At 26.5% G+C, this 144,179-nt stretch overlaps 8 protein-coding genes across 8 annotated transcripts in view; 4 read left to right on the top strand and 4 right to left on the bottom strand.

Moving 5' to 3' along the window:
• The window catches only part of LOC129612189 (homeobox protein 2-like), a 65,986-nt gene extending 51,527 nt beyond the window's left edge, over positions 1–14,459 (top strand). The window contains exon 4 of the mRNA XM_055525711.1: positions 14,150–14,459. Within this exon, the coding sequence (XP_055381686.1) occupies positions 14,150–14,339 (190 nt within the window). The 3' untranslated portion in view covers positions 14,340–14,459. The remainder of the gene's footprint in view (positions 1–14,149) is intronic.
• An 18,974-nt stretch (positions 14,460–33,433) lies between these two features.
• Positions 33,434–33,796, top strand: LOC129613954 (uncharacterized). Its single transcript, XM_055528305.1, has one exon. The coding sequence runs from the start codon at positions 33,434–33,436 to the stop codon at positions 33,794–33,796; it is 363 nt and encodes a 120-aa protein (XP_055384280.1).
• Positions 33,797–47,707: 13,911 nt separating this feature from the next.
• LOC129610323 (fragile X messenger ribonucleoprotein 1 homolog) lies at positions 47,708–58,363 on the bottom strand. Its single transcript, XM_055522865.1, has 11 exons — positions 58,103–58,363; positions 57,608–57,660; positions 56,717–57,037; positions 56,477–56,642; positions 56,352–56,419; positions 55,996–56,293; positions 55,808–55,939; positions 54,204–54,441; positions 48,515–48,769; positions 48,373–48,444; positions 47,708–48,294 (listed from the first exon to the last, which is right to left on the bottom strand). The coding sequence occupies exons 1-11, from the start codon at positions 58,154–58,156 to the stop codon at positions 47,942–47,944; spliced, it is 2,010 nt and encodes a 669-aa protein (XP_055378840.1). The 5' UTR covers positions 58,157–58,363; the 3' UTR covers positions 47,708–47,941.
• A 4,088-nt stretch (positions 58,364–62,451) lies between these two features.
• LOC129609893 (carbonic anhydrase 1-like) lies at positions 62,452–105,544 on the top strand. Its single transcript, XM_055522122.1, has 7 exons — positions 62,452–62,591; positions 63,116–63,337; positions 83,035–83,103; positions 93,095–93,253; positions 93,346–93,466; positions 104,333–104,678; positions 104,752–105,544. Exons 2-7 carry the CDS (start codon positions 63,304–63,306, stop codon positions 105,073–105,075), a joined length of 1,053 nt encoding a protein of 350 aa, XP_055378097.1. The 5' UTR covers positions 62,452–62,591; positions 63,116–63,303; the 3' UTR covers positions 105,076–105,544.
• A 15,617-nt stretch (positions 105,545–121,161) lies between these two features.
• Positions 121,162–123,308, top strand: LOC129613928 (uncharacterized). The gene is made up of 4 exons (XM_055528275.1): positions 121,162–121,239; positions 122,189–122,838; positions 122,944–123,010; positions 123,282–123,308. The coding sequence occupies exons 1-4, from the start codon at positions 121,162–121,164 to the stop codon at positions 123,306–123,308; spliced, it is 822 nt and encodes a 273-aa protein (XP_055384250.1).
• A 1,253-nt stretch (positions 123,309–124,561) lies between these two features.
• Positions 124,562–126,073, bottom strand: LOC129613897 (keratin, type II cytoskeletal 1-like). Its single transcript, XM_055528219.1, has 2 exons — positions 126,059–126,073; positions 124,562–125,569 (listed from the first exon to the last, which is right to left on the bottom strand). The coding sequence occupies exons 1-2, from the start codon at positions 126,071–126,073 to the stop codon at positions 124,562–124,564; spliced, it is 1,023 nt and encodes a 340-aa protein (XP_055384194.1).
• A 5,141-nt stretch (positions 126,074–131,214) lies between these two features.
• On the bottom strand, positions 131,215–133,127 carry LOC129613891 (uncharacterized). Its single transcript, XM_055528207.1, has 2 exons — positions 133,086–133,127; positions 131,215–132,294 (listed from the first exon to the last, which is right to left on the bottom strand). The coding sequence occupies exons 1-2, from the start codon at positions 133,125–133,127 to the stop codon at positions 131,215–131,217; spliced, it is 1,122 nt and encodes a 373-aa protein (XP_055384182.1).
• A 5,235-nt stretch (positions 133,128–138,362) lies between these two features.
• LOC129613884 (uncharacterized) lies at positions 138,363–139,269 on the bottom strand. Its single transcript, XM_055528195.1, has 2 exons — positions 139,249–139,269; positions 138,363–139,181 (listed from the first exon to the last, which is right to left on the bottom strand). Exons 1-2 carry the CDS (start codon positions 139,267–139,269, stop codon positions 138,363–138,365), a joined length of 840 nt encoding a protein of 279 aa, XP_055384170.1.
• Between the last annotated feature and the right edge of the window lie 4,910 nt (positions 139,270–144,179).

Below are 144,179 nucleotides of genomic sequence, written 5' to 3'. Positions count from 1 at the left end.
AAAAATCAGTCGAAATTGGCTTTAAGCAACTATTGCTTCGAACCTGTTGAGCTGTGAACATCGTCTCCATATATATAATATGGATTATATATATGGAGACTCGCCTATACAATTTCATATTATAGCAGTGCACTTTGTTACGAGTTACCCTGTATACTTACTTGCATACAAACATATGTATATGCTTCCACACTAATTCATTCAATTATAGTTATTGAATATTGACGTAATCTATCCTATAGTTGAACAGAAATTCAGATAACTATTAAGACGGACATAATAAAAACTTGAATTATTGGCAATTAAATTTGTAATTTTTTCTATATAAGTCTATTTAAAACCGGATTAAACTCTTCACATTTAGATAAGAACTTTTATTTAGAAGCGTGATTTTGAGTTTCAACGAAATTCATAATATTTTCTACGCAAAACTGATTTAGGCACTTAAATCTCCTAATAAATATTTCAAAGTAATTTTTTTTTGTAGCAAATTTCCAACAAAAAATATTTTGATTAGTTTGCTTGTTTAATTGTGTATAAAATTTCTTAAAATTTAAACATTTACAAGTAGAGTTTGAATCTTCACAGAATATTCCGAGAACTTCTAACAATTTAATTTTTGACATTATATATGGCAAAAACGTTGATAATTTTCAAATTTAAGAAGCAGGTCAAATCTATTCTCTAATTTGAAAAATCACTTTAATTTTGTTCTCTGAAAAAAAATAAGGACATGTAAGAAGCACACATATATGTCAACCTATTCTTTCATTATTATTCTTCCCCTATATGCACCGAGACTCGCGGTATTCTAATACTTTCATCACTCGCAAACACAAGTTTTAATATTTTCATTTCTTTTATCAGTTTTATCAAAATTTTGCATGAAAACTAAAGCTGAACACTTTCAGACGAAAAATATACAATTGCAATTTTTTTTACGGTTCGATTATCATAAAATAAGTTTTTCTGTGCCCCATCGTTTTTTAGCACTTTTCCAAAATTTTTTTGAAGAAAGTGCTTATTAGTTTCACTCTGTCCGTCCGTGGACACTTTTTTTGTTTACAAAACTTCTACACCCTTGAAGATAGAAAGCTGAAATTTTATATGTACATAGATCTTTACTAGAAACTTACTTCCGTAGAACAAAATTTTTCCTATCCTCCCCCCCCCCCCCCCTCTAGAAGTTATACCCCCTTAAAACCATAAAAATGGCCTTTTTTAACTATTTGTGCAATGAAACCATGAGCATTTTTGAAATTTTGCAAACGCAGAAAGGTGCTTCCCCTAGCGCGGTATATTATAGTTAAACTTTAGAAAAACAGAATGGCGGTTCAAATTTACCGTTATCTAAAATCCGTTTTTTCCAAATTTTTGATGTCGTTTTTCTTCTAGACCAAAGCCTGTAGAACCTTGAAATTTTAGGGACTTTTAGACATTAACAAATTGTTTATTTCATTAGAAGAAAATTTTTTTCCATCTCCACCCCCTCTCAAGTTATCGCCTCTTGAAATTTGTAAAATTTGAATTTTTGACACCTTATATTTCCGAAACCGCAAGCTTTTTCAAAATTCTATAAACGCAAAAAGCTAACGGTAAATTCCATGACATTATAAAATATAATTATTTTTCTTAACTCACACAATTAGACCTTAAAATCGAGTATTATGTTAACCCCTCTTTATATTAATTTTCGCTTTATTTCAAAGACTGCATATATACATCATCCTAAATATATGCAATCCTAGAAATAGTTTTGTATATGAATGAAAATAATTTTAATAGTGTGATAGGTATACATAGAATGTATTTTAAAGCAGAATTTTCACTTGTTGAAGGGAAAAGTGCTACAATACAAACCATCGGTTTGACCCAACTTTATTAAATTTTAATAATTGTGCTTGCAGCTGTACAGTACTATTCTACTTAGAACATAAATCGACGGTACTAATTGTTAAAATTTAATTTTATGAAACTAATTTAAATTCTCTGACTGAGCACATTTGCTTTTTTTTATGATACCGCTAAAAAAATATTTATGCTTTGCCATTTGAATTTTATTACATTTTTCCCAAAACATTTGAAAATTACCTTTACATTTGAAATATTTATAAAATATGAGCCCACACAAACTCGATAATGAGGCGAAATTTTAAAGTTTTACCTTTTTTTAAAAAAAATATATGTGGTCCACACATCAAAAGTTAACGAATAGGCATTTGCAGGTTAATTGTATTACGTATTATCACAACGTAGACAGTCATGTAGAAACCTAGTACATGTATGTGTTTACTTTAACAAAAATAAATGTTATGTACAGAAACATAATATGTTTCATAAAAATTTAAAAACTGATGATACAGGAACGAAATTGAAACAGTCGGTATAAACCGATTGAATTATACCCTGCACCTTTCGTTGTTGTGTAGCAATTACTCGAACATGTGAAACCATTCTATAGAAATTTCACGGATCTGTCAGACTATAACTGGACAAGAAGCTGCCAAGTTTTGAAAAAAATTTGCTTTTGGAAATGTATGCCAGCCACCCGAACCAGTGCAGCTATCCCATTAAAATTTTTAGAGCATGTGCAGAATATAATCATATTAGGATTAAGTAGAATATAATCATATTCATACCATTAATAGTTTTTGAAATATTTAAACCCGAACCCGTTATCCGAATTAGTCGAGTTACAATAGGGTTCGTCCTTTGCAAAAAAGAAACTACTTATGAAAGTTTGGTGTCAATTGCATTGTTCATTTTTGAGTTATCGTGCTATCGGACGGAACGGTTGGGCGGACATGTCTAAATCAACGCAAAATTTTATGCTGATCAAGAATATATGTCCATACCGCAGATTACTCCTTCGAGTAGCTACAAACTCCATACGAAAGTTAATATACCCTTTGCGAAGTGCAGGGTATAAAAAATGACTTCTATATCAAGTAAAATTTAATTAGCATTAATTGCGTATATAAAGCGTGCTCAACTGAGTAGAGAAATAATTTGGGTTTTCCCTTACATAATACAGGAACAATTTTATTATTTCTAAAATATAATCATAATAAAGAGAAACTTTAGTAAACTTATACATCAAAAAATTCAAAATGAAAATTTAATTCAGAATTGCTAATTAACATTATTTTGAATATTCAATTTTGAAAGTGTGTGAGTATTTTAAATTAAATTTGATTCATAAAATTTATAATCAAGTAATTGAATTACTAAATAATTCAAAAAGGAGGAATGAATTGAAAAATATGTTTAAAAGACGAAAAAATTATTATTACGACTTTACAATAATTTGATTTTTATTATGAGGTAATTCGGCTACCGCCATTCAAAATTATCAAAGTCTTTTTAATTGATGTAGCAAATTTAAAAGAGAATATTTTTACAATATTAAAGATTTTCATAATGTAATAAAATATTAATTTCATTTTCTTTTACAGTCCAAACTTACATGCTTGCAAAACGAAATTCAAATAATTAAGCGGATTTTGTTACATACTACACAGACAATTGTATGGAAACTGCCGTGCAAGTCCTTGATTTTTATTTCAAAATTATTTCAATACCATGTTTTCCTATTTTCAACCTGATGCAAACTAAAGAATTTCAAAAATACTCAAATTTAGGAGAAAGACAAGTTTTGCGCTCTGGTTCGTGATTAGTTAAAACAACAACTGTTGTGCATAGACATTAAGTCATTTTATTTATTTGTATACAAATCTAATGGATTTAATACCTGCGTGAAAGTTGCAAATACAAAGGTCAATTTCGTATATTTATAGTTAATATTAAAGACGCAATATTTCTACAGGTATAATACATTTCCTATAGGCATACAGTTCACCAACCGTAAATATGAAATTAAAGAGCAAAATACCTGAGTAGTTTAAAGTAATTATAATATGAATTTTGAATTAATTTAAGGATCATAATACAAAATTTTATAGTTACATATTTCAATATTGTTAACAAAAATCGAAAAGTAGACTTTAATTTACGTAATTTATAGAACTAACTTTGAAATACTCCAAATGACATACTTTAACAACTTTATTTAAGAAATTTGATGTAAGTTGTTTTATATTAACTTATTTTAAATTTATTGACGTTCTACCATTTATGAAATACTCTGAAGTAAGACAAAGGATTTGAAGCAAGTAGGCTCATAATTGTATTAGATATAGGATAAAATCAAAAATGGTGTCGCAGTTTCAATTATTACTTCTGAAGATAACTAATTCGTCTTGCAGACTAAAGCTGGATTTAGAAAGAAAATGGATATAGATGTCTTAATTGATAACAGGCATGTAAATATAATTTAAAAGATTTATAATCTCGTTTCTTCAGCAAGAAGAAGAACATATTTGCCAAAAACGTGAAATTGTGTTTGTTTTGATTTTTCATAAATAAATTTCAGCTACAACGATTCTTATATAAAAATTAAATATGAAATGAAAGAATTTCACAAGTTTATAATTTACATTTCGTAGTTTAAATATAAATTTTAAATCAAAGAGCTCTTAAATTAAGCTTGTGCAGATTTCACGCCATGGAAAAGTTCATTTCCACGACATACGAAATTTGGGGATGTTACGAATCCTTCCTTATTAATTGCAATGCACTTGGCAAAAATTATATGTGTTTTTCCTTTAATAACTTTAAAAAAACAGAAAAATTACTCTACAGTACATATTATTACTCTACGTCAGAGGTTCCCAAACTTTTTTTTCTGGTAGACCCTTTATCGTGTTTTTCAATTTTTGGTAGACCCTCTGCTATTTTCTTCGATATATTTAAATTTCTAAAAGTAGCAAGATACACCTATTATGTGGGAAAGTTAAATAAAAACCTAATTAATTAAATTCACATGTTTTCATTAAATTTATTAAATTTAAATAAAAGTAAAGTAATTCTTACATGAGCAAAAGTAAACAAAAAATAAATTCAATCTTGTAAGAAAAATTATTTAATGGCAGGGACGAATTTGATGGTTTGATAATAAATTGTTAACGTTTGGCATTAATTTAGTGAGGTTTAACCTCAAATCTGCTCAGTTAATGTCTAGTTTGCTTCTCTTTTTTGTTATAAGATTCAAAAACTATTTTCTACAAGGAATGAAGATGGGAAAGCCTCTCATTTCGTAGACCCTGATTTTCTTTTGATAGAGCCTCAATTTCCTTTTTAACCTTTGTAGACTCCTAGCAGGTCTTCATGGACCCCTGGAGGTCTATATAGACCACTTTGAGAATCACTGCTCAACATATATTGCTTTACTATACAATTATACGAACTCAAATTAATATTTGCTCTAAAAAGCCATAGTTATGTTTTTTATTTAATAAAATTCTATCAAGCATTTGTAATTTTGTACAAAGTATATTGTATTTACATACAAATATGGCACCTGTAGAATGTTACTACGAGAACATAAAATGTGATGGTGAATAGAATGAAATAACGGTAATACGAAATGTGTGCCTACACATAATTGGCCAGGTAATTTTACATTTTTTTTTTAATTCTATTTATCTAGTCATCATACTTACACATATACGAAATTTAATGCATTTGCAAAAAAATGTGAACTTTATCAAATAAGTAGACTCTTATTTTGCATAGACCTTAATATTGAAAATTTGAAAAGGTATAGTTTTTTCATAAATTTAGAAAATCATTATATTTCATAAAGTATAAAAACATAAAATATAAATAACCAATGTTAAGCTATAGCTGCATTATAGAGGCAATTATAATGGAAAACTACTATACTAGTATTTAAATGTGCGATTACTGAATTTTAATCGATTTGTATAAATATGTGGCGTTGCGACAATATTTTATGGTCGTGGCTGGAAACGATAAAAAACTATTTGGTTAATTTACCATTTTAATTTTTGGTTATTCAAATATTCGTAACTTTAAATACCGGAAATGCAGCAGAGTGAAATGTGCACATATTATAATTTAATCTACTTACCTGCAAAAAATATTATGTATATATTTATATTTCACGTATTACAACTCTGAAAATAAAATACGTAAACGCACATACTTATATAAATTATTATAAATTTTACAATTTATTCAAAATTATGTTCAAGTGGATGTTTTTATCGTTTAATATTGGTTATGCAAAACCACTAGAATCACTATAATTACGTAATGTATGTATAATATGTTTTTATAATGTATGTTTGTACACTGAGAAAAATTTTATCTAAATTAGATATTGTTTATAATCAGAACAGAAACAAACTACATCCGAAATCACGACAACCACACTTTAAAGCTAATCTCCACATAAATGTATTTTCTACCCCTTCATTATAATCGTACAAATAAATATATTGGTAGAACTAATGTGATTGTTAAAAGTGTTATTGCTTGGCTCCTTCTGTTAGTTCCATTGAAATTTTACATAAGTGAATATATTAGTGGGGCCGATGTGTTTGGTAAAAGTCATTGAAATTCATTGGCTCCTTCTGGTAGCTGCCATACAACTTCAAAAGTTATTTCGCTATTATCTCAAAAACTATAAAAACTGTAATATTGAAATTTCACACAAGCAAATATATTAGTAGGGCCAATGTGTTTGATGTGATGGTAGCAGACATACAATATTCATTCGCACATAGGATAACAAATTCGTACAGGTATCACAGAGTTGACACGGTCAACTCAATTTTTTCTGGTTTTTATTTTGAATATAATTTTTTTATAGAACAATATTAGAAATAAACTGTTTTCCAATTAGTTACACTTTTGAGCCGTTTATAAAAATAAATTATTTAGTTAAAATAAAAAACTTTCTCAATGAACTCCAATAATTTTGTAAATATTTTGCAGCTAAATTCAAAATATTTTTCGAGGAATTGAGAAATATTTAAAGCACATTACAAATAAATTCTTTCTCATTTGGTTATGTTTTTATTTGAATACCGATAAACTTGTTTCCACCAAAACATTTTCATTTTCATTTAAACAGCTACATTTTAATTTGAAAAACAAAACAGGGCTATTACAGGGCTATTACGATAATCACATATCAAAATAGTTAGTTAATTCTTTTAGTTTTATTTTATCCATATAATTGAAATAATTTTGGCACGTTTGACTATAAGAAGTATTGAAATATGTTTATGTTATTAAAAGATAAAAATTATTTCTACTTCGAGTAAAAATATTACGAGTTATTAAATATTTTATTTACAACGCAAAATACGACATTTGAAATGGTTTATGACCATCTAAGTGGTTAAACCATGCGTTTTTTTCAATGTTGTTTTAAAATTACAGTATTGTACCTCCAATAACAGGAGACAATATTGTTCTCAAGAGTGCCACTAATGATCATATAGACATACGTTTTCCACGATGACAACGGCCCCATAATTTTATTCCGTTGTGCCAAATTCCTGAAACGGGGACTAATTTTTTGCAGCTACTCCAATCACCATACTTATTAAATTTAATAATGTTTTGGTAGTTTAGAATGTTTGCAAAGGTTTTTTGAACTTCGCTTAGTTACATAGTATTTATGTAGTATCTGTGACAATTTTGCTAAACGTAGAAAAATTAAAATAGTCATAAAATTCTATGCTGAGCAGCTTCTGGGTGTACTTTTTAAATATTATAAATGGAGTGAAAATTAATACATACTTATATCGTAAATAATTCGTACGAGTTAAAAACAGTTTTAAAGAGCAAAAACACAATCATATTTTAAAATTCTTTTATTATTTTCGTATTAAATGAAATGCAATCGTAAAATATAAAATCAGAGCAGGAAGTAAATTTAAAGCAAATATTTATGTAAGGAAAATAAATTATCAAATTAATAAAATTATATTTTCCATTATATTTTTTCTCCTTTTTTCCAACAAAAATTATAAAAATCGAATTCACTCTGTCCTTCTGCCCGTTAATCGATTAATCCATTTATCCTTATTACAAGTATATTGTGTTCGCTCTTGTTTAGAAAACCTTTGCATTGGTTAAGGTAGAAAACTAAAATTTAATATCCAAATAATTCTACTAAAAATTTATGTTCCTAAAGGAAAATTTTTACCTATGTATTTCAGCCCCTCTTTCACCCCTTAAAAGTTGTAGTCTAAACCCTAAATATTCCTTTTCTCGGCTATTTATTAATTCGAAATAATAAACGTTTTTTAAATTCCGCAATCATCGTGAAGAAGATAATCAAGAATTACTAACGAGAAGTTGTGAAATATCGTTCTAAGCTATATATATTTTATTTCGGCAATTTATATTTCCAAAAATCTTTCCAAATTTTTATAAAAGTAGAAAGCTTATGGTGAATGTCAGGCTATTTAACAAATATAATTATTTATTTTAAACTGCTTAGTTGTAACCATCGAATTCCATTATGTTTAAACTTTTTTTAGTATTTATCCAGAAAGTATGCAATAAGTTTTTATTGTATAATATTTTGCTATATGGATGCGGATAATTTTAGCAGCATTATTAAGTTGTTCTTTCAAAAAAAAAGTACTTTCACTTTATTCATGAGAAAAGTGCTATTTTACAAACCATTGCTTTGATCCGAATTTATTGAACATTAACTGCACAAAGGACATCAACAACAATAATTGAATTTTACTGCATGATTGAATTTAAGTTTATTTTTTACTTACATATTTCAATTTATTTTCCTCATTTATATCACATTTTATTTTAATTTTTTTTTTCTCTTTTGAATTATATTTGAATTCGTTCATGCCTGAAAAATTTATTTTAGCAACATTTTATTGAATCTCATTGATTATAAAAATATTAAGCACACGCATTCAATCGCTATTGTATTTTACTAATTTAATCAATCATTGAAAGTCATTCAACATAAGTTTACTCTTAATCGCCTTTCACCAGAAATATGTGGAAAAAGTCGATTAAATGTACAAAATTTTTTATTTATTTTGTAAATCAATGAAAATGGAATATAATAAAATATAAACACTACAATTTTGAAACTTTTCTGCAACTCTTTTGGCAAAAATTATTTCTTTGTATAAAAAAAAACAAGACGAAATCTACTCTTGCTGAAATTTCAAATGTCTTTATACGATCATGGCAGCGTAATTTAGTAAGTCTAAAGAATAAGGTTCACGATATGCAAACCTATATATTAACATTTACTATTCTAGCATAATGTGTGTAAATTTTGAGAGTTTTGGTTGTTGAGACAAAATATATAGGTATCTGAATTAATTTAGGATTCGCATTGCTCAAAACAATTATGTTTCATATGATCACTTTAAATAGTTCTGAAACCAAAATTCAGTATACGTAAATCAAATTTGTGACATAAAATCTATATCCTTTTTTTAGCATTACGAGTTTTTTTTAATGAATCTGTTTTTAATTATCCTGTGTAAATTAAATGTACATCAAAATGACAATTGTTTAATTGCTTATCGAAGCGGAAATTATTGTATTTGCACTTTTTATTCATTTTAAAATAAAATGTAAAAATAACGAGGATTATAAATAATTAAAATATTATAGTAGTAATTATAAAGTTTTTATTATTTATTCATATTGAATTTCAAAAAGTTCTCATATAAAGAGATCTGAACTCTGTAATTTATATTTTGGGTTCTGACAATTTGTGATAAGCGTGTTGTTCCGAAAGAATTTATAATAATCTGAATCATATAAGTATTAAAGAGCTGCAACCCTTATTGAATTTCTAAAACGAAATTTACACAATTACAACACTGAACATTGAATTGATACTTTCACTTAAGTTAAAATTTTATTTAAAAATTTTCATTGCACTTAAGCCATAAAAAGTTATGAAAGTCAAAACTTGTGTTAATACACTTTAAATCTTTGAAAATATGAATAGACCTTCGCTAAATTTTATAAATGCATTCACAAAATATTTTTGCAATAATAAAAATATTCGATTCTATTGAACTTAATCGAAACTTAAATTAAATAGGCTTCATGTTGTAAAAATTTTAAGAAACTTTAGAAAAGTTTTACGGCTCAATGCGTCTTTGGAATATCAGTCGGCAATGGAAGTCGAATCTTGGCAAGGTATATAATATTTCTATGTTCTATTGTCTCTTTTCCTTTACGTTATACAAAAGGAATGGTAAATTTAAAATTTACTTTAGAGTTTCAAAAAATCGTTCATTCGGGTACAAAAATGATTTTCAATGTTTATTTCGATACATTTAGTGTTCAAACTTTCTTTTTCAGTTTAAAAATTTAAATGGCAAAAAAAATTTTTTAATTAGACGTTAATTTTGTTCCGTTCCTTTGGGAGGGTTGTTAAAAGAAGAAATGAACTAAAAACGGCTCTTGAAGCGTAACAGCTAAATTGATTATAAATAGAAGTTAAAAGAAGCGAGAATAATTCAAAAGAAATAAGTGGACTAACTTTGATATATATTAAATTTGAGAGGGATGGTGTTTCTGAAAAGAAAAATATAGAAAAGTTTAGTTCTGATAAAATAATTAGTTAACTAATTAAGTTAAAATTGGGAACCTGCCGCTTAAGAAAAAAGTCATATAAAACATTTCGAAAAGAAATACAATCCAATATGATAATTTGGCACACTGGAACCTTTTTACAATTCTTTTACATAGTGATTTAAAATTTTTTGATAGTTTCAGTGCATTATGCTTTCAGACACTATCAGTTTTTAAGACATTGAGCGACCATAAATTTGAGGGGTAAGGGTTGTAGTAAAAATTTCATTCTAAAGAAAATAAAAAAAATCGAAATGAAATTATTTTTATCCTTTTTTAATATTGTTGCCTTTTAAAAAAACTTTAGAATTACTTACTTTTGCAAAAATGAAAATTTCACATGGGAATCCTGCATATCGGCTTAAAAGAACAAAACGCAATATTCAACAAAACAATAATTTTAAAATTTTTAAGCGCCCTTATGCTTTGTAACGAATAAATTTATAAATATTTTTTTTGCAATTGTTCTAAAAGTTTTAAAAAAGAAAAGGTTTCAGGTGCTATAAAGAAAGACACAAATTTTTTTACGTTCTCTTTATCGAGGTTTGTGTTACAACAAAAACATTCTTTTATTTCATTTTGTTGTTCTTTGCCGCACAAAGGTATTTGTTTTTTTTAGTACTTTTCCAAAAAATTTTTGAAAAAAAGCGCTTATTAGTTTTACTCTGTCCGTCCGCCCGTCTATCCGCGAACATGTTTTGAAAAAACAATACATTACAAAATATAATTATTTTTCTTAACTCACGCAATTAATCCTTAAAATCGAGCATTATGTTAACCCCTCTTTATATAAATTTTTGCTTTATTTCAAAAACTGCAGAAATCGTTCATCCTAAATATATGCAATCCTAGAAATAGTTTCGTTTATGAATGAAAATAATTTTCATAGTGTGGTAGGTATATGTACATAGACTACATTTAAAACCAGTATTTCCACTTGTTGAAGGGAAAAGTGCTACAATACAAACCATTGGGTAAACCCAACTTTATTTCTTTTTGAAATGATTTTAACTTTTATTTTTTCTTACGTGGCAGATTTGATGGATTGCTTACATTTAGTTAAATGGGATATTAATAATTTTTTTTGAAAAGTAAAATGATTTGCAATTTTTAACGGTGTGGCTTAGTGCTGTTGTATATTTGCATTAGTATGTGAAGATTATGAATAATCATTTGGGAATATTTTGAACATAGGAACAGAAATCCTGAAAATAAGTTTGGTTAAAAGATATTTTTAAAAAATTCTAAATCAAATATTCAAATCAAAATGTAGAAGTGATAATAAGAATTATTTCAAAATTCTGATATAAAAAATAAGACGAAATTTAAATTTTTCAAATTTCTTTCACATTAACGGTTCCATATTTCGCCCAATTTTATAAAAATGGAAAGAGTAAAATTAATATGGAAGTGTTGTACAATATTTTTCTAGTAATAGGTAGCAACCGAAGGGTAATTTTAGAATTTTTTAATATTATTATGTAATAAAATTTCTTTATTACTTCAAGTTCATATTCAAGCACATTTTCTGAATATTTTGAGCCTTTACATTCACACATAACACCAGTTTCAGTTTCTTCTCCAAAAATGCTATGAAATTGTATGTTAGCGAGCTGAACAAAACAAAAATCGAATTTTTAGCTTAATCTGCAAGTAAAACTTCAATTCGTTTAAAATTAAGTAATTTAATTTTAACTTTTATTGATGATTAAACCTCTTTACTGGAAAATAAACATATTAGTAAATATATAAATAAATTCACATATAGACTGTAAAGCAATGCACTATAAAATACAAGAAAACAATATTCATGAACCACAAAAATTTCTTTTTATGAGTTTTCTTTAGCAAAACCCAAAAGTTGTGCTCATAAGCATTTTATTGATTTTAAAATAACTTGAAATAAAGTTTACATTCAAATAAAAACTCTGTGGTGTGGAATAAAAATAAAGTAAGTTGTTAACTAGTTCACAATTTCACAAACAAAAGTTTATTGTGGTGCCTTTGTATATGCATTATTGAAAACAATAATTGTTAGAGTTAATGAAAGAAATAATTACAGAAATAAATTTTATAGACTAAAAATAGAAAAAGGAAAAATAAAAATAGTTTCAAGCAGGAAAATATTAATCGTTTGTTAAAATTGCATACTTATAGGTGTAAAATATTCATTGGATATTTTTGTAAATTAAAACATTTTAAAATTAAATTTGGAATTGCAATTGAATGCAAACGAGACATAAATAGCTTAAATAATATTTTTTTTGTTTAGATTGTTGAAAAGTAAAATGGCAGCAATTAATTTTTTGCATGAATTTTGAACAGTAATCAAGTAACTTTTACGATTTTTCTTGTAATTTTTGTAGTAAATTATTAAATTTTGACGTAAGTTGCATCAAACAATTTCTGTTTGATATACCAGACTAGAATTTTCTAAACGGTTTTATTATGGCACTTAATTTTACATGTTAAGTTTTTGGCGGAAACGCGAACTTTCATGCTAGGAAAGCGTAAATAAACTATTTTCAAAGAGATGTCTGTTTGTCTGTCTGTGCAGATCGGTATCTCAAGTTGGGCTTAACCGATTTTGATGAAATTTTTTATGAGCTAACTTTGAGGTTTAATCAGCTTTTGTAATATGTTAAACCTGGGCATTTTTGATCATTTTCGATAAGATAATCAACCGCTTAACTCGAAATGTCATAATGAGCTTCGTTGGCCTGTACAAGAAACCACATAACTTTCGGAATCGCAGGCCTTTCGGTTCAGTCAGCAATGACACTTGTGCTACGGAGTAAATTTACATTTTTGTTCATATAAAGAAAAATAATCAACGAATTTGCTTGAAATTTAATATCAAATTTAGAGTGTGAAAACAATGAAACTTTAAATGTTTTGGGAATTTCAGAGCTCGGAACCTGAAACTTCACCAGGGGCAATTTTACATTTGTTACCATAGATAAGTGACTAAATAACAGAATTTCTTGTTTGGTCTTATAAAAATTGTAAAAGAAAAATCTATCTCTATTTTCACTATTATCTCTACACCAGAGATAATAGAAGGGAAAATCTAAACACTTTTCCCCGTTCAAATTTAAAATACCTTTTTAGTAAAAAAATATTATCCATATGCGTTCGATATTTACAAAAAGTTGTAGAATTGAACTTTATAACTATTAATTTTATAAAATTTTCAAAACATTGATCTTAAAAAAAATTTCATAGCTATTTTCAAAAATTCAATAAAGTAACAGAGAAGCTTTTACTTTGTGTCACAATATAATTTTTGAACAAAAAACAACAATATTGCTGCATGTACCTAAATGTATAGAACTTCAAATGGACCGTCATATATGACCTGCAGATTTTATTTGATTATAAAAATCAAATAAATTCTTTTTTTAACATGTAAAATATCAGACAATCAAATAAATTTTTTAATAAAAATGAAAAAAAAAAATACTTTGAAAAGGAATTCATCAAAGCGAATAATAAAAGGAAGAGAGAGAGTATTATATTTTATTAAAAAACTTTTTGTTTTCCTTTTCTTTTTAATAACAAGAGAAAAAAAATGCTTTTCTTTTTTCCTCTTTTAACTTAACTTTATTAATTTTTTTTTGTTTTTATTTTGCAGATGCAGCGGCTGTGATAGTCTTTTTTCATCTCTAATGCTGTTAGAGCATCATAAAGAAGAATTTGAGCATTGGAGTGACGATGAAGAAAATCGACGGCCTTGCTGTCGTCGTAATCGTGGTGATGATTTTACAGATACCGATTCGTTTACCAGTGAAGCTGAAAGTGAAGATCTTGAAAGACTTTTATAAGATGTGCAATGTTTTATTATTAAAACTAATATACCCATGTATTTGTATACATCGGTATGTAATTTCTAAGAAGAATACATATATAGGATTTTGTATGCATATTTACAAAACATATGTTTATGTTTGTCCATAGCATATTAAAAGCTTTTTCCATAGAATATTTGTATTGTATAGGAAAAATTTTTGTTTTTTAATCTTTTGTTTTCATTAAAATTGAAATAAAATATGATATATTAATGTATATGTATATGTATGTAGTATATTCGTGCTTACAATCAAAAGAATCCATAACTGAACTTAGAATTTAATTCTTTATTGGATAAAGAAAAATTTTTATTTTATATAAACATAAAACCCTTAGGAATATTAAATATAATTTCTTGGTAGCTTATAAGAAAAGTTATTGGATAATTGAAAATTTTTAGAGATATTTCTTTAGCAAAAACAAAAGAACAAATCAAGTAGAAATTTGAAATTATTGTAAATTTACAAATATCTATACTTAATTAAAAAAAAATTAAAAATGAAACTGAAAACTGAAGAAAATATTTTTGTACTATTTGAAGAAAAATAGATTTAAATTGCAAATTGCAATCTCTATCATGAAATTTCTAGTATTAAAACAAAATTAATTTTCAGTTTTTTCGGATATTTTACTTATGAGTTGTAATATTTTTCTTCTGTTCATTTTATTTTTTTCATATAAAATAAATTCTCGAAATAACCAATTATTTTTGTAATAATTAAAAAGTATCTATGACCTGAATAATTTCATTATCTCTAAGTTTAACGTATTGTACCAAGATCAATAAAAATTGTGAAGAATAATTTTTTGTTTTGAAAATCATTATGCCAATTGCAATATGTCTGCTTTTAAATATTTTTAAATTTTTTGCTGTATATTAAGAAAAATAGAATTTAAAGTAATAGAAAAAAAAATGTAGTTATATGTACATTTTCTGCCATAATTACATGTTTTAGCAACTGCATTTGGTGTATTGCTTTATGAAAATATAAAAGTATTCTTTTTGGGTATCAAAATATCTTTTAATTATAATAGCTGAGGAAAGCCTATAGGAATTACGATACTTTCGGTACTATCCATATTTCTTAATATCGTGAAGGTCGCGCATCTTAATGTGCAAAAAATCATTAAAATTCAATTAAAATAATTATTCACCTCGAAATCATAGTTCATATAATTCATATATTTGACAAGGTGTCTCATATCTAAGTGCACTGTTATATAAGAAAGCCCTTGTTTTGAAATTTTCAAATCATAATTATTAATTAGCACGTCTAATACAGGAAAGGAGTTATACCAAGAATTTCAAAAAGTAAAAAAAGAAACAATTTATTATAAGTCCCTCTGATTGATTATAAGTCCTTCTATAAATGGGAAACTGTTGATTATAGAACATTATGTCTTCATACAAAATTATTTCTATTCTTATTTCATTTCGTTCTGGGAAATTTTACTACTTAACTAAAACGTTCACCATTTATTCACACTGCAGGAAACAACAGAAACAATTTTAATTGAAAGTAATCAGCATTATATCTTTCAAAAGTTTTCTACAAAAAGTTGTTAGACCTAGGAGATACTAGAATACATCAACTACTAATATTTTCTATAATAACATAAAGCGTAAACGCTATAATTGAACACTTAAGTGTAAGTTAATGCTTTAGCAAATTTAATGTGGCAAGAAAACAATCCCATTCAAATATTCTTATATTAATAATGATATTAAAATTTAAAATGAAAATTTAACATTTATTTCAATAAAATTAAATAGGAGAAGAAATTGAAGAAAATAATTATAGATAATAATTAAAAAGCAATTTTAGACACTAATGTATTGTTCAAAAATTTTTAAGTTTCCTAATAGTTTTAATGCTATTTCGATATTTTTCAATCAATTTTAAAAAATTGTGTTAAAAATAAAGGACATTGTGCCTTCCGTGTCGAAATTGTTGTTCTCACATTTTTCCATAGGAACTTTAGTCTAAACAGAAATAAATTTTCCCAAACAAGCTTTAGGAAATAAAGTTTTGCACATTTTTTACTTTTTTACACAGTAAAACTATTGGAGAAACTATTTTCATCTTCAATTTATATGATATACTGTTATCTCTTTACGATTTATCTCTTTACGACATACGGTAGACTAGTCACCTACCTAGTTAACTCTCTATGACTATAGAAACTAGGGCATGATAGATATCATGCACTAGCCCTATACTCCTCCTAGGAGTGAAGAAGGAAAAAAAAAAAATCTGTTATCCCTAATACAATAGAAGTTTCTTTGACAATATTTGATATTTTCATTTTCTCAAAATTATATTTTAAACAGTTTTCCTTTAGTCAAAATGTTATTTTTACAAATTACATGGCTTTAGAATGGTTACATCTTACATTTCTTTTGATTAACAAAAATAAACTTTGAGAAAAATTAATAAAATCTGGTAAAAATTAAATTCAATAGAATTTCCTTATTCTATAATTGTTCACGATGTCACAAATTTAGAATCGATTTGTGAGGGCATATTCTTAGCAACAAAAGTCAGAATTAATTATTTATAACGAAAACTTATAATTTTACTATTATAATTTAAGCAAAACATTTATCCAATGTATGGGAGTTTAAAATTTGTTTCCTGTGAACAACAGTTTAAATTTTTTTTTTGTTATTCAATAGAACGTATTTTATTTTAAATTTAAAATAGTCATTATAATTTATAACAATGAATACACATAATTTTGTAATAATAATTTTGTACATATATGTAAGTATATGTATAATGAAAACGAGTACATATATATGAATATGAATATTGTATATTGTATAAACTATGTAAAATTAAATGTATAATCACATATCACATTAATATTTAATTTACAGTAAAATGAAAATCAAACAATAAAAATGAATTTAAATTTCAAATATAGTCTATATAATTATATTATGGGGGAAAATAAAATTCTATATCATGCACACAACTTATGCAATATGGAAAATATTGTTTAAAAGAAAAAACAAGAGAAAAACCAATAATATTTTTGAATTGGTGTAAAAATGATTTTGGTTTCTTTTTTTTTCTTGTTAAATCAAATTTAATATATACATATGTAAGTACATTTATAACATTTAGTATTATGACCCTCATCTGAATTATAAAATATAAAAATCAATTATAATTTAATATTAAATTCAATTAAATTAAATATGTTTGTAAAAAATATCCTTTTTAAATTTTTTTTTAATAATTTTACAAATGGAGAATGAAAACCGAATCAGTTTTATTATAAAAAAAAAAATCCAATCATAATTGGGTAAAAGAAATTTTTAATTAATTTTAATTAGGAAAATATCAAAATGAGTGTATGTATATACAAACCATAATGTATAAATGTATGTCGTGTAGACAGTAAAGTGGTTTTTTTTTTTTTTTGAACAAACAGACTTTGTTATACCACACAACTTTGTTTTAACTACAATATGGTCTTAATATCTGTTTTGCCACTTTATATAAGCATAATTGTTTCACGACATTACAATAATTACAGACTTGATGTTTACATTTCATGCCTTCTCTTAAAACAGCCTACTTTTCTTTATCTGTTTAGAAAGTATAATTATTTAAAAAAACAGTTTGGTTTTTGATAAAGTAGGTTTTATTTTTGGATTTTTATGATTTTGCACAAAAAACCATAAAAGTCTTTGAATTTTTACTACTTGTTCGTAAATCTTTCCTTTCATTGTCAAAATATCCAGTCCTGCTAAACATTGTAATGTTCTAGTTTAAATATTTGTAACACAATCGTAGACTAAGAATAGCTTATGCCTAAAATATTCACGTACATACACCTACATACTGAAGTATATTATTAGAATAATAATGTCATCATACAGTAAATTTATATAATAAAAACCAAAACCAAAAAGAAAATAAAATTACAAAACAGAATAAATGGATAACAAAAAAGGAAAAAAAAAATTTAAATGTCATGTTTTTCTTTTTTAACTTTACAGTTTTTCATTTTCATTTTTAGCACTTTTCCAAAAAATTTTTTGAAAAAAGTGCTTATTAGTTTCACTCTGTCCGTCCGTCCGTCCGTCCGTCCGTCCGTCCGTCCGTCCGTCCGTGGACACTTTTTTTGTTTACAAAACTTCTACACCCTTTAAGATAGAAAACTGAAATTTCATACGTACATAGATCTTCACTAGAAACTTATTTCCGTAGAACAAAATTTTTACCTATCTCCCCCCCTGTAGAAGTTATACCCCCCCAAAACCCTAAAAATGGCCTTTTTTAAATATTTGTTGCAATGAAACCATAAGCATTTTTGAAATTTTGCAAACGCAGAAATCCAGCGGCTTGCTTCCCCTAGCGCAGCATACTATACTTGATCTTTAGAAAAACAAAATGGCCGTTCAAATTTACCGTTATCTAAAGTCCTTTTTTTCCAAATTTTTGATGTCGTTTTTTTTCCAAACCCCAGCCTGTAGAAGCTTGAAATTTTAAGAGCTTTTAGACATTATCAAATAGTTCATTTTGCTAGAAGAAAATTTTTTTCCATCTCCACCCCCTCTCAAGTTATCACCTCTTGAAATTTGCAAATTTTGAATTTTTGACACCTTATATTTCCGAAACCGCAAGCTTTTCCAAATTTTTATAAACGCAAAAAGCTACCGGTAAATTCCATGAAATTAAAAAATATAATTATTTCTCTTAACTCACACAATTAACCCTTAAAATCGAGCATTATGTTAACCCCTTTTTATATTAATTTTTGCTTTATTTCAAACACTGCATATATGCGTCATCCTAAATATATGCAATTCTAGAAATAGTTTTGTATATGAATGAAAATAATTTTAATAGTTTGATAGGTATACATAGACTGTATTTAAAAGCAGGATTTTCACTTGTTGAAGGGAAAAGTGCTACAATACAAACCATTGGTTTGACCCAACTTTATTTTTATTTCGTCATACATACGAGTATTCCGAAAAAAAGAAAAAATACCACTAACCTGAATTTCAAATCTTTATAAAAGAGACACGTGACTACAAAGGAAAATGTAATGAAAAGCTTTATTTTTAATGTTATTTTAAAATGAGAACAGTGCAGTAAAAGAGATAAAAATAATAATTTTGTAAATGATAAAGTATAACATTAACATTTAATTTGACCATAACTTGGAAGCATTCAACAAGATTTTCTCGATTATTTTTAAATTTAATATGGTATACTGTTATAGTTACCTATACAAACTTAATTCATTAAAATTAAAGACCTTAGTTGAATACTAAAGATATAACGAATTTAAAGGTCATTAATATTGTAGGCTCATAAGAGCTTTAATAGTAAATACAATTTAAAACACAAGTTATTTACATAATCTTTATTAATTTAGGTTTGTGTAAAAATATATGTGTAAAAAATTAAATTTTCTTAAGGCAAAATCACATATTAGAAATCTAACTACATTATCCTTTGTCAGATACTATGTAAATTTTTTTCGGCATACATTCGGCATTTATTGTTTCAAAATGAGGTTTGTAAATTTTCTACAAAGTTAAAGTTTTTCTGTTTGTTATAAGATAATTTGTTAACTAATAAAGAAAGTTAAAATTTTGAAAATATTTTATAAGGTCGAAAATTAAGATTAAAATTTTGGACACGTTTTGTGTTTATGTAGATATTTTATATTGAGACACACATTTTTTTATGTTAAAAAATTCAAGAAACTAGAACATGCAACATGGTGAGTACAAATATGTTTTTATAATAGCACCGTATTCTATGAAATTTCAATGTCAGAAATTTCAATCTGAGAAAAACGGTAACTCCAATAGTGCAACAATTTTCTTGGTTCTTTGATTTTGTTTTTTTAAATGTTATCGGTTTTGAGAATATTAGTTCCCCATTTTTTAAGAGGATTTTTTTAATTTATCATTTTTATAAGCAATTTGAGACTTCTAATAACGTTGATCTCGCTTAAAAGCAAATATATAAGTTATGTCACACCAACAATGAAATTTCCTTATATGGAAGATAAAAATTAGTGTTCCGACAAAATTCATCTTACCACGATTTTACTGTGTTGTTGAGCTAAATCTGCAGTAAAGCTTTCGAACATTTTTAGAGAATCGATTTATATTAAAACTCTTTCATATACTAACAACGAATCTCGTTCTTGATATTAATTGGAATAACAGTAATTCGCAAAATATTCATATGAAAAATTATTTGTAAAATGACATTGTGCCTTTCGTGTATGCTACACATTTTGTATTCAGATGGAGATTATGTTGGTAAATGAAAATGCTGCAAGGTATTTAAATGAAATTAAAATAGAAAAAAAATCTATATATTGCGGCATATCGATTGGCATTTAAAATAAAATTCTTTGTATGAAACGCTATCCATCAATTGATTTTGTTTGCCTATAGCAAAGATTTAAAAAAAAAAATCGATTTTTTTTTTTTTTATTTCAGGAATTTAGGCAATATATTAATAATTTAGAAATATATATGTACATATAATTTACAAATTTAATTTTTTTTTTCTGTTTGAGAAAATAACAAATTGCTTGGCCTCCAATGGAACACTAATAAGATGGGTGAACTCGGCGAGATTATTCCGAATTTTTCTATTAATTTGATTGTATTGAAACGGAAAAGAAATATCATTGTTTCGCTTAACAACTGGTAATACTTTTAACCCTTTTTGGATAAATTAAATTAAATTGAACATTAATTTTTCCACTCTACCAACAGATATGAATATTACAAAACAAAAAATCCTTTTTATATTAACTTTACTTCAAGAATTTTCTAAGGAAGTTCTTATTTATTTAATAATAAAGAAAATAACAGTAATTTATAGATAAACTGTTAGTTTATCAAAGTCCCTGTTCCTACAATTTCAAATTTTCTTTAATTGTAAAATGAAAATGTTTTCGTAAGCGAGACTATGAAAATATTTATAAATTTGATTGATTCTTGTGGTAAAGAAAAGCAAAAAACTTTGCTAATAGGCTAAAATTGGGTAAGTTAAACTAACAAATAATATTATACCTCTAACCAATCAGTGACCAGCAGTAGACTTTGTTTTTTGTCATAATTTATGAAAACCCTAAACATAATATAAGACTTCTTTTAAAATACCAGTCGCTTAAATTCACATTATTCCCAAAATAAAAAGTTTAAAAAAATGACATTCACCAATTGCAAAAACGAGGCTTGCCGGAAAAAGTTTTTTAACTTTTTGGGGATTTAAATTAAAGCTTAAAAAGTAAACCTAACTAAAACCTAAAGGCCTAAATTTTGTAACAATAATTTAAAATTTCTGAAACTTTCACACAGATTTGTGGGGATGAAAGAAATAAAAACAAGTAAAAACAAGTAAACCGATTGAATTATAAAAACTTGCACCTTTCGTTGTTGTATAGCAATTACTCAAACCTGTGAAACCGTTCTATAGAAACTTCACGGATATGTCTGACCTATAACTGGACACACGACTGCCTAGTTTCGTGAATCTGATTTTATTATTTTGCCGAATATAAATAAACTCTTTGAGTTGTATGGCAGCTACCCGAACCCGTTGTCCGAATTAATCAAATTACCATAGGGTCGATAGGGTAATAGTGTCGATTGCATTATTAGTTTTTGAGTTATCGTGCGATCGGACGGACGAACATGTCTAAATCAACGCAGAATTTTAAGCTGAGCAAGAATATATACATATATGTCTATACCGCAGATGACTCCTTCAAGTAGTTAAAAACTCCATACTAAAGTTAATATACCCTTCACGAAGTGCTGACAGCAATAGACGTTACAATGCATTTGTTAACTGCAATATCGACTAAGATGAAAAAAAAATTCAATGCGTATTTTACATTATCGATTACACCTTATTTTTGCTAGGTTAGCAGTTAAGTGCTAAATTTAATTTGTTGTTTGAATAAAAAAGGTATTAGTCAAATAATACAATTATACTAAACACTAAAGAAGCTGTAAAATGTACATGTTTGCGTATGATATTATTATTTGTACATACGTATGTATGTATATAGATTGGTAAGTATTTCAAGTGTAAGTAAAATATTTTACTTTAACATTAAAATTTCTAATAATAAAAAACAATATTACAAGAATTCGGGCGAAATCCTGAAAAATGATTACTTTGACCAAATTTTGTGTTGGCTGGTTTAAAAATACAATCATATATGACAATATGGGGAACATCAAAGGAATTCTTTTATTTATGTTTTATAATAAAAAAGGAAATTTTTACACGTATACAATAAAAGTTGACGTCACAACAACGAATGAACGATATCAACAGCAAAAAAAATAAACTGCTATGAAAAAAGTTCTATTTACCCTAAAAATACAATACGAAAAATAAGAGTGGGACAAACAAAGTAAGGGCTCTGAAATTGCTTTTTTTATACTTGTAAATTATGTTCAAATCATGATTATAATTTATTTAGGGAACCTTATTTACACGAATATACATACATATACACGTGTTATGTGTACATTATATACATAAGTACACAAAAACACATATATATGTGTAATACTTACGTATGCACAGACAGGTGGAATTCTTCATGTACGCATTATGATGAATGGATGTGAAAAGTGAAAATGAGAAGAACTTTGTGTTTTCCATCTTTTAAATGTAAACTAATTGTGAAATAAGTAAAAAAACATACAAGAAAAACCAGAAATATTAAATTAACATTTTACAAAAACTCATTTGTCAAATAAAAGTAGTAAATAATGGAAAATATTAAAAATTAAAAATTTTTTGCTGAAATTTGTCGCATCGTATCGAAGCAAGCCATACATGTAGTAAGTCCTCAAACGAACAAGGGCTTAAGACCACAAATTCAATTTCTCCAAGATTATCCATATCAATTTTGCAGCAAAAAGTTCCACATGTCAACTTGATCGATCTCTTTTTCAAATAACCATTTATTTTTTATAAGTGTGCCGCGTTCTTTAAATCTAAAATGAACCAATAACTTACTAATCCACATTTAAATGTCGACATCATTCACGCCTCTCTATCACAGACATCTTTATATTATTATCATCTTTATATATAGACATTATAGGAGTCTATTTGACTCAATAAAATATACATATGCACACATGTATGTATATACATACATATGTACATACATATGTATAGTATGTGCATAAAACTTTCATAAATTGAAGATAAACCAAAACAAATTTTCAATTCCACATATGATAATTCCATGTTTCTATACTAATTTAAAATTCATTAAATTATATAATTACATAAACTGTCGTGTGAAAACTAAAAAATTTAAAATTTCAACTAAATATTCGGAAAACAAGTTCATTTTGTTAAATAAAACTATTGTAATTTTATAAAATTATTTCCCATTTTATTTATTCATATATGAAATTGAGGTAGTCATGGTTACTTATTTTACACTTCGAAAATTTAAATTTAATTTAAAAAACATTAGAATTAAGTTGAAATGCTTAAATAAGCTGAACATGTTACATTAAACAATGACAAACTCAATATTTAGACAGGAGCGGATACACTATTAATGCAGGCCGAAGGCAAAATTTTTTGGGGGTAACATAATCTTTTTAATTCTTTGGCTTATTCTAACACAGTGATTTTAAAATTTAATATTCTGTTGATAAAAGATTAAAATGAAAATTTAATTTATGACATTACGACATAAATCTAGAAGTAGTTTGATAATTCGTAGAAATTTTCATAATATGTACCAGTTGTTAAAATAAAAAATGAAACCGAAATCATTCAAGACTCTTTTTATGTCGGGGCCTGAAATTAAGTAGTAAATATTATGCATTTTAAAAACTAATATCTATCGTCATTGATGTTTAGAAGGAAGGAAGGAAATTAAAATTAAAAAAGCCTAAGGAAATTTAAATTAAATAGTAAGTTGTGTTGATAAGTTCGAGTGCTATACCGATGTTTATGAAAAATATTAAAAAAAACGATAAAAAATTGAGTAAACCTAATCAACTCTGTGATATCACCCTACTGGTAAACTTAGAATTTGTTATCCTACGTGTGAGTAAACATTGCAAGGCTAAGCGATTATGACTTTAAACTGCCGCATAACTATATTAATTTCAGGACTATGATCTTAATACCTTCTAAGATATAGCTAAACTACTATTGAAGTTGTATAGCAGCTACTACGAGGAGTCAGAAATTTCAACGATTTTTATCAAACACATTGATTCTAATAATATATTCGCTTGTGCGATATTTCAATTTTTGCTTGTGAAAATTTAATACTACATCTTCTATAATTTCTGAGATATAGTCAAATAAATGTTGAAGTTGTATGACAGTTACCCGAAGCAGTACCTTGATTGTGTCCAATTTAAATAGGGTTCTAGCATTTACTAGAATAAATCGACTCAGAATTCAACGCTGATCAAAAACGTTATGCTTGAGTCTATATCTCAGCGTTGCGAACGATAAAGCAAACTTAGTATACCCTTCGAAGATACGATTCAATGAGTAATGATTCAATAAGTAAAAAGCATAATGTGCATCAAGAAAGAAATATATTAAGTAGATTGTGCAAGTACATTGTGATTTATATTATGCCGTTGGTATACGGAGAATTCGATCAGTTGAAACTAAATTGAAATTTAATTTCTTCTAATCGTCAATATATTATTGTCATCATGTAATTTTAATTGCTGTAATTTAAGAGCATCCTATTCGTTTTTAAGCTGGTGTTGGATGTATGTAGTTGATTAATCATGTGTGCCTGAATATCGTATACACAATGTGACATATAACTTTGTAAGTGTATACATATGCGTATTTCTGTTTGGCAAACAACACAGAGAGCTCTTAGTATCTCCTATGTGTTCTTTTTTTCATATATAATGTTTATGGCACTACATACCTTTCCAGAGTTGTTATGAAGTATTATTCATTCCTTTATGATAAAATTATTTTCGAATTTATTTACGATTTGTTTTTTGTACCTAAGTATACGTTTAATTGCAAAATAAAAGCGCAAAGCCTGATTATTTTCAAAACTATGCAAACATTCCAATGACAGACCGACAGGTTGCTAAAAATAGTGTATTTACACTTCCCTACTATGGAGAAGTACGTTCCCACCGAAAACTCGATATGCAAAATTTGTTGCTATCACATAACCTACCTATTGTTTACACAATACGGTCGGTAACAACCATTTAAAGCTTTGCTAAAAAAGTTTCAAATTGTGTTACAAAATTGAAAAAAATTTTTCAGTTAGTGAATTAAAAAAAAAAATTTTTTATTCAAAATAATTAAATTAAAAATTTTTAAATTAAAATTCAAAATAATAATAATAACTTAATAAGTTAAAACAAGTTAAAAATTAAAAATATAAAAAAGTAATTCAGTGAATTTTGTGCTTTAAAAAAAAAAACAGGAACATTTGAAAAAACATCTATAAAATAAGTATGTAATAATTTAAATAATATTACTTTAATTAAAATAAAGTAAAATTTCATTTTGAAAATATTAAATTTTACAAATAAAAAAAAAAAAGAATTTCTAATTACTCTCCATCTTTAAATTTAATACTCTACAGGTGTATACTCTCGGAAATGTATGAGTATAAAATTTATACCTATATGAGTATAAAATTTATATTCACGCAATATTCCTTATTTTATACAGATCATTGAGTAGATCATTATAGAAATAGAGTGATTATAATACATATTATACATACTGATAACATCAATCATATAAATATACACATATTAATTATTGGCTTCGACATACATACATACATGCCAATACATAATTCTTTCTTTCCTTTACCAAACTCTAATCGCACATTTGCAAAAACAATAACATAATATACACTCGAGTATACATACTCATTAATATATAAAGCTTCTCTGTAACAAAATAATACAGAAAATTATGCCGTTATTTTTCCCAATGTGCGATCTTTTTATTTTTCTTTTCAACTTTACATTAAAAAGAAACAACAATTTTCAAATTGTACAAATTATTCAAAAATTTGTTAGCATATTAATACCGATTTCCAAAAAAGCAAATTTCACCTATTTTTATATAATCTTATCTAATTATGTACATTTATTTCTTTCAGAATGAGTAAACTCGAAGAAAGTGATATGTAAGTATTTCTTAAATTATAAATTTTAATTTATTTAACATTTACTTTCAGTTTTATGATTTATACCTAAAAAAAAAACAAAAAATCCTTAATGTGGAAGTATGTGGGGCAAAAGAAAGGTGATCCCATTGATGATATATACTTTTGCTTGCCTTGTGTGAGAGAAAACAGGGAGAAAAAGTGGAAAAAAAATGGTGGGAGGAACTATTGCCTCAAGAAACATTTACTTACAACACATAATATAAATGTAAATATTCTTGATGGCACCACATTAAAGGACACAATGGAAGAAGATTTGGGCGAATTTGCCAATGTCTTTCTTAATTCTTCGACTCTTTCGTAAGTTCTCAATTTTTTTGAATATTTTAAAAACAAATTAAATAATTTTATATGTATACCGCTTAAGACCCCGTTACCCACATACTCCTGAAATGCCACGAAATATAAATTTTAGTAAAACTCCCTCACCAAAAGTGGCACAGATTGTTGCAGTGCCACAAACGCCACAACAACTCCCTCAACATAATGAAAAGAGAAAAGTCCACTCCTCAGCAACAATAGCGGCCGAAAACTCAAGAAGTAAAGAGGAGAAAATTTTAAGAATAAAAAAATTCGGAGAGTACATGATCGAGACAATGATTACGAAAGATGTAAGTACACTATAATGTAAATATTATTTTAGAAAATGGGGCAAAAGAAAGGTTATCCCATTGATGATATATACTTTTGCTTGCCTTGTGTGAGAGAAAACAAGAAGAAAGGGTGGAAAAAAAGTGGTGGCAGGAACTATTGCCTCAAGAAACATTTACTTACAACACATAATATAAATGTAAATATTCTTGATGACACCACATTAAAGGACACAATGGAAGAAGATTTGGGCGAATTTGCCAATGTCTTTCTTAATTCTTCGACTCTTTCGTAAGTTCTCAATTTTTTTGAATATTTTAAAAACAAATTAAATAATTTTATATGTATACCGCTTAAGACCCCGTTACCCACATACTCCTGAAATGCCACGAAATATAAATTTTAGTAAAACTCCCTCACCAAAAGTGGCACAGATTGTTGCAGTGCCACAAACGCCACAACAACTCCCTCAACATAATGAAAAAAGAAAAGTCCACTCCTCAGCAACAATAGCGGCCGAAAACTCAAGAAGTAAAGAGGAGAAAATTTTAAGAATAAAAAAATTCGGGGAGTACATGATCAAGACAATGATTGCGAAAGATGTAAGTACACTATAATGTAAATATTATTTTAGAAAATGGGGCAAAAGAAAGGTGATCCCATTGATGATATATACTTTTGCTTGCCTTGTGTGAGAGAAAACAGGAAGAAAGGGTGGAAAAAAAGTGGTGGCAGGAACTTGCCTCAAGAAACATTTACTTACAACACATAATATAAATGTAAATATTCTTGATGGCACCACATTAAAGGACACAATAGAAGAAGATTTGGGCGAATTTGCCAATGTCTTTCTTAATTCTTCGACTCTTTCGTAAGTTCTCAATTTTTTTGAATATTTTAAAAACAAATTAAATAATTTTATATGTATACCGCTTAAGACCCCGTTACCCACATACTCCTGAAATGCCACGAAATATAAATTTTAGTAAAACTCCCTCACCAAAAGTGGCACAGATTGTTGCAGTGCCACAAACGCCACAACAACTCCCTCAACATAATGAAAAAAGAAAAGTCCACTCCTCAGCAACAATAGCGGCCGAAAACTCAAGAAGTAAAGAGGAGAAAATTTTAAGAATAAAAAAATTCGGAGAGTACATGATCGAGACAGTGATTGCGAAAGATGTAAGTACACTATAATGTAAATATTATTTTAGAAAATGGGGCAAAAGAAAGGTTATCCCATTGATAATATATACATACTTTTGCTTGCCTTGTGTGAGAGAAAACAGGAAGAAAGGGTGGAAAAAAAGTGGTGGCAAGAACTATTGCCTCAAGAAACATTTACTTACAACACATAATATAAATGTAAATATTCTTGATGGCACCACATTAAAGGACACAATGGAAGAAGATTTGGGCGAATTTGCCAATGTCTTTCTTAATTCTTCGACTCTTACGTAAGTTCTCAATTTTTTTGAATATTTTAAAAACAAATTAAATAATTTTATATGTATACCGCTTAAGACCCCGTTACCCACATACTCCTGAAATGCCACGAAATATAAATTTAAGTCCCTCACCAAAAGTGGCACAGATTGTTGCAGTGCCACAAACGCCACAACAACTCCCTCAACATAAAAAAAGAGAAGTTCACTCCTCAGAAACAATAGCGGCTCAAAGAGTAGTAAACTCAAGAAGCAAAGAGGAGAAAATTTTAAGAATAAAAAAATTCGGAGAATACATGGTGGAGACAATGATTGCGAAAGATGTAAGTACACTATAATGTAAATATTATTTTAGAAAGAAAAATTTATTTCAATATAATTTGTTTTGCAGATACCTGAGGCAAAACAAATTAAATTAGAATGTTCAATTTTGAAACAAATTGCAGAAATTGAATAATAATAAATTAGGTGATTAATTTTTGAATAATATAGTTTGAATAATAAAATATTTACATTACAATAATTTAATTTTTGTTTTATTTTTAGGGACTACATGTGTAAAGAATATTTTAAATTTAAAAAAAAATTATTTTCTTAAATAAATTATTTATAGAATTTTTGGATTTTGGACACAAAAATGTATATTTGGCCTGTAGTAAACGCCCAGTTGCTGATGCCTGATTTCTTCCAAAAGTTAGGAATTTTTGCGTATGATCGAGCAAAGCTTATATGTGAAATTTCAAGTAAATCGGTTGAATACTTTCTTCAAAATGGTGAAAAATGTAAAATCGGCCCGCAAATCCGCTTTCGAGCCCTGATCTTTCCAAAAAATTTATATGTTCATTGTTTTAATACGAGGAGTTCATATATTAAATTTCAATGAAATCGGTTGATTATTTCTCTTTATATACACAAAAATGTATATTTGGCCCGCAGTAAACGTCTAGTTGCCGATGCCTGATTTCTTCCAAAACATACGAATTTTTGCGGACGGTCGAGCTGAGCTTATATATAAAATTTCAAGTAAATCGGTTGAATATTTTCTTCAAAATGTTCAAAAATGTAAAACAGGCCCGCTAAAAAGTGCAGTTCCCGAGGCCTGATAATACCAAAAGTTGATCGATCCGTGCCATGGTGGAAACAAACTTACATATAAAATTTCATCAAAATCGGTTCAGCCGAACTTGAAATACACGCGTGCACACACAGACCGACAGGTTGCTGAAAATAGTGTATTTACACTTCCCTACTATGGAGAAGTACGTTCCCACCGAAAACTCGATATGCAAAATTTGTTGCCATCACATAACCTACCTATTGTTTACACAATACGGTCGGTAACAACCATTTAAAGCTTTGCTAAAAAAGTTTCAAATTGTGTTACAAAATTGAAAAAAATTTTTCAGTTAGTGAATTAAAAAAAAAAATTTTTTATTCAAAATAATTAAATTAAAAATTTTTAAATTAAAATTCAAAATAATAATAATAACTTAATAAGTTAAAACAAGTTAAAAATTAAAAATATAAAAAAGTAATTCAGTGAATTTTGTGCTTTAAAAAAAAAAACAGGAACATTTGAAAAAACATCTATAAAATAAGTATGTAATAATTTAAATAATATTACTTTAATTAAAATAAAGTAAAATTTCATTTTAAAAATATTAAATTTTACAAATAAAAAAAAAAAGAATTTCTAATTACTCTCCATCTTTAAATTTAATACTCTACAGGTGTATACTCTCGGAAATGTATGAGTATAAAATTTATACCTATATGAGTATAAAATTTATATTCACGCAATATTCCTTATTTTATACAGATCATTGAGTAGATCATTATAGAAATAGAGTGATTATAATACATATTATACATACTGATAACATCAATCATATAAATATACACATATTAATTATTGGCTTCGACATACATACATACATGCCAATACATAATTCTTTCTTTCCTTTACCAAACTCTAATCGCACATTTGCAAAAACAATAACATAATATACACTCGAGTATACATACTCATTAATATATAAAGCTTCTCTGTAACAAAATAATACAGAAAATTATGCCGTTATTTTTCCCAATTTGCGATCTTTTTATTTTTCTTTTCAACTTTTTATTAAAAAGAAACAACAATTTTCAAATTGTAAAAATTATTCAAAAATTTGTTAGCATATTAATACAGCTTTCCAAAAAAGCACATTTCACCTATCTTCATATAATCTCATCTAATTATGTACATTTATTTCTTTCAGAATGAGTAAACTCCAAGAAAGTGATGTAAGTATTTCTTAAATTATAAATTTTAATTTATTTAACATTTACTTTCAGTTTTGTGATTTATACATAAAAAAAAACAAAAGATCCTTAATGTGGAAGTATGTGGGGCAAAAGAAAGGTGACCTCATGGAAGATATATATTTTTGCTTGCTGTGCGTAAGAGAAAACAAGAAAAAATGCTGGAGAAAAAGTGGTAACAGGAACTCTTGCCTCAAAAAACATTGAAAAATTTTAAAAACAAATTAAATAATTTTATAAATTTGTATACCGCTTAAGACCCCATTACCCAAATACTCCTGAAATGCCACGAAAAATAAACTTAAGTAAGACTCCCTCACCAAAAGTGGCACAGATTGTTCCAGTGCCACAAACGCCAGAACAACTCCCACAACAATATGAAAAGAGGCAAGTCCACTCCTTAGCGCCAATATCGATTGAAAGCTCACGAAGTAAAGAGGATAAAATATTAAGAATCAAAAAATTCGGAGAGTACATGGTCAAGACAATGATTGCGAAAGATGTAAGTACACTATACTGTAAATATTATTTTAGAAAAAAAAAATTAATTCAATATAATTCGTTTTGCAGATACCTGAGGCAAAACAAATAAAATTAATATGTTCAATTTTGAAACAAATTGCAGAAATTGAATAATAATAAATTAGGTGATTAATTTTTGAATAATATAATTTGAATAATAAAATATTTACATTACAATAATTTAATTTTTGTTTTATTTTTAGGGACTACATGTGTAAAGAATATTTTAAATTTAAAAAAAAAAATTTTCTTAAAAAAATTATTTATAAAATTTTTTTGAATTTTTAAAAATATAAAAAATAATTAAAAAAAAAAAATTTAATTTAAAAAAATCTTTTATTTCATAACACAAACTTAAAGTATGACTAATGAATGAAGAGTTTCGAAAAAAATTATATACTACAAACATATGAGTACGTACATACCTAACTAATTTACAATTACATATTAATAGGCAAATTAGATTTATATAAACAAAAATTAATTGATAATTTATACATATATAATTTAGTAAAACGTTATTATATGTTCTATATACTTATACATATAAATAATTGTATATGTTGGACTATATTAATAAATTTCGGGATCACCAGTCCGTTTACTAGGCTGAACTGAAAATGGGAATTAAGCGAATTACAGGCAATGGAAATTTTGTGAAAAGGGATGAATTAGACAACGTAGGAGACAGCTTTAAGAAAACGCGTTGTATTGGAAGTTTCAGGATCATATATTTCGATCAATTTTCTTAGCTTCTTTGCTAAGATAGAGTACTTATTATTTGAAGGTGGTAATGAATTATTGAATTTTGTTTGCTGATACTCCATTTCTTTGTGCAGGGTCACTAGAAATTGGAAAATAGGCAGCTTTCGCAAACCAAACGAGTATGTTAATCCATTATGCCATCCTTCAATGAAATTTGTAGTCTTTGGAATTTCTTGCAATATTGATTGCCTGTGATTCCAAAAACTTGGAGGAAAAAGACCATTAAACATATAAGTCCGGCGGAAATACTCTACGTACCTTTTGCAGGCAAATTGCCCTGCAAACAGTTGAGAAACTGCCTCATATCCCTTTTCGACGTCATTTAGAGGCAACATTGATAATGCAAAGAACATTTTAAAGTTCTTGCAAAATTCGGGGTCTTTTTCATATTTTGTCTTCAAACCTAATTTTTGAAGACACCTTATATTTGCCTGTTTGAAATGGAAAAAGCAACCCAGTGTTAGGCTTTCTGGGAAAAATTTTTGAAATGATCTAATTGCCGCGCTCTCGAAATCTATTAATATAGTACGTCTTCGATTGCTTAAATTTAATTTTTTTTTTATAATTTCTATTGTATTACAGTAAATTTTTTCAGTTTTACCAGATAGGAGTGCAAAAATTGCAGCATGTGCTGCAGCATGCTTCACAAAGTGCAGCACATACAACTGGTAAAACGGTCAACATACTATGTCAAAAGTCCCGTCTGCTATCCAAATATCAGCTGACTCTAAGGCGTCAGTCATTTGTTTAATACAAAATATTATAAGTCTATTTCCTTCCGACATACCTGAATCATACAACATATGTTGCATGAGATCAGAAATTTCAACAATTTTTATCAAACACATTGACTCTAATAGGGTTGCAAAGGGGGTAGCACAGCGTAACACAGAGGGTGGTATCCAGATAACTCTCCAAGCTTCTTGCTACTCAATTCCAATTCTCAGCCTTCACGTGGCGCAACCTGCTAAGCTGAGTAACTCTTACAAAAGATCGGGTAACCAACGGGAGAATGGGAGATCGCTTTGATGAAGCTACTTCAACATGGGTGATTTAAAGGTTCATCAAGGGTTACAAGGTCAGGTAGGATCTTGTAATAGGAAGTGACGTTGGTGGCGGCAGCGTTATTCCACAGCTTTTGAAGTTACTACCTTGGCGTCAGGTGGCAACCGGCCGTAAAAATTTTTAGCCGAAAAAACACAAACTCCATGATGAAAATGAGGTCAAACAGAAGGAAAGATTACACTAGGGCGTTCCCCATAAGCGACGAACCAAGAAAAGTAAACAATCCAAGCATTAAGAAAGTAAAAGCAAAAATCAAAATCAGAATCAGAATATGGAACATTGGCAGTCTTACAGGACGAAGCAAGGAACTTGCTGAGATACTAAAAAGAAGAAATATAGATATATGCTGTATTCAGGAGTTGAAATGGAAAGGTGCAAAAGCACGAAAAATTGGTGAAGGTTATACAGTATTGTACAACGGTTTCAACGCAAAAAATGGTATTGGAATAGTACTCAACGAAAACATGTGTGATAAGATTATTGATCATGTACGTCAAAATGGTCATAGAAAATAAGATATATAATATTATGAGTGCATATGCTCCTCAAACGGGATGCGACAGTCAAACAAAGCTACTATTTTTTGAATCTTTAGAAGAAACAATGCAGGCGATGTCATTAAATGAGGCTATTATTTTGTGTGGTGATCTAAATGGTCATATAGGTAGAACAAATGGTACTAATAGCCCTTGCCACGGAGGTTTTGGCTACGGACAAATTAATGAGCAGGGTGAATGGATCCTTGACATAGCCAGCGCATATGATTCGAAAATAATAAATAGTTGTTTCCAGAAAAAAGATGAGCATCTCATATCGTATAGTAGTGGGGGCTCATGCACGCAAATAGATTATATTATGTGTAAAACTTCAAATGCGCGTCGGTTTCTGGATTGTAAAATCATACCAGGTGAATCTCTTACTAGTCAACACAGACTCTTGCTAGCGACTTTCGAGGTGGACTCGTCGAACTTAAGAAATGTAAACTATCACTCGAAGAAAACAAAGTGGAACAATATATATAAAGATGAGGGAAATGCATTTATTCAACAAGTTAACCGAAATTGCGAGAGTCTAGTCAATGCAGCACAATTTATATTAGACGATGGCTGGAAAGAATTTCATAATAAGGTAAACAGTTTGGCAAGGGAATATCTTGGTACTACAAAAGGCAAATCTTATGGCAAGAAAGAAACTTGGTGATGGAGCGGCGATGTTCAAGAGGTGCTTAAACAAAAGAAAATCGCTTTTAAACATTGGAAAAAAGGGCCAACATATGAAAATCATGCTATCTACAAACAAACTTGTAAAATTGCGAAAAGGACCGTTGCCATTGCTAAAAACAATGCGTATCAAAAGTTCTATGAAAATTCTGGAAACACCTGAAGGGCAGAACCAAATTTATAAAATCGCCAAAAGCAGAGATTCTGCAACAAAAGATCCAATATCAACCAGGTTCATTTGTAGTAAAACTCAAGAGCTACTGACAACCAACGAAGATGCTAATAAAAGATGGAAAGAGTACTATAGTGAATTGATGAACGAGGAATTTGAACATGATACTCCCGAAAATTTACCAGCTACATACGGACCGTTAAATATGGTAGCTACCGAGGAAATAGAAATGGCCCTCAAAAGTATGAAAAATAATAAGGCGGTAGGTTCGGACAATATTCCATCTGATCTTTGGAAAAGAATGAGCTCTCAGGGGAAAGTATTACTTCAGCACATCTTCAGCAAATTAATAAAAGGCGACAAAATACCAGCTGATTGGAGAAATAGTTTCCTTGTGCCTTTATATAAAAACAAGGGCAACGTGCAACAGTGTGAAAATTACAGAGGCATAAAGTTGACATCGCATACTTTAAAAATCTGGGAAAGAGTTGTTGAGAGCAGATTGAGATCAATTATAAAGATTAGCAGCAATCAATTTGGTTTTGTAAAAAATAGTTCAACTACTGACGCAATACAAACGATGAGAATTGTCATAGAAAAATTTAAATCGAGAAAAGAAGATCTACATGTTGCATTTATGGACTTGGAGAAAGCCTTCGACAGATTACCCAGAGAAATTATATGGCAAGCCCTTCGTTATCATAGGGTTCCTGAACATTACATTGAGATAATCAAGGACACGTATGCAAACACAACAACGCAGGTGAAGAGCGGGAGCGGCTTGTCGGAAAAATTCGGGGTGGGTGTTGGCGTCCACCAAGGATCAGCTTTAAGTCCACTTCTTTTTATCACCGCTTTGGATTATCTTGCCAGAAATATCCAGGACCCGTTACCATGGACAATAATATATGCCGACGATATTGCAATTATTGCCGAATCTCTGGAAGGGCTGCAAACCAAAGTCGAGCAGTGGGCTGACGCGCTGGAAAAGAATGGTCTAAAAATAAGTCGAACGAAAACAGAATATATGCACTTGTCATTCTCGAACGAATCTTTTATAGGCCCGACGAATACAATTAAAATAAAAAGTGTACCAATACCGATAACGAATGCTTTCAAATATCTTGGTTCAACAATAACATCTAAAGGCAAAATCGATGATGACGTCACAAGTCGTGTAAATGCTGGCTGGCTAAAGTGGAGGTCGCTAACAGGAGTCTTATGCGACAAAAAGTTTCCAGTCAAATTAAAAGGAAAAATTTATAAGACGGCAGTTAGACCGGCTCTTATGTATGGAACAGAGTGTTGGGCGGCAAATAAGAAACACGAACAAAAATTACATGTCGCCGAAATACGAATGTTAAGGTGGTCCGCAGGCGTGACGAAATTAGATAAAATAAGAAATGAGTATCTCAGAGGCACATTTAAGGTAGCCGACATTAAAGAAAAATTAGCCGAAAAACGACTGAGATGGTATGGTCACGTCATGCGTAGAGACGAGGAGCACCCTGTTAGAAAAGCACTTAACTTATCAATACCTAAGGGAGGACCAGGTAGGCCACCATCAACATGGCTTGGCACAATCAACAAAGATATGAGTAAAGCAGGATTGAACGCGGAGGCAACCCAAGACAGGAGTTCTTGGCGCCTCAGATCAAGGAGGGCCGACCCCAAATAAGGGAAAAGGTCATGAAGAAGAAAGAAGAAGAAGACATTGACTCTAATAATATATTCGCTTGTACGATATTTCAATTTCTGCTTGTGAAAATTTAATAATACATCTTCTATAATTTCTGGGATATAGTCAAATAAATGTTGAAGTTGTATGACAGTTACCCGAACCAGTACCTGGATCGTGTCCAATTTAAATAGGGTTCTAGCATTTACTAGAATAAATCATAGGTGAAAATTTGGGAACGGACGGACAGAGGAACGGACAAAGCTAAATCGACTCAGAATTCAACGCTCATCAAAAACGTTATGCTTGAGTCTATATCTCAGCGTTGTGGCAAACTTAGTATACCCTTCGAAGATACGCTCGTACGGATATAATGATTGAATAAGTAAAAAGCATAATGGCCATAGAAATATATTAAGTAGATTGTGCAAGTGCATTGTGATTTATATTATGCCGTTGGTTTACGGAGAATTCGATCAGTTGAAACTAAATTGAAATTTAATTTCTTCTAATCGTCAATATTTTATTGTCATCATGTAATTTTAATTTCTGTAATTTAAGAGCATCCTAATGGTTTTTAAGCTGGTGTTGGATGTAGTTGATTAATCATGTGTTTCTCAATATCGTATACACAATATGACACCTAAATTTGTAAGTATATACATATGTGTATTTCTGCTTGGCAAACAACACAGAAAGCTCTTAGTATCTGCTATGTGTTCTTTTTTTCATATATAATGTTTATGGCACTACATACATACCTTTCCAGAGTTGTTATTATGAATTATTCATTCCTTTATGGTAAAATTATTTTCGAATTCATTTACGTTTTGTTTTTTGTACCTAAGTATACGTTTAATTGCAAAATAAAAGTAAAGCCTGATTATTTTCAAAACTTTGCAAACATTCCAATGTGTTTTAGTTTACTTATTGTTATTTATGTTTTGGATCTTGTAATATAATTCTCTAATAATGCAAAGATATTTAATACTTCTTATCTCTTTAATTATAGGTACAGAAATACGTGCATTTAAATATATATAAAACAGTATTGGCACATTGAGTTTCATGAAATTTGTACAAAATTGTAAGGCATAAAAACTATAATGTATTTGAAATGTGAAAGGATTTGCTTTTTCGTATTGATTTTTTTAATATATTTCAAAATGAGTTTCCAGAAAAATTACTATTTTTTTTATTAAATATTCTTTTAATAAAAACGAGAAAAAATAGAGTTGACCTTGTCAACTCTGTGATACCCGTACGAATTTGTTATCCTGTGTGCGAATAAATATCCAATATGACTATGGGACAGACTATGACTTCAAGATGCCGTATTACCATGTTAATATATTCAAAATTTCAGTACTGTGTTTTTCAAAATCCTTTGTGTATACAGACTACTATTGAAGTTCTATGGCAGCTACCAGAAAGAGCCAAACAATTTTACTATTTGCTAATATATTTTCTTGTGTGAAATTTCAATATTTCAGCTTTTATAGTTTTTTTAGATATAGCAAAGTAACTTTTGAAGTTACTTTGCTATGAAGTAGGGTAGGTACCTACCAGAAGGAGCCAAGCAATTTCAACGACTTTTATCAGGCACATTGGCCCTACTAATACATTCGTTTGCGTAAAATTTCAATACCCAGCTTTATAGTTTCTGAGATATAACCCAATACATTTTGAAGTTGTATGGCAGCTAACCGAAATAGTACCCCGATCATGTCAAATTAAAAAAGGGTTCTGGCACTTAATACAATAAATCATTTGTGAAAATTTGGTGAACTTCGCTCAATTAGTTTTTCAGTTATCGCTGGGACGGACGGACGGACAGACGTACAGACAAAGCTAAATCAACTCAGAATTCGACGCTGATCAAAAGCATACACTTGAATCTATATCTCCGGGCATTATTTCTTAGCGTTACAAACGGTAAGGCAAATTTAGTATACCTTTCGAACATACGTTCGTACGGATATAAAAATACTAAAAACAAAAGGATTTTTTTAGCAAACGTATTGCAAAATCTAAAAGCGTAGAAGTATTTTTACCGACTGCATTTTATATAATAAGGTAGGTTATGCGATGGCAACAAATTTTGCATATCGAGCTTTCGATGGGAAAGTACTTCTACATGGTAGGGAAGTGTAAATAAACTATTTTTAGGAAACTGTCAGTCTGTCGGCCTGCAGTGTGTGCACGCGTGTATCTCAAGTTCGGCTGAACCGATTTTGATGAAAATTTATATGTGAGTTTGTTTTGGCTGTGTCACGGATTGATCAACTTTGGGATGTATCAGGCACTGGGAACTGGACTTTTTTGCGGGCCAGTTTTAGATTTTTGCCCATATAAAGAGAAAGAATCAACATATAAATTTTTTGGAACGAAATATTTTTATCTTATCTACGGAGCGGATTGATGAAATTTCTTGAAATTTGATATTTGAGTTCTGGCTGTTACCAAAACTATCTAGCGAGCTATTCAGGGAATTCGGTCGGTTATCTGTTGATCACATCACATTTTACTTATATTTATTGAAGTGAAAAATTTTTGTTATAAATAGGTAAGTCACAACACATCTTAGGAAAATGTGAAGCTATGTGTGTGGAATTAACGCTTTTGATTCTGTTTGTTATGCATCTTTGTAACAGTATTGGTTATAAATGATAATTATGTTGTGCAATGCATGAGAAAGCTTTGTGCATACTAAGTAGAATTATCATTTCTCATAAGAATTATAATCTATGATTTGACCTATTATTATCTTATATAACAACTTTCTCTAATTATCTTTGGAAGCACATTTAAAGAAAACACAAAAATTATTTTTGATTTCTGGTTTCTTCTGAATAACAAAGCAAAAACACGTTTTATTACAAAATTACTGTTTCCATTTTAAATAAAAAAGATCCTTACTAGAAATTTATTTTTCTTACCTTTCTCATTATATTTACCTATTTCCCTCCTAGAGTTACAGCCACTAGAAGTTTCAAAAATCACATTTTTTGAGAAACTGATTTACAACACTGTCAAATAACATAATTAAATAAAGTTGGGTCAAACCATTGGATTGTATTGTAGCACTTTTCCCTTCAACAAGTGAAAATACTGCTTTTAAATACAATCTATGTATAACTACCACCCAATTAAAAATATTTTCATTCATATATGAAACTATTTCTAGGATTGCATATATTTAGCATGAACGATTTATGCAGTCTTTTTGCTTTTATTTATGTAAGCAAAAATTAATTTATTAAAGAGAGGTTAACATAATGCTCGATTTAAAGGGTTAATTGCGTGAGTTAAGAAAAATAATTATATTTTTTAATGTCATCGAATTTACCGTTAGCTTTTTGCGTTTATAGAAATTTGAAAAAGTTTGCGGTAAGGGAAATATTAGACATCAAATATTCAAATTTTGGAAATTTCAAGAGCCGATAACTTGAGAGTGGGTGGAGAAGAAATAAACTATTTGTTAGTGTCTAATAGCTACTAAAATTTCAGGCTCCTGCAACCAGGAGTCTAAAAGAAAAACAATATCAAAAATTTGAAAAAAATGGATTTTAGATAACGGTAAATTTGAACGGCCATTTTGTTTTTCTAAAGTTTAACTATAGTATTCCACGATAGGAGAAGAAGGCCACTGCCTTTTTGCTGTTGCAAAATTTGAAAAATGCTTTTGGTTTCATTGCAACAAATAGTTAAAAAAGCCATTTTTAGGGTATTTGGGGGGGGGGGGGGGGTATAACTTTTAGAGGATGAGAGGTAGGTAAAAATTTTCTTCTAAGGAAATAATTTTCTATAGTAAAGATCTATGTACATATTAAATTTCGGCTTTCTGCCTTCAAGGGTGTAGAAGTTTTGTAAACAAAAAAGGTGTCCACGGACGGACGGACGGACAGAGTGGAACTAATAAGCAGTTTTTTTCAAAAAATTTTTGGAAAAGTGCTAAAAATGGCCATTGAAATTAATCGTTTTCTTAAACCTTTTTTTTTAACTAGCAAAGTTTTTGAATTTGGAAGATGATTTTAATTTACATTCCAATCACTCTGCTGTCATACTAATCTTTAGTAAGAAACTAGCTTTCAAACGGGGTCAGCAGAACCGCGGAATGGGTAGACTCCAAACATGGGGTTACTAGAAATATAAATGTTGAACTGCAGACTAGAGATCAACTAGATTCTGAAGTGGAAGGTTTTATTAAATTGATACAGAGAGTCGTCTCAAAAAACTAGTACAGAAAGCTGTCTGGAAGTTTAAATTCAGAGAATTTTCTGTTAAATAATTATAAAACTTAAATTTTTTTATTAGTACAAAAAAGAACAGTGAGGCATAAGTGGCAAGACCCACGTTATTTAGTTTGTCACGACGGTTTGTTATATAAACTTAAGAAGTTGATACCTTTACAATTCGTCGAGGAGTACTCCACGCTTAGGGAAATTAAGGCTGTTGTGCCTTAACGCAGTATTCTGTGCCAAATATTAAATGTGCCTTATACTAATGATTTGCCAAAATTAGGCGATGTAACTGTAACTACATTTGGCGACGATACAATAATATTGGGAGTACAATATAATCGACAAAAAATACAGGAAGCTTACCACAATTGAATTTGAATGGTGTATAGCGAAATACTTAAGTATGACTTAGGATGTCAAGCTCATGTGAAAAGAACATACAAAGAAGAAAAGAATAGAATTAAAAAATAAATACAGAGAAAAGTATTTCAAACATTTTGTATGTAAAAAGCAGTAATTATTATTGAAAGTGTTAAGTTTTTGTATGTATGAGCAGTATGAAATTATTAAAACTGGGCAATACGAGCTTTTCACCAATCAAGAAAATCAAAATGTGAGTATGACTTTTTCACCTTTCCACAGAAACCAAAAAGGTAAGTAATGTGTCATATATAAATTAAGAGAACAATTAAATACTGTATGTTAAAATATGCATGATAGGAATCTATTTAACGTATTTTAATCTAAAAATACGTTCATATACGCACAAATGGAAGTCATACGAGATAGTTTTTGAATAAACCACCCAACCGACTCTATGTAGCTATAATTCAGGAATTATACATAATATACCATTGTCTGGACATTGCAAGCTGAATACAGCAAGCAAAATATAATGGCAAATATAGCAATAAATAACTTTACAATTCTCAGAGCTATTGCATTTTTTAATGAAAAATTCTACTTATAATTACTAATTATTATAAATTCTCTTCTACTTCATTTGCATTGAATTTGTAAGACACAATAATAACTTTCTAAAAACCACTTTTTCCAATATTTTCAAGAATTCGACTACAGTTGAAAAATAACTCCTCAACTTGGGTGCTAGCTCTTTTCGCGGGCCTGTAGATATTCCTGAAATAATTTTGAGTAAGTGCTATTCTTCTTTACCCTTATCTTCTATTTTTAATTATACTTACTCCTCAGGAATTTTTCCTTCCGTTTGGAAGGAAGCCTTCATTAAACCAATTCAAAAGAAGGGCAATAAAAGTGATGTGGTAAAATGTCGTTCTATTACTAAACTTTCAGCGATTCCGAAAGTTTTTGAACTAATGATATATGATGGTGTTTAATCACATTGCATTCCATTTATCAGTAGTTGCTAGAACGGTTTTTTGAAGAAGAAATCAACGGTAACTGATCAGGTGGAACCTACTTTTGTTGTTTTAACAAATGTATCTTCCATTAGTTGTCAAATAGATGCGATTTACACTGATTTTATCCAAGCCCTTTTTGGTTCATCGGTGTTATCATCGCTTTTGGCTAGTTCTGGTGTTCCGCAGAGTAGCTACCTGGGCCCATTGCTCTTCATCATCGCTGTTAAAGACGTTGTGTCCTTTTTATATCGCAATGGAGTGTTATTTTATGCTGACGATATGAAAATTTTCAAGAGGATTCAAATATATTTTATTGCGGACTATTGTGTTGTTCCAGACAGAGACAACCAATAATTTCAGATTATACCTTAAATGGTCAAGTTCTTAGTATGGTTGATTCACTTAATGTTTGCTTTGATAACAAGCTATCATTCGCCAATCACTGCTACTATGTGGTTGGCAATTCAAAGTCCATATTGGGATTTTTTAAACGCTTGCTAAAAGATTTTAATGAGCCCTATATTTTGAAGTCCTTGTAATCGTCTCTGGGTCGTTCCCATCTAATAGATGCTTCATTGGTTTTTTCACCTTGTTACAATATTTATATACATAGATTGAGTTGATTCAAAAGAATTGCGCTTCGCTACCTTAAGATTTGTGCTTCGTTATCTTCCTTCGGAGGATTGACTTACCCACTTTAAGCCACAGAAGTGATACTCTTTTGTTTATTCAACTTAAGGAATCTGATTTGATCTCTCCGATTAGGTCTCGTTTTCCTGATTGCTTTGTAGTTCCGTTTCAAAGAACTTATTATGGGAAACACGAACCCGTCTTGTAAAAAGTTCAAGAACACACTTGATTTCACACTAAGAAAGGACACGATGAAAAAGTTCTTGTTTTCTTATAGATAATCAACACTTTTCCGGTCGCATTGTGTACAATTATTAAGGTTTTTGGATTGCACCAAATTTGGATGTCGAATTTTCGATGGGAATGCATTTCTCCATAATAGCGAAGCGTAAATAAACTAATTTTAGAGAGATGTTTGTTTGTCGGTCTCTCTGTCTGTCTGATATTGTGTGCGCGCGTGTATCTCAAGTTCGGCTAAACCGATTTTGATGAAATTTTATGTGTGAGTTTATTTTCACTATGGTACGAATTGATCAACTGAAAGGAAGTGTTTAAAAGGTATTTTCATAATCTTCTGTAACACTTTCGTTAACATAGGCAATATACATTATTCTGTTAACTTTTTAGGCTATGTGACAAGAACTACGCAACCTTTTTCATTCATATTCTTCTTTTCGCTTTTACAAAATTAGTGGATAAACATAATGTTAACCTTTAAGCCAAGTGTGTAACGAATGTCTTAACGAATCTTTGTGTAAGCAACATCAGATGTAAATAAATAAATAAACAGTTACAAACAGCTACTAGATTTTCTTTTTAAAAATATGTTTTGACATGTTCGCGAGGGAAAAATATTCCCTAACTAACATTAGTTTGAGCCGAATTTAAATTTTTTTTTTTTAAACTTTTTAAGAATTATTTTTTGAGCTATGACTACTAACAACGATAGCTTTTACTTTATTAACATGCACATTATAATAAAAAAATTAACTATTTTTAGATTTTATGAATTATTTTATTGGGCCGGAAATTTATTTTTATTGTTCTTTCTTGTTTTAATATTTTGTATTTTTCTTTTGCTTTTCATTTATTTATCAACAAATTAAAAGTATATATTCGCATATTTAACAAAATATTCATAAAAATATGTGAGGAATTCATCCGTTTCATTAAAAGATATCATAAATTTTTTTTTTGTTTTATGAATAGAATTTTATTTATAGAATTCAAAGAGTTTTCCTTTCACTTTCACACAATGTCCAAATACAAGATTTTAATGAATATAATGATACTTATACAATAATTCTTGGCAACTGAAATAGGAAAGTATATTTTTAAATTATTAAATTTGAAATTAATAAAACTATAAAAATATCAAATATAAAATTATTTTATTATCATAGATGTTATTTTTTGGAAATGTGAAACTATCTAACGAATGTAGCATGAAAAATATTTTGCCCATCTTATAGAAGAAAAATATATTTGCAAATTTACCATTGAGATAAAACACTATTACAGAATAACAAACTTACCCACATTATATTGTGTGTCGTGAAATTCTAAATTGTTTCCTTATAAAATCAATTTCAAAGTATATTTTAACTAACATTTAATATTTTTTCCTTTACTTGAAAATTTTCTTTTATAATAAATTTTAAAATTTTAAATTTTATTGCTTCATAATAGTTTTTAGTATTTGAAAATCGAGGAAAATTAAGTTGTAATTATGATCTTAACATAAAGCATGTTTGATATTATCTAATCCATAAGAATCGCGTTCTAAAGCATTTTTAAAGATTTTTATTTGATGCTACATAGATTTTTTAAGTTTGAAAAAAATCAGACGAAAAACAAGTAAGATATTAAAAATCTGAAAAAGTAAATTTATAAGTTCCTGTAGATCTGTAATTATGGAAAAAAGATTTTAATTTTGAATTAGAACTTTAAGTGCATATCTTTTGAAACACATTTATACACACTTACTTATAATAAGTTTTTATAGTTTTTATAAAAAGGTATGTCAAATGAACCAAGAAAATAAAAGCCTATTAAAGAACAAAACAAAATTTGAGTTTCACTGAAAAAAAAACCCGTACAACTAAAATAAGGGGGTTTTCGTTTATGCACGCTGCGCTGAAAGTTCTGCATTAGAACTAAAAATTTTAAGGCGCAGCGTTAAACAGTATGCAAAAACTTCAGCTAAGTTTTTTTAGTTTACACAGTCTACAAATTCTGAAACTTCTAAATAATCTGTCAATGAAAAATAACAGAAATGACATTGTTTATGAAATAGTACCGCAATACTTTTCACCCTCCAATTCACTGCAAAATATGGAAATTTAAACAAATTTCAATATCTGAATCAGCCATTTTGAAATTTAAAATTTTTTTGAATTTTAAATTTGGAAAAGTTTCAGAAGGCAGCGACAAAATTTAAACTAAAGGTTTGCGCTACACTTCTGACATATCTTTATTAAAGATTGAATTTTCGAAAGCACTTTATCGCAGCCAGTAATTTTCGAACGATTTATATTTTTAGTGTATGTAGCGTAAATTTTCAAACGTGCTACAAGCTAGAACTATTCTAAAATTGAATAAACGAAAACCCCCTGATAATTATAAATCGAGCCAAAATTTAAGATACCTCTTTTAGCATTTAATGTTAATGCCAAAGAATTTAGCAACATTTTCCCAAACGATTTTGAAGTTTGTAACAAATTAATTTAATGTTTTGAGACTGGCTTTATTTCTATAAACTTTCACGTTGCTTCCATTTTTTGAAATAATACTCGTATGTATTATGTAATTGAATAAAAATTTACAATATTCACACAAGTAGAACAAAAATAATAATTTAAAAGAGAAAAATTGTCATGCCACACAATATACCCGAAATTAATGCATTTCTGTTGATTTAGGAAAGAAGCTTGTGAAACAAACTCGGGAAGGAAATTACTGTTAAAATATTAACGGTTTGTTTCAATGTCAATTAATTTGTGTTCAATTATAAATGGGACTCTGTTGTAACGCGTACAGTGACATTGGGTGTCAAATATTCTCACAAATTTTTTCAAATACTTAAAAAAAAATTATAGACAATTTCAATTGTTTCAATTTTTTTTTTTATTTTATTATTAACTTAATATCTTTTTATTTTTTTATTTTAATTTTTATTAAATCTTAAAAAAAAAAGGTAAATAATGAAAAAAGCGCATTGTTATAAATGTCAAATAATAAAAAAAAATAATAAAATAAAAAAAAATAATAAGAAAACTAAAATTATAAATAAATTACATAATATTAACAAAAAAAATAATAATATTTTAATTAATTAATTAATAATCGTACATTCATATTTTGTTTTTTAATTATTTATTTTTGTTTATATAGAAAAAGCTTTCAGAATCAATACATAAAGTAGGAAAAATATTGAAATAAAATAAGATTAAAAAAAAACGAGATTTTGCAATTTTTGATTCTTTTCGTTCTTTTTTAACATTTCACTTCTACATATTTTTTTAACAAAAATTAAGAAAAAAGAAAAAAAAATGTAAATATGTAAAGTATATACATACATATAAGTATATTTTAATTTTTTTTAGCAAAAATTCAAACCAGAAATATATTCTATTATACATTTATTGCTATAATGTTCATATGTTCATATGTTAATGAAAATCGTATATAAATATATAATAATTATATAAATTAATAATTAAATGAAAATAATTAAATAATGGCATTGTAAGCGCAGCGGCGAATATAATGTATTTCATTTTGATTAATATATAAATGTACATTATACAAAAAAAATATACGTACATAATTTAATATAAAATAATGATAATATTTTTAAAAAAATTCATTTCTGTATTCAAGAGTCGGTCTTGATAGCCGAAAGAAAATAATAATGATAATAAAAAGTAGAAAATATACTTTTTTTATTTAGTTCAATTACAAAGGATTGTTGTCCATAATGTTACAGAGACTGGCTTACAAGAAAAATTGAAAAATAATTTAGTGTTCTTATTCGTTTTCTTCCTTTTTTTTAATTTAATTTTTATATTTAAAACAAAAAAAAAATATACAAGAAATAAGATAAAAATTTGAAATAGATAAATGTTCAAAAATAAATTTATTTTTTATATTCCAGAATATTTTTGTATGTACTTTAAAATTCTTATGAATATTAATTAACATTCTGGGAAGGATTTCTTAGTAATAAAGTCTCAAATCAAATTAACATGATATGAATAGATCTTGATTCAAGTTAAATAAAGGCAATATTATTTTGTCAAGATTTTAAAAACGATTTATTCTATTTGTAATTTTTATTGAATTTCATAGATTGTCATCATAGAAAATAATACAGAATATAGCAATTGAGACACATTTGGTGAAGCAAAAAATTCAATATTATGATTTTACTAGAAAATTTACTAATTATATTATTAAAAATTCTGAATTGAAGAATGTTTTCAAACTGTAATTAATGTCGAAGAGATTTAAAAGTATCCTGACTTCCAATTTTGAATAATTTTCTATATTACTGCACAATTCTACAAATTAGCACTTATAAATTTAATTATGTAGCAATACAGTATTACTTGCAATTTAGATATTAGGGATACTTGAAATTTCGAAACTAGATTGTATATTAGGAGAAATATTATAAATATATATATTTGTATATATGTATAATGTACACGATAATTACTAATTGCTGAGCTTCAAATAAACACAAATCAACAAACCATTTATATATGACGTATATAATTGGGAATCTAATGTAGATAAAAAAATTCATAACGAACATTTATCCATTTTTTGTTTTTTTTTTGACTTTTGCTTTTTGTTATTAATTAATTATAAAATTAAATTTTTAACTTTTTTTTTTTATTTTTAAAGTTTTGTTTAAATTTTTTTATATTATTTATTTTTGATACATTTCTAAATCAATGCATGCTACTCAATTAATTTTCAATGTATTTATATATCTATATATCTATATATATATATATGTATAATTATGTACATGTACATATGTACATATATATATATATATGTATATATATATAAATATACCAATTTATGAATTAATTTTTTATTTTTTTAATATTTTCATTTTTTCTTTATAAAAGCCTAAAAACAAATTTATTATTTCTTTAATATTTTGTTTTTTTAATTTTTTTTTATTTTGTTCATTCTAATTAAAATAATTATTATTAATTATCATTTTTAAATTTCCTTTTTTTCTTTTTTTTTTTTTTGTTTAAATATTTTATAAAAAATAAAAACGAAGAGTTCAGTTTAAATTTTATTTTTCTTTAAATCTTAAGATGTTCCATTGACAAGTTCTGGTTTTCTATTATCGTTATTAGTTGAATCAGATGGTTGATTTTTATTGCTCTTAGAACGACGAGGTTTTCTTTCTTTCAATGGAACACCATTAATAGGTGGCTGTTGTGGTTGTTGTTGCTGTTGTTGTGGCTGTTGTGGTTGTTGTGATTGCTGTATTTGTTCTTTTTGGATTTGATTTCTTTCATTACCGTTATCATTGCTACCGTTACCACCTGTGTTACCAGCACTACCGCCACCACCACCACTAACACTTGAATTTTTATTATTTTCTATTGGTTGTTGTTGATTTTGTTTTTCTAGATTTCTTTGCTTTATATTACTGTTAGCTAAAATTTCAACTTAATTTTAGAAAATAGTATACTTCATATTTTATTTTTTATTTTATTTTATTTATAAAATCTTACCATTCTGACCAGAATTTCTTTGCCTTCTACGTCTTCTACAACTAGCTCCTTCAGTAGACGAATGACTCTCAGCTTTAATTAAAAAAATTTATATATTTTAATTTTGTTCTAAATATATTTTGGTTATAAAAGGAAATATTACCCCTTTCAACGCTACTCATATCACGATTATCTTGATTATGATCATCATGATTATAAATCTCTTTTCCATTAGAATCAATCATACGTTCATTACGATCATTATTGCGACGTTCTGGTCTTCTACTACCACCACGTCTATCATTACCACCTCCACCACCACCACCGCGATAACTACCACTTCTTTCCGAATATCCTCTTGAATGATCCCCACGAGAATTGTAATCGTCTTCTTCATTATTATTATTATTGCGACGTGCTAAAGTATACACAAACAATTTAAAATATAAAATGAAAGAATCAAAGGAAAAAAGAAGATAAACTTAAATTATATTTTGTAAACAAAGAGAAAAGAGGAAACTAAAGTGAAACGAAGAATTTCGGTTTGGAATTTCGAAAATCAGAAAATTCGCTATTCACAAATGAATTTAATAATATATGTGCTCTTCATATTTCCAAAAGAAATAAAAATCTATTGATAGCTTCCCACTTGATTCATTTATATAAAATCACAATGTTTCTACAATGTTAGTTTAGCAAGACCAGCAACAAATGAAAAAAAATATGTACAAAATATTTGGGAAAAGAAAGGAGAAAAAAAAAGTTTCTAAGGTAAAATACTTGGGCCCTTTTTTTGACTTTTTGAATTTTAAAATTAAATTTAATTAGCGTTTTTTAATTAATTTTTTTTTGTTTTTTTTTAGAAAAAGTAACGATTACTACTTGTTTTTTAAGAGTAACAAAAATAAATTAGTCTTTGCTTTTTTTGCATAATTAATTATTTGTTTTGCAAAGGTTTGTCTAAAATAATAATAACATTTTATAAATTTAATTTTAATTTCATTATTTTTAAAAATAAACAATAAAAAAAAAAATTTTTTTTTTTTTAAAGTTTGAAATCTATCCGGAAACCATTTCGTAGTGTCCGGACAAAATGTTCAGCCCCGATTTCAAAAAAGAAAAAAACTTAAAAAAATATCTAAACGAAATTAATTATTAATTTAATTTCAATTGTCATTTTAGTTGTCATTCATTATTCTTAAAAAATAAGTAACAAATTGTAGTAAAGTTAAAAAGCAACTGATCGAAATTCTATTCAATACTAAGAATTTTTTCGATTCTCGTTTTATTTCCAAATTTTTTTTGTTTTTTTTTTTTTCTTGTTTTGTAAAAAAGGGCACAACATTTTGCCTGTTGTTAGACACTAGAAATGACACGATTTTAGTTAATTTTTTTTTATATAATTTTATTATTTTTTCAGATTTTTTTTTGTAAATATTTTTTTTTTTTTTTAAATATTTTCTTATTTACTTAGTTTTTTTTTTCTCATAATATATAATAATTAATATATAAAAAATTTTTAAAACAAAATAATTTACAGTGGTTTTATTTTTGAATTATTTTTATTAAAGTTGATTAAAATTAAATATTCGGAGAATATTCATTTCCACTTCCAAATTTCAATTATGTATTTTATTTTGTAAGCCATTTGGTTTATTAAATTAAATTTGTATTATAATATGCTTAGCTAATTAGTATGTCTATTTAAAAAAAACTTTATTAAGAATTAAGCATAAGTATTTTGTTCATAAATGCAAAATATTAATTTTTATTATTATTAACAAAAATTCGCAAAAACAAAAATGATAATTGATTTGTAATAAGTTGAAATTTTTTATTTTTGTTAATATATTAAAATATTTTGATTTCAAAATTGCAGAAATATGATATTAATATTTAATTCAGCAATTATAATTTATAAGCTGATCTGTGTACTAACAAAATATTAATGCAATTTTAAACTTAAGGATAATATAATTGTTATAGTCTTGAGGATTATTCTCTGATTCGAGAATTTATTTAACTTAGGGCCATGAAAAGTGATTACAAAGTAGTTAATAACTACAAAATAACAATAAATTTCAAATACCGAAAAATTAAATAAGTTGCCTACCTATACTAAATTTGGAAAATGGAAATGATTGTTTTGTATATTCTTTCATTGAATTTGAAAGTTCCGTCTGTTTTATTTTCATTAATGTACTGAATTCCGGTTTTTATAATCTTGTAATTTTGCATATAGTTTTTTACTCATCGTTTTCTTTTAATATTTAAATTGCTAAATAGAAATTTGATAAAGTTAAGTTTTTTTTTTGTTCTGTTTTCATAATCTAAAATTTGTTTTTTTTTTTCCTTTTTTTATAATTTTTAACTCAATTGATCCTCTATTTAAAAAAATTCTTTTGTATAATTTTATATTTAATTTCAGTGGTAAAATTTTAATAGTTACTTTTAATCTTTTACTCTTCTCTTATTTAGTTTTTTTTTTTGTTTTCTTCATATTCAAAAAAAAAAATATTTATTTTTTATTTTATTTTTGACTTTATGTTTAATGTTTTTTTTTGTTTTTTTTTTTGGATAACAATTAAAACTACTTTTAATTTTTGATTTTTTATTTATTTTCGCTAGCAAATTTTTATTTAAAAATACGTAATTGATAATTCAAATTTTAAAGACAATCATATTTATATTTTTTGTTTCAGTGCAAGCGTAAAATAAATAAATGTAAAATGTATACTTTTACTTTAAATATATGAAAAATTAACAGAAAAAAACAAAAAACAAAATGAAGTTGTTTAAATTTTATAAATTAGTTAAATTGTGTTTGCACCAATAAAAATTTTTTTATTAAAGGTTTTTCTTTTAATACCTAGTTTTGTTATATACAATATACTTATGTATTAATATATGTATATGTATATCGATGGATATAAAATTATAATAAACTTATTTTTGTATGTTATGTAAAAAGTGCATCTACAGTTCAAAGAAAAGTAAGAATTAAGTTAAGATATTACTTAGTTACTTAATTGATTATAATTACCAAACTAATGAATAAAACAAAAAAAACAAAAGAAAAATGCAAAATAAACTTAACAATTTTAATTATTCAAAAGAATTCCGCCTTTTCTTACTAAATGATTTTGTGATTGAATATTTTAAATGAAAGAAAAAAATTTACACGGTTCTAATAAAATAAATGTTGATTATTAGATATTCTATAGAAAATTTGTAATTGAAAATTTGGTTTTTGAATTTTTTTAAGAACTCATAGAAAAGTTAAAACTAAAGTTTTCCTTTCCAATTTTCATTTTTAAAAATTAAATTCATAATTTGCTATATTTGAATTTAATGAAATTTTTATGAATTGTAGTTAATTTTTAAAATTCTTTTATATCAATGTAAGCACTATTTTTAATTAAATTTCTTAAACTTTTGATATCTGAAATAATTAACAACAAATTTAATACTTTGGAAAAATATCTTGGAAGTATATTGGAATAACCCTGACATCAAAATTATCAATTCAGCAATATTGACAAATTGAATTCTGCATCTATACAGTATAACTATATACAATTTCGATCTCAGCGCAAGTTAATTTTGAATATATATTAAAATATATTAAATACTTTTTGAAGTTATTTTAAAATGCAAATAAAATTTATTTTTATATCATAATACAATTATTAAAATTTAATACTGACATTTAATAATTTCTATATAAAGAAAACGAAATAATTGCATTGATTACTTTAGTTGAGAGCCCTGTTTGATAAATTCATTTCTCATAATACTCCTAAATTTCATTTGCTTTATTTTAAACCTACATCAAATATTTAATATTAATTATTTTAATTTGTAATTTTGTTAGTAAAATAGAAAAAGAAAGAAAAATAGCAATTTTTTAGAGAGAAAATATTTTCATTCCATTTCATATTTAAAATATTTATAAGATTTCGTTATTAAAGATGGCTTTTTAATTTTGAATAATGGAGTGTTTTAGAAATTTTTCGTTAAAATCAAATTTCAATATTTAATCATTAAAAAAAAGGTTGTTTTCGACATTAAATGTTTTCTGTCATTTATGATGTTTTTTCTTTTTCGAATATTATCTACATACAATATAATTTAAGAAAGAATAATTTAAAATCTTTAAGTATATTAAAATTTAATATCTACTTTTCTTTATATTAAAGTACATAAGTCGTCATGCATGTTATCTTTCAGCTTTTTCTTTTGTTTTCATCAAAGGTATTAATATTAAATATCAAGTTATTACCAAAAAACAAAAAGTTAATTAAAAACTGTAATTAAATTAATTAAACAATATTTTTTAAGAGGATTTTTTTTTTTTTCGGTTTAAGTTATAATTAAATACATATTTAAACATATATCGTTTCTTTTTAAATCATTAACATTGTTAGAAAGATATTAATAAAGAAATTGTGTTAAATAAAAGGATTAATAAAAAATCAATTGAAAAAATCAACATAGTTCTCAAAAAATAGTAGTAATTTTAAAGTTAGTCTAAATAGTATAAATTTTATATATTCCCCAAAAAGTACAATTAAAATTTATTAAATTTTCTACTGTCTACAAAAATAATTGTTTATGCGTGAAATTTTATTGTTTTATTATAAGCAAGAAAATTTGTTTTATTTTTATTTCAAACTTTATTGTAATAGCAAAAATTTTATTAATTTCAATATAATATAGACAATATGTATATATTTTGTTTTGTTTCAGTGTCAGTTTAAAATTTTATAGTTTTTTTTCATAATAATCTAAGGCTAACTGAAAAATAAATCATATTAAATGATTCTTCATTCATGTCAATTAGAGTGTTGTGATTATTTACTAATTATTTTAATGTTTGGGTACTATTTATATGAATATTATAAACTCTATAGTTCTAGATCAAATTTAAGTTCTCTATATTTCTCTCTAGAATTGAAAATTTGATAGAAGTGTTTAATATATTTTTCTTTTCTTTTCATTAAAATAATAAAATGTATTTTGTTTGTTTTTATTTTTTAATTAAATTCTTTTGTCGATTTGGGTATCATATTCCAAAGCCGGGTCAGTCTTATTTTGCATTTATTTTTGAGTTAAGTTACTGCCATAATCACGTCCCCACTTTTTAAATTATTTTTGTTTTATTTTCCCTATAAATATTATTTTAAAGGAAGTTTGGTTCAATTTTAGGAAGTTTCAGTTTTTTCTTTTTTTTGATTTAGTTTCATTGTAGCAGATTATCGAAAAGTCGTTGGTCTCCTCTTTTATGATGGTTTAAACATCATAATTTTTAATTTAAATAATATAATTGTCATACAAAATTTTAATTATGTACTTAGAAAAATATTGCATAGGAAAATTTTGATATAATTTGGAAGCGTAACAAAATGTAATTCTGTTTTTTTTTTTTTGTTACAAACTGAAATTGTTGAAAATACTGCGACATTAAACGTAAAAGAGAAATGTAAATTAATAAATCTGCAGTAATCCTGACTTTATATTAAACTATTTAGAATTCATGGAAACTGGGGGACGCGATGTTCGTCTTTCAGTGTTAGTGTTATTATGATTTCTCTCATTATAGGATCCTCTATTGGATCGATTACTGGGTCTCCCACCTTGATTACTCCCTCCAGTATTTCCACTACCGTTACTATTGGTATTACCACCGCTTCCACCACTGGCACTATTACCTATTCCTAAATTGCCAATACTATTACCACCTCCACTATTATTGACACCATTTCTACTATTATATTTTCTCTGGGGAACATTTTCATTATGATTGTTATAATTATGCTCATTACTGCTGTTATTGTGCATATTATTATTACCCTGCGAATAGCGTTGGTTACCGCCACCACCTCCGCCGCCGCCACCACCACCACCTCGACCTCGTCCACGACCGCGTGGTCCGCCTCTACCAGAACGAACTGAATCCATGTCGCTACTATAACCTCTTTCTGACCTCCTCGAAACTGGGAAATTTTGTATTGAACCCATTGTTGACTCTTGGTAAGCTCTTAATTGCTGATCAATTTCTAATTTTTCTTGACGTAACTGTTCAACTTCCTGAAATATAAAATTTACATTTTTTATGTACATAAAATTATTGTTGGAATAGATATTCTTTAAAATTTGCTAGTCATTTTCTAAATACGAAAGGGTTTCGCTTTCAAAATGCAAAATTTAAATTGTTCACATAAAATATGTACATTTAACACAATAAAAGTCCATACGTATATAAATAATATGCATATATGTATATGTACATATATGTACATACTAAAAAACTGTTTATAAAATATCTTTTTGGAAAATCATCTGTTAAATGAATCAACGAAACAGCATAATTATTAATGAAATTTTTAATTTTTGTTTTTAAAGGAAAATAAAAGGATACGCTGATACACACACCGCTTGCTTAGAATTATAATTCTAATATTTACATCATATAGTGGTAAATTTTTAATGCCAATGAGCCTATAAGAAGCTGTAATAATCAAATCAATGAATAATCTTGTAATTTTCCGAATATTAAAATTTTTAGAAATAGCATCTGCTTTTTTAAAAAGAACCTTTTAACATTGACTAAATCAAACTTTGAATCATTCAAATTTTACAATCTTTACAATTTAAAAAGTTATAATTCTTTGTACACGATAAAAGAATGAAATATTTTTTCTGTGTAATATATGTAACACAATGGAATACCACAAAATGTGCCTTTAAAAATTATACGTTGAATACTAACATAGAACTACTTTATAATAAATTATTTCTAGTGGCATGTGTTTCAAATTTTACAAGTCGTTCATTATTGTTGATTTATTATCGAAGGAAATTTAAATTTTTGTGAAAAGGAAATAAAATTAAATCAGGAATTTTGAGAGAGGGAAATTTAAATTAAATGAGATTTTTTTATTCTTTTTTTGAAGGTGTACAAGAGTTTGAGAGTGTTTAATTTAAACTTTGAGTTCCTATATTTTAATTTTAAGATAAAAGGAAGAGGAATTGATTTTATGCTGTTCGCTTTATTGAAAGACGAAAATATTTTCCCTTCTTATTTTGCATTTAATAGTAATGTTAAATAAATTAAAAAAAAATTCATTTAACAAAATTAATCGTCCGAGGTGGCTTATCTTAAACCACAATCATTTAAAACAGTAGTTTCTCATTATAGAATTTTATAATTCTAAGCAAATATATAATATTATTTATCCTAATTTATAGAAAAAAATTTTTCGATTTTTTCTAACAGAAAACTTCAATTTTAAGGCAGAGAAATATAAAAAATAAAGTTTTCAATATATAAAATAAATAATTACGAAATAAAGTTTCTGCAGTGTTTTCTTCGACACGTTATAATTTTCTAACTATGCATTTTGAGTTCGAAATACCTATAGCTTAAGAAATCTATACTTATAATATTACTTACTTTTAAATGACGCAAATGATATTCTAGAAGTACTTTTGCATTTGAAATTGTTTCAACAGTTCCGATAAAAACAAATGGTACATGACCAGATTCGCGCGGTATGTTTTGATCTTGTTCATCATCACCAGCAATCTGAAAAAAATGGATATCCTATATTTCAATTCTTTTATTTTTTATTCTTTTTATACTTTGATTCTAAATACGCCACTTTTGTCAACTATTTCTTGTATAATTCTGCCATTTTTTCCAATAACTTTACCGACTAAATCTCTTGGTACTTGGAAAAATTCCTCCGCATATTCTAACATTGATCTGGCTTTTCTTACTGCTTCTTCTGTTTCGCCGGTTATTTTAAATGTACAAGATTTTTCCTCTAGTTCGATATTTGTAACACCTTCTAAGCTTCTAGCTTGCTGTATGTTAGTACCATGAGCTCCTATCGCGAGACCCATTAGATCTTCCCGTACTTTAAACTCATCCATAAAGCTATAATATTTTTAATTTTAAATATTGCCCAACATTCTTACATTTAAAAAGTATTTACCCTTGATTGTGGAGTTTTGTTGATTCTAATTGCCGCACAGCTTCCTCAGTCCTTCTCAAAAGCATTACCTAAGTTTTTAAACGTTAGTTTTAATAACTTTTTGAATTTATATTAAAAACGAATACCTTTTGAGCTAAATTCCTGAAATGCATATCCTGTAACATTTTTGCTCTTTTAGTTGTAATTTCGTGCTTCGATATGATGCTAAGAACGCCTCGTTCAGGTATGTAACGGCAGATTCCAGCCATTATTGACTTTTGAAAATCTTTATGCACTCCATCTTCTTTGGCCCTGCAGAACACAAAAAATATAATTTTTTTTTTTTCAAGAAAACAAAAAGATCAGGTTGTGCCATTAAAACTTACTCCTCTCGCAATTCTTCAGGAACAACAATTTCAAATTTATGAAAACTTTTTGTCGTTAATAATGGGTTATTGTTTTTATGTCTAACACGTTTAAGATCGACAATTTCCGTACAAGGATTCTCAAAACCGCAATAGCAAACAGCACAAATTTCATTTTTCAACATTTTTATAACTGCCGTCCACCAACCACAGGCCTCTCGACCGTTGGATCTCGAGTAAACTTCTACTTCCATACCCTCTTCAAAAGGTGGTCCATTTTCTGGTTCTGCTTCTGGCGGAAATCGGCATTGCGAAAATAAGTAATTTTCTTCGTTGCCATAACTGTTAATGAAAAAATATATATTAGAACACTGTACGTTTTATTTTTTTAATATTAAACTATTCAGGTATTGATTTACAACATTTTGACGGTTACATATAACATCTTTAGTTTTAATTTGAAAGAAGTTGTAGTATGCCTTCAATTTCTGATAAATTACTCAATTAAAATTCATTTTTACATTAGGCGACATTTTAAGAACTCCGTCATTTTTTATAATCACAAAACAAAAACGTATCTTAGAAGGGAAATTACTGAACTATTTCTAGAGAATTGCTGAAATCGCAAAAAAGCGTTTGTTTGAAGTTGTTTTGAAAAATATTAAACATACTTAGAAAAAATGGAAAATTTTGTTGTTGTTTATTTGCCTAAACGAAATTACATCATTGTAAATTACTTAATTTTTCTTTTTTTTCGAAAATGGATTTAATTTTAATATGTAAACAAAATTTTACTTTGGTAATTATATTATTTGAAATCTATGCAATAGGATGTAAAATAGTTCATTGATCTTTTGGCATATTTTTAAGAAAAAAAATTTACTTATTGTATTAAGAATAATTTTAACTTACTCATTATCAAGTACTACCACTAGACCATCTTCCACAACATCAGTAACAACTCCCTGAAACAAAAGAAGAAAAACGAATACATTAAGGAATATAGAGCTATTTTTTTTTATTAGTACCACATGTATTTTATGAATCAAAATTGAAATTTTTAATAGATTTAAATATAGATCAAATTTTTTTCTCTCCTAAATTTTTGTTGAGTATTCTTCCTTATCACACACGAGGCGTATTCTCACGCTCTGTCAAAACAGGGGTTATGGCGGCGTCCAAAAATATCCCCCCAGAATATATTCTCTATTAAATAGGTACGTATATAATGCAGGAAATTTCATTCTATACATTATAAAATTCAGCATTATAAAAAAAATATCTTCGTTCATTTCGTAGAAGAAAACTCAACATCATTATATATTAAAATTTCACAAAGTTAAACCAAATTTTATTGTATCAACTTAATTCAAAAAATAATTTTATTATGAATAATAAATTGCAAACCTTATAAAAAGATCTATTGTCCCGACAAACTTCTACAGTCAAGTCATCAGCCATTTTTTTTCTTTCTTCGGCAGATTTTTATAATTTTATAATTCTCCTAATTGAAATAAAGATGTTATTGCGATGCCCCAACTGGAATCGCTCCCAACAGAGAAAATCAGTTTTTTATTTATTTTATTATATTACACAAGTATTTTATTTAAATATTTTAATTTCCTTATTTAATTTGCTTCTAAAAAATTCGCGTGTGAAAATCTTCGATTGTTTTATTTCGATATTTTTATAACTCGATTTATCGACAATTAAAATATATTTTATTCACTTTATCTTATGAATAATATAACCGGCAATTATCTATCTTACTTTTTTACTTAACCCAATAACCAATTTTTACACATATGTCAATTGGGAATCCATTCAGATTCCAGAACCTTCCATAAATTCCTAATTATCTATTTTGAATTCTCATTTTGACTAAAGTAACGAAAATATTAAAAATTATTTTTAAATTTGAATACATATTGCTGTTTTACAAATAATAAGAAACTTATAAAATTTATTTTTAACATTTTGTTTTATTAATTTATTATAGTTATAATTAGAATTTTGTAATTTATCGTTGCAAATTGCTTGAGAGCTAAAAATATTAAAATTGTTGAAAACACTATTGTGAATTTAACGTCAACACAAAAGATATTAGTAGCGGTTCTTTATCTAGTAAATCCGTTACTTTTTTAATATTAGCTTATTCTGTTACTTTTAAACATTTCAAATTTATCAGTAGTTATCACTTTTGGTAGTGTAAATTTATAAAGACATATGTACTAACGTAATAGTTTCTTATTAAACATATATTATTCACATAACTACCATGAGTAAAAAAATTCAACATGAGTAAAAAAATTGCATGATATGTAATTGCTCCTCAACATCTTATTATAAATGATTTATGTAACAAGGACATTGTTCATTTTATGAAATAGCCGTAATATTAGGAATAACCAATAACTGTTTTAACAAATTCGTTTTAAATAAAGATTTTATATAAAAATATCAAAATGTTTGAATTTAATTTGAAGATAGTAAATATCCAATAATCATAGGCAAGCTTATTTCCATTATAGGTATAAAAAAATTAATTTTTCCCTTCTAAATAAAGATAAAAATGGTAATTTCAGGTAGATTTCTAAAAATTTCATTTTCGAAATTCAGGTAACTATGTTTAAAATGTTCATTTGTAGAAAAATTTGATACCCTTAATTTTAGGTAAATTTTTGTTTCTAAAATTAAAAACATCATTCATTCAATATTTTCTACCTGTGGTCATAATATATAAAACGGAAAAAAAAAAATGCCAGGCAGGTCTTTGATTTATTAAATGGCATATTTTCTTCGCTGTAAAATTTGTGATTTCATAGAAACTTATAGGCTTAAATAATGAAACGTTTTTTGAATCGTTCTTCTATTAAATTTAGGAGAAATCTTGAGGGAATTATTTTCGAAAAATTTACAATTTTATTTTAATTATTGTTATTAATAGATAGTACGCATAAAGTTTGAACTGTATTGCTAACTAACTTTATTTAAGAATAAGGGAAAAATTTACTTATGAGGACAATAACCACCATATTTTTGATGTTATAGAAGTTCATCAGATACGAATAGTAGGAAGAAACAGAGATACGAAAATGACTTTGCAAATAACTGTGAAATGAGGTATAAGAAATTGAGACACCCTTAATTAAGTATTTGACTATTGAATTGAAAAATTTTAGTCTTAACTAATTTGAGGCATGTGAGGAGAAGAGTCTATGTGTTTGTAGAAATATATAAACATAGAAAAAAAAATATTACAGTGAACTTGGAATATACGCAAAAATTTAATCAGCTAATGTCAATTAATGCAAGCAATATTTATTATAAATAATTTTAAATTAGAAAAATCATACGATACATGAGTTTTCATAATTTATTCCGCAGTTGGTATGAGAATGTCAAAACAATGAAAATTTTGTACTACCATTCATCCGATAGACCCGAAAAATTGGGAAGTCAAAAACTTGCTGATTCAAAAGTTTATGCCTTGATTACTGAACTAGAAAATCGAAAAATATACTGCTTATAATTGAAAAGGTTTCGTTAAAATCTACAACTATTTTTCTTGCAGATTTATAGAAATTAACTTTGGAAATTTTGAAATTAAAAAAAAAACCATGTTGAATATAGCTCTGTACAATAATATAGATATTGTGTAACTGATATTTACATGAACAACGTAGAAAAATGTGGGAGGTAAATAAAAAATAAAAAATCTGAGAAGTTTGTTAAAGCTCTGGAATAAACGAATAAAAAAAAAATAACCGATTTTAAAACCGCGGGCATCCTCCTTTCCTTTGTTACTGATATTTACATTTGCTTTATTTTGTATTTCCATCATATTGCCTCTTTATTTTGGGAACCAAAATATTATACAAATTTAGTTAGTTTTATAAACAACTATAATATATATAAGTATTTAAGTGAGCATACATTTGTTGTTTGTTTTTGGACTTGTTTGTTTTTGGTATTCTTCTAGACCTAATATTATTCTATTTATATATTTTTACATAATTTTTGTTGTGTTCAAATTCCTAAATATTCGCATATAGTATTGTCTATTTATCGCAATATCGAAGTATTCCATATATACCGTGCAACAAAAGTCGAAAAGACTCATGTAAAATGGTTTTTATGAAAGTCGTTGTTTACAAATTATTCAACATGAAAAAAACCGAGCTAATTCAACGTAATCGAAAACCTAGTCTGGTTTATAACCAGATATGTGTAAAAAATTATCTACCGTTTTTCTTATATCTAATGAGAGACAATAACATTCTGTTAACAAATAAATAATTTTTCCAATGTACCTTTTTTTATAAGTATTTTAAAATAAATCAAAAAGGAAAAGAGTTTGCTTTAATTTGAGAGAACACTTTATTTGTTTTAATATACATTTCCTGAGCTACATATTATGCACACCCGTACTTTGTCGAACCGGTGTCTTTTCTAAATGACTTTGAAAGAGATTATTACAAATAAAAATATTGCTTAAAACATAAGTACATGAGATAAGTCTAATGAACAGAAATTCACAAAAGATCGCAGCACAACAAAGATAACTGATTGACTTGACTTGGGATTATATTTCACTTAATTTTCATGATTAAAAAATATGAAACAATATTTAAAATTTTCAAAATCTACAATATTCTCTAAATTTTTTTTCCACATTGTTCGGAATTTTATTCAATATTGCTGGTCTAACATCTTAAAAAAATTCCAAAACATATTGTTTTTTTTTTTTAATTTATTTAAAAACTTATATAATTAGCTTCCTCCCATAATTTTTTTTCTTTCAGAACCTGTCTTATATTTTTGTTAAAAATTTTGAGTTATAACGTATGCTACGTTATAACTAATAGACACATACAGCAATTTAGCACTAATTTTTCCTCTAAAAATGAAATAATCGAATACAGTTAAAAAAAAGCAATTCAAAAAATATGATTTTTTTATAATAATATAAAAATATGCAAATTTTATGTATTCTTATTTCCTATCGGATCTTCTATCCTCTATTTTTATCTGTTATTATACGTAATATGTGTGTGCTGGTATATGTATCTGTACTATATATTATATTTTAATTTACATAAAAAATCAAATAATAAACGTGTAGGTAAGCACATTTAAATATTTTTAAATTTTCATTTCTATATGTTACACTTTTTATTTTGAATTTCTGATAAACACTATGGTAGCCACCTATCTATAATAAAATATAATAAAATACTCAGTTCAAAATATATTAAAAAACATCATCTACAATCTCTTAAATATTCTCTATAATATTCTATATTTACATACAATTTAAATATGTACCTATCAAAATATTATAACAATATTATAAAAAATCATCTACACATATGTATGAATGTATTTCTGATAGTATATACACATAAAATAGTAAATATACATGTACATAATATATTTTGTTAAAATTGTTGCTACTGTTAAACATTGAATTTAAAAAAAATACAAATAATACAAAAACTAAGTAAAAAATAAAAATTAAAATAAAAATGAAAAGCGAACAAATATGTAATTGCACACTCTAGTACTAGATATCTATAAGTATCATTCACTAGCTAACTAAAATACACATTCTCTGTTCTACAGAATGTCCCAAAAGAACATTTTTTTAGTATTCGGTTAGAATTCAAGCTTTTCGGAGTCTTTTCTATATTTAAAAAAAAAAAATTGGAAATTATAAAAAAAAAGAAAAGCAGAATACCGTTATAAAGGCAGGAAAATTTTCACAACACACAATCAAAAAGAAGACAAATAATATTTATAACAAAAATAACAAAAAAAAATAAATAAAATGAAAATTTCTATTTGAATTCTTTTATCGAATCTACCGCGTATCAGAAGAATTTTCCCGGTCGCGGTAAAATTTAAAAAAAAAATTACCTACATAATTGTAAAATAAAAAATCAAAACGTGGAAAAAAAATATTAAGCGTTTTTAAATATAAAATTATTTATTTATGTTGGCAGCAACAAAAACAATAACAAGAGAAATTTCTGCCCATTGTTAAAATTAAAAAAAAAATAATTTGATTTTTTTTTTTAATTATCGCACATAATTTTTCTTTTCTTGCATTATCATCAATTAATAAATTAATTAATAAAAAACGAGAAAAATTAAAAAAGAATAACAAATAAAAAAATAGCGAAAATGAAATTATTTTAGATTTTTGTTTTTGTAAATATGACCTTTTGATCATAACAAGAGCGATTGATTACGCGACAGTGGAAACAGCAATTAAAAATTCGTTTATGAAAAAAAATCACTTAGATTTTTTTTTTAAGATACATGACGTTTTGTTAACACAACATAATTAATATGTTCAAACACACATGCATACGCAAATGTATGTAATTTAGATTTATAAAAAATTTTCTTTTTTAGGTGACGACTGTGAGAAGATTTTGAATTAAAAAATATAATAACAAAAAAAAAATCGAGGCAAAAAAGATTAATTAATTCAATTAATAAATTAAAAAATTTGCAATAAAATAATTTAAATTTATATTATAAATGATATAAGAGTTTATTTTGATATTGAAAAGAATACGGATACCTGTGAATGAGAAAAAATGTTTAAAGGATTAACAATTTTTCTGTTAACCGGTAAGATATTTTCACTTTTTATTTATATAAAAAGTTTTCATTTTCAGGGTTCACATAATGTTATATTTATTTATATAAGATAAGAAATTTTAAAGATAATAGAATGAGCCCCTCTTGTATAGATTAAAAAAAGTTTAAAGGTTCTAGTAGAGAGTAGTTTGAGAATTAAACGAAATTTTGCTTAAGGAAAGTCTTCTATGGAGGATATAATAATCTAAATTTTAATTAAAAGGAACATACCCATTAATAGTTTGTAACTTAAAAGCATTTTGCTTTAATTGTATGATATAAATGCCATTTTGTTATATTAACAAATATAGTCAAAGTTTGAACTTTTGTGATAATTATGCAAACAGAAATTTCAACTGAATACATAGCTGAAGTAGGTGTCAATATAAGCTGAAATTCTCCTTTCTACAATTTTATTTGAGAAAAACGTAAATTGCTTATCAATCGAATATAGAAGAATCGGTTAATGATTTTTCATAACTAACACCTAAAAAAAATTACTTTTAATTGCATTTTATAAATAGAATTTTTTGCATATTTTGGTTCTCAAACGATTTTTTCAACATAAAATAAAAATGTATGGGAGATAAGAAATTCAGTATCTATCTGTTATTTTTACCGACCGTATTGTGTAAACAATAGGTAGGTTATGTGATGGCAACAAATTTTGCATATCGAGTTTTCGGTGGGAACGTACCATAGTAGGGAAATGTAAATAAACTATTTTTAGCAACCTTTCGGTCTGTCGGTCTGTCGGTCTGTGTGTGCACGCGTGTATCTCAAGTTCGGCTGAACCGATTTTGATGAAATTTTATATGTAAGTTTGTTTCCATCATGGCACGGATCGATCAACTTTTGGTATATATCAGGCCTCGGTAACTGCACTTTTTAGCGGGCCTGTTTTACATTTTTGAACATTTTGAAGAAAATATTCAACCGATTTACTTGAAATTTTATATATAGCTCAGCTCGACCGTCCGCAAAAATTCGTATGTTTTGGAAGAAATCAGGCATCGGCAACTAGACGTTTACTACGGGCCAAATATACATTTTTGTGTATATAAAGAGAAATAATCAACCGATTTCATTGAAATTTAATATATGAATTCCCCGTATTAAAACAATGAACATGTAAAGTTTTTGGAAAGATCAGGCATCGGCAACTAGACGTTTACTACGGGCCAAACATACACTTTTGTGTATATAAAGAGAAATAATCAACCGATTTCATTGAAATTTCATATATGAATTCCTCATATTAAAGCAATGAACATATAACTTTTTTGGAAAGATTAGGGCTCGAGAACTGATTTGCGGGCCGATTTTACATTTTTCACCATATCCACAGAACAAATTGATGGAATTTCTTGAAATTTGATATTTGAGTTCTGGTTGTTACCGGAACTAACTGGCGAGCATTTCAGGGAATTCGGGTAGCACAAAGCGAAACTCTACTAAGAGCCAAATTTACATTTTTCTAAGTATGTTAACTATAAGCTTACTAATGTCCTAAAAATTGGAAAGAAGTATTTAACAGACATTTTTATAATATTCTGAAACACTTTCATTTAACTAAACAATACACAATGCGGTCGGTTATGTGCTGACTACATCAGATTTTTTTTATTATACACATAAAAATTTTTAGAAGCTATGATTGGATTACTTTATATGTGCAATATTATGTATCGGTAACTAAAGAGATTTACTGTATTAAACAAAGGGCAGTGGTCATTTTTTCATCTTCTTATGCATTACTCTTGAAATAGTCTAGCTTTCGAAAGCTATTTTCAAAAAATTCCTATAACAAGCAATTAAAATCATTTTAAAAAACTGTTTTTTGAATATAAATTGAACAAATTTGTGAGTTCATTATTATAGAAAATTTGAACGAAAATATCAAGATTAACTGATTAGCTCTTGGATTAAACTTAAGTTAAAATTTATTTGGTTTAAAAATGAACAACAGTAGCTATTATTATTCGCATGGTACTATTTTTCATTCACAACTACTTTCAACAATGAGGACAATTGTGTACTCATAATGATCATTACGTAGAATACGAGTACCTATGATTAGTTTTCTATTTAGTTTCTACATATTGTTGCAATGTAATTTCCATCATTAAAGCAATGAAGAACACAATACTAAAATAATTTGATAACAGTCTATAAAACTACATCAGTTTTACATTACAACGATTGCATTGTTTCAAATGCAAATGTAAATACAAATAAATTCGTAACACTATGATAACATTAAAAATCGGGGCTATCAAAACAAATATTAAAGAGGAAATATAAATACATAACTGATACAAAATTATTTTATTGACTTTATTTCTAAAGTATCTAGTATATATTTAAATGAATTCTAAAAAAATTGAAAATTCTTTAAATATAAAGAATTGATTATAAGTTGACGGATTTATGCAGTTGTTAAACGCACACAGAATATCGGCTTTTTTAGGTCAAAAGTATAGACTACTTTATACAAATATTATCAATTTTATTTTAGTGTCTTGTAATTAGTTTTAAGAATGAAAATTTAAAAAAACCTACTCTAGATGCACATACAACAATGAAATTTTTCTGAATTATTTCAGTTGTACATTTGAAAATATCCTTTTTAGGGTTATTCAGTTTAGTTTATAAAAAAATTTAAATTACAAGTGTATTTATATAAAAATAATTTTGCAATATTTGGTAAAAATTCAAGGTTGGTTATTATTATGGGACAAAATAATTTCTGTTAAAAAGAAATTGTTTAACACAAGAACAAAAACAGTTGACATTTTTCTGAATAATGTGAAACTTGTTAAACAAGTGAAACATAAAAAAATTGTTCGATTTATAAAATGTTATCCTTTTGTAGTGCAAAATAATAAGATATTAAATTTCGCTTTTGTAAACTTCTTATATTGTTTTGAAGAATTTGAAAGAAAACTGTGTCCTTTACAGTTTCATTCAAAAGTTAATTAAATTTGTTTTTAAACGTTTTTTATTATTACTTTTACTGTGTGGTTAGTTTAAAAAATTTTAAAATCACAAAATCACCTGCATTGCTACCTCAAATAGGTTTAATATTTCATCTAACATGAACGACAAGATCTCTGTCATTTTGCTGATCCGATTACTGAAGTCATTGATACTAAGCGGCCTAGTTAGTCCAATCCCAACACGAAATATTGTAATTGTGCCTTGTCATGATTTTTGTTCCAACGCCCCCTTATCATTAGAGCAAACTTCATTACATGCTTTTAAATACTCTTGTTTAGATTTCTCATTTGCTCCAGATTGGCCATATTTATAATATTATTCAAATATGGAAACTAATTTAGAAATAATTCAACTGAACTAAAAAAATTTTTTATTATTATAGATGAAGTACCTATAAAGTAAGAGTGAGTTTATCGTAATTTTCCTATTTGTTATAAACTAAAATATTAAATTATGATGTCATATCTTGGTCAGATTATTTAAGAAGGCTATACTAAATTGCATATTTTAATGAAAAAAATATGTTAATTAAATTTAAGTATAATTTTTTTTTGCATAGTCAGATTATTATTCGAACTTTTATAATTGCAATAATTAACAAATTTATGTAAAAATTAAAACCTTTTGTTTACCTATATTTTCTCATAATATTCTCATTATGTGCTCCGTTGCCTAACATGTTTCAGAATAATTAACAATAACTTAAGAAAAATTAGAGGATTACAAAATTATATATCTACATAATGTATTGATTATTATATTTTTCTAAATTTTGTGATGCACAAAGCAGTTAGTGCTATAAAGTGACTAAAACTTTAATTTTTTAACTTAAATATTAATTACACATGTACAATTCGTTTGCAAAATTTCATTTCTCATTGATATTTTCTTTAAAAAAATTTTTTTTTTCATCATCTGCTACTTAGTTGGATGAATTAAATAAAATATTAAAAACATTAAATGTAAAAAAAAAATGAATGTTATAGCTTTGCATATAAAAATGGAACGCAATTGTAAAGTGCAATGGGGTAACTGTTTAATTAAATGCTGATTAATGTGTTGTTGAGATTCGAAATGATTTACACATCGGTATGTCGATTTATAGAGATAATTTCAAATTTGTTATGAAAAAAGCAGTACAATCTATAAACTATTTCAAATCTTAGACTCAGAGTGATCAGCTTCATGGAAACCTGTAGATTTTCCTCCAAGGAAATTCTCATTTCTACCAATATTTTATGATATTATATTATTCAATGATTATAACAATAATTTCATTATTAAATAGAATTTTGTGGTCTATTTTCGAGTTCATTGTTTTTGATTGCGTGCAAGGTATTTGCGATTTTATGTCAAAATATTTGAAAAATTAAATTAAAAGATATTAATGTAAGACTCAATGTTTTATAATGCAGAATGAAAATAAGTGTTTCTTAGAAATAAATTATCGTAATATTTTAATTTTTTATCCAATATTTACTAAGAAACTGCAAAACAAATTAATCTCCATACAATGTATTTATTTATAGTTCAAATCATCGTACTTTAAGTGTACGATTACCCCAATTTACCTTATTTACAACATTTTATTATTACTATTCTGTCGTTGTACAACAATTATTTTTACATTAAAATTGGCCAATTGAATTTTACAAATTGCATACATAATTGCATTTATACAGTATATACCGTATATACTCGTATGTATGCATATTGTACAATATTACATAATTATTTTAAATACTTACACGAAAATAAAAAAAACAAAAACTTATAAATCTGATATGAAAAAATAAATTTTGTAATTATAAGTGTATTTTAATGTTTGTAAATGGGATTCGGAATTGTTTTAGACTTTAATTTCAAGTTAATTTGGATGCTATCTACAAGTATATATAAAATATTGACAAGTATTTGTATACTTATAGGTTGATAGTACATACACATGAAAACTTGATGTTTCCGGTTTATTCTTTTGTTTCAGATCTAATAAGCCTTCTATATAAGTATGTGTGTATTCGATAGAAAAATTAGTTTGTGAATTAATAAAAAAATTTCGAAAAACCTTATAATAAAACTGGAATTCGCTCTAAAATAGCACTAGCACGAATTCTGATCACTTTGTGTCTCACTTGTGAGTACAAACGGTGGCAGACTCAAAAGTTAAAGTTTGGCTGTTTATCACAAAAAATAATTTATTTACAGGAATAATAATTTACTAAAATATTGTACAAGGACTGTAAGATTTCAAAGTGAAACAAAGGGTCGTCTAGCAAGTTGCATTTGTTTTGTTAAAAAGAAATTTGAAATTTTTAAACAAAAACTAGTACAACTTGCGCTAATGAAGAAAGTGTTTTTAATTTAACCTTTAAGTTATATATGTTGCAGTTATCCGTTATATAGCAATCAATATTATTCAACTGTTATATTGGTTCAAGAACCGATTTTAAGCTTTTTAAATTTTATATTTTTTCTAAATTTTTTATGTATAAAGTTCTCGTATGTTGTAGATATATATGTTGGAACCCTGAAAATAAGTTAGACTTAAATCTTTTTGATCGCGGTATATTAATAAAATTGTTTCACACCCTTTCAAAGAACATCAATAAAATTACGATAAATAAACGTCCCAGGAAGAGAATCCCTAAATATATTGGTTGTTTGACAATTTTAAGAATATAAAAATTTTTAATTATGCCAATCAATTGAAAGACGGATTTCTTTTCTTGCACTAGAGAATATCAAGAAGAACCCCCCACCCCTTTTTTTTAGAGAAATTAAAATTATATTAAGGTTTTCTTTACATAAAATTGAAATGAGTAATATTTCATTGTAATTAAATTGTTTGATTTATGTGATCATAATCGTTTGAACTTGAACTAGTGTCTAATACAAATAAATTTGTCATCTTTGAACAAAAAAAAAAAAACAATGTACATGAATTCAATAAACTCGTATGTTATTGTTTTAAGTAGAAAAGTTTTTTTTAACTAATGTAAATATATTTGACATTAATAAAATTGTAAATATATTTTTAGCTTAATATAGTTCGGCACTTTTAAGTTTTACAGACTATAAATTTGAAATTAAATATTATTTCTTAATAAAATCATTTGTTATCAATATGAATAAGAAAAATTTCATAAATAAAATGTTTTACTTTCTCTAATTAAGTTATTCACTAATAATGTGTCTCTTCTTTCAAAAATATTTTTTAGATACAGAGTGTAGACAAATCTGCTGTTTGGTTTAAATTAATAAAAAACTGAATTAAATTGAATTGAAACTTTTTTAAAAGTATAAAATTAAATTCTGAATATCAAGCTAACGGGTATATACATAGTCATTAAGGGCTTTAGTATTTAACAAAATTTCAAATTATAAATTGGATAATATTGCACAGTACACTTTATATACGTAGAATCGGTAGTGTAAGCGAAGTCACGAGTTTTCCAAGAGAACACTTTAAATTGAGGTTATAGTGGTGAAAATTCGGTTGAATTATTTTCACTTTCATTTTTCCCACTTTAAATTTGTTCTAATTTTATAAAGTAGTGAAATTGGACAATGTTAATCAAATTTATAAAGCAATATTTGTTTAAACAGCATAATGATGATAGAACATGAACATTGTTATACCCCATAAACCGTTCCATTTTTGCATGGGTTCCCGTTAGAATACAAAAATCTTTTCTTTTCGAGTTAGATCTTATATTATACATAATTATTTATTATTATAATTATTAATTTCAACTCTTAATCAAAACAGTACAATCGGCGTCAAATAAAGAGCAAATATCATCAGTTGCAAATAAACATATATATACATTCATACACATATGTATGTGTGTTTTTGAAAATTAGATATAACGTATGCAAGTGAAATTTATTTATTAGTTGATTACTGTGATGTTTAGTTTTGTTAAAAACCCAAATGTATAGTGAACTCTGAATTTAAGTGTTTGAGTATACATGTACAATATAAAATATTTCAGCACAATTTACGGAATAGAATGAAATATTTTAGATGAAAAATATCTAATTTCATGAAATTGTAAACAAAATATAGTTGTAGTATAAAAAAATTGAAATACGTAAATTGAATGGAATAAAAACATTATAATGCTTTTAGCTACACTAAAAATGGAATTTAAAGTGTATTTGAAGACTTCACTTGAAAATTCATTTTCTATACGGTTTATAGTTTATGGGTTGAGAAACATGTATGTATATGTGTATGTACAGGTACAAAATAAATATCAATATATTTTCATAACAAAAAATCTTGAAATATAAATTATGAGAAATTTCATTAACTATTAAATATTTTGAAAATTCATATTAAAATGAATTTTAGAGAAGAGCTTTGCCCCCGCATAAAAGGAAATCCGTACGGGTTCTTTTAGTTCAGAGAATTTTGTTAAACTTTTTTCAGGGAAGTCTCAAAGTATTCACGCCCAGTTAATTTATAGGACTGTAGATATCTTCCTTTTTAGCACTTCAAAAAAAATTTGAAAAAAGATGCTTATTAATTTCGGTCTGTCCGTATGTAATTTTTGAGTATTTCCCCTCCTTTAAAAGTTATTGGCCCTCAAAAGCCTTAAAAAACCATTTTTTGACTATTTATTGTAACGAAACCATAAGCATTTTTCAAATTTAGTAAACGCAAAAAGATAGTGGCTGATCTCTTCTATCGCGAAACACCCTAAATATAGAAAAAAATAGTATGACCCCTAAAATTACCTGTTATCTAAAGCCAATTTTTTTTTCAAATTTTTGATATCGTTTTCAAGTTATCAAGTAATCACCTCCCGAAATTTGTAAAACTTGATTTTTTGCGAGCTTATATTTCCAAGTGCAAGCTTGGAAAGCTAACTGTATGGCATGCCATCGAGGAGTATAATTATTTTTATTAACTTAATTATGCTAATGCTTTTTTTAATATTCGACTCTGATGCGCTCCTCTCAGTCACTCAGAGCACGCAGGACCGTTGTCCTTGACACCCTAAACTATTTCTCCGGTCCAAATAAAGGAGCCGCCGCTTTTTTGTAAGCGATACAAAAATTTCAATAATTCATTACTTATTTCTTATTCGTATGTTAACCCCCACTCGGGCGCCATTATTTCTATGATGAATATTATGAACATTTACTTAATTAAAATTGGAAAATAAAGAAGAAAAAAAAAAACAAAGATCATATCTTTTAACATAAAATGTCATTTGTCATGATGGCACAACAATTTTGCAAATTAAATAAACAATTTTTACTAGACGTATAACGCATATTGAAATGCGTTCGCACAGTTAATTTACTATTAATTTGCATAAAATTTTCATTCATTAAATAAATTTTACAGTATATGTAATTTTTCACCATGTGTGCAATTCAAGAAAATTAAATTATCATAGCTTGTTTTTCTAATCAAAACAAAACGTCAAAAAACGTTTACATGAAGACATCATATTGCAGGAAAATTTGTTTAAAAGAACATGGTCTTGTTGAAAATATCAAATAAATTTTTACTTTGTTTTTATGATTTAATGATTGATTGATTTACTGATTGGCATTTTGAAATCTTAGAGATACATGCGATTATGTTGTATGCAATTTGTAGTTGCAGTCATTTTTGAAAAATTTAATTTTTACATCGTTTCGAAATCATTTAAAAATTTATTTGGATGGCGATTATTTTGTTTTGGATTTTTTTAATTTAATTTTTTTTTTTTGAATATTTTGTTAATTTTAGTATTTTAATGACCTCTTCAAAGAAATTAGAGATGAAGAAATGTGGGAGATTTTTTCAACATTTTGTATTTTTAATTTCTTCTTTTTATATTTTTATTTATGAAAATTGGCCAAAAAAATATTTTTTTTTGTTCTATTTTTATTTTTCTTTTTTAATTTAATAATATTACCGCAGTGATTTTCTCAATAAATGTATGTGTATACGTGTAAATTGTACACCCTACTTTTGTATATTTACATTTGTATGCACTCGTTTAATATTTAATTTTTTTTTTGTGTCTCACATAATATTTTTACACCTTGAAGGTGAATAAATGATGGTTTACTCATCAAAAACAAAAAGAAAAGTTATACAATTTGAATGATAGAATAATAAAAAGAAAAAATTTTGTATGTAAGTAAGTACGTATTTTTAATTGTATCTATACATATAGGGTACTCATTATATATTTGTATATGTAAGTAAGTATGTATAAATATATTATTTTTTAAAATAATATTAATTTTTTGAATTATTTGAGATAATTATAGAAAAGAAAAAAAAAGAAAATTTTCTTTTGTGCTGAAACGAAAATAATAGTAAAAAATAAATTTAAAGTATTGTACAGGAATTAAATACGTACATACATACGTATAAATTTTTTGTTATATAATGTCACGTAAATTAAATTTGTTTTAATTATTGAAATGCGGTGACATTCATTGAATTTATATTTTGAGAAAAATAAATTGCAAAATGAAAGCAATGATCCACTTTTTGAAACCTACTTACATAAAAATGTTTAAAAATTAATACTATACATGTCTATTTGAAACATGGAAAATATTTCTTTAGTTGATTGTGATATGCGAGCAGAAATATAAATGCGTTCCCACATAAGTATATATGTATTTAGTATTCACATTTAAATAATTCTAAGTGGATACTAAATACATTATATACATATGTACTGGTTTACGTATTTTGAACTTGGATAGGAGAGAAACTTGTGTCGTAATGAAATCAATTTCTCGGTATCTTGAATATTGTAATGGTAATCCTCCATAAATTGAGTTTTTGTTCGTCTCATTCTATAACTGCAAAATCAATTTTTTTCTTTTACTAGAATAATAATTGAATGGTCTTATATTAATCAAAGATTAAAGTTTGTGTAAAAATAGATTGTTGTAGTATCTGGTTTTTTGTTTAGCATAATGTTAAATTATAAGAAACTGAGATCTTATATGTACCTAGAAGAAACTTCTTAAATTTTGGTTAGTCGGTATAAAAACGATCCCAGTTGTATTTAGGTTTCGTATTTCATCACATTCAGCAATTCATTTAAATATGATCCATAGTGTAGGTAAATTTCAGTATTGTATTGTACAAATTTCCTTTAATCAAAATTTAAAATCATTTTACATTGATTTCCAATTTTAATTCGTTGTTATGAATAGTCCAAATATACTAGATATACTATTAACTGAAATAACTGAATAACTGAATAAATGTAATAGAATAACTGAAAATATGTGACTCATTAATTGATAAATTTTTTGATTAAACGATAAATTTTTGCAGACATTAATTTGGGCCTTAGTTTGTTTGCTCGTTTAAAATTTATCTTAAACTGTAGAACTTTTAATCATGTGAACTTTCGTAATTAAAGCACATGATTAGAGAGCTCAAAAGTTTACATTTTTCCGCAACCATTCTTTTGCATTTTTGAATTCTTGTGCCTATTTTTGCTTACAATATACTGGTAGTTGCAAGTAAAATTATAAAATGTGTAACAAATTTTCAATGTCATTACTTCCATAACATTTCATTTCAATTACACAGTCAATATGACACACACACAGTCTGTTATTTTCTTGGGTTTGAATAAAAATAGAAATATTCTAACATTTACTATTATCAATTGTTAATTTTATTACATACAATTTATTTATAATGTCCTTCAACCAAAAACAGAATTATTGCTATCACATTATTTATTGTTCTTCCATTTACATTTTTATTGCTCATTATAAAAGTTTTCAAAATTAGGTATAGTTTTTAATTTTCAGGAAAATTAAATTTAACTTAACTGACATCAATGGCACATTATTAGTACATATGCAGATATACATTATATATATATACTTGTATATACAAATGCTTTCATAATGGCATATTATGCATGTTTTATTTCGTATGTACTGTAAACTGTGATTTGACATTCGGAAAATTTTCAAATGCACTTATGCTATATGAATTGAATTACAGTCTTTTAAGCTTTTGAATTTCGCTACCTAATACTTAAGCGATTCATTTTTGATACACAACATGTGTAAAGATTTGTTGTATTTGAAAAATTGCATACGCGCAGGCTTATTGAGAGATAAGAAAATGAGTTAAAAAACTAAAACAAGATACATATGTACTATAAACATAAGTCATTTTTTATGAAGGGAGTTTAAAAACATCCATTCATTGAACAAATTCGTACAATAATAATCAAAAATATTTTGTAAAACAATATAAAACTGTATATTTTGCATAAGTTGCAGCGGATGCAACAGATTTTGAATTCGATTTCAATTTTACATTCTAGATATTCAATTCGACTTCCCTGTCATAGAAATTTTTAGAATAAACATATGCACACTGTGAAATCAACAATGTAGAAAAAAAGTAAAACAAGTGATCAACTTTAACTTTTCAATTTCTTTTTTCCTAGTTCATTTTGTTCAATAGTATTTTGTAATGAAAAGAATAAGAAAAGAAACGTTTATTTGAGCAGAAATCCATAAGCGCTTACTTAGCGCTTACTTTGATAGATTTAACACATAACCGCTTAGCACAAATTCTTTTGTTATTTACTTAATATAACAATTTTTAAGGTACTATTTATTTTGTGGTTTGGCTTTCATATTATGTTAGTAAATCCATGGCGGGTTTGTGAATCTGAGAGTTGAAGTTCATTTTAAAGAATCATTAAGGTATAAACACTAACTCGAAGCTAACTCAATAAAAGATATCTGAATAAATTACTTAAATTTATTATCGGTGAATGCATTTCAGACACGAATAAAGCAGAAATAAAATTCATCCTATATAAAATAAATATTTATAAAAGGCAATCAACATTTTCAAATATCATTTCATTTGGAGCAATTTAATGAAGTCATATTATTTCAAAATTACTTAGAGTTCAAAGAAATGCAGCAATTCAAAAGATTAAAAATCAATTTGAAATTCATCATCTTTTTGATCGGTGGGCTATTTTTAATATGTGTACGAACATATACACATATACAAAATATTCAAATTAAGATCAAAGTCATTTCATCTATAAATCACTTCTTTATTTATTTCTTCTTGTCAATCTTATTAAACTTTATTTGGAATTTAAACCTTCTTAATCAAATATTTCGCCTTTGTTTTTATTAATTATAAAAATCGAAATTGATTTATTTATTATTTTTTTTTATTATCACTTCATTTTCAATTAAAAATTTTTAATGTTGAATTGCAATATTTTTATATTAATAAAAAATTTATAGGTTAAATAAACTAAAAGAATGGATGAGTGTATAATGTATAGTATAATATAAATTAAAGAAATTTTCTTCTTTAGTATGCTTTCAACACGAGTAAGACGGGAAAAGTTTTTGAAAAACATCCATTTACGTAATTATAAAATATCTCCAATTAAAAATATGCACAACTTTAAGATACACACACGACATGTTACAGCATTATACATTGAGTGTCAGTAAACTCTTAAAGATATTATGTGTTGCATAATATTTATGTATTGTGTATAAAAAAAAGGAAAAATTCAACTTAATACGGAACAGAGCCCCACAGATTTTTAATTGAACTTTTGTTTCTGTTTTTCTCAAAATCAATTTATCGTCACCCACGCTTTCCAAAATGTGAAATGAAATATATTTAAAAATTTTAAACCTTTTATTAAAAATCACTTTTGCTTTTTTTTATTAATTTAATTGACGTAACTTTAATTTCATCTTTTATAACGTTCGAATATAGTAAAGGTTTAGTAGTAAAGGTTTAATGTTAAAGGTTTAAAGTAAAAAACAAAAAATATTAAGTATTGTTGTCATGAATATATCAAATTTTAGATAATTGTTAGCATCAATCACAGCGCGATTATATACTTTTATAGTATTAAAGCATGGTGTGGAAATTTAAAGAATCATGCATAACATTTTATTGTGACAAAGTTGAACAATACCAAAGAAATTTTGTTCCTATAACTCAAATAAAAAAATATTTTTCACTACACGTCATTTACGTGTACCCTGCAATAAATAATATTTTATACGGATAATAACAGTTATATATTCAGCTACATTTGAAAAAACTTTATTTTTTTATTAATAAAGTAGTTGTGCACATGGTCACCTTAAGAAAGGGGAACAGAAGCTACTTTCAAATACTCTGCCCTCGATAAATTTAATATATTGTGTGCTAAATTTTATATATTTATATAATTTTTACATATTTATATACAATTTATATAATTTATGATAATCAATGCAGTGGTCAAATAGCTAAATTGGTTGATTTATTGACTGAACTTGATGTGACAATTGACCGCAAACTATAACTTTCAAAATTCGTATAAACATACTTGATGGTAACTAAAAATCTATTTCTAGGATTCTAATTCGTTATTAGGTAGACAAGGGAGTTAATATATATGATGCCCTTTAGGTCTTCTTTTAAAGGCCGGTCAAAGAAGATTTTTAAGTTTTGCATTGAAAAACCAAAATTGGTCGGAATACAGACTATTACGTATAAATTAACCGCTTCGAGTAGAATGGCGCCTGATGTAACATTCGCTAATTAGATTTTGTGTAAAATTGTAATTTATCCCTCAATGCTTCATCAATATTCGTTTAGGAATAACGCGAGAAACTTGAGATCGTTGTAACCATATTTTAGTGTTCGTTATCATCTAATAATCTTTGATTACATATACATACATACATATGTTCTAATTTTTTCTTCTATCTATCGCTTCTCATCAAATTTTTTGACTTTATTGCTCAATAACAAAATTTACTATACGTTCATACTGACAAATGCTTGATCTAAGATAAAAAATTGTTGTAAAATATAATTTGATTAATGCTCAATTTAATCAGGTCCAAAATTATTTATTCTACAATTTTACAAGTCAATAATTTAATAAACATTTTCAACTAATTAGCGTTTTAAATGACTTAATTATATCCAAAATATTTATTCAAATTTAAAGCATATTAAATTTAATTCAATTCTCTTATACAAAAATTTACATTTACTACAAAAAAACTCATTTTAAATTATTCATATTATAATTGTATTCAAAAATTTCAATTTTTTTTCTCTTTATGTCAAGAATTCTCGTGGAAAATTATGTAAATCTGTAAATTTAACATCTCATTTATTAATTTATATGAAGTGTCATTTTTAAACCCAATAAATTTAACAATTTATTAATATTAATATTTGATTTACATTTTGGTAGCTTAAAATGTCATGTTGTAGTTTTTTATTTCACTATTAAAATGAATACATAATTATTTACTAACTTACGATATCAAATTTTACGATTAAAGTTTGTAACATATTAAAAATTCCGAGCTTTATTATGGTTTATTTATAATTATGGTCAGTAAATACATACAAAAAATTTGGTCTTGGTCCAAGTGAAATATGTATTCCGCATATGTGGTCCGCATTAATTCTATTAGTTGAAATTAATTTGACCGAGAGGATTAGAGTCTAAATATTTTTGAACGTGTGTCGACAAAATAGTTGATTTTTGATTGGTATTTATCTTATGATTGCCAAGAATATTTATTGCATTTTAAGTTATTTTCTCGTTTTATCTGAAAGTGATTCCATTAACATGTTATGATTTTTTTTATAATAATTTTTGCGTTAAAATCATATAATTTTTTTTATTTTTGAAATTATTGAAGAGCGAAAAAATAAAAAATTTAGTAAACATTTTCGTACTTTTGACTTCTTATAGCTTAAGAGTGGGTGAAAAAAAGTTCCGAATCCATTTTGTTTTTTTTTTTTGGTGCAAGTTAATTAAATGCAAAGAAAAAAGAAAACAATAATGAAAAACTGGAGCTGTGCAAAAATAAACTTAAATATTCAACTTGTTGGCGTTAAAATGCTCATATGTGACCATGGAATATTACGAATTTTTTTTTTCTAAAATATTACCATTTTTATTTCTAAAATATCATAAATTAAAAAGTGTGAAATTTGTGAAAAATTTTCTATCATAATATTATCATACATTTGATGTTTCGTTTTGATGAAATCATTTGAATAATTAAAAAGAAATTTGATATTAAATTTTATAGGTGGTCTTTATTAATAAAATTTAGACCGAAAATGGAAAATATTTTATGAGTGAGACGAGTATCTTATTCTTTTAAAATTGAAAGAATTTGTAAATTATTACGTTTACGCAGGTAAATGAGATATTTACTATAAAGTGAAATGAATTTGACCCTGAAATTCGCACATAAATATAGTTACACACTCGTCCAAATTAAATAGAATTTTTTAACAAATTAGTACATATAATACTTACATGCAATATAATATCACATAATTAAATTATTTGATTAGATTAAAATGAAAAATTGAAGTGTATTTAAACTAAAAAACAAATAAAATTTTATATTAAAAAATTTGAGCGTAGCTAAAGCCACAGTAATGATAAATTTAAATTTTCTAAGTAGACAAATATAAAAAATTGAGTGTAACAATGTGCTTGTAATGTTGTAATAGAACCGAAAATATTTTCTGTGGCATGATTTCGCGGTAGTATTAAAAAGTAGTATTTAAATGATTTAAAGGGAAACTTTTTTGATTTTATTGTTTGCTCACAGTGACATCGATAATTTTATCGACAAGTAAGTCAATCAAGATCAAACAAGCAACCAAAACCGAATTAGAATTAAAGTTATGTATATAAACTTTTTGACAACATTAAGAATTTGTCACAATTTCCCTACACCATTTTAACTTGCACCTCTTATATGTTTTCTGTAAATCTTACAATCAATATTTAACTCAGTTACCCTCCTTAAATTTTATATACAAGCATGGAGCAGTCTACTGCCGGTGTATAAGGCAACACAAGCGTAAGACCAACAATAATATAAGATTTTGAAATGTGCGTTATATTGATTCGATGAGCTCTCTTAAACATTTCGGACGTAAAACTGTTACTTTGAAAAACTACCGATTTCACAAAAAGCCATGTAAATTGCGACTTTCCGGCGGCCAGAAAATTTCGCTCGCAACAATGTTAAACTTCTTAACGCAAAATGGGTTATTTCAGTTAATATATGTGATGGTTCAACAAAATAATATTTTTGTTAAGTGATTGATTTAATGTACTCAAAAGCAAGCCATTTGGTCCTCCCAGTAAGCTATCTCGAATTTCCCAGTAAGCCATCTGGAAATACATATAATAGTAATTGTGGAACTGTTGAATACTACTTTAGCCGCGCCCAATCATCGATCTGAATCAGCACTTTTTCATTTTATTTTTTTGGAGAACGTTTTTTGGAATTTAATAACTTATAAGTTAATTGCATACTTTTTCAATAAGTTTTTTGAAAAGGTTCTACATTTGAAGAGTATGAATTGAACTTTTGAATGAATTGGAAATTACGTAAAGTCAATCGACACAGCACATGCGAAATATCACATTATTTTTGCTTTTTTATTTAAATTTAAATAAGAAAAAAGAGTTGTTTTCGAAATATCATTTTCTCTTACTCATTTTAATTTTAAAAATAAATTTAAATAATAAATATATTTATACATTTGTGTTTAAGCATTTCTTTCATAATTTTATTAACTCATTGGAACTTTTCCAATTTTTGGAAACCACCTATGCATATTCTATGCCAAATAAAAACAATTTCGGTTTTTTATGTAAAAAAAAAAAGAGTTTCTATTGTGTGAAAGGTCAATGAAAATCTAGAAATTTGTTTGTCCTGTTATTAGTACACGAAAGTTGCTGAGGTGAATCTTTATTATCAAAAATACTTTGAAACTTTGATTTTTTTATAAGTTTTATAACGGTGTAAAATACCTTCGCAATGAACATTACGAGTATAATCTGTTATAAGAAGTTATGTGAAATTTTTCTATTTGCAACTTGTTTTCAAGGATGTTTTCGAGTTATATGCATTGCTTTCAAAATTTAAATTGCGTAAGTGTTTCCTATTTTAAATACAAATTCAATCAGTGTCTAAAAACATTCTTATATTAAGCAAGAATCTACATATTATACAAAATATTTTTATACTCGTACGAACGTTTATGTTTGAAAGGTGAAATATGGTAAAATAGTCTTCATTCTCGATAAAAACAGTTGCAATATCATGAGCGCTTTTCATGCAACTCCAAAATTTTTGCTGTCACTAAAAATGATTGAGATAGATAATATTCAAAGCAAGTATATTTGTATTGTAGAAACTATTAAAACCAACACTTTCAGAGCTGTTACGGATATTCGTCAGACAGGAGTTTTTCAAACAGATTTGGTATTATCCTCTAAAATTTCCATTTTCGAATTCACCCCCCCCCATACATACGATTGAAATTTTTTCTTAAATTCTCCACACTTTCTTTCCACTCCTGAAATCACTTTCTGAGAGCTCCAACATCAGCATCGGATTTATCCCTTCAAAATAATCTTCTTGTATTTTAGAACGATTTTAAAATAAAATACTGTAATTCTATATATCTTAGTTTAGCAAAGGGTTTGTCATTTCAAAATAAATTGCCACAAAACTCCTTAAAATATTTGTATTGGTCTTAAATAAATGTTGTAATAATCAAGGAGCAGTTTTAATGCTTTACGAGGATTTGGCACATAATTTTTAAGATTTGTCGATATTTGTTAATTTGATAAAAAAGTTAATCAAATATCATCTATAATATTTTATGATTTTAAATATTTTATTGCACATTGTATATTGCGATACTCTTTACTGCATAGAGCTACAATTTCTCAAATGTAAAATATCATGATATTTAAATATAAAATTTATTTCATTAAAGAAAATTAAAATTAAACAAAATCAAAATAAAAAATTGGCAAAAAAGTATTAATTTTACTATTTATATAATTATACATATACAGTTATGTTATGTGAGAAATTTTTTTAGACTACGCGAAAATTAAAAATAGATTGATAATTGATTTGGAATTTCATTTCGTTTAATTTGCATCTTATTTATCTTTTTTCATAAAATAATTAAGTAAATTTTATAACTATAGAAAAATATTTCTGTTAAACAGGGACATTTCGAGGTAAACCCTGAGACATAAACAAATTTGAATGATCTGAAGAAATATTCTATTTGACATATTTGTGACATATTCGGTCAACCTGAACTGTCTTACAAAAAGCATCATAATATTTATTTTAAGATTTCTTTTGAGATTATGAACTGCATAGTTTCTTGACATCTATAAAACAGTTGGAACTAAATAATTGAACCAACTTTTCAAAAAGAACGAGGGTGTTCTTTAAACAGTTTAAAATGGAAGTAGCTATACCCCACCATTTTATTGATATTTTTGTGTTTAAAAGGTTTTACAGACTAATATGCTGTTTAATTAACTCTCCGATTATTATGAATCCTATAAAGATAGGAAAAGCGTGTGCAAATTACCACTAAAATCTATTGAGCTTTACAAACCGGTGGGTCATTTTCATGGGTTTCCCGAAAGTAAAGATCTAGCATAATCTTTGAAAATTTTAATAGTCGCAATCGAATTTGAAGGAGAATGGACCGCACTTTGCCGACAGCTGATCTAGCGCTAATATCACTTCGCATATACGAAAACTGAAACTTTAATGGGTATTTAGATATTAGGACAAATCAATTTCATATTTTATTATTGTTTCTTGTAATTTTTGAGTTAAAATAAAAAAATTTAAATTAGAAAGAAATGAATTTGGGCTTCCGTATATTTTTTCCATTTGTTTTAAAAATTATTTTGATTAAACTAAATTAAAAAATTATAAAATCTTAATAATTGTTTCAAATTTTTTTATTGTTTTCTATTTTAATAACTCGGAAATTCAAAAATGCTAATTTGATATTGAATTTTCGGTGTTCTTACTAGTAAATAAAATTTTAGAGATTTTTTTTTTAGAAACCCTAAAAGGAAACTTATAATGGCCAACTTAATAAAAATTTTAATAGTTCTTTAAATTAGATATTCGGTGGGTGATGTCTATATAACTTTATAATTATTATAAAATTACATATATTTTTACTTTTGTTTAAGAATTTAAGCTTTGACATTATATCAGCTAGAGGAGGAATAAATAGAGGTTTTTTAAATTAAGCGTTGTAAAATAAAAAGAATGTTTTTATTCATTTCATCTTATATCTATGGTCTTGTAGAATGGAAACTTTTAAGAAATGTTCTTATAGTTATAAACTCATATCTGCTTATTCCCATAAAATCTTAATGCTCCAAGTTACAATCCTTGTAAGTGCGTTTTATGTTTATTTTAACCATTAACAGAATTAATTGTAAACTGTGCTCCATTAACTGTTCTGTAAGAGAAGTCAATTAGTATTGATATTTTTCACGTCATCGTTTTTACAATTACCTACAGGTCTATAATGTTACATTTTTTTAATATATGTATGTAGATACAAAATTTCAAATTTGAATCTAAACGAATCGTGAGAATATACTCTAAACCACTAAATTATCATATCTCAACCATTTAGAGTAATTCGTCTTAAAACTTATACAACTTTTACATAATAATTTTTTTTCATTGAATTTAAAATGTTTACCAAATCGATTAAAAGTAAAAATCTGCCTGTAACTACATTCGTTCATTATTTAATTGGAAAAATTTCTATTATAATTTTTTTTGCTATTTTGCAGGTTTATTTCTGACCGGAACTCTTGCTGATGAACAAACATGGGGCTACCCCGACATGGAAAAGGAGGAAGGTATGATAAGTTAATTAATTTATTATTGACAAAAGCTACTTCATCGTTGATAAAAGCAATCAAACACAGCTTGATGTTATCAATATCCTAAATCAAACTTTAACTTTCGTTAAATTAAATAATTTAAGTTTAATACACAGCACGCTCATTGCATATCATGCAAATTACTTTAAAAAAAATTTGCCAGAACAATTTGATCTAAAGAATCTGATGTGATCCATAAATAATAGATCAAATTTTGTAGAAACTTCGGGGTTTTTTTGTAATTATATTAAGTGTTGCAAAATTTTTTCATTATTTTCTTAAAAAACAATCGAATTCATAAAATATTGCGGCCTTGTACTTCAATATTTTTTAAATGTGAACCACCTGTATTTTCCGTTTTTCGGCAAGAATTCTCTTTACCAATTGATAAATCAGTATAATTAATTTTCTTGACGCTCTAAGATTTGCGCCCAAATGAAACGAAAAATTTAATAACGCTCTCAATAAAAATATTCTTATAATCTCAAAATTTTCTATTTTTATCAAGAGTAAATTTTCATTATCAAATAAAACATTCACAAATTTCATATTTCATTACTTAATAATCAATTGGATTAATTTGTTAAAAGATAACAGATGCCCCTCATATTAATTTTTATAGTCGAAAAAAAAAATTAAATGAATAAACAAGCAGTTCATTCAATTGAAATACCCTTGACCACTCTTTGGAGAGCTATCATAATATTTTTTTTTTCTATCTTTGCGGGGATTAAATTTTTAGTTTATATTTCGGTACTTGTGCTGATGTATTATGTAATTTTATTTTGATTTTCATAAAAATAAAAATGTAGACATCATTTTTTACTTTCATCTATATTCAAAGAATTCAAATTGTATTAAAAATGTACGTAGAATAAAAATAGAAAAATTATATGAAATAAATATGATAATAGGGTTAAACATCATAATGGGGTTACTTTAAAATTTAGAACATAAATTTCAATTCATTTATTTTAAATTAATATTAGATCATTTTGCACTAATCACTATAACAATTTCAAAGCTGTTTGGACTATTATTGTAATAGTGAATAAATTTTCCCGGAAAAATGTCTGTACAAATAATATTTTTTCGATTGTTAACAATTAAAAATGGTTCAACCTATTGGACACAATAGTTGAATTTAGAACAAAGTTTTAGCTAAGATTGAGTTGACAAAATAATATTAAAATTTTATTTATTATATGACTTGTATGACCTTATTTACAATATTCATAAAAAGTGATGTTTAACTTAAGTGAAATATAACAGAGATTTTCGTAGACACCATATTACAAAATGAAGACTACCAGTCGTAATATATACTGCAAAAACAATATTATGGATGTGCAATATATGCACATATTTTTAACTGTTATATAAAATTAAAATACACTTTTTAGTTGATAACAACTCATAACAATTTCACTATATTATTGCTGATAATTTAGAAATATTAACTAGATTAGCAACATTTATTTATAAACATATAACACAGAGCAAGTTTATAAATGTCAAATTTTTGAATATGAAATGAATATTTTATTACATATAATTTTCAAATTCTTCTGTAAGACATTTTATTTGAAACCGTAGTACAAAAAGTGTGAAAAATTTAATTTTAATGATTGTTCATAGCATCGTGAATTTTTTAAATTATATTCAAATTAAAAGTTTTGGCATTAAATATTTTTCCCCAATAATTTATATTAGGTGCATATGATTTGAATCTTACAAGTTTCATATATAGTTTCTTGAATTACATTAAAAGTTGGCAAAAATTCAATGAACTCATAACTTGTTATTAACGAGTTGTTTCTTGAATATTTTTCTGGTAATTTTAATGGTAAACAGATTCTTTATAATATATTTTTACTCTATTATAATAAATTTGTAAAAATAATTTTAAACCCATCAAATTTTTCATTCATTCAAATTATTTTTGCAGTACTACTTTGTAACGATGCTACTTCTTATTTAGTTTCTGATTGGTACTAGCAGATAATAATATTATTTTGTCCCTATATAAAAATAAATCTCCTTCATGATTTTTGTAGTTATAGGGCGGCATTAACTCAGTTCAGTGACTGTCGCCGATTATTCGCATATATTATAATTACGAAGAGAAAACATTATTTACGTACATAATACATACATAATGTACATGTAGCACAAATATCGCTAAATAACCAAATTTCATAATACTTACATATATTAAGCTATTTTTGTATAACAAATTTTTTTTTTGCAACTTAATTTATTTGTCTTTAAATATTTTAATTTAGTATAACAAACATATTTAAGAATCTATATACGTGAATAGAATCCGGATTGTTATTATGTTTATTTGAAATAGATTTTAAATAAAATATGTATTTGTAAAACAAAAGAAAAGTCAGCTGTATATAAAAATAAAATAATTAAATGTTAATACCCTAGAAAAGTGTTATGACCTTTTAATTATAATTTTGAAAATTGGCGTCAAGTAGAGAATTTCTAACATCTTCTATACATAATATAAACATTTCAATTGTATTATTCGTTCTTATTTTAAGTCAATATATTGTGGTCTACAAATGAAATGATTTTGGTATTTATTATACAATTTAAGTCTATGGTATGTGCATGCCAATACTTAACATTTAATTTTCAATCTAATTAATGTATAAGAAAAAAAAGTTCAATTACCGAAAAAAATATGCTCTTCTTTCTTTCTCGAAATCTTACGTATTCTTAATTAATAATAAACAAGCTAAAACTTTTGAGTCGACCTTAGTTAAATATATTGAAAATAACTGTTAGGGAATACTTATTATAGCGCACCAATTTCAACGAAATTTACATGATTGTGCGTTGACGAAGTTTTGGAATTGTCAGTAAAAACATGATCATAATTTTTGGAAATTAATATTCTTCAAAATATTTTCATATACATTCTATAATTTTATTTTAATTACTTTATTTTCAAAATTCAATTTATGCAACCTTTGATTCTTGCAGTTAGTAAAATTTGTAGCCGAAAAATAATAAAGTACAATTTATTTATTGTCTTTTTATACCCTGCACCTAGAAAAGGGTTTATTTATTAAATTTGGTGTGGAGTTTGTAAGCATTTAAAGAGATCGTCTGTGGCATAGGTAGATATTTTGGCTCTGCGTAAAATATTGCGTTTATTTAGACAAGCTCCTCCCTTCGATCGCATCACTCGGGTAACGGCTGTACAATTAAAAGATATTATTTTTAATATTTCAAAAACTAACAAAAATATTTTCTGAATGTGTGGCTAATACATACATTTTACATACATATATATTCTGAAATAATTTCAATTAAATGAACTGGTTTTTTTGAAAGTGGTACAAGTCCATTTCTTTATATATTCAGATATTTATGGGCTTGCGTTTGAATCAATTTAAAAATATTGGCCATAATAACATAATTTGTTTATTTTATGTCTACATAGAACTCTGTTGAAATTGTGATTGTAAATACTGGAGAGAAGGTGTCTATAACTCACTAAAATTACCATTAACTTAGTCTTTTTAAAAAGTGGACTTATACCACTTTCAAAAAAACCAGTTAATGGCTGCACTAGTTCGGTTAACTGCTGAACAATCCTGAAAGTTAAAATTAAATATTTGAAAAAATAATATAGTTGGCTGCATGAAATTCGGTGGTCAATTATAACTCAGACATATCCGTGAGGTTTTTTGAAATGATTTGACAGGCTCGATTCAACAGCCATATGATTATAAAAGATAATTTTAAATATTTTGAAGAACAAAGTTTTTATAGTCAGACATAAACTGTCAAGGTGCAGGGTATATTTCATTCCGTTTACCTATACTGAAATATTTATACTTGTTGCTGAAAAAAGACTGAAAAAAAAATTTTAATGATTCACTTTGAGTTAATGAACTGAGAGATTTAAGAAATAATTAAAAGTAATAATTAGTAGTTTTTAGCACTTTTCCAAAAATTTTTTGAAAAAAAGTGCTTATTAGTTTCACTCTGTCCGTCCGTCCGTCCGTCCGTCCGTCCGTCCGTCCGTCCGTCCGTCCGTCCGTCCGTCTGTCCGTCCGTCCGTCCGTCCGTCCGTCCGTCTGTCCGTGTGTCTGTTTACAAAACTTCTACATTCTTAAAGATAGAAAGCTGAAATTTAATAGGTACATAGATCTTTACTAGAAACTTATTTTCGTAGAACAAAATTTTTACCTATCTTCCCCCCTCTAGAAGTTATACCCCCCCAAAGCACTAAAAATGGCCTATTTTAACTATTTGCTGCAATGAAACCATAAGCATTTTTGAAATTTTGCAAACGCAGAAGGGCAGTGACTTGCTTCCCCTACCGCGGTATACTATAGTTAAACTTTAGGAAAACAAAATGGCCGTTCAAATTTACCGTTATCTAAAGTCCTTTTTTTCCAAATTTTTCATGTCGTTTTTCTTCTAGACCCCAGCCTGTAGAAGCTTGAAATTTTAGGAGCTTTTAGACATTAACAAGTAGTTCATTTCGTTAGAAGAAAATTTTTTTCCATCTCCACCCCCTCTCAAGTTATGGCCTCTTGAAATTTGTGAAATATGCATTTTTGACACCTTATATTTCTGAAACCGCAAGTTTTTTCAAATTTAATTCAACGCAAAAAGTTAACAGTAAATTCCATGAAATTAAAAAATATAATTATTTTTCTTAACTCGCACAATTAACCCTTAAAATCGAGCATTATGTTAACCCCTGTTTATATTAAATTTTGCTTTATTTCAAAGACTGCATAAATCATTCATCCTAAATATATGCAACCCTAGAAATAGTTTAGTATATGAATGAAAATAATTTTAATAGTGTGGTGGATATACATAGACTGTTTTTAAAAGCAGTATTTTCACTTGTTTAAGGGAAAAGTGCTACAATACAAACCATTGGTTTGACCCAACTTTATTTCTACTTCAATCGTATTTTTTCTTTAGTAAAATATTTTATTATCTTCAAAATCAATCAAAACCTTTGAAAGAATTTAGATACATAGGTAGGTTATTGTATATACTATGTTAATGCCCGTACTAATGCCAACTAATTAATTATAAAGTAGGTAATTACTATTATAATATCGTTGTGTATAATAATTTTAATTTTATATAATTATAATTTTTCAAATATTTTTCATTGAAATGACAACAATTTAAATTTTGTGTTGCAACGTTGATAAGGAATGCTAAATTTGTACCCTGACCAACAATTTTAGTATCAGATGAACGTTAATAGTTTGGTGTACGGCTTTTCTCAAAAGACATTATTTAAAAAATTTCTGTAAAACTAATTTACGAATCTGAAATTTTGATAAATGGTTGATTAGAAAGAATTATTAGTAAAATTACGGTAGAAAAATATAACGAAAACGTAAAAAAATTTGTCCTTGACCACAAAATACAACTTTTATATTTATGATATTTTTTTTCCAAATTATTAAATTTATAATAAATCTTTTCTGTCATATTTGATTAAAATTTTGACTTCTTTTCCAATAAAAATATTATAGCTAAATTATTATTTCGTTTAATAATGTTCCGTAAACAAACACGATTTCAATATTATTTAAATTTGATAAGATTTTTGTTTTGATAAAAATTTATGGAAACGGTAATAATTGATTATTAAATACAATGAATACGAAGATTAATTAACTTTCACACATTTAAGGTACTTCATAAATCATTAGCAAAAACAAATTTTTATAAAATTAGAATTCGGTGAATTTTACATACAAGAAAATTCATTTTTCTGTTTGCAAAAACAATTTAGATTTTTAGCACTTTTAGAAAAAATTTTTGAAAAAAAGTGCTTATTAGTTTCACTCTGTCCGTCCGTCCGTCCATCCGTCCGTCTGTCTGTCCGTGTGTCTGTTTACAAAACTTCTACACCTTTGAAGATAAAAAGCTGAAATTTTGTACGTACATAGACCTTTACTAGAAACTTATTTCCGTAGAACAAAATTTTTACCTATCTCCCCCCCTTTAGAAGTTATAGCCCCCCAAAACCCTAAAAATGGCCTCTTTTAACTATTTGTTCCAATGAAACCATAAGCATTTTTGAAATTTTGCAAACGCAGAAAGACAGTGGCTTGCTTCCTCTAGCACAGTATACTATAGCTAAACTTTAGAAAAACAAAATAGCCGTTCAAATTTACCGTTATCTAAAGTCTTTTTTTTCCAAATTTTTGATTTCGTTTTTCTTCTAGACCCCAGCCTGTAGAAGCTTAAAATTTTAGGATCTTTTAGACATTAACAAATAGTTTATTTTGTTAGAAGAAAATTTTTTTCCATCTCCACCCCCTCTCAAGTTATTCCCTCTTGAAATTTGTAAAATTTGAATTTTTGATACCTTATATTTCCGAAACCGCAAGCTTTTTCAAATTTCTATAAACGCAAAAAGTTAACGGTAGTTTCCATGACATTAAAAAATATAATTATTTTTCTTAACTCACACAAATAACCCTTAAAATCGAGCGTTATGTTAACCCCTCTTTATATTAATTTTTGCTTTATTTCAAAGACTGCATGTATGCATCATCCTAAATATATGCAATCCTAGAAATAGTTTTGTATATGAATGAAAATAATTTTAATAGTGTTATAGGTATCCATAGTCGTAGACTGCATTTAAAAGCAGAATTTTCACTTGTTGAAGGGAAAAGTGCTACAATACAAACCATTGGTTTGACCCAACTTTATTAATTTTGCCCTGTGAATCTAAAAACCGGCCTTGTACTCAAATCTAATAGATTCTAATTATTGCTTCAAAAATTTTTGTCCTGACTTCTAGAGCAATATAGCTCTTTCGCATTACTCATAGAAGCTGAAGGATGTGTTACAGAATAAAGTTTAATTAGCTTAAGTCAAAAGTCGTGAAAGTAGTATATTGATAGGATACTGCAGTTATCCTATCAATATACTACTTTCATTACATTAAAATTATTGTCAATATTGTCAATATCGTAAATAGTTATGTCATAAGTGTGCAGTTTCAATGCGAATACCGGTAGAAAATAAATTCTACAAACTCGTTGATTGTATTTTTATAGATTAAAAATATCACAACTAGCTGGTTTAGTCTTAAGTCAATTTGATCTAGGCTAAATTAAATTTAAAAAGTAAAATTTTTGTTTTTTCAAAATCAAATCATCCAATCTTCGACACTGAAAATTTCACAGCCTGATCGTGTATTTCGCTTTTTTATTCAATTTTAATTCATTTTCAAATCAGAATCTTCAGTATTTTCTAATGGATGTTTCACTTTTCCAATAAAATTTTTTTCATTTGGATTTTATCGACTGAACGCCTCACTTTCAAAAACAAAGTGAATAAATTCTGTATGTATTTTAGAAAAAAATGAGAATAATCCTTCCCACTCGTAAATTACATTATACAAGTATATGATAGTTACTCACTTTCTTCTTACTGTCATAGTAAAATAGCGAGATAAATGAATAGGGCCTTACTTTCAAAATAACACATATCTATCAGATGTTGTCAAAATGAATAGATCTGAAGCGTTGAATCTTTTAATGAAATCAAGTTTTTGGTTTTTTTTATAGATTCTTGGCCTCCAAATTTTCATTTTAATTTGATTATTAGACTGAAGTATTAAGGCAAGTTTTACAGTAAAAACAGTGCCTTTAATGTTAATTAAGTTTTCTACTAAACTAAATGTCAATTTTTTATAAATGAAATTTAAAATCACTGTAGAACAATATCTAAATATAAGAGAGTCTTTTGAACTTTAAGAAAACTTTTCTATAAAAGTTTAAATATTAAAGCGCTTAAAAATACGACCATGATAATTTGTTGACGTTTTTTTTATTTAATAAAAAAAAAAATAAATTAGTTTGCACAAATTTAAACGTGTGTAAAACTAGTTAATCAAAATAAAAAACAAAGCTGCGATATCATTGAACTCGAAATTAAAATTTTTTGCTATTTTTATTTGCGAAAATTTTTCGCTAAAAATTTATGTAGAAAAAAATGGTTTATTTTTTTTTCGGAAACTAAGCGATTTTTTTTTACTTCTGATTTTTTTTTTTAATAACGTTTAAAATCTAATAAATCTGACTAATTGATGAATTAAAATTATGTTATACTATAGCGAAGCGTGCGAAAATGCATTTTGACATTTAAATGAGGCTAACATTTTTTTGGTTTTCGGAAATATTAAAAATTACCAGGTTAAAAAAAATTGTATTATGATTTACCGGTCTAGTTTTTTATATTTGTCTTTTTTTATCTTCTATAAAATCGAAAAGAATTTTTTTTAACTAGTATAAACTTATACTAAGTTACAATAAGTTTAAGTTTTTATAAGTGTATAAAATTTCAGATATCTATATTAAATTGTGTAGAAATTTTTTAAACCGACATATGGACAGACGGACATACTGAAACTTATAATTACTTTTTTTGGAAAGGTGCTAAAAGGGAAAATTTTGTTATGTTTCTCTTAGAAAATGTAAGTTTTCAAACAAGTTGTCACACTGCGCTCACTCTTGCTATTTATGACAATCTGTACACTCTAAGTTCTAGAAAATCATTGCGAATGAAGTTACATTTGAACAATGTTACCAAATTATCCTGATTAATATTGTGTAAATCAGTCGTCGATTCCCGTAGTTGAAACGTCTTCAATCAGTTATAGTTATAAGGTTCGTTTTCACTTTAGCTTACCATATTGTTAATCATTTTCTTCTTGAAATTGGATGTATTAAAACTGTACCAACACTTTTTGTTTATGGCTAAAATTTGAAAGTCGAAATTGGTTTTCACATCGTAACTAAAATCCTTTATCTCCAAAGTTGACAACAAATTCTATTTTAGAAATACGACTATTGAATTAGAAATCTTATAGGAAACAAGCATGAATTTTTATGAATTTTACTTAAACTCCATTTTTTTCTTTAGTACCTTATTAAAATAATGTGCCTCAGGTGTTTGTAAAGAATTTCGGATAGTCATTGGCTTTTATCTTTTTCGCCATTTTTATGAATTTTTTTCTCGTATTCTTTTGTTTCTTTCTTACTTTTATGCTAATTGATATGTTATGTTATTTTAAAGCTTTTTTTTGGAAAGTGCAACTCAAGCGTTATACTTAAGTTTTGTTACCTTTTTTGTTACGTTTTTTTTCGTATAATACATATGGGAATTGTAGGAAGCATTTAAGCATTCGAAGAGAGTTTTGTTTTACGTTTTTTTATTGTTATTTTTTTTTTTTTTTGAATAATTGCTCTTCTTTGAAGTGTTAAAAATTTAAAACGCTATTATATTTGTCTATTGTAATTTATACCTTTTTAGTGAATGTACCGCAAATGTACATATATGTACCATATTATAAAATGTTAATTGTGTTAAAATTAACGGGCTAATAATTTTCAAAATAGTCACATACAAAATAATTTGCAAACATGTTCAATTTGTTAAAAGTTATGGAGTTTTCATAAATTGACTTTCTGTTATAATTGATTAATTTGTGTGCCTTTGTATGATAAAAATATGATTGGTTAAGTTTTATTTATTTGAAAACCAAAAAAGAAACTATATTTTGAAAACGCATTGAAGATATAATTTTTGTGATATACCTGTACAATAAGTACCTATAGATACTTATGAATTTATATTTCGTTAAATTCTATGATTAAAATTCAATTGAAATTGAATAAGATAGAAAATGTAAGCCTTGCAAAATATTGGTTCACAGTAATAAGAGTAAAAATAAACATACCCTTTTAAATTAAAAAATTATTTGGAATTTGAAAATCTCAAAATTAATTAATATGGGAAAACTTTCCAGGATATATGTGCAAAAAATGCTCTTAAACCAAATAATGTTGAAAGTGTGTTCATTATATTGTTGCTTTTAATTTATAACTTTGTTAAAAAATCTAAAATTAATAATCATATTTCATTTGTTTACTATTTACAGAATTCCCAGATTGGGGTGGATTATGTGATAAAGGTAAACTACAGAGTCCTATCGCACTGTCTAGGGATACTTCTATAAGAGGGGATTTTCCACATTTTGACTTTGATAATTATGAAGAGGAATTAAAGGACGCGGAAATTGTCAATAATGGTCATACAGGTATTTTTACTATACGATAGACAAGCATTTGTAACATATTCATTTTAACTTTTCTATAAATTAGTAAAATATTATTTTATTGAAATTTCTAGTTAAAATTCATAAATTTTCAAATGATCACAAAGTTAGTAAAGGTTGCCTTGAAAAGGATACTTATGAATTAGTTCAAATGCATTTCCATTGGAACTCCGAACATAAAATTGAAGGAGAAAGGTAAATATAAATTATTTTTATTCTAAAAATTTAAGTAGGATTTTAAAAAATTTTTTTCTTTTTTTTTTTTGAATATTTAATTTAATGCTTACAAATATATATATTTATTTTACAAAAAAAAAATATATGAATATTATCGCAATACATCATTTTATTCGAGTGAAAAAATCTTTGTCCGTTTTGCTATAAATCTAAAAATTAAAAAAATTAAATAATCAGTAGAGAAAAATTGCTATAAATTGCTCATAAATTATACTAGAAAAATAATTTTATTTTCACAAGTACAATATTTTTTGCCATAATATAATAATACTATAACATTACAAGCATTGATATGTGCAAATGTTAGGCGGGTCTTTTTGGAAATGTACATAGATAATAAATATTGTAATTTCTATGATAAATTTAAAAATTTACTCGTTATAAATTAAGGTGAAATTAACATATTTGATTGTAATGTGACTTTTATAAGTGTGAATTATTCGTAAGTGTGTCGTTCTTTTGTTGTTTTAGTGTACCTTCCAATTATTTAAATTGATATTTTTAAAACCAAAAATATATTGTTTAATTTAAGAAATTAAATTCAAGAGTCGATTAAATTACACGGGAATCGTAAATGACTTTAGTTTATCCAAATAACAAAATTAGAATGAAAAAAAAATAACAAGTAAAGATTTGTTTTTATTTAGTCAATTTTTTGACATTGTTTTAACATTCACTTCTAGCTAATTTTAATATTAAATTTAAATTTTTTTATTTATAAGATGTTTTCCCAATTTTATACGTTAATATGACAATCTTGAAAAGCGCCATACATTTATGATATAATATATTATAATATGTACATCATATAAGCGAAGTTAACCTTACTATGGGTCACATTAATTTAATCCGCTAGAGAATTACTTTATTATTTAATAATATTATATCAAAACTTTTAATTTCGAATTTGTTTAAAAAAAGCCTTTATGAATTGTTAAATATTTCTGAAAGCATTAAGTAAAGCTAAAAGTCTACACAAACTTCTAGTAGAAAATCAAATGCTACCCCTAATTGTAAATTTAAAAAACTTTCATTGTCATAAGTATAATGACTAGCTACATATTTGGCTTTTTATGCTGAACACAATTATTTTTATAAAAATTGTATTGTAAAATAATTTACACATATCAAAACAAAATAACCTATACAATACACTCTGTTCCTCCGTCCTTCGGCCCGTTTTTTTTTTTAAAAAACTTTTAAAAAACTATTAGAAAACTATTTTTCTGGCTTTTTCTATTGAGGAATACAAGGGGGAATACAGGAAAATACTTAAATTTAAAAAAAACAAAATGGTCGTTAAAATTTACCGTTATTTTAAATTCGTTTTTTTCATATTTTTGATATTGTTTTCTAACCTAGACTGCAGGTTGTAGGAGTTTGAAATTTTAGCAGGTTTTAGACACTAATAAATAGTTTATTTTGTTAGAAAACTTTTTTCCAGCTTCATCCCCTCTGAAATTATCGCGTTTGGAAATTTGTGAATTCCAATTTTTGGCAACTTGTATTTACGAAACTGTAACCTTCCTGAATTTGTATGAATGCAGAAAGATAACGGTAAATGCCATTCCATTAATAATATAATTACTTTTCTTAACTCACACAATTAACACTAAATGCGCTTCTTTCAATTTTTTTTTCGTTTTATTTCAAAGTGTATGTAAACTTGCTCATCCTAAATGTATTCAATCATTGAAATATATTCGTATACGAATGAAAGTAGTTTTAATAATGTAGTATCATAGTTAGATTGTTTTTAAAAGGTATTTTCGCTCGTTGAAGGTAAAAGTGCTGCATTACAATCCATTGGTTTGGCCCAACTTTTTTATATGAACAATTGGATTTGAGTTCTTATACTAATTATAGCCTTTATGCACACACACTTAGTGTTTTTTCCCAACTGTATCCATACTAAACCTAATAAAAATTCAAAAATCTTAATTACTTTGAATTAATTATCGCCTTTGTATTCTTAAAGTTGAAAATATGCTCTATTACACATAATGAATTCCCTGCGGCTAATAAAATGAAAATTAATCAAAGGTTAATTGTATAAATTTTTATTATTGAAATTTATTATAATTTAATTACGACTCTTTCTCATTCATTTGCAAATTGAATAAAAAGTGCATAAAGCTTCCCTTTAAAATATGATTATGATTAATATTTTTTAATTAATTAAAAGTTGATTCCGTGTTAACAACACTAAAGTTTTCATACAATGTATTGATAACTTCTATATAATTAACGGAAAGTCAAAATTTTCCTTAGATTATTAAAAAACTTAATTTTTTTATTACCTTTTATTCGTGTTTAAAATACAATATTGTGTTTGAATGAAAATTATTTCCATTTTTCGAAACTAATATTATATAATATTAAGTCATGTTATAATTTGATGTAATATTATATGGTACAGTGTTGCCGCATATGACTTTTGTATAATATCACATATTGTTGTAGCGGTTGTATCCAAAAGAAAATATAACATAATTCAAAATACACTAAAATCATGCCACTATCAAACAGTTAGTTTTGAGTTCGAAACTATAATTGGTTCTCTCGTTTATTTAAGCTTATTACAACTAAAATAAAATCCGCCAAGAGCATTTTTTTTTTGAAACAGCTTTCTATTTTGCCGTTTAGCATATTCGTAAAATACAGAATTTCTGTAGTACATAGTTTGTATAATAATTTACAAAATTTTAATAAAAAATTATCATGTACGTTGCATTAATTAATTTTTATCTAAATTAAAACTGCCAAATGCTGATATCAATTAACATTGAATGCATATAATGAAAAAATAATAATTGATGCACAGATATAGCGCTTTCATATATCATTAATTTTAATTTTAAAAACTTAAATTCATGTTTTCGCCCATAGCAGATTAAATTTATATCACGAATCATCATCTAGTTTAACTTTTTATGAATTCTAAATTAATTTTAAGCTTTTTTTTTTTCAAACCAATTTTAATTTATGTGGATAGTATATAAATGTGCAGTAGCGTAAAAAAAAACAAGAAAAACAAAAACAAATAATTTATTTTCGCGAATAATGTGACGTGAACGCATATTTTAATGTATATTGTATTATCACATTACCGCTGATTTGACATCTAATAAGATTCAATTGTGCTAGAAAAGTTTTGATAGTGATGAAAAAATAGGGAATTATAATGACCTATAGAATTCTTTTAACAATTCTCATTGTCATTGTCGTCACATTAAATTTGTTATATTCATTTTATTTTTTATTTTTTATTTGTGAATTGTTATACAGTGAGCTAGTTTTAGTGTGTGTACAATGAATTTGTTAGGCAGCATGTTTTTATTTACTTAACATAATGTATATCATATAAATATATGTTAAATATGTTTTTGACATAGGTTTCCCACTTTAAGGTGGGCCCGTTACTGTTTTTTTTTGTCGAACCCAATTGTAATTCATTGTCTCCTATGAGGTCAAGTTTGTAAAATTCTATTAATTTTTAGCACAAAAAGCAATGCCATCAATCGAAAAATTTTGTATGAATTTTAAAAGCAGTGGATTTAAATCATAGCCTTTCAAATACCTTCAGATTGTTTAGAGCATAAATATGGCCAAAATATTAAGGTTTTATAAATATTTGGCCCCTACTGAAATCGAACTACAAAATTTTACTGTATGTGGTTTGTTTTTCTAATTATTACTTTTCTTACATCTAAGAGATTATATCAATACTATGCCATACAAACAAATCGCTTTTTTCCCTTATACAACATCGACTCACCCTAATGTTGTATACATTAATATAACAACGCTTTGATTTATGCTTTATACTGTATTTTGTAGAATAACTTCATCATATTCGCCTTACTTTTACCAATAATAACATTACAATGGGAATTCAAGATTATTAAATAGAGAAAAACGAAAATTATTCCACTGTTAGAGATTTAGTTTAAATAGACTGTTAGTAGGTGCAAAATTAAGGCATTTCTTATTATAAATAGTTTTTTAGAATTATCAAGACCGGATATTAGATTTCAAATGTAATAATATGCGTGTGTATCATTTTCACTTGAAACGTTTTATCTTTAATAGTTTTTAGATTTATGTTAAACTATTCTATTATTAAGTTTAAAAATTATACAAAATTTTATACTTTTTACATATGTATGCGTATATTAAAATTTGAAAGTTACAGTGCAGACGTCTATGGAAAGCATTTGAATTAAGGAACCTTAAAAAATATTAAGAAAATACGAGTTTAGATTATTTTTATTATGTGCTTAATAATTGAGGAAAGGCTTTGAGTTTTTAAAAACTGAAATTTTTAATTATGACGTATGCAGATACTAAAAAGAGACAAAAATATGTTTTTTTTTATTAATATTTTTTCACATTCTTTTTTCAATTTAAATACGCTGCTCTCAGATAAATAAAGAAGCTCACAAAAACTTATCGTTACCTGCACAAAATTTATCGTTATGGCATATACAAACTGAAAATTTTTCCCTTATACAAAAACAAGTATTAGTATGACAACCTATCATTCGATTTCATCGAATAAATTCATATACTCTCAATAGATATTGTACGCTGTGATTTACTATCACCTTATTATTATGTAGCCCTCGCGTAACTATTAATAAAGCAAAAATATTTTCGACACATTTTAAAAAAAAACTAAAAAAATCAGTTCAATTATTAATGTGGTTAAATCATTATGAACCCTAATTAGTTTTTAATTTTACCTTATAACTCTTTTTTAAGATAAGAAGGTGTAACAAATAATTAGGTAATATTATAAAATTTAATTGTAGAGTCTTGAAACTAAAATATTTGCACAAACAACCAGAGTATCTACATACATTATATGTACATTATATTACAAGATTTATAAAAGAAAAATTGATACTTATTAAGTTAAGCAATTAAGAGCTTTAAAAGGTAAAAATTAATGATTGCAAATATCGAAGATTACCAATTTCATATTCTTTGTACATTGTAAACTATTGGTATGTATTAAACAATATTTTTTGACTGCATACGTAACGTAATTTATACAAAAAAATTTACTGAAAACCAAAAATCTCAGTGCGCAGTATAAAAACGCATAATTATGGGTATAGCATACATGTGTGCATATAGCTGTGTATGTAAGAAAAATATTATAATGTTAAGTAATAATCATAAAGATGTTTTATTGTAAAATAAACCATTAACTTTGAATTTTGTTGGTTTTTTCTTCGACTTGTAATTGAATTGAATATTTTTTGCTGACTCCTTAAAAAAACATATATTTTAACGATCGCATACTGTCGTAATGAAATGCAAGTATAATAATGTATACGTCTTGGATTTGCATATAAACTTGATTTGGCATTTTTATTAATTAAGACTTCTTCTTCTTTCAACAAAATAATGGTTTACGCAATTCGATTGCTGTAGGTTAAAAGATGATATTTATACCTTTGCATAATTGGTAAGTGTGAAAAGTTATTTTCTTTTAAATGAAAATGTCTGACATGACGTTATACATTTTTATAGGTTACATGAATTTATAAATAATTACTGTTAATGGAATCGATAAAAGCTTAAAAAGACCTATTTTTAATCAAAGTTTTTAATATTATTGATGTGAATTATTTTGTAAGGGGACAATATGTAAGCACACGCGGAAGAAGTGCTGGCTTATAGCAACTTAGAAAGAAGTTTTGACAGCAAATTTGCAAGAAAAAATACTATTTTTTTTAAATGATGTACTATACTTGCACTGTTCCCTTAAAATCGAAATTAATTGCATTGGCGATCATTTAAGACATTCGACTGTGCTTTGGATAAGAACACTTTATTTTGCCTTTACTTAAAGCAAAAGCTTTTATGAAAAGTTAACAAAATTATGTTTTTAAAAAAATGTATGAGCAAAAATGAAAATATTCCGAATTTTGTGATGCATTAACACGAAAGGAGACGAAGGTTGAAAAAAAAAAATATATATTATCGTCAGGTGTTGCTAAAATTTCAAACTGGTACTTTTCAAAAGGAAATTAACTATGAAAATTTCTTTGAACCGAATTTTGGATGTCAAGTTTTTAATAGAAACACACTTCTCCATATAGTCGGAAAGCGTAAATGAACCACTTTTAAAGAGATGTCGGTCTGTGTTTGCAATCGTTTATATGTGAGTTTATTTTGGCTATGGCACTGGGCAAAAATACGGGAACTAGATTTTCTTGCGGGCCAATGTTACATGCATTTCCATATATAAAGAGAAATAATCAACCAATTTTTGAAAAATGCACTCAAAGCTCACTCTCTGGAAAATGCAACTAAATTACTTATTTTTTATTCTTAATTACTTAATTAGCATCAGTATAAAAACCAAGATGATTGTGCAATGGCGCCTCTCATTTCTCCCGCCTCTTGTTGGTGACACTAATTTTACACAAAATAAGAAGCGAATTTTATGAAATTTCGTTCACGTACAGCAACACTGAGTACGTGTTGAATGGGATTCATGTTTTTAATCCCGATTCCCAGCTCTCCGTTTTTAATGAGTAAAAATTTTCAAATGAAACATTTTTTCTTTATTTTGTTTAAGAATCTATCTTTTGTAATTCTCGCAAGATAAAAATTTAACCAAAATGCATTCTACACTGCATTTGTGCTTTTGTTGAAACTTGGATTTGAATATACTAAACATAAACAATAAGGGATATTGATAAGTATAACAACAAAAATTTTGAGCATTGTCCAAAATTTTGAGCACCTTAGTTGTCCAACTAAGTTACTGGAAACTTTATTGCTTTAGTATACCCCATTTAATTTAATGTATTTAATTTTTTATCATTATAAAAAGTTCTTTTATAATGAAATTTTTAATTTCAAAGCAGTTTCTGTATAAAATATACGAAATTAAATTGTAAAGATTTGCTCAAGACATATGGGGTACGATTAATATACAACAGCTGACATAATAATTTCTCCAGCAATAAAACTCTAAATATCATTTTTTAAATAAATTTTCATCACCTTGTCCAAATTTATATTTAATTAGAAAAAGCGTGAAGATTTTCCATTTGAAAGAAGAAAGATTCTCTAAAATTTCAACTAATAAACTTTTTGTATTATACATGCAGTGATATTGTGCACAACATTTCTAATTGTCTATATATTATATACGTATATTACATAAATAAAGTGGGTGTATAGATTTTTCATCCGGAGTAATTTGATTTTCATTGCTTAATTTTAATATTATAATTATATCATGTGCAAACGAGTATATGAATAATTTTGGATATGAAATAGAAATATTTTATTACACAGAAGAATTTTATCAAAAAATATACTTTAAGCTATTTGTTCGGCTAACCTGTTATGTAGATTGTTCTAAAACTAAACATTTTTTATTTTATTAACTCACAAATTTACTTTACAACATTTAAGTGTTACAGTACTTAAGTAAGTGTTGTATATAGTGTGTTTCAAGTATGTGAGTTTTTATTAAACAATTGGTTGATAAGTGTGTCTGGTATTTGCTATTAATTGAGGATTTTTAAACAAAATATCGTATGAAAAATTATTCTCCTTTACACTATTTTCTTAAAACACCAATGAAAGGTGCTCCAAACAAATTTCTATTAACTTAGCAAGCATCGAACAATTATCATAAATAATCCATCTAGCGTGTTGCTGTTATGTCAGGAGAAAAGCATGTAAGGAGAAAGACATGTTAGGAAAAAGACATTTATTTTCATTTATTTATCCTAGAGTTTAACGAAATTTTCGAGGTCATTCCGAATGAGATCATTCTCTTGGTATACCATGTGATTATGTTAAAATTTTGTTCATCTTTAGGGTTTCCGTCGACCTGAGAGTTCGAATTTTCTCCTGGTAAATTTCTTTTTAAATGTACAAAAATCTGTTGAATTTTTGGTTGCGCCAATATATTTAAAATGTTTTTTCTGCGGCCTTGGATAAGACTAATTTTTGAAAATTTTGCAATTTTCAAATACTCCTGACAGCATTTGTCCACTTTCAATTTGGTATAACAGAGCTGTAAAAATTTCGAATATCAATATTTTCACTACAATTTTTGATACGATAGGTTTTTAAAAATATTATTGTGAAACCATTGTGAGATTCTTTGAAACAACTTCCCAAGGTTGAAAAGTTCAAAAATAAGCGTTGTACTATATGTTCCGTTTCATGAGAAAACTGGTTATATTAATACTTTGTACTTCAAAACGGTACTACTTACATATTTTTTTTTTGAAGATTTAGTTGGGATTCGGTGAATTGAATTCGTGAAATTCAAAATATTTTTCATATTCTTTAATACACTATTAACATAGATTGAAGATTTGAATTTCTGAAACTAAAATTACATACATATAGGACAATTTTAGAATTACACAATAATTTTGCGTCCGTTGTATCTTCACCATTTTGTAAATAATTAATTTGTGACAAAGTTTTCGGAATTTAGAAATATGAGATAATTTTACATTAAATCTTTCTCGTAAAGCTAAAACCAACTATAAAATATGTATACTTACATATACATGCATATGATTTGAACAGTTTTTATAACACATATATTTTCTGAATTGGATGACGTTAAAAATATTGAAAGAGTGTTATTAATATAAACAAATTTAGAAGATTTATTACTGTATAGGAATTTCGTGAATTTTAAATTTATATAAATAAAATTCACCTTTTACTCGAATTAGTCGTATCTTATGCATACGTAATAGGTATGCTGTATATGTATATATGTATGTATGTGATTAATTTAATTACGGCCAAACATTCGATATGTGTGTATAGCATGCAACTCTGTTCACGGAGTTTTTTAGCATGTAAAGAAATCTCGTATTAATTTTTATGATTAAAGAAAAAGCGTAAGAGGAAAACTGAAAAGTCAATTTTTATTTTTAAGTATTTGTTTTTTTTTTCATTATTTTTTTTGGTACAGATAATTTTTGTGTTTTTTATTTTAAAAAATTATTTTATTTTTACAGTTACCTTTAAAAATAGAATTTTCACTTCATATTGAACGTTGGTGCGGCATCAAAATTTTTTATTGTTTCGTTCGTTTCACTTTTATTTAAACATTTTTTTTTTACTGAAAAATATTTAAAATTTTGTTTTTTCTTGTTTAAAAATTCTTTTGCCAAGATTTTTTAAACGTTGCGTAACACTTTCTTTTTCATTTTTCTAAAAACAGTCTGCTGTTAAATTTTTTTTATTATCACGAAATTAATTTTACTTGTTTTTTTTTCCGTTTTCTCATTAAGTAAAAATCACTATAGTTGATTTGATTTCATTAGTTTAAAATGAATGTTCCTATTACAATCCAATTAATCATCTATTTATTGACTAGATTCCAATAAAAATGTTATTGTAGCGATTAAGATGTCGATACCAAGAGAACGGAAAAAGCTATAATTCATTTATGTATACATTTTTGTATTTTAATATCAAAATATTTAATTTTATATTTAAATTTACATAATATTTATATTTTCATCCGCACATATTATTTTTTTATTGATAATGTACTAGATAGACATACATACATACATACATAAGTATGTTCAATATGAATAAGTATTTATGTATATGTATGTGTGCACATGTGTGTATTATACATAACATTTTGTACAGTTTCCTCTAAAGTCTAAATGAAAATTAAAATATGAATATTATTTAAATCGTTTTATTATGCATTTCTCTACTTTATAACAGTAATTAGTTTAAGCTAGCTTAGAATGCGTAAAATTTATAAACTTACCGCAAATTCTTTAACGTCAAAATTTTGATTTTAGTCTGCAAACTGTCTGAAACTAAAACTTTTACGGACAGAAATCTAGTAAACTTTTTACCCGTAATTGACTTTGAATTTTGATCATCCGTAAACGTCAAAACAAAAAAAAATTTTTTTTTAGATTTAAAATAATTTTATACTTACATATTAAAAATTAACAATAAAAATATTTTTTATATTATTTTTAACGTAATGATAGTCACTCAACACATCAAATTTATTTATTGAATTACTACGTCAGACTGTCTGCATGTAAAAAAAAAATCTACAATTTTGACGCTTAATTGAGTTTTTTTAAACGTTTAAGAATTTAAACTTTGACTGAGAGTAAAAACGTAGTAGAGTATCCGTAAACTCAGACAAGTCAGATTTTGTAAAATTTGACGTTTAAGAATTTACCATTAATGTTGTCAAATTATGTAAATATATATTTAACAAGGCATAATATTATACTAGTTCAAGCACATATGTAAAAACAAAATTAGTTTTAATTAAACTGGCCACAATATTCACTATCTTAAAGGTCTATCTTAAAAAATTTGAATCATTTCACTTATTAACACTTAGAATTTGCGGTAACTTACTTGCCATTTTAACAATAACTGAAAATATTATATGATTTTTAAATTTGTACTTGTATTTGTAACCGCATACGAATGAGCAATTTTTATAGCCTCAAACATAGTTATAATGAATGGGACAGTTGGCCGCTTATGTGACACAAAATTAAAAGAACTAGCATATTTATGTAAATTAGTACAACTAAAATTTTACGGGGGCAATAAACTATTTCCCATATACATACAGATTTATTTATCAAATTTATTAAACGTTTACAAAAGTTTACATTTATATTAAATTGCAGCGATTTATTTTATAAATCAAATTATTTTTTTTTTTAATTAATTATTTTCAGTGATTTGTTTAGAATAATTAATTAAATCTTTTTGGAAATTACTCAAAAAAAAAAAAATAAATTCAATTATATTTTGCAGATATGCTTTAGAATTACATTTAGTACATGTTAATGATGACTATGGTAATTTCACTGAAGCCGTTCAACATGACGATGGTGTTGTTGTATTTGCTGTACTATTTCATATTTCACATAAAGATAATGATGAAATTGCAAAAATTTTAGAACAAATTGATGAAATTTGTGAAAGTGAAAATGTTGGCGTTAGTCGACCATTAACACATTCATTTGCTGTCAAAGATTTAATGCCAGATAATCCAAATGATGAATATTTTAATTATGAAGGTTCATTAACAACACCTGATTGCGCTGAAAATGTTGAATGGATTGTTTATAAAGATTCATTACCAATAACCTTAGAACAGGTAAAATTTTTGCATATTATGCGAATATTTTGTCAAAAAATTTTATATTTTACATATGATTTCTTGATTTTAGGTTGAATCATTTAAGCGTATTGAAGAAAAGGATGGTGATAAAATTGATAATAATTTCAGATTTATACAAAAAGCACATAGACGTGCAGTTACATGGGTTAGAGATGAAGAAGATCATCATGATGATGATGACGACGACGATGATGATGATGATAAGAAAGACAAAGATGACAAAGATGATAAGAAAGATGATGATGATGATGATGACAACGATGATGACGATGATAAAGATAATGCCGCTGGACCAGTAGTTAATAAAATTTCTGCATCTGCTTTAACATTCATATCTAGTTTGGCATTATTAAATGGTCGTCAATATTTTTAATTTGACCCTTTAACCAAGAAAATATTCTGAAATTTTCTAACAAAAACTTTTATTCTATTTTACTGCTCATTTTAATCATTTTATAAAAATATCAAATATATAATCAAAATTAATTCTCATCATGAGAGATCCAGTACCAGAAAGTAAAAATATGAAAATCTTATAATTATCTTACATATTTCATTCGTCCTCAAATAGTTTTAATTTGAAAAATTAATAAACAAATTTTTTATTAGATTAAAATGCACCCGGGAACCCTTAGCGAGTTATTTAACATCCTTATTTCCATATTGTTCTTTCAGCCACAAGCGCTTCAAAAAGATCCGATGGTTCATTTTAATTGCTTTTTAATTTTTTAAATATAAATTAATTTTCAATTTGGCAACCTATTCAGATAAATATATTTTATATATATACCTATATGTCTAAATTGCGTTAATTTGAAATCTCTTCAGAACTCTTTCAATATTTTTATTTCAAAATTTAATTTATTTAAATAGTTTAACAGAAATTAATGTCGGTGAAAACATAAAACGTAACTCTGTGCTCATTTCATTTTAATAAAAAAAAATATCTACTTGTTAAATATAAAATTCTACTAGAGTTAATCTTTTAGAAACAATGGTTGTGTGTTTTTCTTTTATAATTTAAATATTTTGTTATTTAAATTTTTATTATGATTTAAATGTTTTTTTTTTCATTGAAATATATAATATATAAAAATTAGTAAAAATTAGTTTATAAGATCTTGACAAAATAGCAAGAACTTTCTACAATAAAAACTTCTTTCCCTAATAATATAAAATTACATATATATTTTATATATCTACATCTGGAAATCTTAATAAAAAAAATATTGCTTATAATTTTAAAATAAAAATTATACAAAAAAAAATATCAATATATCAGTATAAAACACGAATAACATGCGTATTAAATAATAATTATGTTGTAACTTTAATAAAAACAAAAAACGAATTTTTGAAATTGTTAAAATAAAAAAAAAATTGTTATTTACTAGTTTAAGGGCAAAAAATGTTAAATATTCACAAACTTAGTATAAGAAGAATATGTTTTTCTTTTCTGTTAAAACATGAAACATTAATTGTTTTCTCTTTTTGTATTTAAAAGAGGTTAATTCTAACCTATAACACTTCATTATAATCAACTACTATTCAAATATAACCATGAAAAAATTTATTGCTTTTCTTCAACTAACTTACTAATCGTTTTTCTTTTTCTTTTCAATTAAGTAAGTTTTTGTATAATTATAATATTAAAAAAAATTGAAAAAATTAAAAAAAAAAAATATATAAAACAGCTAGGAAACCAAATTTATACAAATAAGGACTGAAAATATTAAAAAAGGACAAATACAGGACAACTAAAAATTTAAAACAATTTACGATATTCAATACTATAAATATTTTATACTAAATAGCAATTATGATTTTTGATTATGCACAAAATAAATATTATGAATTGGAATTTCATTTTAGTTATGTAAGAACAACCTTTCTATTGTGAATTGAATTAAAGTAAAATTTCGTTGTCATTTTATAAAATTAGGTGATTTTAAATTCAAAATTTTCAAAAATTCTAATTACTCTATTAATATCTAATTAAAAAAAATTTCTCAAATCATTTAACAAAACGCGCTTAAAATACTAAAAAATATTATTTGATTTTGAACAAAACACCAACTAAAACAAATTGTCCTTTTCACATATAGGAAAAACTAAACCAAAAAAAATTTAATTATATTAGCTATGTAATAGTAAATATTAAAAACAAAAAAAAACAAAGTCATAATCTTGTTACCTATATTTTAATTAATTATTAATAATCTTATATTTTATGGATAATCTATTAGTTATGAGTGTCATATTTATTATTTTTTAAAAATTAAAAAACAAAAAAAAAAAACAAAAATTTTTTATTTTGTTAACACGTACTTTTTGTTTTTGTTTGCAAAATGTGTTTTGCAAATTTTGCAACAGCTAATGGCAAACTAAAAGAAAAGTAAAAATATTTTTCAACATCAAAAGTTAACAGAGAGAAAGCCTTGGGGTTTTTTGTTTTAAATTTCAATTTAAAAAAATACAAATTATATAAAATTAATAAAAATGAAATTAAATCAATTATTTGCCAACTTAATTATATAAATTTTAATAGTTTAAAAATAATTTTTTAAAACCCCTCTATAAAACAGAAAAAAATTAAAAATACAATATTGTTAAAAAGCATTTATTAAAATTACAAACACAATAAAAATTAAAGAATAAAATAATTTTAACATTTTCAAAAAAAAAAAACTTTGTAATGAAATCTTTCATATTTTTGTATTTATTAAGTTTGATTAAATTTGAAAACGTAACAAAATCAAAAGCTATTAAAAATATTGTAAAAATTATTGTAATTATTATTTAAATTGTTTGTATATTAAATAAATATAAAAATTTGCTATTCACATCACATTAACAATTTGGAAAGAAAAAACAATTCTTTTTTGTTAAAATCTACCATCACTAAATTTTTTTTTTTTTTAAGTATTTATCCAATAAATTCTGAAATTTATAAAAAAGAAATAAACAAAAGAAAATTAATTTGTAAATTACATGGACCAACGAAACAAAATTGTGAATAAAGATCAAAAAAAGAAGATGAAAATAAAAAAGAGAAAATTAGTTTTATTTTATTTAATTTCATTAAGAGTGGTGGAACTTTGATTTTAAGGTTTAACTAAACACCCCTTAGCAAAATTTCTAAAAAGACCTAGAAAATTTTATTTTTTTATGCCTTTTTAGAAAATTGTCAATAAAAATATTGTTTTGTTGTATTTTCGGTTTGATGCTTTTACCAATTCGATTTGACCAAATCGAATTTTTTGATTAATATCGAAATGTAAAAGTGATCGCTCTCTTACCGAAAAGTATATCTAGCCTTAATTGTATCAAACTAACGAACTAATTCAATCTTTACATGTTTTCATTATTTAGAGAGCTAAAGCTATATTTGAATATGAATGCGCTATTTCATAAACCATGAGTTTGATTGACTACGATTTTAATTGTATATTTTCACTATTTTATAACATGATATAAGAGTTCGGCGGCTTTAAAACAAACTTTAATGCCACAGTTCGCATTTAACAGTTATTTTTACGTAGATTAACTTGAATGTTGTTCGAAAACAATGTGAAGAAACATACGCAAGTCTGGTTTCTTAATGTAATAAAGAGGCAATGTTCTAAAAGAGTGAAGACATAATTTCGAAATAATCATTGTAATTAAATACTTAATTTAGTTTTTTTTTTTAAATTTGTTTTAAATATGAAAAGATTGTTATCCGTTGACACGTTAATATCATGAGAGAGACTATATCAAGAGAGAGAGTGAAAGATATTCTAAACTAGAGCCATAGATAGGATAGAAATTAATGCACATATGCTGGCACGTCGTACTTATTTCTCGCGTAGATAAGAAATAAACAAATCTAGGCTTTTTAAAGATTTTCTTAAAAAGCCCATTTTATTGCCCAATAAGTATATGAAAAAAGAAAAAAATAATATAAATGTATATGTATATTTGTGTATTATCAAAGATAAACGTTTAATATACATATGTAACTATAATTTTGTAATTTTTAACGTATAAAATTCAATGTAACCCCATTCAATCTAATTTTATAATGATTCAATTTAACTATATCTAATTTATTAAATTCAATATCTTAAATTCAAATTATAAATTTGTTATTATGTTTAATTGGAATTGGAATTAAAATTTCCCTCAATTTTTTTTATTAATCTTAATATATTTTTTGCTTCAGGTTATATTATTACATTTTCATTGATTTCCACACTTTCTGCGTACATAGTTGAAATTTAAGAAATTTTAATAAGCGTAAATAACTTTGTAAATGGTTTAAGTTTATTATTAATTTCGTGGTTTAAAAAGTGACATTAGATTTTAAATAAAGTTGGGTAAACCATGAGTTTGTAAAGTAGTACTTTTACCTTCAGCTAGTGAAAATTTTAAATTGAAACTTTCATGCATATACCAAAATATTTCAAATGACTATCTATATTTAGGCTGAGATAAAAAAAATTGAAAGAAGTGTTAACATAATTATCGAATTTAAGGGTGAAACTGCGGTAACTTAAGAGGTAGAAAAATATTTTCATCCAACAAAATAAATTGTTTATTAATATTTATAGGCAGATAAAATTCCAGGACCCTGCAACTGACAGTCTAGAAGAAAAACTGCACAGAAAATGAAAACAAAAATGGATTTCAGATAAAGGATGATCTCAGCGGCCATTTGATCATATCTATGTTATACCGGGTTTGAAAAAATCGACCACTACTTTTCTACGTTTGCAGAATTTAAAAAATATTTGTGGTTTCGCTATTATAAATAATGAAAAAATAGAATTTTTAAGACTTTAAGGGGCTATAATTTTTTGAGGGGAAGACATAGCCAACAATATTCTATTATAGAAAGAAGCTTTTAGTAAAGAAATATTTTTATGCAAAGTTTCAGTGTCTATATTAAAGAGCGTAGAAGTTTTTGAAGCAGGTCCACGGACGAACGGACAGACAGAGTTGTAACATTTAAATTTAGTGTATTATGCAACTATAATCAAGACATATGCTCCAAATTGCTATCTAAACAGAGTGACAGTAATCCAACTTACGATAATATAATTTGAGAATTCATTTGTTACATATGAATATATTTATCTAATCTTTAATTGGCATGATTTTACGTTAATAATTTTTAAGTAATATTACATAGATAGTAAACGTTTGATGTTTTATAAATTGAACGAAATAGGTTGGATTCATTGAATGTTGGGTAAATTTCAGCCTCTAGAAAAAATTTTTTTTCTTCGATATAAAGTCGAAATTTTCTATTAGAGATTTATATTTATTTGTAATAATTTTTAATATAAGAAAAAAGCGATCGTACTGTTTTTTTTCCCACTGTAAAATTTATAAAATTTAACATCTGAAAGATCTGCGTTTTTAAAGAACACAAATGCGTACATATTATTGACAATATATGTATCCGTGAATTCATTTGTAATTATACGTAGTGTAAAATAAATCAATTTGATGGAAACAAGTATCTTTACGAAATACCTCTAAACTGTGTGTATAAGGTATGTGTTATACTTAAAATGTTAATGTGCAAGTATGAATAACTTTAAATTCAAGTTGCAATTTGTTTATGATAAAACCATGTCTGCGTAATGAAAACTAACATAAACATTAGTAGCATTTCAACTAATATTGCACAGTTAAGTTACAATTTGACATTGAGAGAATATGTCTGCGAGATTAAAATTGACATTACTTACTAGAACAATTTTGCTATATGGTCTAAAAATCTTGAATTACCAGTTCCACATGCAGTCATCTTTCAAAACTTCGCAAACTTTATTGTTATACCAAGAATAAATTCAGCTTTTACAAAAGAAATCAGTTCGTTTAAGTTTGTGAAAGAAATCAATTCGATTTTGATTGGTCAAGTACAATCCAATTACAAAAATTCCACTAATTTGTACTACTCAGCCCTCAGTAATAAAGCTTAGATATAATTTCTTTAAATATTAAATTTTTATAATTTTATTTACTCAAATGTGTTGCCTTACTTTGGTAAACACACCATCAAGACATTGTATATACAAGTAGTATTAATATTGTGTTTAGTTTGCATTCGAATGTTTTTGTTTTTACAATCTAGCAACTAGCGATGAATGAATTGACGTATTTTCAGTAATTATTCTTTAAATTAAAAATTACAATTAAGTTTTGACATGCGATTATACAGCTGATCTTAAATTCTTTACATCATCTCATAAATTTACTTTATCTCAAAATTTTCGTAAAGAACATCCATTGGGAAGCAGTTTTTTTATAGCAGACAATCGATCTCAAGTGTTCACACATATTAACTTATCGATATTTTTTGTATTATCGAGATTGAATTGATCATTTTATTAAACGATTGCATGTACAGGCGCATTCATGTAATTTTTTTTGTAAATATTTTTTAATTGTTGAATAAAAGATGATGCATTTTTTTTTAAATTTCTTTGAATAGACGAAGAATTCTATCTGCCTGATTAAGTTTCCAACTCAGCCTTTACTTAAAAAATTTTAAAAAAATTTCAATTGTTTTAAAACTTATGTTTTTTTAAATTAATATTAGGTTGTTTTCACATCGAAGAGGTTGTTACTTTAGTTTATAGAGGCGCATTTTTAAAATTATTCACGATATTTATATTACATATTATACATTTCTACACACTTATGAAATAAAAATTGAATATTAACAATATATATTACAGGCATGTTATAAATTTTATTCAAAAATTTTTTTCGACAAATTGATGGTATTAAATTACACGTGATCTCATCGTATCACACTTTTTTAGGCCTATCCAAAACTTAAAAGTAAATTACTTGCCAGACAAATACAATTACAAATAAGAAACTGTTGAAGTTTTTTCAAGTACCGTTGAAAGTGCCATTGAAAGATTTTTATTATGCCATTAAATTTGTATTTTTATCATAATATGAAATTATCGAAAAAATTTTCTTCATATTAAGCCATTCCAATAACGCTGTACACCGCGATATAGTGAAAACTACTCTTTTAATTTATGGTAATAAAAAAATAGCGAAATTATTCAGATTAGCGCGGTTAAATCATATTTATGAACTGTTTTGATTTTATGGAATAATTAAAAATATATTGCATATCTACCGTGTTTCTTTTTGCAGTACTGAGTTTTGCAGAAATGCTCTAGAATAATATTCTAAAATTACGATTCTGATTCTATTTAAACTTTAAAGTTAACTTAAATAATAGTTTTATTGAGGGTTTGAATTATTTTAAATCAACACACAGTTATTAATGTTGTTTGTGTAGTTAAATGAAGCTTAGCGTCCCAACTTTTACGATTTTTTTGTTAATAGTTCCCAATCCCAAATAACATAATGTAATCTAGATTAAATTTGAAAATAAATAGTATTAATCGTAATTTATATTTTTCAATAACTATCATGCAAATGAAAATTAATAATGAAAAGAATTAGGCTTATCATTAGTCACGTTTTTCAAGGGTAGTCTTAAAAAATTTCTTGTCACTTGAAATTTGTCATTTTACTGATTCATGAAATTTCAAATACAAAATAAATCCTCGTTACAACAAACAATGTAAATGTACGCTTATCTTTTATTACTGTCTATTATAGTTGATAGTATGAATGTGTCAGCAGGTTCACATGTGTTCATGAAGTTGTTTTAATGATTGTTGTTACTCTTTTTTCCAATTCAAGAGAGTTACGGGGAAAATTCATTTCATGTCGTTTTTTGAAATTTTTAGGTCAGTAGTAAATATCAAGAAAAATGAAACTTTTATTTTTTTGGTATGTTTAACTTAAAATTTTTAGTATAATTAATTAATAGCGCGGAATTCATTTATTAGTTTCTTTCTGCTTTTTTTTTCTTTTTATCTGAAAGCAGTAATAAAATAACACGTGATTAGTGAGTCGATATGACGAAATATGATCTTTTATAGAGATGCCCTATTAGAATTTAGCAACATTTAATGATGTCCGAATATTTTGTTCATTTTAAAATTATATTTATAATTAATTTACCATAAAAAGCTTTGCCCTTATAAAAATTCATGTTAGAATAAATTGATGTTTTCTTGTAATTAATTCATAAAGAAACGATGAGAAAGAAGAAATAAAGTTAAGACGCGAAAAAATTGAGTTGGTCGTGTCAACTCTGTGGTACCAGTACGAATTTGTTATTCTATGTGCGGATAAATATGCCATAGCTGACTATGGGACAGACTATGACTTTAGGTTATCGTATTCCATATTAATTTATGCAGTATTTCAGTACTGTGTTTTCAATATTTTCTAAGATATGGCCAAAATACTTTTGAAGTTTGTCTGGCAGGTATCACAAGCAGCCATGAAATTTTAACGAATTTTGTCACACTCATCGGTCTCGCTTATATATTTACTTGTGCGAAATTTCAATACCATAGATTTTATAGTTTCTGAGATATAGCCAAATAACTTTTGAAGTTCCAGCTACCCGAACCAGTACCCCGATCATATCCAATTCGAATAGGTTTCTGGCATTTATTATAATAAATAATTTATCGTTGGGAAGAACGGACGGACAGACAGACAAATCGACTCAGAATTTGACGCTGATCAAAAACATAAACTTGAAACTATAGCTCAGACCATTACTTCTTAGCGTTACAAACGGTAAGGCAAATTTAGTATACTCTTGGAGCATACGTTCGTACGCGTATAAAAATTAATAAATTTTACTTAAAACGTAGAGTAAAAATCACTTTCGTTTTTCAATTAAAAATATTTTGTTGTTAACTCAAAAGAACAGTTACATAATATTTAATCACGTACATGTAAAAAACAATTTTTGTTGTGATTTTGTGCTCAATTCTGATTTAAAGTTTAAATTTTCTATAATATCCCATGATTTCTCTTCAAATAAAATTTTGTATTAGGATAAAATTGCAATTTTCTAAGCAATTTCTATTTTGATACTTTTGTCAATTTGATTGGGAATCAAATAAATTTTGGAAATGGTATTAATCGATATCAAATTTCGTTTTCTTAAGTAATGGAAATTTCAAATCGAAAACCAAATAACTTTAAATATAAAACAAATATGGAAACTAAATAGGATTATAATAAATCTGTTTAGACGTATGTTTGAATTTAGAGTCGCTTTAACTATGTCTGTCTGCCGAGCGATTACTAAAGAACTAATTGAGATAAACTCGTCAAATTTTCACATGACATTTTATAGTAAACGCGCTAGAGCCATACTTGAATTGGATGTGATAAAGTTACTTGATGTGTAATTAGAAATGACTAAAGTGCTATCATATTCAATTTTCTTAACAATTGCTTGACTTGCAGACTGACGTTTGTTTTTATTGTTTTTCATAACAGAGAATCAATATACATATTTCCGCGTTTATAGAATTTACAAATTAATCCTGGTTGGAATGCAATAACTTCGGAAAAACATTTGTTTTTTAAATTATTAACATTTAAGCATTTATTAAAGTAAATTGAACTAAACTACATTGCTGGATTTTTCTTTCACTTTCAAATGTTTTCAAAGGCTGCATATTTGACATGCCTGTATTAAAATATTTATAACCAAATCACGGAAAATGTTTTACTTTTTACTTTGTTAGTTATCTCACTTTATTGGACACCAAAATTTTGTTGGAATTCCAACATAAAAAAATTTCTAAATAGAAAAACATCCGAAAGTTTAGAAAACGGAAGTATCTTTTATATTAATTAATTAAATTTTACACGAATGTTAATAAAAGTTCTTTAAAAATTTTCTTTCTAGGTCATTTTAAATAGTATGTAAGTATATACATATGTATATATCTTGTATAACTGAAATTTCTACAATTGCATGCAGACATAGATATAGCTATATACATGAGAAATGACAACGATTTAGTTTCTAATTATCGACTAGCCAAATTTACTGCTCCACTTAAATTGATGTGGCATAGTTTTTATTAAATGTTAGAAATAAAAAAAGGTAAGTAGTTATTCTGTTATCATACTCGGTGACGATTAATCAATTCAATTTTCTGTTTAAGTTAAATTTAGTCAATTTTTAGAGTGCTTTATTATCGGGCAATTTATTGGGTAAGGTAATATAAAACATATAAGAGCGAGTTTAATTTGAAGTTTTAAATTGTAATTAAGTTTACGGCTATAACAATTAGTGGGTGGAATATCAAGATGCCCAGATGGAAGGAAAAAAAGTTAAGAGTGTTATAAATTAATTTTGAATTTTAAAAATAAATTTTGCTGTAAATTTGCATTGTATATATGTACATATTTTTAGAACTTTATGTTGTCAAAATAAATTTGATTGTAAAAATACCATAGCCTAATAGCCTTTAAAAAAAAACCTTTCGGAAATTATTAGACTCTTAAAGATAATAATTGAATTTTAAATTCTAGAGCTGTTGCATGTAAAAATTTCATTACAGATGTCGTATTCTACCATTCTGCCTTTCTAAAACAATAAGTGTTGTATTAAGAAAAATTAATAGTTTGATTAGTCAAATAATAAATTGTTCAATTCCGTATTAATTTATTAAGTTTAGGGACTAAAACTTATATCAGTATTATTTAATTTTCAGTGGTATTGCTAGATGAAAAAGCGTGGAACCATATTCAATTCAATTTTGTTATACCTATGTAAAGAAATTTTAAAGTTTCACGTATTTTTATTAAAGTTTCAAATATTTTTATTAAAAGTATGAAATAAAAAAAAGTTTCGAGTTGTTTGTTGAGTTAATAGCACCGCATCAGTTAAAATAGTTGCCAATAATTTAAAAATTGCATAATATTTGCGCCACTCTTATATTACACGAAAAATTTCTTTATATATTTTTGTAGAGATTAAAAAATATAGAGAAAGATTCCGCAAAATCATTTAAGGAACTCATGATTTTATTATGATTATTAATATTGATGAGGTGAAGATTTGATAGATGGATTTATTGTTCACATACCATCGTCATTAATTTAAATATTTATGTACATGTGTCGTGTTGTAATCATTTTCATCTTATTAATTTTTTTTTGTTATTGTGACTGATCGTTCACAGTAAACACCTACAAATCATGTAGAGAAAATGTAACTTGGATTTTAAATTATTCATAAATATGTACAATGGTTTTTCTTTCGTTTGTGTTGCTGTGTATATTAGAAGATTAAGATATAACATGGATAATAATTCATTAAGCAGTTTTCTTTTAATGTTTTTAATTTTAAACTTTCAATTTCACACTTTCTTACTCAAAGCATAATAATTTAAACGATTTTTTTATAAATTATTTTTCAATTTAATTTTTATATTCTTCTCTCGAATCATAAATTTTTGTTAATTGAAAAGCCAAAAGGAAGAAACTGAATTTGAGTTTGAACGTTAAAAATTTTACTCTTAGCCAACGGAACCGAATAATTTTCTACCAAACGCGATGCTTTTAAAACTAAATGGATATAAATGGTCGTGTCCTCAACTAAGACGGGATACTTCCTACTCAACTATATGCATTATATTTTTCTTTTATAAGAATCTTATATATTTGTACTATTTTAATATTTTCTACACTAAGCCGATTCTTACTAATAAAAATTTTAGGAAAATAATTGAGATAGCTAATGACTTATGGTAAAACAATTTATAAAAACATTCTCCCGAAATTTCAAAAACTACTTAGACTTCCATTTTAATTTAATGGGAGCTTTTAATTTTCACACAAAAAAGAAATCCCACCATAAATCTTTATGTCATTGTTCGTTCACACCGCAGACATCGGCATATTTCACTTATTGTCTTATTATTTCACAAAATAATTGAATCAAATTCCAATTGAACCAATTCAAATGAGGTTTTATTCTAAGACAATAAAATATATAGTGAAGAAAAACACAACTTTTTGTTCATTGAGTTCTAAAACTTCTGCGGTCGATGATTTTTGCAGTAATAATTTCTCACAAAATAGCGAAATTAATGGGTATTCATTTTCGACCAGTTTCATAAATTTGCTTAAATTGATGTTCTTACAGAAATTGAGCTCTTTTTTAATTTTTTGTTTAATTTGGCAAGTTGTGTGTTTTTAGACTTTTCCGATGTTTGATGTTAAGCGAATAGAATGAGTTTTAACAAGGTCGAATCAAGGTAATTAGTATGATTCGAACAATCGTGTTTTACCACATTTTCTTTTTAAACTTTCTTTGTTTCGAATCACAACCACTCAAAATTTCTGAAACTCATAATAAATACAATTTCAGTCTTGTGTTAAACAAATGAAGTTATCGAGGTTTTAACTTCACCTTTGGTTGACAGATGTTTAATTAAAGATAGAAAAGTTATCCTTTTTGTTTCTATGAATCATACAAGACCTTTACGGTTCCGGAAATATAACAGTTCTTTTTTATTAATATCAAAAGTGTGAAGCAACGTTTTTTTTCCAAAAATTGGTCTCATTAAGAGATTATTTTTTTTATTTATTTCAATATAGGTTTTTGCCTTACTTTCAATGTGGTAAAAATGCATGTTATACTGATAACTATATATGTATTTTTGACTTTAATGCTATGACGTGGATGTCATTTTGCGTCAATTTTCAATACAAATTTTGACGTCAATAATGTTGCTTTTCTTTGTCTTTTGTGAAATGGTTCAATTACTGACAATAAATTTTCTTAGCCAATCTGTTTTAGAAATACCTAATTTGATAAGCTCATCACAATTTTAAGTAACCTTTGTAAAGACTGTTCTCGTTAAATTTTATTAAATCAAAAATTGTCACACGTTACAATTGTCTAAAAGCGGAAATAAAGCTGTTTTGATTTTACTGTGAACAATTTTTTTCATTTTATATTTTGTTATACCGCAAAAGTATAACACAATATTTTTTTACTCAACTATTTTATAAATCATATTAGGTTTACGTATACATACATATTTATCTACATATATAGCTATAATTGTAAATATTATGTAAATATTTTGAATAAATTACCAATTACATTTCTCTCAACTAAATTTTTTTTACCAAAAATAACGCCAGATGTCACTAAAAATCACCATTAAAATTTCTGTTAAATAGTTTAAATTACTTTTTGATTTCATAAAGCACTATTTAATTAATATTTTATGAAAACAGTTTCCAAAATATTAGAAAAACTAACCAAAAAAAAAATAATAATACTTTTCGCTACTTTTTGTAAAAATAAAATTCAAATCAAGCATAATGAGTAGTTTAGTAAAATTATGCAAAACAGTATTAAAAAAATAAACAAATAAATAAAAAATATATTTTTAATTAATTATGATGTATACCACAACCAAAAAAGTGGCTGACCAAAAAGTACCATAAATAACTAATAATAAACAAAAGTAACCTTAAAATATTCTACGTACTTCCATAAAAAAAAAAATAATTACAATATTATTTTGGAGCGTGCTTAGAAAATTTCGTATGTTCGGTTACAATATTGGTTTTACCGTTTCGTTTCTCCTCGAACATTTTAACAATTTCTTATTAATAATTTCGAAAAAAATGTTTACTTTCAATTTCATTTGAATTTTTTCCATTTTATTTTTACAAGCAGACAGATAAAAGGTAAATTTTTTGACGTTATCTTTGTCCATTGTTCATACCATTTTTTTTTTAATTTATCATATTTTTATTCGATTTTATAGCGCGGGAAATATTTAAAACGACTCTCTACTTACGTTGTTTAAATAAAACGAAAAAGTACAACAATATGGTGAACAACGCGTTATTACGAACATGTCCGAAAATATTTTGAATAAAATTGTTTTTACAATTGTTTTTTTTCTTTTTTTGATAAACCTTTAATTTTGGTAATATCTAATATCGGTGAGATTTTATGACTGAAATAAAAGAAAAATTTAACAAAACAAGCTGTTTAAAATAATCGTTTTTTGCTAAATTTTTGTATAACGGTAAAAATTAAAATAGAGTCGTAAGTAATTAAAATGTAATATAGGTTGATTTTGTTTTTGTTATTGCGAATAAAAAATGTTGTATCTCTTTATAAGTCTGAAAATGAATAAAAAAAGCGAAATCAGAATGAATTTTAATAGCTCATAAAATTTGGTAAGTATAGGAAACAATTACAGTAGATACCGTGCGTTATTTTATTTGTTTGTCACTCTGTTATAGGTCTTGAACACCTTACAAAGTTTTTTCTGTTTAATATGAGATAGGTACACTTAGATATACGTTTGTTTAGAATGGCTATCTCTGGATATTTTAATATACAACATTATTTTAACTATGACAAGCCTTAGCAATACAATATGTGGTTTGGTTCTTTTTACATCATTTGGAAAATTTTACATTATTTTAATATTTGAGACTGAATGAAAAATTTGTTGCTTAAATTGCTTAACTTCAGCATTTGCAAATATTTTTTAACAATAAAAATTGGGTTTTTTTAAAACGAAGCTCACCAACTTAAATGATTGAGTACTGAAATTGATAAACAAACTTTCCTATTATCGTTTATTTATAAATTACATGTGAACACAAGTATGTATATGTCAATAACTGGTACGTGGTAATCATTATGACTATAGCAGACCACTTAAAGTGTAATGTTTTGATAATTATTAAGTTGTTTGTGTTATATTTTATACCAAAGTATAAAGTGTCGAAAACAAAAAAAACAAACTTGAGTGAAATATGAAGATGTTGGCTTAATTTTAATATACTATAGGGATAACCGTCCGCCTATTGCCCTAACAAGCCAAAACTTCACAATATGTTGATTTTAACCATTTCTAATCTATGATTTTCTTTAAATTTATCTAAGCTATTCATCTAATATTGTAACAATAGTAAACGACGACCTTTTTCCTCATTTACTTTAAAAAATGCATAAGAATAAACATTTATTGATTCTGTTCCTAATTCTGTGTTTAAAAATCAATGAATTCCCGATTTGTCGCCTGACTGCTATTGCGTAAGCGTTACTTAATTTTATTCATTAATAAAATTTTGCTAATCATTAAAAGCGTTGACAATCTCTGTTTTATTTTACTCACAAAAAAAAATTAATTTTAGTTAATAATTATTGCATAATCAACCTCTAACTAAATAAATAAATTATATAGAATTAAATCTAAGAAATCCAAATAACTGGAATTGAATTAATTTACAAATTTTTAATGTGTAACCATCATTTAAGTTTGTTTTTTATTATATAGAATAATACTGCTATTATTTAATAATAAAATAATAAAAATTTATGTATTTTTGTCTACTTTTACAAAACTTGTCTATTTCTGGGTCTGTAGTACAAAATACATATATGTATGTATATACATATATCGAAAGAGTATAAATGTTTAATTAATGTTTTTTCCATTTATTGATTAAAAATCATTTATAAAACTGTGCAGAATTTACGATCATTTTTATAAATATGAAATGGTAGTATCTACAACATCTTCACAATGGCAAGACATTGGAAACATTGTAGAAATATTTACAGTTTTTGGCTATCATCTTTTACACCTTATAAAATTTATTTATATTTTTTTAATTTAATATAGACTTTTAATATAATATGTATATTTTATTGTAGTGTATGTAATATACACATAAGTTCATCGTAATATACATATATTTACAAAGATATATACTTATATCCACTTCATTATTAATTTGATAAACTGAAATATGTTTCATTATCTAAAATATTATGGTCATATAATATAGGTTTATGATTGTTATATATTTAATGTGTCTATGTGTATATGTTTTACGAATAAATTTTGATAATAAAAATTAAAATGGAAATTGTCATTGAATGATGCATTGCTAGGCTAACATAAATATTGCTAATCAGAAGTTGTATATGCTCTGTTTATGTTTATTTAAATTTTTAGACCATATAGTGTTTAATTTGTTAATCTTGTTATGGAAAATCAGTGCAACAGATTTCGACTCAATGTAGAATAAAATTAATAGAACTTTGAAAAAAAGTCAATTCAATATCAAAATGTTATACAATGGCTATTGATTTTAGCTTCGAAGAGAAAAACTCTTATTAATACAACAAAAGATTAATAAAAGAGCAAAAATATCTGTGTTCAGGTATTTTAATAATTATTATAATAATTGAAGTGTTAATTAGACGTGCTGCTGTAACAATATCAATTCCAAAATTCAGAACGAATATTTTAGAATTTAAAATGTTAAAATTAATTTATTCTGACTGAAATATTTAAATATGTATATGAAATCGGGCTTAAAGTATAATAGACTTGCATTTTCGCTTATCCGAAATTTGAGAACGATGTGATGGAGATGATAAGTAACCAAGTGTTAAGAGATGAGTATTCTTTTCCAATTACGGTTTGGTTTCAATATATTTCATTTTTAAAAAAGAATGTAAAGCATTATTTCATGGTTTGGAGCCAATAACTAAATGGAGCCAATAGCTAAATCACATAAATTAACCAAATACCATTTCTTTTTACGAACTCCTCCACTCTTAAAACTACAAGTAACATTATAATTGCAACTACTGTTGAAAATTTCAAAGAAATTCTTCATATTTATCTTTAGTTTCCTACAATATTTTCATTAACTTTTGATTTCAATCGGTAATATCATAAATCAGTTCCTAAACACTGACCAGAATGGTTAAAAAATGTGATATTTTAGTCTTTTTTTTCATTTTCTCATTTTATTTGTTATACAAAAACCGTAAATATTCTTTATGTTTTTGTGCATTTTATAATATCAAACTGTTTTAAATTGAAGTTTTGGGTTTAGGTATATAGTTTTATTATAAATCTAAGCATATACCATCCACTATACAATTTGGATCAAGAAATTATGTAAATTAGACTTTTATAGATTTTCTATTTATTTTAAAAGATATCTGTTTTAATACTGTGTGGTTTCTTTTTAGATAATTGGAGAATTTTTCAACATAATATTTGACTAAATTGGCATAAAAACTTTGTGTTACATTTTTAAATTTCAATATTTTTGGAAAATAGATGATTAGATTTTACAATACAAGTCTCAATGAGCATCATATAAAGATTGAACGTATATTTTGCCAAAAATTTGTATGTATAAAAATGATATATGTATTTTTAAGGTGTGACAATTTTTGGCTATTTTGGATTTTAGAAAAGTTTTTCAATATATAAATATCCACTGAAATCAAAAGATTTGCATCAGTTTTTTGTAACTTATCGAAAAAAAAGCATCGTATTCTTTTATGTTTTAATTTAAAATGAGAAGTGTTGTGGTAAATAAAATTTAAGTGATAATTTAGAGAATTAAAAGAAAATTTAAAATAAATTGCTTTTATAAAATTTGAAATCTAATTGTTCTTATTTACAAATTACTAAATTAAAAAATAAAAAAAGAAAAAATACAAGAAAATTTAATTTAAATGGACTGTTAATTCCAGTTTTTTTTTTGGTTTTTTAAAATAGTTTACATATCTCATTTCGATAGCATTTGCGGCTCCAAATGGATATAATTATGCAGCACAAAACTACAATACTGGATCTTTTATACAACATCCACACCATCAGCATGCTTATAGTGCTCTTAATTCGCCTCCAGTACAGCAGTTTTTAACTAATCATGCTACAGGATTTCAAGCAGGTCCCTCCTATCAACAATTTAACCATCTGTCAAATGGTGGTGGATTTAGTCATCATAGTGGACAGCATCATGTGCAACAACAACCAATTGTTACAAAACATATTTATATACATTCTGCACCAGAAGAACCAGATGAAGAAGTGTACGAAGATAATTCAACTCATCAACAGCATAAACATTATAATATTGTATTTATCAAAGCACCAAGTCAAGCTGTACGTAAAACAGCACAAACCTTAGCAAATGTTTTAAATGAACAGAAGACAATTATTTATGTATTGAGCAAGAAGAACGATTATTCTGAAATAAAGCAAGCTATACAAAGTATACCACATCAACCGCAAAAACCAGAAGTATATTTCATTAAATATAAAACACCAGAAGAAGCGCAACTTGCTCAAAATACAATTCAAGCCCAATACGATGCTTTGGGTGGTACAACGAAAATATCTGACGAAGGATACGCTCCAGTATCGTCAGTAGTTGGAATATTAGGTAATGGTTTTGGTGGTCATGGTCATAATGGTCATGTTCTATCTGGCGATGGTATTTCATCAATAGGTCGAAATAATTTTCAGAGTGCCGTTAATTCCGGTTCAGCAAATCTTATTATTGGTGGATCTCCTTATTTACCACCAAACAAAGTTGTAAGAAACTAAAGAAAAAGTTCAAATTTTTTGTTGTAATTATTGTTGAAACTAATTATAGAAAAATAATCATCGACATCTTTTGAAAATATGCAAAAGATGAATAAAAAAAATAAATATATATTTTTATTAAAAATATTAAATAAAGGCTAGCTAAATTTTGAATATACAAAATCTATTATACATTTATAAAGCAATATATTGTGATAAGTAAATTAATAAACTTATTATCGAATATTTCGTTTTAATTTTTCAAATATTTAATTTTCAGGAAGGTTTAAAAGTCACTAAGGTTTAAAGAGTAGAAACCATAACCTTGGACTATAATGTAGTTTGAGTCATTTTTTACAAAGTGATTTTCAAAAAGAAAACTGGCCATTTTGATCTTAATTGACAAATTAAAATTTTAGAAGTGATATCTTTCAGAACAGAGTTCAGAAATTCAGAGAATATTTTCAATCTCGAGGGCATATTAGACACTATTTTTTATATTTAGTGATGAAAAGTTCCTTCGATTTATATTCGAGTCTTACCAAGATTTTTGGATAATTAATGATAAACTTTTTTTATCAGTGGTAAAATAATCAGAAACTTGTGCGATATATTTTGATAAATTTCTAAAAATCGGGCTATTTTTATAAGCGGATATTTTTAAAAAATATATACATACATAGGTATATGTTTCATTTATTTAAATTTTTTAGTACCTATGTCTTCAACATAAACCCTGCTTGCTTTTCATTAACTTATTAAAATTATTTTTTTTTGTAAAAACGATGAAGAAAGTAATTAAGCAACAACATAGCTTTTAGTAAAGTACATCTGTTGAGAAAAAGATAATTTCTTATTTCCCCCTACATTACGGTGTTGCGGAGTTAAAGTATTCAAATTTTTAATTTCTATAATTAAAAAAGTGGAAATTGTTGATTCTGTTTTTGGAAATTGTTGATTTGTCATTCGAAGACAAGTGTTCACTCACGAAACGAATAACAACTTTACCAAATTTGATAAGTTCCATGAATGAGTCAAAAATTTTTCTGGATTTCATTTATTTTTATTCTTTCTTTTTTTGTACTCAAGGAATTTTTTATTGAAAACTTAGTAAATTTTTTTTATTTTTAAATAAAATTTAAAATACAAATATTCTAAGTCGGATTCAAGATTTGCAAAAATTAGTTCAGCTAAGTTTGGTTTCAGTTAAGATCGTGCAGTGTTGGGTCTCTCTCGCCAGTCATGCTAAGTATTATATTTTCCTGTTGCAAGAAATAAAATTTTAAAAATGTACATATTTTATGAAGCTTGCAATTGCCTTACTCAAGGAGAGATTCACTTTTTTTTCTAAATGTAAAACCTTTTATTTAATTTTAAAATATTTTGTTCTTTATTATTTACAGTCATATTTAAAAAATTTTAAAACAAAAATTTTTCAATATTTAAAAATTAAAAAAAAGCAATAAATTTAAACAAAAACAATCTTAACAATTGAAGAAACAATAATAATAATACTGATGTACTTAAATGAAAGAGAATTAGAGTCTCAATGTCGCGAGTTTAGTGCCTTGGAGGTAAATATGAAGCACCACCACCACTAATACTACCGCCACCGATATGACCACCACCGATATGACCACCGCCAATTGATCCTCCACCAATATGACCGCCACCAGTTGAACCAAATGATCCTCCGATTCCAGATACACCACTTCCTGTCGAGAAACCACCTCCTTGTCCTCCAACTCCAGCACCTCCAGTATTTCCCAAAGCACCAATGACTGATTGAACTGGGGCAACACCTTCATCTGAAACTTGTGAAGTACCACCCAACTGATCGTACTGAGTTTGAATTTGTCTTTGAGCGTGAGCTGCTTCTTCAGCGGTTTTATATTTAATGAAGAACACATCAGGTTTACTTGGTTCTGAATGAGCTTGTTGTACATCAGCTTGAATATCAGCTAAATCAGTCTTCTTGCTCAAGACATAAATGACAGTCTTTTCTTCATTGGCTGGTGCAATAAATCTTACTTTACCAGCTTGTGCGCCTTGATGTGGTGCTTTAATAAACACAACACGATAATGTTTACGTCCTGGACCTAAGTTAATAACTTTATCGCCACCGACTTCATCTTGTTCTTCGGGTGCTGAATGAATAAAGAATTGTTTTGTAACAATTGTTTGTTGGCCACCAGCAGCACCGCCACCATGTGAGATTCCACCGTGACCACCTCCGAAAGATCCTCCGCCAATGCTTCCACCACCAAATCCACCATGACCACCTCCGAAAGACCCTCCGCCAATGCTACCACCACCAATATTTCCACCAAATCCACTAGATCCAATTGATCCGCCACCAATGCTACCTCCACCAATGTTACCACCACCAAAATGACCTCCACCACCGATATGTCCACCACCAATGCCTCCTCCTCCAATGTGACCACCACCAATACCACCGCCTCCTAAATGTCCACCACCAAAACTGCCTCCACCAACTCCTCCGCTTGGTGCATTGTAATTATATTGTGGAGCTGCAATGGCTGCACTAATACTGCATAAAAAGACCTACCAGAAATTAAAAAAAAAAAATCTTTTAATAAAGTTTTTTTGGATTTTCTTTTTTTTCTTTTTTGGCTTTTGTTATAAATATTAATTTTGATTTATTTCCAACAATATCCTTTTGTGTTAAACATATTGTACATGTGTATATTATCCATGTATGTATGTATATAAAATATTTATATATTATCCACGTAAATTCAATTTCTTTTTTCTTTAATTCACAATAAAAAAATATGTAAATATTTTTCCAATTTGAATAATGACCCGTTTTGGATCAAATATTAGTTGTTGTGAATATTTTTTTATCGAATACAATTAATAAAAATTTATCACTGAATTTACGAATATTTAAATGAAAAAACTACAAAAAAAATATGATTTTTCAATTAATTTTTGATTTATGATTATTTATCCGCGGGTATAATTTTTATAAAATACACGAGGTCTACAATATGAATGTTATATTTATAATTTATATACGGTAATCCTTACAAGAAATCCTTTCATCTTCCAATTTGATAATTATTATTAAAATTATTGTAGGATGTTTTTTCTTCAAATTATCAAGTGAGATTAACTGAATATTGAATTGAATTTCATCTTTTTATAACCGAATAAAAAATTTTTAATAATATAAAAAAAAAAAAAGTAGTGAAGAATACTTGAAGGTCGTAATGAAAGTGTACCTAAAAAAAGAAATTTATGCTGTTGTTGTAACTGTGGTTGTCATTGTTTTTGCATTATGATTATGTATATGTACTTACGAGTACAATTTTAATACATATTATAGAAATATTTTGCGTGTGTACCTACACAACAAATCATAAATAAAAGAAGAAAAATACAACATAAAATCAAAATTAGTTACCGTGGGATCCCTCATCCTCATCTCGATCTTTCGCCATTTATAATACAATAATATTAGAAAACTATTATAGTGTTAAATGAAGTTTTATTCTTTTCATTTTTTTTCTTATTTCTGTTTCTTTTCTTGTCTTTCCTTCAATTTTGGGTTTTAAAGTAAATTTTTCATTCTTCTTTTCTCATTTAATGCTTTTTCTGTTATTTTTTTTATTTTACTTAATACATACATACTATATAGTATAGTACAATTCATATCTTGCGGCACATCATTTATAATTATTTAACTGTTGAAATTGTTCACAGACTCTCTGTTGATCATCATTATTATATACGTAGTAGTTATAAAATTAGTTAAAAAACGGTATAAAATTTACTATTGTGCAAATGGTTATCAAATAAATCGTTAATATTTTACTGTTAAATTCGCGACATTCTATGTACATAAATATATGTACGTATTTAAAACTTTTGTACCATTTATAATATCAATCAGTACGGATGCTAAATGTAGTGATGAACGCACGTATGAAATTGCAATAATTTCAAAAATAATTTAATTAAAAAATGGTCAAAATTATATTTTTAATGATATTATTTTGGATTCATTTTTATAAATTGTAGGGTTTTCGTATAGTTATTAAGAAAAATGAAATTGTATGTTTAATTTTTTTCATATATTGTGAAGAATTGTGTTTTTCATATATTATTAATTTTTACGATAAATTTATTATTTTTCCTAAAAAAAAAATATTCCACTTCTGGATAAAATTCCCTTAGTTGAATACAATTATAAAGTAAAAAAATAAGAAAAAGTTAAGAAATTTGTGGCGAAATGAATATAAGTTTAGTTTAAGATTCAAAGCTTAATAATATTATGCAGTTTGGTAATCGTAATTTAATAAGTAACTTTGTATATGTGTTCGTAATTTATATAAAGAGATACGAAATTAAAAATTAAAAATTTGATTATTAACAATAAAAGTAGTTTTATTTGAAAATATTTTTGTATTTATAAATTTGGAAAATTCAAAGCACAATTTCATTAAATCTAATTTTGAATATTTAATTTAATAAAACTTGAATGATTATTATTAGATGCCAATAATAAATTTATATAAAAAGATTCAAACTGCGGTCTTTATTAATATACATATATTGTTACATAATATACAACATTTTATAATGTCTTAATTAATTATTTGAAAATTAAGTTTTTGGCACAATTTTCATAACGACGATCATTATTTGGTATAGGAAAAATTATTTGGTGAGGACAAACGTAATCTATCGCGTTATATGGCAATTTTCCTCAATTTAAGTAAAAGTCTTGTTATTTTTAATAATATTTTTAGACTTGTTTTTGTCATAAGATTAAGTTATTTAATTTTGACATGAAAATATGTATAGCCAAAAAAATTGTCATTGAAACTATTGATATTTTTGCGAGATACAAAACTTTTCTTTTTGATGTATGAAAACTCCCTTTTCTTTGGATTACTTTTATTGTTGCTAATAAATTTCGTGCGCACTTTTTTGGAGCTGATTTCCTTCTCAGAAGATGAGAGAGTTTTCTTTTCACATATCTAGAAAATAAAAAAAAATGTATAGTCAAGCTGTAAAGGATAACCTAAATTGCAAAGCAGCGCATTGCAATTTAGGTTATTAAAAAATTAGCAAATTTTTCTGTCAAAATTTGCGAAAGGTTTTGAAATGAACGTATTTTGAAAAATTTTTGGCTTTTTTCCTCAAAAATTTATGTTGAAGCTAGTATGTGTTACTTAAAAACGGTAAGTCTAACATTTCCCATATAAATTTCCGTTATAAAGGCACATTGCTCTAACTTTCAAACCTTTTATACTTATTTGTCATTTTTAAACAGTGGTAATTTTCGAAAATTTAGATAAAATTTTTTTTTGCTCGATGGGACCCTTTTTTTGTTACATTTTTTCAATCTACATCTTTTAAGAAATATGTAATATGCATTAACACCTATTGATAAACAATACATTCCACGTATTCGTTTTTCAAAACGAAAACGTGGAATGTAAACGCTGCGAAAACAAGTCTTGATGAAACTAAAGTTGTAGAACTCACTTATTCAATAACATGCAACTAAAGTATGGGTATAAAGACCTCGGCGAGTCAATTTCGGATCTGAAAAGTTTCTGTGAATTATTTCGCGTTTGTGTGACACTCTACTATCTCAATTAAAGCTCATAATTTAAGTTTCCTGAATTTATAAAACAAGTAGACTATGAAGATAGGGTGACATATTCGGCATAAATAAGTCTACAAACAAGGGTAAGTTTATATGGGACCATTATAAATACATAAAAATATAAAAAAAAGCGATAAGAATATAAGCAAGTAAAAACGTTTCAGTCGGTATAAACCGATTGAATTATACCCTGCACTTTTCATTGTTGTATAGCAATTACTCGAATCTGTGAAACCATTCTACTTCACGGATATGTCTGACCTATAATTGGACACACGGCTGCCAAGTTTCATGAATCTGACTTTATTATTTTTCCAATTATTTAAAATTAACTTTTGGACTTGTATGAGTGCTACCCGAACCTGTCAAGCAATTCCACCAAAACTTCAGAAATATTTATGTCCTAAAATTGGACACATGATTCAAGTTTTATGAATCTGATTTTATTATTTTTCCGAATATAAAAAATTTGCTTTTGGGGTTGTATGGCAACCATCCGAACCGGTACCGCCATCCCAGCATATGTTTATGTGCTAATTTTTAGAGCATATGTATAATGTAATTGGAAACACGTAAACAAAATTTCATATTTATACTTTAATTAGTTTTTGAAATATTTAAAATAAACTCTAATTAGTCCAATATAGTAGGGTTCGTACTTGGCACAAAAGAAACAAGTTGTGAAAGTGTGGTATCGGTTGCACTATTCGTTATTGAGTTATCGTATCGGACGAACGGACATGTCTAAATCAACACATAATTTTACGCTGAGCAAGAATATATATATGTATGTGTCCATACTGAGATGACTCCTTTAAGTAGTTACAAACTTTATACCAAAGTTAATATACCCTTCACGAAGTGCAGGGTACAAAAATGTAGATTTACAATTATGGCACTTTTATTACTACTACAAAAAAAAATCAAATGGGTGCTCAAGTTAATTTGAAGCGATTCACGAATATGTTTAAATTAAAAATAAATATTGTCCAAATAACACAGTTTAATGAAAAATATAGCAATTTTCAGCGTTTTGTCATTTAATTCAACATTTTTATTTTTAGACCATTTAACCAAGGATCCAAGAATACTTATTTACTAGAAAAACTTAATACAGAAAATAAAACATTGTCAACCTTCTTTTGCGTAAAGAAAATACAGAATGATGCTAAAGGTGCGGAATCAAATTCAATATTGACGTGGAAAAAAATAATGTAAAATTCATAAATTTACAAAAGAAATCCAAAGTATGTTAAAGTTTATTAAAAGGAAAGAGAAAAAAGCTACCAATTAAATAAGCATTTAATTTATAAACAAACATAAACTTATCAAAATAAACATAAGAGTTACGTGATCCTATTACTAAGCTGGTTCGTGTATTGTTTGAATGACTTTTGGGATATGCAAAAATTGTTTTTAAAATTGCATAGCAGTTATTGTATGAGCTTCAATAATCAAAACTAAAATTTGTTGAAATTTAATTTAACAACAATTTTGTTGAAAGAGGTTAATATTGGCCTATACCAAGGTTTTGTGAAAAAAATTTTGAATACAGCAAACTTTATAGTTTCAAGATGTGGCAAATTATTCTTGGAGTTGTATGGCACTAATTGTAGGTATTAAAATGGTCATAACTAAATTTTATCAGAATAGTAACGTTATTATGGAAAATGAGACAAATGTAAGATTTATAGATTCCAAAATCTGAAGTAAACTTTCATAGAATCTACGTTGGTTGTCACAATCTTAATTCAATTGTGTTTTTGATTGCAACTAGACAAGAAGTACTCAAATTTAAACTTCAAACGTAGAATTTGTCATTAATCCCAAATAAATTATGCAAGCTATTGCTTTAAACAATATTTGGTATATTTGACCCCCTTAATATAAAATATATGTGTAAACACAACATGTCTTACACGTCTCTCGTGCCTTACACTTTGATTTGCGACTGAGATTAAATATTGTAAGCAGAAACGCAGATCATTTTGATTTAAGCGTTTCCAACACATGTACACATTTGTGTGTATTTTTGTGTATATATGTACATCGTTGATTAATTATGAGTTAAATCATAATACAATTCGATTTTAAGACAGCGACCTTCACCAATCTATATTTATTTTATCATTCTAAGAAGGATATTGTTTAGCGTTTTTGTGTAACCAAGATAATTTTATCGGCATTCTTCTATAAATTTACACTTTTTTAATGTTTACCTACTGTAATAATTCATTGGTCCTTACTTCCCATATTAAATACAATATGCTTACTAAGTCTATTAATAAAACAAAAACAAAAATTTAAAAGTGTACTCTTTTACATTTAAAAGTGTATTATATCCTGTAACATTGAATGAGTAAAGTACCAGTTATATATTTCATATTATAATTCGTTTAATTATTAAATTTTCTTTTTACTTAAAATACTAATTTATTTACATTAACATATAATGAACTAACTAAAAATACTGTACTAGGAAAACAACACAGAAACAAAATTGTTCAATTTCAATAACAAACATAAAAGCAATTCAATAGTTTATACTAAAACCAAGTACTTTTGTTTAATGGTTTGGAGGTAAGTATGTCGCACCTGAACCACCGCCAATATGACCAATATGTCCGCCACCAGTACCGACGCTAATAGCGTTGCTAATGCCACCAGCAGTACCACCAATTCCAGCACCCAAACCAGAACTCCCTCCGCTTGTAAATCCATGACCGCCATGACCAGTATGTCCAGCATCACCTGATCCATGACCCAGAGCACCAATAACGGAGGAAACAGGAGCAACACCTTCATCAGATACTTGTGATGTACCACCCAATTGATCATATTGAGCTTGGATTTGCCTTTGTGCATGAGCAGCTTCTTCTGGTGTTTTATATTTAATAAAGAATACATCAGGTTTAGTTGGTTCAGTGTGTGCTTGTTGTACATCAGCTGCAATATCCGCTAAATCAGTCTTCTTGCTTAGTACATATATAACAGTCTTTTCTTCGTTAGCTGGTGCAATAAATCTGACTCTGCCTCCTTGTACACCTTGGTGAGGTGCTTTGATGAAAACAACACGATAATGCTTGCGTCCTGGTCCTAAATTAATAACTTTATCGCCACCGACTTCATCTTGTTCTTCTGGCGCTGAGTGAATAAAGAATTGTTTTGTAATAAGATTTTGATGAGCACCACCGTGACCAATAAAACCGGCATTCCCTCCACTAAAACCGTTACTGCCAACTGCACTTCCACCAAATCCCGCGAAGTTTCCACCTCCAACAAAACCTCCGAAACCACTACCTCCACCAGCGCCATGTCCGCCCAAATTGGCTGCCCCACCACCAAAATGTCCTCTATTTCCACCAAAAGCCCCTGTACTTGGTACGAAACCACCACTTCCGTGTCCACCCGCAAAGTTTTGGAACCCACCAATATGACCTCCTGTAGCATGTGCGCTACTTGAGGATGCAAATGATGGTGCAGGACCAATATTACCACCTCTTACGTCCAATAGTCCACCCCCTAATGGTTCATCAATACCCGATGGTCCAGTTCCACCAATTGGCCCTAATCCAGCACCTTGGTGTGGTGGATTGTAATTATATTGCGGAATGGCAATGGTATTACCAATACAAAGTAAAACAACCTTAAAAAAAAATAAATAAATTTTTAATAATCTGCTAAAAGCCTTTTTTTTATTTTTAGTAATATTTTTATTTAAAAGCGCTTTGATAATAATCTCCAATTACGAATTGAATAAATTTTTAAATGTTAATTAAGGTTACACCGAAAAACAACAAACCGTAGTTGTTCATAATTACGGTCAAATTATGTAACGATTACATTTTTTTCAAAAAATTTACAAATGCACTAAGATGACAAAAACGGAATAAAAACTAAACTGTTAATTTTTTTTTTATTTTGATATAAGCGCATATAATGGTTTAAGTGAAATCAATATGACGTAATCCTTACTATGAATCCTTTCATGATTTGCTTAATCCAAAAAAACAAAAAATTGAAATGTACTGTTAGATGTTGTTCCCTTAAAGAGTTAACACACTTTAACTAAAGATTTGTAATAAAGTTTTGCTTTTATACTATCAGTAAAAACACATGCGTGAACTTCAAGTATTTTTGGAAATGAAAGTACTCGAAAGTAAAGAAATTTTTGATTTTATGAATTGTTAAATTTTATATGTGTACATATGATTTTTTTTCTTTTTTTCTTACCTGCTTTTCGTTGAAAATTTGTGTATATTGTCTGTCTTCTTATAACACATTTAAATTGTATTTGCCGTGGGTTGTTTCTTTGTAAAACCCTCATTAAAAAAATTATTTTTATATTTTCATTATATGTACATTTGTAAGACATTTGAAATAGAAATTGGACAAATAAATACAATTTTCGCATATACAGAACAATAGGTAAGTTACCAATTGGAAGGAACTAAAAAAAAATTCAAAAAACCCAGTCATATTTATGATGTTACCCTATTGTGGTTTCTGGCAGTTCAATAAAATAACTATAACAAAATAACTAAAAAATTTTTACACACAATTCATTAATAATTATTACCGTAGCTAATTATTTTTCATAAAATATATACATACATAGAAGTAGTGTATACATGCATCTGCATATGCTTATATATATATACATGCATATATGTACAAGATGATCTGGCGCTAATATTTTTTTGAGAGTTTTTATGAATAATGGAAATTGTTGGATAATCATTTATGAATTATTGCTAATATTTCAGATTGGTGTTGCGGCTATTTGTGAATTTGTTGGTAGATGTAGATATCACTACAATAAAATTTTTTGTATATGTATAAAATACATACATGATTTTAAAGGTGGAATGTGCATAACAATATTATTCTATGAAAGCGTTATTGCGGTTTAATCAAATTTGTTACGGTAATTTTGTAAAATTTCTCTTGAAAAATGCTTCATGTCCTAGAGATTAAATAAAGTTTAAAATACTAAAATTCCATATTTCAAGAAGAAAAAATTCTTACAATATTATAAACCACGTAATGTAACTTTCTGAACTACTTTCAATTTTTAAACTTTTTTTTCGTTTAAATGTTTTACCGAAAAAATGAAGATAGATCTCTAAAGCTTAAAATGACAAAATTCAAAATTTCAACCTTTAAACTATGTAAAAGTATAACGAGTATACCAACCTATGTTTTTTCTATACATTATTATACTTGGATCACTTAAAAAATGTCTCCTCTAATCTATTAGAATTTGAAAATGTTGTCGAATTTCTAAGTTTTACTTTAAACATACGCAAAAACAACGATAAAAAAAGCAGGTTAAGAATGTTCTCCAAATAATTTGATAAGTTCTTTAAATAAGGATTGCTTATTCCAATCAGTATTTCTTTTAGTTGTCAGTAAATAAATTTCAATCTTTAATACAATTTTCGAACACTTAATTAAAATTAAAAATTTTCTTAATTCTTTAAAATTTTTCTTAAATATTTTTGATTTTCAACTCTAATTAATAAGGGTATTGTTAAAATAAATAATGTGTTTGACCACATATTGAAAATTGCTACAGTATAATCTAAGTAAAAAAATTTTTAAAACGCATAGTCTATCAAATAAACTCATGGGTTATAAGAAAACACATTTCCCTCAAATAGTTTATGGCATGAAAACTGTCTGTTAAAATAACTTTATTATTCCAATTTAATATAATTTCATTATGTAATTGTGCAAATAATGAAAAATTTTAATTAAAGTATAACAAAGTATTATAGGACAATATTGTTGTAAGATTTTCGTTTTTGTAAGCGAAATAAAATCTTTTAGCAAATAAAGGAATTCTTACTTCCGGACAATAACAGAGAATGGGGAGGAATTAAATTAACATAGATTCTATATAAATTATTAAAACTTCAAACAAATTAGTGTTCCCGCGTAAGAAGAACCTGCTCCATAGGATCGGAACTTGACAGTGTACAAAATTTTTTCAGTGACGAAAAGACGAAATATACAGATGAACACATTCTTTTTTTTTTAATTTTTTTGAAAATCACCGAAAACAGACTAATATGTTAAGTAAAATTTTTAATGCACACGAATTGTGGTATGTAGTATATAAAGAAAAGCGTAAAATAAAAATGCGTAAATAATAAATTAAATATTTTATAAAAATTCATTTAATAATTTGTGCGATTTTGCCTTATCTTATTGATTTTAATGCAATAATATAATTATTATGTAATTTCAGCATTTCTCTTACTAAAATTATAAGAAATTTATGATTGGTATATATATAAAAATAAGAAATTTTTGATTGGTAGATAATGTAACCGTGATTTACATATCAGATCTGGCGAATACTTTCATATTTTGGTCGCAATACAATCATATTAAATATCTACCCAAATTTCTGCCAGTTTTAAAAATTGTGTATTTAAAGTGCTTAATTTATAATATTTAAATTTAATTTAATGTTTTGTGTTCTTCGTTGCAAATAAACTAAATATAAAATTTCTTTATACTTAGCCACTATATTATTTAAACGATATTGTTTCTCATTAAATCACCTATGTAAATTATACAAGGTAAGTTCGTAATACAAATATTTTGAGTTTTGAAAATCACATTATTTCACCTTTTTATACTCTTTCCAAAATTTTCCTAAAATTTTAAATATTTTAATGTTTGTGCAAATAAACATTATATACATATTTTAATTAATTTTTTAAATGTTTTTAATTATTGAGTTCAATAAATACAAATTATATTAGTCAGACTTAAAAATTGTGGTAAATAAGTAAAATTATGTGAAAAAATAGTAATTTTTTGCTTAAAATAAAGATGTGTCAATAATTATCAGCTTTAAATTAATTTGCTTATCCCAATTTCAAATAACAGGAAAATAAAATAAATATTTTTTTTTTTGGAAAAAATATTCTTTTTATTGCTCTTTTTAGAACTTTTCAAAAAAATTTTTTAAAAAAAGGTCTTATTAATTTTACTCTGTCCGTCCGTCCGTGGACGTGTTTACAAAACTTCTACACCTTTGAACGAAAGGTGAAATTTCATATTTACGTAGATCTTTACTAGAAATTTATTTTCGTAGAATAAAATTATTACCTATCTCCAACATTTAAAAGTTATACAACACCAAAATCTTAAAACCGGCATGTATTAATTGCAACAAAACCATATGCACTTTTCAAATTTTGCAAACACAGAAATATGGTGGCTGTCTTGTTCTACCACGATGAAAAAAAATGGCCGATAAAATTTACCGTAATCTAAAAGCCGTAATTTCCAAATTTTTGATGCCGTTTTTCTTCTAAACCACAGGTTGCAAAAGTCTGAAATTTTAAGAGCTTCTAGACACTAATAAATAGTTAATTTCATTAGAAGAAAATTTTTTCCCATCTACACGTCCATCTCAAGTTATCGCCTCCCGAAATTTGTACAATTTGAATATTTGGCACTGTAAACTGCAAGCTTTTTCAAATTTTATAAACGCAGAAAGCTAAGGGTAAATTCCATACCTTAAAAAAATTAATTATTTTTCTTAAGTCAAACAATTAACCCTTAAAATCGAACATTGTGTTAACCAATTTTTATAATTTATTTTTATAATTTATTTTTGCTTTATTTCAAAAACTGCATAAATCGTTCATCCTAAATATATGCAATCCTAGAAATAGTTTCGTATATGAATAAAAATAATTTTAATAGTGTAGTAGGTATAAATAGATTGTTTTTAAAAGCAGTATTTTCAGTTGCTGGAGTGCTACAATACAAACCATTGGTTTAACCCAACTTTATTTATACCAAAAACTTTATAATTATTTACTTTTTGTAGTTTCTTAACCTTAATTTAATATTTCTGAATATTAGGTAATATAATATGATTATTACAACAAATAGTTAAAAAATTATATATAGGCTAAAATTTATTTTAATAAATTATGAGCATTTCACTAGTTACTAGAGAAAGTAAATACTTTATAATAATGCATATTATTCAAAAGGCACAAGCGGTTTTGATATTCTTATTTTAACCTAATGTCGTCAATGAGCTCTTTCAACAAATTTTTTTCAATAGTCTTTGATATTTGGCACCTACCTCGGAATAAAAGTTTTACCCATTTTTGATCGTATAACCATAATTTTCAAAACCATGCTCTATATATTTCTAAAAATACAACCCTCTGAAATTGTCAGAATGTAAAATTCCACAAGACGGAAAAAGTTAAAATCATGTTTTTAATAAATTTATTTTTTTAAGAAAATTACAAATATGAAACAAAAATATATGATAAAAATATATTCGTGTGCGTTCGTTTGTTTATTCAACTTCTACAGCAATTTTTAACCCAAATGCATTTTTCCATGAAAAACCTCTAAAAGTTGAGACTCCTCAAAGTCAAAATTACAATTTTTTTTTCTGAATTGCACAATGCATAAAAATGGTAATGATAAATTTCTTGCTTCTTGAAGATACTCTTTTTTATATAGTAGTCAAAAATTTTTTCACATTGTTCATTTCAAAACAGATTTTTTTAACTAAGGAAAATTATTTCACGTGACAAATTTGGCCCAATTGAAATTTATTTCACAAACTTGTTTCAAATTGTAAAAATGCAAACATGACACGTAAAAAGTTTTGGCAATATTTTTAATTATTTTGCACGACACTGACTAGATATTATATCCACTTTATATAACAAAGATAACTAAAATTAATATAATTTCTTTAAAAATCCTAAGTTCTTCTTAGACTTCTTGTATATAAAAGAAAAAATGCAGTCCTGCATTGATACGAAGTTTGCGAAATTGTTAATTGATTTGATACAATTTCTTACTGAAATGTTAGAGTATGTGTTTTAGTGTAAGCCATGCTTAATATTTTTGGATTCCGAGTGTCTTGTATTAAAATTAAAGTTGGGTTGGGGTAATATTTTACTACTAAATACAGAAAGAAAATTAAAGAGATTATAATTACATGTTCATAAACACAATGAACTATTATTGTAGAAGCTATTTATCATCTACTTAAACGCAAAATATTTAGAGTAAAAAAATTAAATTGTTTTACGATTTTCTTTTGACCACAACGTTTCGTCAAAATCGAAAAACTTTACGGCATTATTAATTACTTAATTATTCATCGTAGAAAAATCTCTAGCCATTTTAAAACTTTAAAATGTGTGATATAAAAAATTTAACCTTGATAATTTATGTTAATCTTCAATTTCTTTTATTCTACTTCAAAATAGTTAGCGAAGTGGTAAGTTTAGCACAGCACGTGACAACGTTTAGCATAAAAAACCTTCAATTAACTTGTATAGTGCTTCTTAAGTTTTTATAAATTGTATAGTTATTATACTCATTTACATTTTTCTATTGGAATGTGATACTGTACATAAATTGACAAAAAAAAAATATTAAGAGAAATTGAATTAAAAGTGGTTTATGTCATTTTATTATCACTTTTAGAAGCCATGGTATTCGAATGTTTGTATTGAAAACTCAAAATATGCCAACAACAATGTCTTTATGAAATATTTATAATAATCCAATATTTATTATTTAAATTGTAATTAAAAATGCAGGTTTCGAAAATATTAAAAACAATTTTATTTACAATATTCATTTTACAAGAATCTTAAAAAAATGCAACAGAACAATTTTTATAACACATTTTATGGGCTTCATTTTTTAATAACTCGGTGGCAAATATGTTCCAGTGGAATCACCAATACCATTACTTATACTAGATCCGGCTATTCCAATTGAATTTGAGCCTTGAACAATGTTGCCAGCATTACCAATAGCACTACCAATTCCACCACCATCAATATCGTTCGCTGAATCTCCTAAAACTCCTATTACTGATTGCACCGGTGCAACACCTTCGTCGGATACTTGCGATGTACCACCCAGTTGATCGTATTGTGCTTGGATAGTTCTTTGTGCATGGATGGCTTCTTCTTGTGTCTTATATTTAATGAAGTGTACTTCTGGTTTTGTTGGTTCTGATTGAGCTTGTTGTACATCAGCGGCAATATCAGCCAAATCAGTTTTCTTACTCAACACATAGATCACGGTTTTTTCTTCATTAGATGGTGCTAAAAATTTAACTTTTCCGCCTTGAATATTTTGATGTGGTGCTTTAATAAATACAACACGATAATGTTTTCGAACTGGTCCCAAATTTACAACCTTATCGCCGCCAATTTCATCTTGTTCTTCTGGGGCTGAATGAATAAAGAATTGTTTTGTTACAATTGCTTGCTGTGATCCTACAGCATGTTGTTCAGAATGAGAGCCAAAATTTCCTCCAACATTTGAAGAAATTCCATGACCAATATGTGAAGAAACTCCAGAACTTCCACCGACAAATTGACTTCCACTTCCTCTAATATCTAAGGCAGGTCCGTGTGAAATACCAGAAATTAATCCAGGACTTTGGTAGTTGGGTGGACCATATGCATATTGAGGAGCCCCAAAAACCAAACCAACCATTAAAACAAAGACCTTAAATTACAATAAATGAAAGTTTATTTTAAATTGAATAATCCTTTTCACAAAAATTCCTAGTTACCCATACCATAAATTGTTTCATTGTTATCCAAAGTTTTCAATACGATTCGTTATGTTAAGTGTGAATTTAGTGAGTTATAGTTTGTTTATGACTTTAGATCTAGTTCATAAATGCGTTTATATACTAGAGTGAAAAATATTTAAATTGTTAAATATCTGTTGAAGGTCACAACGAAAGTGCCTACTTCAACTAAACACTCGTTTGATTTGAACTTATTTACTAGTGCTTTTTCTCTATTTTTTTTCTTTTTCTCTTGTTTTTTGGGCATCTGCCTATTAGGTGTTTTCGTACTTTTTTTTGCCTGTCATTATTATTATTATCATAATTATTACGAATGATAAATTTGTTCAATAACCACTGTCTATCTGAGAAGAAAAAGCAATACAAAATAAAAAAAGAAGTAACGCGGAAAGGAACGAAGAAAACCGTTAAAACAATGTACAAATTGGATGAAACGTACAATTAAGGCGAACGAATGCGTTTCGTATAGTTTTTTTATTATCATTTTTCAACAAATTAAAATAATTTTATTACTTTAACGCGTTTTGCAATTAATTTGAGAGAAAAAAATGTTTAATATGGATAAAAAATTAAATGAAACAATCTAACCTTCCAAATTGAAACGCTTTAAAATAACAATTAATTGCAAGTTAAAATTAAATTGGATACAAATAATAATGGTACGATGATACTAATTAAATATTTCAGCGTTTTTATGTTTTCTACCAAAAAAAGTAGACCCCAGATGGAAAAAAATTAGGTTTTAATCAATAAAACTAAATTTAGAAATACTTTGTAAGCCATATGAATTTTCTATGCAAGAAACAAAAAATATTTTAAACAATTAAGAGTGACCAAAAATATTTCAAAAATTTTATTTGACTAATTCACTAAATAAAAAAAAAAAATTAAGGAATTTAATGATTTTTTTTAATGTGTGCGATAATTAAACTACTGCAATTTTCTCATCATTCTCTTAACAAAAATGATATCAAAAAATCAATTAATTTAGTTGAAATTAATAAAACTTTAAGGTTTGATTAATAACAAAGTTAGATCAAACCAATGGTTTGTAATGAAGCATTTTTCCCTTCTACATTATTAAAATTGCTTTGATTCATATACGAACATATTTTAAATTATGTAATCATACAATCAGCACTGTATGCAATCTTGAAATAAAACAATTTTTTTTTGTTCTGATGTGATCTGCAGATAACCGACCGCAATCTGTATTGTCTAGTAAGTGAAAGTGTTATGGAATATTATAAAAATGTTTGCTAAATACTTCTTTACCATTTTTAGGACATTAGTAAACTTATAGTTAACATACCTAGAAAAATGTAAATTTGGCTCTTAGTAGAGTTTCGATTTGTGCTACCCGAATTCCCTGAAACGCTCGGCAGTAAGTTTTGGTAACTCAAATATCAAGAACTCAAATATCAAATTTCAAAAAATTCCATTAATTCGTTTGTTAGATATGGTGAAAAATGTAAAATCGGCCCGAAGTTGAGTTTTCGAGTCCTGATCTTTCCAAAAAATTTATTTCATTGTTTTAATACGAAGAATTTAAATATTAAATTTCAATGAAATCGGTTGATTATTTCTCTTTATATACGCAAAAATGTATAATTGGCCCGTAGTAAACGTCCAGTTGCCGACGCCTGATTTCTTCCAAAAGTTAGGAGTTTTCGGTCGACCGAAGCTTATATATGAAATTTCAAATAAATATGTTGAAAATTTTTTTCAAAATGGTCAAAAAAAAAAAGTGCTAAATTAGGCCTGCTAAAAAGTGCAGTTCCCGAGGCCTAATATATCCCAAAAGTTGATCAATCCTTGCCATGGTCGAAATAAACTTACATATAAAATTTCATCAAAATCGGTTCGGCCGAACTTGAGATACACGGGTGCTTACACAGACCGACAGGTTACTAAAAATAGTTTATTTACACTTCCCTACCATGGAGTAGTGCATTCCCACCGAAAACTCGATATGCACATAACCTACCTGTTGTATACACAATACGGTCGGTAAAAAGAGAGAGTTTGAGAATTAAGAAAAATAGTTATATTTTTTATTCGCACGACATTTACCCCTAGCTTTTTGCATTTAATTTGCAAAAGCTTGTAGTTTCAAAGTTACAAGGTGCCCAAAGTTCAAATTTTGTAAACTTTAAGGTGCGATAACTTGATAGGGGGTGGATGTGGAAAAAAATTTTCTTCTCCCGAAATGATTTGTTTTTTAATGTCTAAAAGCTGCTAAAATTTTTAATATCGCTTTTTTCTAGAACCTAAGGTCTAGATTCTAGGAACCAAATATAAAATTGTTATCGAGCAACAAACAATCACAGAAAAGTCATTGAAATAATGAACCATATTATTTTATTAATAATGTACATACTTACTTATCTATTTTTATTTATGAAATAAACTATTTAATGTTATTTTTTATATTCTGACATAATTTTGTTTTCATCAACCTACACAAAGCAAAAATTTATAACCTTTGGACTTTTTTTAAACTTTGCGGCCTGATTGACTTTGCATTGACTAAAATTTGGCCTTATATAGAGAAAAGGTTCCCCATCCCTGGTCTAGAAGAAAAACGGTATGAAAGATTTGAAAAAAAAAACGTTAATTTTGTTTTATAAAGTTAAAATATGCTATGGCGCGATAGAAAAAGCTCACCACTAGGAAGATAGGTAAATTTAAGTGTTTTATCTCAGCGGACAGAGTGACTCTAATAAGCACTTTTTTTCAAAACTTTTTTTGGAAAAATGCTAAAAACTATTTTTTCAAATCACTAAAAATAACTTTTATTATATGTAAATAATTAATCAATGCTTCTTCTCAAGAATTTCAAATAAGTTTTTTAAAACACAACTAAACTGCAATATGGTTGTTTGCTTTTTTAAAAACCCTTTATCCCGAAATTAAATAAAGAGGCTTGCTTGTTTAAACTCCGTTACCTCCGTACTAAAGAATGTTTCAAAGAATTGCACAGAACTTTCAATGCGACCGTTTTTGTAAACAATAGCCTGATTATTAAAATGGTGTATTTATGAGGTACTTGTAGTTTTATTTATTTGAGAATTATTAGAAAAATTTTGGCTTTTCTTTTAATAATAGGAGTTAGATTAGGTTAGATCAGGTTGACGCGGCCATCCGAGGATACACTTAGGCTACTTGGGCCCGTTGTGACACCGCAGAATCTCCATATCCCCACCCTCACGTGAACCAGCCCGAGTCCTTTATAAAACAGTTTAGGTCCATAGCATTTACATTCGACAGGTCCGTAACTCGCAGAAAGAAATGCAAGAAGCGTCCGCCTCCACCGTGCCAAAACCGGGCACGAGCACAGGAAATGAGTCATCCTTTCCTCCTCCTCTTCCTCGCCGCGGCAGTTCCTGCAAAGGTCGTTAGCGGAGCGTTCCATTCTTCTGGCGTGTTCGCCAATCAGACATTGCCCACTTATAACTCCTATCACAGTGCCAATGTCACGCCAAGGGAGATACAAAAAAAACGTGGTACGACGCAGATCCAGCCTAGGCTAAAACTGCCTGTCACTCGGCACGTCGCTCCATCCTTCCACCATCATAAATCAGTCCGCGACACGATCACGTTGAATTTTACGAACCAGTACGAATTGGAAAGATCTTAACTCATTGAGTTTCCAAGTTATCGGGGAGGACCCAAGGAATTAACAAATAAATAAAAATATTTGCTAAGCATTTTCGAGTTAGAGAGAAGTACGGGATGTCAATTAAATTAAAATATTCTTCATGTCAAGTCAGAGTTTACATTATACTTATATATACGTATATGCATATATATATAACATAATTTTCTTAGCGTATAATATATCAAAGACATTATGGGCAATTATTATTTTTACACGTTATGAATGGAGTAAAAAAATTTGATTACACCCGCAGCGTTTAGAAAAAATTATCTGAAATACAAACATAAAATCGTTAACATAAAAATTCTCATTCGATTAAGGCATGTCATAATATAACAAGAAAATTAATAAAGAAATTCGAAAGCCATCCAGTTCGGTTAACTGAAGAGTATGGTCACTCTTTGTATCTCGAAAACTGTTGAGGATATATTTCGCATAGCATTATGAACATTATTTTGCAATTTGAACAAATAAATATTGTATAATTTCAATAATAATTTAAACACGTCTCAGAAAAATTATTTTGTACACTAATCTAGTTCGCCTCTTACGGAGTTGATTTCCAGCACTCGGTCCATTTTTTCAGTCATGACAGTACAATTTGGCAAGGCAGTTTAAATGATGCTTGTAGAAGCTTTATTTCATACGATGCATACAGAAGCTTTATTTCGTACGATGTGTACGGGGATACAAAGCTTATATGGTAAAATTTATCACAAAATAATATCATATCATGAGTTAGTTTACTATATTTCAATTTGTTTCATTCAAAAGTAAGAGATGAAAACATGCTTTTCAGAAAGGTATAACGGTATAAACTTAGTTCATTATAATTGTGAAGTTATGAATTGATTTCAATATATACCGACTAGTAAATGCGTGCAAAACCACGATTAAAGGTAAATGAAGTTTTTTAAATTATTTGTTCAAAGTTTGATAATTAATAATATTTTAATTTATAATGAGGTTACAAAAGACCTTCAAAAGATTTTCGTAAGACACTTGTTAGAAATTATTGGTTATCAAAATGTCGGTAACAAAGTGTGTTTGATGATAAATAAATGAATATTTTTTTTCTCTATTCGAGTTATGTTTTCCCCTTAATTTTATTGAGCGCTTTTTGTTTTGTTGCAAGTGTTAATTATGTTTATATAAATTTCTGAAATAAATCATATCTGGCTTTCAATTAGGCAAAACTTGATTGATATTGGGGTGTTTACAATCGAAGATTTCAAAGGTAAATGAGAAA

Source organism: Condylostylus longicornis, unplaced genomic scaffold (assembly GCF_029603195.1).
Source record: "Condylostylus longicornis isolate FDR11 unplaced genomic scaffold, ASM2960319v2 ptg000004l, whole genome shotgun sequence".
Taxonomy (NCBI): domain Eukaryota; kingdom Metazoa; phylum Arthropoda; class Insecta; order Diptera; family Dolichopodidae; genus Condylostylus; species Condylostylus longicornis.
Note: the sequence above shows the minus strand (reverse complement) of the source record. Positions and strands in the feature narration are given on the sequence as shown.

Coding starts and splice junctions, on each gene's coding strand:
- LOC129613954 (XM_055528305.1), top strand. CDS start 33,434: ATGAGGTCAAACAGAAGGAAAGATTACACTAGGGCGTTCCCCATAAGC.
- LOC129610323 (XM_055522865.1), bottom strand. CDS start 58,156: ATGGCTGATGACTTGACTGTAGAAGTTTGTCGGGACAATAGATCTTTT. Junction 48,445..48,514: donor TATGAGTAGCGTTGAAAGGG/GTAATATTTCCT, acceptor TTTTAATTAAAG/CTGAGAGTCATTCGTCTACT. Junction 48,295..48,372: donor AAGAAATTCTGGTCAGAATG/GTAAGATTTTAT, acceptor TTGAAATTTTAG/CTAACAGTAATATAAAGCAA.
- LOC129609893 (XM_055522122.1), top strand. CDS start 63,304: ATGTTTAAAGGATTAACAATTTTTCTGTTAACCG. Junction 93,254..93,345: donor TGTCAATAATGGTCATACAG/GTATTTTTACTA, acceptor TGAAATTTCTAG/TTAAAATTCATAAATTTTCA. Junction 104,679..104,751: donor TACCAATAACCTTAGAACAG/GTAAAATTTTTG, acceptor TCTTGATTTTAG/GTTGAATCATTTAAGCGTAT.
- LOC129613928 (XM_055528275.1), top strand. CDS start 121,162: ATGGAGCCAATAGCTAAATCACATAAATTAACCAAATACCATTTCTTT. Junction 121,240..122,188: donor CTCCACTCTTAAAACTACAA/GTAACATTATAA, acceptor TTTTTAAAATAG/TTTACATATCTCATTTCGAT. Junction 122,839..122,943: donor GAAGGATACGCTCCAGTATC/GTCAGTAGTTGG, acceptor TAATTTTCAGAG/TGCCGTTAATTCCGGTTCAG.
- LOC129613891 (XM_055528207.1), bottom strand. CDS start 133,127: ATGACTGGGTTTTTTGAATTTTTTTTTAGTTCCTTCCAATTG. Junction 132,295..133,085: donor TTTTTAGTTCCTTCCAATTG/GTAACTTACCTA, acceptor TTTTTTTTTAAG/GTTGTTTTACTTTGTATTGG.
- LOC129613884 (XM_055528195.1), bottom strand. CDS start 139,269: ATGAAACAATTTATGGTATGG. Junction 139,182..139,248: donor TGAAACAATTTATGGTATGG/GTAACTAGGAAT, acceptor TTGTAATTTAAG/GTCTTTGTTTTAATGGTTGG.